This window comes from Perca flavescens, chromosome 6, assembly GCF_004354835.1.
Source record: "Perca flavescens isolate YP-PL-M2 chromosome 6, PFLA_1.0, whole genome shotgun sequence".
In the NCBI taxonomy this organism is placed as follows: Eukaryota; Metazoa; Chordata; class Actinopteri; order Perciformes; family Percidae; genus Perca; species Perca flavescens.
The window spans coordinates 15,815,370-15,959,548 of record NC_041336.1 but is presented as its reverse complement, the minus strand read 5'-3'; the positions used below and the strand labels follow the sequence as shown (position 1 = coordinate 15,959,548).

General features: G+C 41.0%; 4 protein-coding genes and 1 long non-coding RNA gene across 14 annotated transcripts; 4 read left to right on the top strand and 1 right to left on the bottom strand.

Moving 5' to 3' along the window:
* Positions 1-25,227: 25,227 nt before the first annotated feature.
* erfl1 (Ets2 repressor factor like 1) lies at positions 25,228-62,108 on the top strand. The gene is made up of 6 exons (XM_028581438.1): positions 25,228-25,329; positions 54,276-54,349; positions 55,029-55,263; positions 57,146-57,323; positions 59,052-59,181; positions 60,797-62,108. Exons 2-6 carry the CDS (start codon positions 54,289-54,291, stop codon positions 61,618-61,620), a joined length of 1,428 nt encoding a protein of 475 aa, XP_028437239.1. The 5' UTR covers positions 25,228-25,329; positions 54,276-54,288; the 3' UTR covers positions 61,621-62,108.
* Positions 62,109-65,997: 3,889 nt separating this feature from the next.
* Positions 65,998-110,227, top strand: arhgef1 (Rho guanine nucleotide exchange factor (GEF) 1). 5 transcript variants are annotated; one of them, XM_028580133.1, is made up of 32 exons: positions 65,998-66,136; positions 84,013-84,096; positions 84,209-84,322; positions 86,173-86,271; positions 90,573-90,615; positions 90,769-90,874; positions 92,457-92,597; positions 94,562-94,591; positions 95,492-95,603; positions 95,803-95,917; positions 96,168-96,197; positions 96,651-96,851; positions 97,526-97,667; positions 98,781-98,792; positions 99,695-99,859; positions 101,051-101,241; positions 101,382-101,528; positions 101,877-101,959; positions 102,312-102,437; positions 102,792-102,906; positions 103,551-103,651; positions 103,821-103,895; positions 104,003-104,078; positions 104,460-104,624; positions 104,734-104,821; positions 104,926-105,033; positions 105,194-105,246; positions 105,351-105,497; positions 105,596-105,721; positions 106,434-106,618; positions 107,245-107,349; positions 107,997-110,227. In XM_028580133.1, the coding sequence occupies exons 2-31, from the start codon at positions 84,046-84,048 to the stop codon at positions 107,317-107,319; spliced, it is 3,222 nt and encodes a 1,073-aa protein (XP_028435934.1). In that variant the 5' UTR covers positions 65,998-66,136; positions 84,013-84,045; the 3' UTR covers positions 107,320-107,349; positions 107,997-110,227. The 5 variants fall into 5 exon arrangements, with proteins under 5 accessions (XP_028435934.1, XP_028435937.1, XP_028435935.1 ...); XM_028580136.1 differs by lacking the exon at positions 96,168-96,197; XM_028580134.1 differs by lacking the exon at positions 98,781-98,792.
* Positions 110,228-111,360: 1,133 nt separating this feature from the next.
* Positions 111,361-114,552, top strand: cd79a (CD79a molecule, immunoglobulin-associated alpha). Its single transcript, XM_028580145.1, has 5 exons — positions 111,361-111,758; positions 112,227-112,538; positions 113,154-113,269; positions 113,557-113,619; positions 113,808-114,552. Exons 1-5 carry the CDS (start codon positions 111,719-111,721, stop codon positions 113,931-113,933), a joined length of 657 nt encoding a protein of 218 aa, XP_028435946.1. The 5' UTR covers positions 111,361-111,718; the 3' UTR covers positions 113,934-114,552.
* Positions 112,984-115,996, bottom strand: LOC114556969 (uncharacterized). The gene is made up of 3 exons (XR_003692755.1): positions 115,691-115,996; positions 113,796-113,929; positions 112,984-113,699 (listed from the first exon to the last, which is right to left on the bottom strand). It is a non-coding gene; the product is annotated as an uncharacterized LOC114556969 (long non-coding RNA).
* On the top strand, positions 114,740-143,018 carry lipeb (lipase, hormone-sensitive b). 6 transcript variants are annotated; one of them, XM_028580144.1, is made up of 14 exons: positions 114,740-114,879; positions 125,903-126,144; positions 127,016-127,300; positions 129,659-129,749; positions 130,865-131,010; positions 131,399-131,584; positions 132,448-132,600; positions 136,467-136,611; positions 137,336-137,563; positions 138,843-139,028; positions 140,485-140,666; positions 141,498-141,764; positions 142,030-142,113; positions 142,447-142,526. In XM_028580144.1, the coding sequence occupies exons 1-13, from the start codon at positions 114,789-114,791 to the stop codon at positions 142,069-142,071; spliced, it is 2,244 nt and encodes a 747-aa protein (XP_028435945.1). In that variant the 5' UTR covers positions 114,740-114,788; the 3' UTR covers positions 142,072-142,113; positions 142,447-142,526. The 6 variants fall into 6 exon arrangements, with proteins under 6 accessions (XP_028435945.1, XP_028435940.1, XP_028435942.1 ...); XM_028580141.1 differs by lacking the exon at positions 142,030-142,113 and adding an exon at positions 119,084-119,124 and having other exon boundaries at positions 114,793-114,879; positions 142,447-143,018; XM_028580142.1 differs by lacking the exons at positions 114,740-114,879; positions 142,030-142,113 and adding exons at positions 118,746-118,983; positions 119,084-119,124 and having other exon boundaries at positions 142,447-143,018.
* The last annotated feature ends 1,161 nt before the right edge of the window (positions 143,019-144,179 follow it).

Here is a 144,179-nt window from a genome sequence, read left to right as displayed (position 1 = left end):
TGTAGATTGGGGAGCACAGACAGAGATGGATCAGCAGGCTTATGTGTGGATAAACAGAGTGAGGTTGATTGCTAGCACAGAGAGGGGCCATTACAGCGAATCCGCACGCTAATCATAATGAATCACTTACTTATTAACCGTTAATTATGGCACGCAAATACATCCCATGCAGGCGAGCGAGCAGGGAGGCAGGGAGTGGTGCCTGCCACCGTTCTGGGGGGTACAGGAGGAGGCAAGGAGGCCACATTAATTTATTCTTATTTATTAATTTCCTTAATTAAAACAACAAGGCTCTGGAATAGAAGTGTTTTCTTTGCATGAAACAAATGAAGGCCCTGGAAAAGCGATATGAAACCAGGCGTGGCGTGGTGTAAACATTAAATCATGTGAAGTGATGGTGCTTGTTCAGCTGTTCGTTATTAGAATAGCTTTATCCAATTGGGCTGCCCCCTCTTACCTCTTTTCTTTGTTATTATATCACACAGCAGCCGCTCTTCTGTCATAAAGAGCACATTGACTCACACACAAACAATCATACTCTGTTGATGTGGATGGCAGATTTCAGCCCCATTATTCAGTAAATGGTTTACTTGTCACACACAGTATCACAATAATTCACAGTTCCTCCTTGAACATCCTCCTGAGATGGCATACAATTAGACAGAAACGTCCCATCTTTCCCCATTTGATTGTCAGATGTTTATGCCTCTTCTCCACTACTGTACAGGCCTTTTGCTGGAGCTAAACTGCTTCTCCCATTTTCTCAAATTCATTCATCTATCTCATCGTCCTCCTCCCTTCTTTTCCCACAATGCCTTCTCTCAATTTCCTGATCTCTCTCACTCTCTCTTAGTACCGGAGTGGCCCACCTGAGCGGGCGGGGCGCGGTAATAGAGTTAATGCCCGGTAATACGGGCCAGATATTATAATCTCAACACTGTCACATTGCGTTAGCCGCGGGAGACTGACGTGTCAATGCCACGGCGAGCAGGTGACGCGAGGGGCTCAGGAAGCGTGGCCCGGTAATCGGCCAATACAGACACATTTATTTTAGAGTTGAATATTTTCACCACGCTGTTTTTGCCGCATCGCAGCGGCTATTTAGGGCGAAACTTGTGTCAGTCCGCCGGTCAGGGAAGATGCACTGCATCTGATCTATACCTAGGTGGTGTCAACTTTAAAACAAAGCTCTAAACAGTTAAAATAGATCATTATAGATTACCATAATACATCTAAAATGACCTGAAATCAGTTGAGGATTTGTACAAAATCAGAAATCATGAGGAAATTAGAACACCCCAATTTTTCCAGGTTTTTATTGAAATTCATGCAGTTCAATGTCTTATTGTACTCTGAAATGAAAGAATAGAACAAATGAACAATTTAAGTAAAAAAAGAAATCATGGAATCAATTTATAAACCAAAATGTATTCTAAATATTTGACTCATCAAAGTAGCCCCCTTTGGCAGATATAACAGCTGAACACACTCGTGGCATTCTTTCTACAATGGAAATCAAATATTCTTCAGAAAGTTCTTCCCAACTCTGTTGCAGAAGTTCCCATAAATGTGTGCCACTTGCACACATTTGCACACTTGCTTTGCTTTCACTTTTCTGTCCAGTTCATCCCAAACCAGCTCAATGGGGTTTAAGTCTGGTGACTGTGCTGGCCACTCCAGGTTTTTAAGCTTACCATCTTGTTCTTTTTTCCTAAGGTAGTTCTGGCATAGCTTGGACTTATGTTTTGGGTCATTATCTTGCTGTAGGATGAACCCCTGACCAACTAGGCGCATACCAGAGGGTACTGCATGGCGCTGCAAAATGCTGTGGTAGCCGTTTTGGTTCAGGGTGCCTTTCACTCTGTACAAATCACCGACCCTGGATCCAGCAAAACAGCCCCAGACCATCATGCTTCCTCCTCCATGTTTGACAGTTGATGTCACACACTGAGGAAGCATCCTTTTGCCTACTCGACGGCGTACAAAAATGAAGATTTCAAATTTTGATTCATCAGTCCATAGCACCTTCTTCCAGTCTTCAGTAGTCCATTGACGATGTTTCTTGGCCCAGGCAAGCCTCTTTTTCTTATTCTGACGTCTTAGCAATGGCTTTCTTGCTGCAACTCGACCTATCAAACCTGCAGCTTGAAGTCTTCTCTTTACAGCTGAAACTGAGACTTGCTTATTACGACCACTATTAAGCTGTGCTTGAAGCTGTTGTCCTGTGAGCCGCCTCTCACGCAAGCTGTTGATTCTCAGAAACTTGTCTTCTGATTCTGTTGTGGCTTTGGGTCTGCCAGACCTCTTCCTGTCAGAGTTTCCCCCAGTGTCTAAGTGCCTTTTGATGGTGAAGAATACTGTACTCACTGACACTTTGACTTTCTTCGCAATTTCTCTGTAGGAAAGACCAACATTCTTATGTCTTATGATGGTCTGTCTCTCTTCCATTGTTAATTGCCTTTTTGCCGCCATTTTTATAGCAACACTCTACTTTCTGCAGTACAATACTGTTCAAATAATGCTCACGTGTTCCAACAATACCTTTATACAAACAGAGGGGTTTGTAAGTAATCCAGACAAGTTGGAACACCTGTGGGAATTGGTAGCACCAACATTCAAAGCTTGATCAACCTCCATTGCTGCAGAACAGCTTTACATTGTTTACCCATTTCTTGTTCCCTAAAAAAGGCCTTTTTGTAAAATACTGAAATGTACATTATTTTTCAGTTTTGGGTAACCTTTTTTTTTTTTTTTTTAACCTCAGGCAGTTCACCACTTACTTTTGTACCATTTCAAGCTATTCATTGGATTTGAACTGCTAAAATTTCAATAAAAAGCAAAAAGAATTGGGCTGTTCTAAAACTTTTGACCGGTAGTAAATATAGTCACTTTTATCAAACAATATAGTATTGCAACAATTAGGTTATCAAATTCTGCTTTGTCATCCATTGTTGGTATTACATGGTGATATTTGTAATATCCATTTAGGACTTCTATCTTTGTTTCAGTGCCTTAATGTGCTTTTCAGTTGCTCATGATTGAAATGTTGACATTATTTCCTGCAGTACACACTTCAACATTAGAAAACATTATAAACTCAGATTCAGTTGTTATCTTGAGTAAATCCATGTGTTTAATAACTCTTAATCAATTTGAAATTGAAAGTAGGATTCAAAATCAACTTTATTGGCCAAGCATGTTGGCACATACAACGATTTTGACTCAGTTCTCAATAGCTCCCAATATACTTAAACATTGTGCAGAGGAGTTATTACAGGATGATGCAGACATGCAGCTAAACAAGCCTATGAAGTTTCCAAATATAAGCACACTTAAACATTAAGGAGCTATTATAGTATATAACACAGTATAGTATATAATACACAGTATATAATGTGTTTTGCATTTTGGTAGTAATGCTACACTTTGTTGGTACATGTCTCAAAGTGCTTCACATTTAATATCATGTACTGCATTATACAACACATCTGTTGTGTATCACTGCATGCTGTGCTGGATATACACATGGGTTGTGAGTCAGTAATTTTCACCTGACCTTAATGCCTTTGAATTGTTGGAGCCCTGAGAGGAAACATGCAACATGGGGAGAACAAACAAACTCCAGAGATTGAAACCTAACACTTGTGAGGTAACAATGTTGATCACTGCATTTTGGGAATATTCCAGCACACTTAATTTTGGTGTTGAGACATCGTAGAAAACATATCTGACTTGTATTATTTGGGCACTTGTATTTGAGACACACACTTGCTGGTTACATGTCAGCAGTCCTGCATTTGCTTCTGAAAACCAAGACAAAACTATATAAAAAAGGACATATCAAGGGTTGTAGACTCATGCCATACAGTAGCCTCTGTAAATGATCTGTAACATACCCTGTTCAGTCTCTAGGCCTACCTCTAAATAATTTTTGGCCTTCTTAAAAGCAATGGCGAAAAGAAAACGATCCATCCCTGACACGGCCGTCCCCAGTTACGCTCTTGTGGGTGCACCGGCTCGTCAGTGATTTATGCGCGTGTGTAATTGAGTGTTAATAAAAAGTGTGTCCGGAGCGCATGTAATTGTGTGTTTTCAGGACCCACCATGTGTGAGCTTGTGTGTAATTGGGTGTTATCGATGTTGTGAGTGTATGTTGGGGTTGAAAGAGCGAATGGACAGGTTACAGTGTGATTGCAGTTTGGAGAAAGCCTTTAATAGTACACTTTTTCATGTTCTGTATTTTAAAAGCAGATGGTGTTTCATTCTTTTTGATTTTAATTTTCAATATGCTACAGGATTTGTGAGTGCCCTCATTAACACCAGAACCTTTATTTTGTGTTTGTTTATTTTGCTTGAGAATATAGAATTAGCAAAGTTTTCCAAGATAAATTGATTTGTTGATTAACCAAATCAGTTAGCATAGGTATTTATTGTATGTTTTTAGATTGGTTATTAAGGATATAACACTGAGAAACATGGTTACTGTTTGAAAGATATGTAGATCAGTCTTATATTCAGTCTCATATTTTTTGTGTGCTTGCTATATTTTTGTATGTGTTTAGCGTTGCTGTAACATAATAGGTGTGTGTGTGTAGTGTGTAGTGTGGTGCGGGTGCTGTTTAATTGATGCGGGCTGGCCATCGATCCCTCCCGCCCAGCCTAATGAAGGCCTGATTGGTTTGTGAGGGCTGGCTGGTTCTGCTTAGCTGCCTCTGCCTGCTGCCCTGGCTGCACACACTATAACACACACTCAATTCAACATCATTCTTCTTTTTTTTTTCTTTTGGTCTCATGCTTTGTCTCTGTCTCTCACTTTACATTTCTGCTCTGACTTTTTGTCATCTTACTGTGTATAACTCTCTTGCTCTCTCTTTTACTCTTTACTGTGTTGCGTCCATTCTCTGGCTTGAATTCCCCATAATTTAAAAAAATAGTGCTACACTTACTGATGATGAAAATTCATTTTTTTTGGGTGAAATTTCAACACTCAGTGTTCCATTAACTGTACACCTTGTGTGCCCAAGCTTGACCCTACCTGTGTAAAAATATTGGCCCTTTTTGATCATTTTGAAAAACTTTTGGGGCTGAATTGTTGATACAGTGAGTGAAATGATGCTGACATATTCCCGTGTGTAGCTATCAGTCAGTCTTGTAGAACATGTGAATCCTCCATCGCTCTCTCTGACATGATTTGTTTCCCGTCTCTTGTCTCCATCACTGTCTCAGTGGTGTTGGTGTCTCTGCCTGCCTTTATCTGTCAACCAGCTCGCAATCCAGTCAGTCAGATGTCACAGTGCTTCTACTGTCATGGCAGTGCCCATAAATGTCTTTTTGTGTCACTCAGCTCACTACAGACACAGGTATTAGACCGCCCTGTTAATGGCTTTGTCAGATGGCCTTTTCACAGAGCCAGTCACGAAGACAGACAGCAGACTGCTATCCGTCTCTCTTTTTTTCTCTCTCTCTCTCTCTCTCTCTCTCTCTCTCTCTGTGTGTGTGTGTGTGTGTGTGTGTGTGTGTGTGTGTGTGTGTGTGTGTGTGTGTGTGTGTGTGTGTGTGTGTGTGTGTGTGTGTGTGTGTGTGTACATGTGTAAGTTTTAGTCACAGGCATCAAGACTCAGTTCAGGAAATAAAAGGCCACCCAAGTATCCGCCACAGTCATGTATCAGCAAAATTCCTCTGAGTGGCTTTCCAGTCAGGCACCAGAGCAGTCGTTCCAATCTGTCACCGTCTGTCATACAGCCTGCTGTCGTACTCAATAATCTGTCTGAGAAATTATTTTATAGAAATACGATTATTGGCAAAATCCTGAAAAAATCATTTAACAAACTAATATCTCATAAATCCAAGTCTACATCACTGCAATATGGTGCCCTGATGTCATTCACAAAATTGTATACACACAACACATGGTGTGTGTGTTTGCTTGTCCTTGTCACTATAGTGCCAAATCCAGATACATATCAACATTTTCTTCAATAGGAGATTGCCAAAAGGTGAATACACTTTTAACTAGGCTGTACTATAAGCAATATATACAATAAATACCTCTTGATTATTTCTAATGAGACTAGTTTCAACATTATGGAGCCTCCATCTCCCAGAAGATAAAATTTTTTTGTAATGTTCCCACAAAGTAATATATTTGCGACTTAGAAGGCTCCATACAACATACATACGCTACCTCTCTTTTGAGGGAGGACAGCTTCAGCACCACCACCACAGGCAGCTTCATGCTCAAAGTATTCAGCGCTGTACTTTTTAGACAGCGATTATGTTCTTTTACTGACTCGAAAACATCTAAATGGTAGGCTTATTGTCTGTTGTTAGCCTTTTCCAGTGTATTGGACAAAATAGTTAGCCAATTAAAAAATATTTTTTCTTTTAAAATGACATTTGAAGTGGCTGGTTTGGCTCAGTGGGTATAGCAGGCGCACATATACTTAGAGGTTTATACCTCGACGCAGAGGTCCAGGGTTCAGATCCCACCTGTGGTGATTTCCTGCATGTCTTCCCTCTCTCTCCCCATTCTCACCTAGCTGTCCTGTCAAATAAAGGCAGAAAAGCCCAAAAAATAATTGAATTTTAGAATTGAATACATTCTAATGCTTTCTACTAGACACTACTAAACCAATATAATAAACATATAAGAATTAGTGTTAAAAGTATTGATGCAGATCATGCAAACATTTAGAGGATAAGGCTTAACAGCTTATTTTTCTTATTGTCAACAAACCCCAAGAAATTCACAATGCGTTATTCCATATTTAAATACTTTCCAACTTCCCCACCCTGTCCGTGCACTCAGCCTGATGCCCAACATGTAAATCTTCAGTAGGAACACAAATGTATTTTTTGTAAATGCTTAGTAATAGCTGGGAACTGTAGTTTCTAGCAAAGTTTTCTCAAATATTAGTAAATAGTGCTTTTGTTAGAGAATATTTTCAGCTACAGATAACACACAAAACAAAACACATTTGTTTATGGCATCAGGATGAGCTTGACTTAAAATAAACCACAATTCCTGTGTTTATCATACAGATCATGTCACCAGTGCGACAGTGTGTCTCAATAAATGGAGGTCTATGGCACAGAGGAATAAGCTATATCCAGCTTTGGTTACTCAGACAAATCTTGTTAGTCGGATCAATTCATTGATGGTTTTTGTCTTTTATTCAGGATTTGTTGACGATAAGAAAAATATAGGATATTGACATCCTGTAATATTGTACCCTTTAGGGACAGCAAGGCCCTACAACAGTATAAGAGATCAGACAGCGCAGGAGTTATTCTACACAGTCGGTATAAAAATTCGACATACTCTGTAACTGTGCACATTTTAGCTGTTGCAGTTTTAGAGCCGAAGAGTTTAGTGAGCAACCAACAGTGCATTGATCAAACTGCCTTTCAACCTGTGGTGCATCTTTATTTCATGTCTCTCTGTCTGGTACAGTAGCCCACACCTCTGGCCTCTTATACCACAGCCTTCACCTCACCAGCCTTTGCCAACAAATACACAACAGCATACACTGTGATAAGTGGTGTGTGTTTACAGCTTGTTCATTTCCACTCTCCAACTCTCAGCAGAGGAAAAGAAAAGGGTGAGAGTGGGGGAAAAAGAGAGAGAAGGGTAAAAACGATGGGGAGAGAGAAGGGGCTTTCGGAAAGGAGAGGGAGGGCTTGTTGGGAGTGTTTTTGTCCTGGAGAGAAATAGCCCTCTAGGTTGTAATTGGAGGTAGAGAGAGAGCGAGGGAGAGAAAGAGAGCGAGGGAGAGGAGGGAGGAAGAGACAGGAGAAATTGCTTGGCTGGGGCTGTGTGGGATGATAGTGTTTTTGACAGGTAAATAAGGCTGTGATTGTCGACAGTTACACTGCACCTTGCTGACCCTCACACACACCGGCCTCCATCTATATTTCACTCTGACACACATGCTGACTCTCTGCCTCTCTCTACAAACACACACGCATTCACGCGTGTGCACGTACATGCACATGAACACACGGACAGTGATGTTATCATAACTTGCGGTTTGTTAATATGTCATAAAATGCACACATTTACAGTGTTGGAATTTATCTAAAGTGATGAATAGTACACCAACTTCCTACCTTCATGAAATGCAACTTCTGTTTTAATGAGGAATGTTTAAGCATCTCACTTTTCATTTTTGACCGGCCGATGGTCCTTAAGTTCATTTAAAAACACCTCTCGAATGACACAAAACCTGGCTAGAGTTCACCACATAACAATGTTGTCAAATGTTCAGGAGCAGCTTTTATTCAGTGTGTGTCTTATTCAATGGAGTTTGACAAAATAACAGGAAACAGGAGATACAGCCTTTACAATTACAGCAGAGTTAATTCAACACCTCTATGACACAGTTGCAACAAAAACAGAGGTGTATAAGCTTCACAGAAGTGGTAGGTTTTAATGCAAGGCCGTATTAGTTTGTATTGTGTAGGTGTTTTTTCCACCCTCATCATAGTCTCCCTAGCTTTTTATTTTATTATGTTTATTGTAGATAGATAGATAGACTGCTTCTTTCTCTGCAACACCGCCAGCAGTATCTCTTCTTCCTATCCCCTTTCCCCTTCCTTCCATCTTCCCATTCTCTTTTATCAAGTCAACAGCCGTCTCCCCCTCCCCTCCTGCCTGCCCTTGCCTCCCTCCTCCCCCTCCCTCACTCCCTCTCTCTCCCTCTCTCTCTCTCCCTCTCCCCCTCTCTCACTTCAATCTCAAGTGTTTTCAATTTTATTCTAGAGTGGAATTAACTACCCCCGATGTCAAATTGCCGACGAAATCGATAATAATATCTTTACAAAAGAGGATATTCCAGTCTCTCGCGTCGGCTTTTGAAAAATGGAAAATTTAGCCGAGATTGATTCATTAGTTGACACGTTATAGGACGGTATAAGTATTGATCGCGGCCTGTCATGTCCCATCTCGGCTAATCGAAGCTGAGGCGCTCTGTCGATGGGCGCATTTTTCATAATTCCGTCGCCGGGGAGAGAGACCATGCAGCCGGCAGAGGCGACTGCAAGGCACAGAGAGAAAAAGAGGAGAGTATAGGGGGCAGGAGAAAGATAGACGGGGGGAGTGAGATGACTTGGGGGGAAATAGGTAGGGGGCAAAGAGTGGAAGAGCGAGAAATAGAGTGAAAAGGAGGCATGGGGTAAAAAGGGGAGGGAAAGGGAGTGAACAGTTTTGTGTGTCTGTGCGTGTGCGCCAACCCGTGTGTCCATGCAGCATCTCCAGCCCAGAGGCCTCGGGGTGAGGCAGAGAGGGAGCCACAGGGATGAGAGGGTATGTTAATGGTGCAGGTATTGGGGCGTAGATAATTAATGCATTAACTAATTAAAGTCAAACGGGGAAGATAACGAGGTGGAGGGAAGTATAAGGAAAGGGGAGAAGACGGCGGGATGGAGGGAGGAGAATTAGGGCGAAAACAGGGGAAGAATTGGTTTTAATAGCGAGCGAGGAGATGCGGGGAGGTGTGAAAAGGGAGAGATGAGAAGAAGGATGAGGGAGACCGAGAGGAGGTGTTGGGTGGCGGTGGAGGGAAAGCTCGAGGAGTGGGGGTGAGATAAATAGAAATTGAATGGCTTGGGTGCGAGCAGAGAGAAGTTCTGAGGCGGAAAAAAATATAAAGAGGAGTAAGAGAAGACACAACGACAATGATGGAGAAACTTTTGATAGTTGTGCAATTCGTTTGGAAAGTTGGCATTGGCGTGCTCAGGACTTATAAGTCCAACATAATGCCACTCCTCTGGTAGTCTTGTCACGAGTTGCACAAATCCATGGGCCCCGTCAATCAACAAAAGGAGTTGTTGCAAAGGAATGGAGTCTACATGTTTGTCTTTTGGTCTAAAGTCTGAAACCCCCAGACTTCGTTGTTCTCAGCTGGATATAGACCACTAGATTATAGGTCACCATATTGCACAAGGAGCCACACTGGTTCTGAAATAAATCCCAAAAAGGTGCATACCGCACAGAAAAATCCTGCCAGAGGTCAGACAATAATGTAGTCTGATGCATGGGCACTTTGATCTTTTAGACTGTCTGTAGTCCCACCAAATTATAGCTCACCATATTTTACAATGATCCTCAAAGGTTTCACAAATAAAATGCCAAGAATGAATTAATCCACCATAAACTAATGCCATGAAAGTATACAGTCTAGTAAGAGGCAAGAGGTTTGCAGAGAGTCAGTGGATCTCACAGGAGCTCCACTTTTTTGCCATCTTTTAACAACGCATAGCCAAAAAGATGCTATTTGTCATGTTGATTTGTTTAGTTTGGTTGGTTGTGACTGACCTCTGGAACATTTATTTGGGCACTTGTATCTTTTATCACCAAATTATAGCTCACCATATTCTACAACAAGCCTTGCAGGTTTCACAAATAAAATGCCAAACATGAATTCATCATGTTGATTTTTTTTTTTTCTGCTGGTTTTGACATTCCATGTGCAACGTTTTTGCTGATTTTTTAACACATCTGTGTCTGTATTTGTTCTTCTTTTAAACCAGCACTAAATGTTATAATACCGTGCTGGTGGGATAAGTGTCTTTGTAAGCATGTTGTGTTGAATGTGCTGAAAATGACACATCAATTATCAGAGTGAAGCTGGAGCAGAGTGTGCCAGTAGCTCCAATGAGCCTGAGCTCTAACATCCAAGGGAATCTCAATCTCATAATTGATTTTAATAACCTAACATGCATGGTGTGAGGATGTCCTCTTGCATCGAGAGAACATGGGTGTGTGTCCGAGAGGCCACCCCCAAATCAGCAATGATAAAAGTGGAGCTGAAATGGGTTGTGGGATAGAATCAAGAGAAATGAGATACACCAAATTAGAAGAGATTGGCTTGATGGACTTGGATTAGAAGGAAAAGAGGTATATAGAGAGGGAATGACGAGAAAAGGAGGAGAGTGAGTGAGTGAGTGAGTGCATATGTGGAAGATGGGGAGAAATGGAGGGGAGGGGGGTCTCGGTACTTGGCAGTCTCTGGGTATCTCAGGTTCTCCCCGGCCGGGAAAGCGGTCGATATTTAATTGTTATTGCTAGCATGGAACGCACGGAAGCGGGGCCTGTACGAAAATTTCTCATTTATTTGGTATTCTTGTTTTCTCTCCTTTTCCTCCTTCCACCCGCCGCCCCTCTTTGCGGGGTGAGGTGGAGGAAAGTGAGGGGTGTGTGTGTGTGTGTGTGTGTGTGTGTGTGTGTGTGGAAGGGGGGTATTGTGTGCGCACTGGGGGCAAATGGAGAAAGGGGATGAGATCCTTGGATGAAATCTGAAGGGGGGAGAAATACTGCGTCCTCCTTTCCCAAGTTTAGTTTTTGTCCCTAGACACATCATATCCACCCTCTTTTCACGTCCACCCCCCACCTCCTCTATTCCCTCCCCTCTCCCATCACTCCATCTACCCCCACCTGTCCAAAATGAAAAATCCGTCATTTTCATCAAACGTCCAACCAAATATTATCTACACTCCATTCCCAGAGATCGAATCTTATTTAGGGGCGACGGGATTCGCCATCTGTTTTCAAATTCCATTCCTCCATGAACTTTTATTTTCTCTCGACTTTGGACAAAATTATAAACCGATCGATCCGCTTTCTGGCCACCACCCGTCTACATATATTTTCCTTGTGCGGTCTCTTTACTGTGTAGGTCAATTTTCTGTCTCGCGTCCACAGGAACACGTGCACAACACAGTCTGCAGCTGATAGAAACTTAACTGCAGTCGGGTTGATGTGAGGTGGAGGTTCAGGCTCAGCACCTTCTGTTTTTCTCCCCCCCCTCACTCCCTCTCTCTCTCTCTCTGTGCGCTCAGCTCCCTGCGTGCGGATCTCTCCCCTTCGCGCTTTCTCCCCTCTCCCGGCTTTCTTTTTGTGGTTAGATTGTTTTATGTAAACTACATCATCACCAATTTCGGACAGTAACTGGTGGCAGTGGAGTCCCTTTTTTTCCTGTCAACTTTTTGTTGCTCCGAGGACAACTTTTCTCTCGCTATAGTTCTGCGCGCTACTTCCCCATCTTGATTTATTTATTTTTCACCCCCCCATGGGCAATACTCACATTGCCACTCAAACATCATTCCAGTGTAACTCTTCACCAATGTAGTTTAATGAAGGTGGAAGGATGCGCGGTCCGAGCTGTTAAATTGTCCAGATTACCATCAGTCCTCTGCGCAAGTCGACAGGATTCCCAACAACCCAAGTGGAAGCTGCCGGTCATGTCAATAAAGGTGCATCGGTGAAGGTAAGCATCCTCCTTCCATATTCTGTTACTGACAAGTGGCATTAATAATTGAGAAACGCGTCAGAAATAAGATTCTCATGAGACGTATAATGCACTTTGGTGAGAGGGAAACATGCGCACCTCCTGCAGAAATTGATTGATGTATGCTGTGTACGCTCGTGCGCTGGAGAGTTGTCGAACAGCGCGCAGTACGTAATACGTCTCCCTGAAAATACATCGGCAACAATTCCTAAAAGGTTTCTGCTTTAAAGTGAAAACGTGTTTGTGCGTTTCATTTGTGATTTGTATCCTACTGCGGCTTCAGGGACCGAGACGTTAAGGAGTGAGGCTGCTGCCAGACGAATGCGAGATGAAAAGTATAAGAGCGGTCGGGGAAGTGGAACACGCACTTGGGGAATGAAGGTACACTTCAAAAAGTTGTCAAAGTCACAACGGTGTGGGTGGACGCCCATGCGTGCGCTCTCGCAGGGTCGTATGTTAATATTTGAGGTCTTGCATGTATTTATCTTATGATATTGTGGATTAATACTGTATGCGTATAGGTGACCATAACCACGCAGCTGCAGTCTGCGTACTCAGTTATACATGTAAATGCATCCCCACAGACTTATAATAACAGTAAATCATGTATTTAAAGGTGGCATCTGTGTTTCCTTAAACCACGATCACATGCATGCATATGTTGCAGCTTTCTATCACTGTTTCAATACCTCTAAGCATAACACATATGGTCATATTTAACTTGCAGATGCTGTGATAAAAGGGAATTTCACTCAGTTTAAGATCTCAACATCATATTCTTGTGGCCAGGGTGGTCTGCTCAGTTTTTGTGATTATGAACAAGAGAGAGCAGTGAGACTCTAATCTTTGATGTCCAGGTGATATATATACTCTGGAGCTGTTGCTTTCTTACAGAATGGAAGACATGAATGAACCCATACAATGTTTGGTTTCACAATGTTTGTGAGCTTTTTGTTAGTTTCATGATTTCAGTTTCAAAACAAGCAAAGGCACCTTAAGAGGTCAAGGTCACATAGGCTTTGTCACCACACACACACATGGAGAAAATCCTTGAGCAGATTATTTTATTATTTTATTATGGCAATTTTTCAAGATCACTACCAGCCACCGTCTTTGAATTTAAGCTGATGTGTTTTACATTGTACCAAGGAAACCAACATTCTGTTTCCTTAAAAACACTAATAACATACTGCACTGATGCTTACTGTGTAAAACTGCTTCTCACTTGCTCTAGTTCCTCTCCTGACATAAAAGGTGTCCAAGAAAAACCTGGTACATGACCTTTTATTGATTTCAAGTTAATGTCACACAAGGTCAAAAACATCACTTGTAAAACTGGAAGGGCTCCAGCTGATTGTCTCATTTATAGATCAAAATCCAATGTGCAGCATGAAATTATAGTACACTATAGGCGAATGTGCTGGAAAATGAGAAATGTCATCTGTGTGTGTTAGCCATGCAGTAACAGATGAAACATGTTTTCACTTTGTGAATAGGCTGACAAATATGACTGAACACAAATATGAGCTTCCATTGATGAGCATATGAATAACATGAGAATTTGAACCCTGCCAGTTAAGCTTTAGTATAGTAGATTGATTGTCATTAGGTCAACTGACACATTTCCTTTTAAAAAGCCACATTGATCAATTGCCATTTATATTTAGGTGGAGATGCAGCGTTTCAAATTTCTACATCACTCGTTGAATTTATGCATTACTTAATTAGTACTCACTGATCTACAATGCACCTGATGAGTAGCCTGTTAAGATAGTTCCCTTCATTTAGATAACTAAATGTAGAGAAACATCTTTTTATCATAGTATGTCCTAAATGTTTGCTTTTGCTCAGCAGGTCAAAAATGACATTACATGCCAAAAGTAAAGGACTCCCAAGGCGTACACCCAAATTGACTGGAGTATCTCACGGTGGCACAGACTATGTTGGTTAACAGATCTATATTTTCAAATGACATAATTCAGCATTGAATTTCAGTGTTATTCTCCTTTAAGTAATTGATATGTAACAGAGTAGCCTCCCTTAAGACCTCGTAGATCTAAATATCTCCCTTCATCATGAAGAGAATCTTCCTTTTGTCGACTAGGGAATGTTTGGATTTCCTAGGGTTTGAAGAACCTGGTCTCACATCTAATCTACAACATGCTCCCCAAAATGGGGAGAGTGACCCTGCCTGAGAGATTTCTCAGACGAAAGACTCGCGGGAAGATGATTAGTTCCCACTGCAGTCTTGATGTTTTTTTTCTGCATGGCCATGCCAACAATACCCCAGCAGTTTCCACTTCTTCCTGAAATATCTTTCCCTATTGACACGATAATGTGTTAATCAATATGGCAGTTTTGTGCTTATTCTAAACCACAATATATCCGCACCCTCTGTATGAATCAAGGCTCCGTGAGGGCCCACCGCAAGGGAGCGTCCCTCCATTGATTAGGTATTAGCTTCACCTCCTCCAACGCCCAGCCACTTCTTTGCAAACGTGGCTCTATTTCGGAGGTATTCAAACGACCACTAAGCACGGGAGCCAATATTTATAGAGGCTTTAACAGGTTAATTATAGTCAGTGGGGATGGTTCCTCCGAGGGATGAAGCACTCATAAAGGGCCCAGCAGAGTATGTCCCCATCCACTGAGCATTTGACAGTACAGTCAATGACTCCAATCATTCCTCATCTGCTTTATGGCCACAGCGACGTTTATAGCTGTTATGGGGTTAAAATAAAAGCATTAATGGATGCAAAGGGCAGGGGCTCTATTCAGCAGGGTGCTGCATTTAGTCAAGGGTCACTCTGTGTAAAGTCCATAATCCACTTGGTGACAGTTAGTGCCACCCCAGGGTGTTGCTTGTATACACACACCGTTGCTTCAAGGGAGGCAGTGGTATGAAATTCACTCATTTTACACTAATTTAAATTCACTAATTTTCCTGCACACTCTCAATCAATTGTACTTAATTTATCAACATCTTGGTCCAAAGATCTTCTGCATGTAAAATCATATAGACAAAAAGCATCATTATGGAAAATGTGTTATGGCCCACTGGATGTTGACATTGCACTGCCACTACTGGCAAACATAATGACCACTGCCTAAAACCTTTACAAATGAATGTTGTATATGATACTACTTTCATGTATGGACCATGATGTAATTCATATACACCAACTGTTTTGCTTTGATGCACCTGTCAATTAGAGTATCTGATGCGCAAGACTGTTGTAGTAATATTTGCTGAAACATGCAATACTGTATCTGCAAGGTTTTTTCTTTTGTTTATATGGAGTGTTGTGCAGAGTGTCCAAATGATCTGTAGCGTACCACGTTTACAGTTAAACCTCCTGCATTAGTGAGCAACATCATGCCATTTATATGCGCTCTTTTTATTGCACATAATTCATGCACTAAATGCTCAGATTACAGTACGATGGCATGCAAGTAAATGTAGCCTCTCCTTTCTGTATTTGTCTTGCTACAGACATGTATTTCCCCTTTCAGTATGCTGGCACAAATTTAAGCTCTTGAGCTTGTGTCCACTCATTTCTCTCTCCTTCATCTTCCAAATCCTCGTTATTTTCTTGCACTCCCCACAGTGCCTTGTTCAGCCCTGTTGAGCTACTGTTTGAATTGTGTCTCTCGCTAAACTACCTGTTTGTGTTCCCCACTTTCTTTCTGCTACCTTCCCATCTTCCGCTACACCCAAAGCAGCTTTCCTTTTTTGACAGCGTGCCCCCTGTTTTGGAGTCACTGACCCCCCTCAGCACTCTCCTCTTCCTGCCCCGACTCCCACTTAACCCCATATTTCACAGATGAACTACGGCTAATTTCCCCCCAGTCCTCCGAACAGCGCTCTCTCCACTGCTGGAGCACGCTTAATTACCCACAATTAAAGCCAAACGCTAACGAGAAAATTGCTCTGTTATGAAATGACTTCAAAAGAACTAGAGTAAGTAGAATGGATTGGAGGAAAAGTTGGGTATAGCCTCCGGTAGCAGGGAAGAGCTTCTGTGCTGTGGTTTCCCCTCAAGCTGTCTCAGTGGAAGGCAGTAACCAAAGACTCCTTTGGCAACACCCAAAGCTGTGGACTACAATATTCAACAGCTAAAATAAAGTGTTGGTACTACGTAAGCACAAGTATTCACTTTAGTAATGGAATCAGTAATTGAAAGCTTTGTTGTGAGAGAGGAAAGTACTTTGGTTGCCTGTTTGGTCTCCTTAATCAGAGCAGTTCAAGATACAGTACATATGTATCTTAACTGACATGTCATTTATGTCACTTAAAGACATATATGTTCCATTATGTCCCATGACTACACAGAAATAATGGCAAGGACTGTAGCTGGTGTAACCAATGGATTTTGAATAGATTGCCAGCACTCTGTATGATATGAAATCATGGTTACTCTAAGCTGATGCTTATTACATTTCATGTATTGAAAGTGGCGGCCTGTAATCATTGTACATGCCATGGTCTTTTGAAGTCAAAGACATATTGCACCTGCTGTTGATGTATTTATGACGTACAATACTGCACCCAAGATGAGTTTTGGTTTCAAGTCACCGTAAAGAGTGTTTTTTTTTTTGCAAGACAACAAATTCAATACAGACTTGATGTTTTAGCTACACAATCCAATTTTAAAGGCTCAATTTACCCAAATGTAAAACATCAATAACAAAAAAAATGTCATATACCTTTTCGTATCTAGCGATGCAAATGGTTTTGTCATCATTTGCCTAGGTTTTGAGATATCTGTCTCTAAGGGATCCCCAAAGTTATTACAATTCATCCTCAGAAGGAAAGAATGTGTTTAACAAATTTCACGGAAATTCATTGAGTAGCTGTTGAGACATTTCACTGAAAAATATCAACCTCATGGTGGCACTAGAGGAAAAATAAGAGACTCACCAAAGTCATGAGGCTTCATCCTCTGGGAACTATACATTTCTGTTCAAAATTTCATGGCGATCCATTTAATAAGGTTACACTGCGATCTCAAACACATTCTCGTAACATAACAGCATTATCTCGTGAAACCTTGCTGAACCAGTCTTACAGCAGCCAAGCTTAATTGAGACCCAGATGTTAGAGTGTATCCGGCACAATATACCTGACCACAAACCCCATTCCCTGTCACAGAGGAATGAGCCAAGTCTACCCCCCCACTCCCCAATCCAATCTACAGCTGGCAAAATGAAACAAACTAACACTAATTTGGATTATTTATGTCCAGTTTACACCACATGACGCAAGGTATGAGAGGGAGAAAAAGAGCTATATGGTGGGTGGATAATTGTAACAGTGGTAGTAATAAGTGCAGCGGCTACAGTGATAACAATTAGATTTGATTTCATTTGAGAATGCCTCCACAGCTGCTCCCCACTCAGCCCCTTAACCCCCTTTTTCCCTTCCCCCTCCTCTCCCTCCCCTCGCTCCTCTCCCCCTAGATTAAAGTGGGTGTGTTAATTCCGTGGTGTAGCGATCGAACAGCTCTGGCAACAATGGGAAATGGGCTATTGATCAGAACAGCTCAGATTAAGACTAGGCAGTGGAGCTCTTTCTTGCTCTCTTTCCCCTCCTTTTCTCTCCATTTCCCATCTTCTTCTGCCTGTCTTCCTGTCTGTCCTGCTCATTTCCCCCAGTGCTCCTCTCTCCCTTTCTCTTGTCTTTCACACCCACAAAGAAGAAGAAAGAGTGTTTGCATGTATAAGAGAGTCTATGAGGATTTCCTTGTCCTTCCTTCCTGTCCCTCTTATTTTGCTCTCACTGCTTCCCACTCCTATGTGCCAACAAGAACCTCTGCTATTCTCTTAAAACATTGCATTTTAGCGTGATTAAATCTGAAAGATGCATAGAGACTGACAAGTATACAGTAGCCTCAAGCGGAAATATAATGCACGGTATATGTGAGCTTTTTACCAGTTCTTTCTGCTGCAATTTGACATCCATTCACATGAGATTTTATATCAATCAGTCACAGCGAGGCCCTGTGTTGTGCCACAATTAAAATCCACCCTATCAGAACAGCTCACATACCAAAATTAGCTGTCATGATCGGGCTGCGGGACAGAACACATTGGATTTGCATTGAATAGACATAAAACATACCAAATGTGAGGAGACAGCAAATCCATACAGTGAAAAGTGAGCTAAGAATCCCCTGCTCTACTTATATTAATTAACTCAGTCAATGGGGATGTGATAGGTCAGTTATTCATCCTCTTCCAGCGCCTCCCCACTCTGTCACATATACCTCCCAGGTGTCAGAGGCACAGACGCTCCAGCTGCCGAGCAGGGATCGGCGAGGAAGAAAAAGCACCCCGCTATGGACATTAGAATGCGCTGGTCTGAGATCAGTGGTTAGGGGTTACTGGCACGTTTCAGTGTCTGCTTCTGCTTTTTCCCTTTTGGATTTTAGAGGTGGCAAATGTACAAATGCAACAGACACTGCATACATGTGCAAATACTGTTGTGCACCAACAACACACGCACACACACACACACATCAGTGGTCACATCAATATTGCCATGCCTCCTTAGGGGAGTCGCAGTATTGGCAAAGCTTTCATCTGCTGAGTGTGTGAGCGTCTGATACTCCCTCCTCCCGACACACACACACACACACACACACACACACACACACACACACACACACACACACACACACACACACAAGCTTGACATACAGTAAGAAGAAAAAAAAATACATATATACAAACAAATACAAAAAGCTACACCCAGCGCTGCTGTTTGCAGGTGGGAACCTAAAAATCTAGGAAAGGAGTTGAGAAAGTGTCAGCTGGAGGGGTTAACAAGCAGTGAAGGCTGAGATCAGCAGTCGACACTAGAGGGCGATAAAGAGGTGCATGGGTTGTATCTGAGTGAGTGGTGATGTATATGTATGGCTGTGGCTTGGACCATGGCCATGTTGTACCAACATTGCTCCAAGCATTCAACGTTTTTTGGCCTCCAACAGTTTTGTATACCATTTTTTTTTCATTTTGAAAAAGGACTGATTAAACACAAATTAAGGAACTGAGGAGCAAATTATTAAAGGGTACAACTAATGATCATCTTTATCATTGTTCAATCTGCTGATTGTTTTCTTGATTAGTTGATCTAATATTTGGTCTATAAAATGCTTGAAAGGGGCAAAAAATGCCCAAGATGATGTCACAAACCCAAACATATTCAATATACAATGATATAAAATCAGAAAAAGAAACAGCAAGTCATTATTTCAGATACTGTAATCATTAATGGCATTAAAAAGTTAAACAAAAGAAACGATAATCAAAATAGTTGCTAATTGATTTTCTGACAAATCAATTAGGTGGCTCATCATTTCAACTCTAGTCCAGTCTATCCAGTATCACCAGTGAACATACTTCTCACTGGCATCTTACTTCTGCTCGGCACAAAAACAAGAGATACCAAAAAAGATCACCTCCTAAAGCTGCTTTTTACCTCCAACATCTGATATGACCCTTACCCTCTTTAGCAGTGGGTGCATGTTATGTTATCAGTACAAGAATGTGACCTCATTCCACTGCCAGAGTCATTATAAATCAGAGGAACTTCAACTAGACACCCAGCAGACAACACAGCATCCCGTTCTTCCTTCCAGCTTCAGTCCCATTTTCCTCATCCTTCGATCCCTTCACTTCTCCTTTAATTTTTTGATTCCCTTGTCATAGACTCCGGCTCTCTGCACTCAAGTGAGCTCCATGGGTTTACCTAATTGATTATTAAGTTGCTGATTGGGGATCAATTAAATAATTAAAGTTTGTTAAGGGCAGAGTCGATTTACTGGCACCAGAGCCAGGGCATGCGCTTCTCTAGTGTGTGTGTGTCTGTGTGTGTGTGTGTGTGTGTGTGTGTGTGTGTGTGTGTGTGTGTGTGTGTGTGTGTGTGTGTGTGTGTGTGTGTGTGTGTGTGTTTGTTTGTTTCTTTTTTAGGCAGACGGTTGATAGAGGTAATATTGAGTTGAAGACAGATGAGTTTTATCATAATGTGGATTTTGCTGCATGGACAGCGGGAAATTGTTGACAACAACAGTACGTTTCTTCTTCTTAGTCGTCTACAGCCAGAGTGACAGGTAGAGCTCGAGCTTTGGTGAGTGGCGTTTTTGGTTTCCTTTATATTCATGGAAGAATAATATTGTTGTGGCAAGGAAGCATTCTATTCTCTGAGGTAGGAAATGGCAGTGATTGGTCTAGCTTCAGTCTATCCAGTTTGGGGTCTAGGTGGAGGTTTTCTGTAATTTCAAACACTGTCAGGAACAATGAACCCCAGTTGTTGCTGGGACCAGCCACTCTTTCATGTGACCATTTCCGTTGCCTCTTTGGGTCATTGCTCCCTAATTCAAGTTGAGCAATTTTTGGGGTCAACATGTTGGTAACTCCTTGGTGGCAAGGAGGGGAGATGGAGAGGCTCCTCTTTGCGGTGGCAAAAATATCCCTAAAAGAAAAAACACACTCACCATTACACTACACACACACACTCTCTCTCTCTCACACACACACACACAAACCTCATATATGAGACACAGGAGCGGAAACGGGTCGAATCCTACTTCAAATTCTCTTTCCTCTCGGCTTGTCGACCGGGGAAAACAAACCGACCCGAGGCACAGCGAATGGGGATTTACTAATTAACTACTTATACACGCACACACACACACACACACACACACTGAGACACAGAGAGAAAGAAAGAGAGATATACACACCTCCTCTCATCCCTCCTCCTCCCTCTCTCCCTCCCTCCCTCCCTCCCTCCGCTCTCCTCCCCGGGTTCAGGTTGATAGTAGTGCTGCCTCTCCGGTCGCTGGCTCGCTGCGCCGTCAGAGTGAATGCGTGTGGATAGACTGGTCGCACTTCAGCGGTGAGCGCTTTAACACCACTCCCTGAAAATAAAAACCGGAGGTATGTTGTCCGCTTTGTTCATTTTATAATAGGCTCTTATATTTAACCTTTTTGTTTTTAGTTTTTTTGGGGATTCTTGTTTGTTTTCTCGAGGAGAAAAAGTTATGGTTGTTGTGCACTAGTGAGTGTGTTTAAAATATGATCATGACCGATTTGTGCTGGCGATATTATTGTTCATTATTTTAATGATTTTGCTATTGGAATAATTGTTTGCCTGTATCACTATCAGTTTGAGGATTGCATTGTAACCAAAAAGTTGAACCGTGCGTAATTTACGCAGCCTCTTTTTGCTGCCATTATCTGAAAGCTTGGATTTAGTTTTATTAGCTCTCGACTTCTTTTCGCAAACTTTGTGCAAGTTTAAGTCCTTTTGTAAGTACAAGAAGAGGGAAATAAATATCCTGGTTTTGGTTTGCATGTGCAGGTGTAAAAGTCTCGGCTACACGGGAGCACTTTGATGCCTTCAGCTGTCGGCGTTGGCCCGGATTAGCCTTTAAGTGTCTCTATTTGTTAAGGCGTCCAGCCCTCACCTCCACACCGCCGTATCAATCAGTCAATTAAACAGCCACTCACACAGAGCTGCACGAGACCTCAGCCGGTGCACATCTCTCTCTCTCTCTCTCTCTCTCTCTCTGTCTCTCTGTCTCTCTCTCTCTCTCTCTCTCTCTGGTCCATCTTTGTGTGTGTGTGTGTTGGTGTGTCTGTGTGTGTGAGAGAGAGAGGACGGGAGAGAGTGACCCCGTATAATTTACCTTTTATAAATATGTTAGAAAGTGTGTGTGTGTGTATATATGTGTATGTGAGATATTTGGGCTCGTTTGTATTTATTTTTGTGTCATGCTGCTTGTGCTTTATCCTCAGATGTGGGATGTAATTGCACGTGCTACTATTTTGGTTTATCTTTAATACTTAATTAGCCTAATCAATCAATCAATCAATCAATTGTTTTAGTTTCTCGACTTAAATTTGGAATCAATTTCAAGTTCACCCTCCTGCCTTGAAGAGCCAGATTTGTTTGAAAGAATTTCAATTATAGCCCTCTATACCAACATTTTTCAGTTTATATTCCCAGTTCAGTTCTACACAAATCCACATTTCCCTAACCCCCTAAAAAAACATCCAAGTATAGTTCCAACTCTTGGACCATGTGACCATCCGTCAATGTGTTTACCAAAGGAAAATATCGAAGTTTACTCTCACAAGAGTGGAGCCGATGATTTATATATGTGTTCTCAGACTCGCATGTTTGTTTCAGATGTGGGCGCATCGATACAGTGCAGAGCCGAACTTGAAAAAATATTTGGAATAGGCTATGCTCATCTTTATGTGGATCCGCTGGTCGCTCCTCAGATTTCTTTTTCTTTTTAGGTGTTTACCCCCCTTACAACTTTGATGCATATTTATGCGCGCCATTGGTGTAGGCTACTCCATCAATTATTTGTGCCAGTATATATCCAGATAAACAGTGTTTGTAAATCAATACACGCATGTAACTATTGCAGATTACGAGATCGATCAATGGATCCACCCTAACCCTGGCGTCAATTATTCACATCTAACTTTACACAACACCAGCCTGCCGCAACAAAGTTTGCTGCGTGGGAGTGTGTGCGTGTTTTTCTGACAGAAAAAAAACAAGATTTACAAGTGAAGAAAGCTTTAGGATTATTTGTTTAATTTACAGTAACAGCAAATACGTTTAACGAAACATAATATTAATAATAATTGTTATATTTTTTCAGTCGATTCTGAAGGTATTTGTTTTACAGGGAATAAATAAAAATAATACTTATTTATTTTTCTGATTTATAGCTGTTTTCCGGAATCATTAAACATAGTTTTGGCTTTTTGTAACTTCACAATCAGACATCACCTCTCTCTCTCTCTCTCTCTCTCTCTCTCTCTCTCTCTCTCTCTCTCTCTCTCTCTCTCTCTCTCTCTCTCTCTCTCTCTCTCTCTCTCTCTCTCTCTCTGTTGGCCTGAAACAGTCCGTCCGGTCTGTGTTTCCTGTGTGTGAAGTTTCAGGCCAACGTGTTGAGCCCTCTCTTCTCCAGTCTCCCGTTTTAATTGAATTATTTCAGTGGTTCTTGTGGCGCTTCTCGCCGGCCGTCTCATCCGTCTCTCTGCTGTCAATACTTGGTGGAAATATTTCCGACATTAAATGGCATTTGGGGGAAATTTCTCCCCACGTCACTCACCCTCCCCTCCTCCATCCTTCACCTCTGCCCGGCTGGCTTTGAACTCGTTAACCCGTCCAATTAATTGTGTTATTATAATATAAGCGCTTTAACGCTGCTGCTATTTACCCCACACTGTGCAGATATTATAAATATCTCTCCAGCCACCTGATAGACCTTCTCTGCTCGTTTTCTTTATAGGGAATATTAATAACAATATTAATAATGATAATAATAATCGATTGCATTATCTTGCTTTCATATAACAAACAGGATACGACTTATTTTTGTTTTAAAGTAATCCTATTATTATTATTATTATTATTATTAACCTATTATTATTATTATTATTATTATTGTTATTATTATTATAAGGCTATTATATCGAACGAATACTCTACACTCCAGAGTTTATTTCTTAAAGCATCCTGTTAGAACTTGAAACTCCTCCTTTTCCACTTAATTTATATTTATAAAAAATATCTTATTAGATTCTTCCAAAATTCGTTTTATAATTTAATTTGCTCTGATTAATGTATTTGATTTAATCTTTTAGAATAAAAATACGTAATTAATTTACTGCTTTTCGTCCGTAATTTACTTGTTATTCACTCGCCGTCAGAAAGAAAATATAAACATGACTGTTTCTGTTTTATCTTTGTTTCTATTCTTTTGCTTTATTTTTTAGAGAATTGTTAGAATCATAATCTTGTATTAAATTATTTTTTTTGTAGATTTTACCTGAGTTTTGTTTTATTATTATTATGTTCAATAGCCTATATGTCTATATGCTTTCAATTCTTTTCGGGTTATGCTCGTGATTCTTTGGTGAGGAATTAAGATTTTGGATGTAACCTCCCTTCCTAATATATTTCTCTTTCTCTTTTTTTGTTTTTGTTTTTCCTCTTCATGGAAATAGACTATTGGCTTTCTTTTATTCATCAAGGCAGTCGACTTACGGGGGCTCTCACCTCTTCTCATCTCTATCTCCATTCGGAAAAATAAACTTCTGACTGCTGCGAGAGGCAGGTTTTGATTTTTAAAAAGTGCTCTCATCCTTAATGTGTTGTCATCTGGAAAGCAATTTCGTATGATCAAAGTGCGGCTAGTTAGTGCGGTCAATATCCTTTCCAGCACCCTTCTCATATATCGATAACAAGACAGCAGAGCCTCTCGCTGAGCTGCGTTCAGGGCCTCTGTATATCCGCTCTGTGTATCGATAAACCCGGATATACCCCGTGCGCAAAAAAAGCTATAACCTCATATATACATTACAGAAGACTTCCATATAAATGCAGCAGAAATATAAGTCATTCTGGGGATTTTGTTGGAATATTTTAGAGACATCAATTCGACACATGAATACCATCAATTGCGATTAGGCCAAGTTATTTGCAAATAACTGCGCAAAAGACGCACTAAGAAGAAGGAAGATGGTACTTTATTACTATTTAAGTCATGTATATGGGGTATTAGTGATTTTTCTCATACTGGCATCTCTTCCTCTATGACAGTAAAGAGTAAATAAGGTGATTGATCTGTGGTCGATGTGTGGTCCTGCGGGAAAACAACAAAACACAAGCGCCAGGATCGGCTCCACTCTGCTGGACCGACGCGTCGCCGGTCCCGGAGTTTATTTGCTCTTATTTCATTTTTCTTTTTCCGATCTGAATGAAAAGTTTGTCCGCACAGACTCGTCTTTTTGTGTCCATAATGATTATTTAATTTACTATCTGTTTTTTCTTTTCTTTTTTTAGTGACGCATTTGTACAGCGCGACAGCGGCACCCCCCCCCCCTCTGACCTCCTCCCTTCTGGGTCGGAACAACAAGCGCAGCGGCGAACCAATTCCAGTTCAGTCCGAGAGACGGTGATCGGGCTTCGGCCTCAGGTGCATCTCTGAGGCGGGGCGACGCGGAGGTCCAGGTGGGTGAACTTCCTCCTCCAACCTGCCAATATCTCAGTCTCCCTTTGCTTTTCTACCTGCTTTTCTTTTACACTTGCCTTCATTTGTCTTTTAAAACCACGCTCATTATGTCCACAAACATTACGTATCACATTATAGGAAGTTAAGTCACTTCAGGTCAAAATGTTTTTCCACGGGAGGAGTCATGTGTTGTTAATTTAAAATTGAAGCTCACAACTGCCAAGTGTGTCCATGTGGAGAAATTGCGACACTTGCAGTAAAATTGTAATTTTATATAGGCTATATTATTTTTTTAAAGATATATTACTGCACAATAGGAAACCTTTGAGTCTCTCTCTCACTGACTGGTAACTCAGGAACTCAGATTATTATGAACGCATATACTGTATTTTGATAGTGATATCATGTGTAGCTTCAATTTTGAACGTTGCAAGATTTCCTTGGTCAGATACCTTGATCAGCTTTGGATTCAGGGTTTGTTTTTTAGTTTTTTCAAACACCTCTTTCTTGCTATTGAAAATTTGTCAGTGATGAAGCTGCACAGACCTGTCTGTGAATAATCAAAGGTGTCCAATGCGCCATGCAATAGCCTTTGGCCATAACCGGTCACATCAAGGATGCTCCTCCAGCCATGGCAGCCAATGTCTGAATGTATCCTCTGGCTCCTCTGCTCCATCCTAATTCTACTTATCTGATGTTAGCCCCTTGGTGCACCTTAAAATTTGTGTTTCATTATTCAACAGGCATTACCATTTGGCTGTAGACACACTTCTACCTGTTACACTCTAAGCCTATAGGGCAATTGAAGGACTCCTTTGTATCTTTCCCACCATCTCCCTCGTGGCCCCCCTCTCTCTCCCGTGGCCCTCATACCCCTGTCGTCTCTCGCTGCCACACCTGGTAACTACAAACTTGTACACAATAATAACAGCCAGATGTATCCATCTATCTCTCTATCTAGCCTGTCGGCAGTTAGTGGAGTGGCTGAGAGACTTGCAGGCGTGAAAGGTCAGTTAATCAATGGTGCACAATTTGACAAATCCCAGCGACTCTTATCGTCCTCACAGGCGTTTAGGGCCAAAAGGAGGACCACCGAGATAAATGCTTAATCCGAGAGAGAGAGAGAGAGAGAGAGAGAGAGAGAGAACAGATACAGGACCACTGTGAAGCAGATGGGCATGCAAAGAGGTTGGGAGGTGGAGGGTTTGAAGGAGTTGGCGAGTGGAGAGAAATGGGAGAAAGACGGAGACATGGAAATGGTTCAAAGCAAAACTGAAACGTGAACAAATGTGTCCGCATTTGGATATGACGGATTCTCCTTTTCTCTGTCACGCTAAAAGAAAAAAAGAAAAAAAAGGGGGACAACTTTGTGGCTCTTAGATCGTCAAATTCGCCTCAGGCTCAACAAGCCATGCGCATGCCTTCTGGGTTGACATAGAAATCCTGGTTCACTCTCAGTTATGGCTCTGCTGTTGTGTGTGTGTGTGTGGTTGTGTGTGTGTAAAGTTGAGAAAAACGTGAGGAAAACAAAGGTGTATGAGTGGTTGAATTCTCCTGTGGCATGTTAGCTTGCCTGCAGCAGTGTGCAACCAAGAGGAAAATGAGCTTTTGTCCACAAGGCTGGCCTCTTTTTTCTCTCCGCTTTTTGAACTGCAGGGGTTTGGAAGGTGGCACAATTTCTTTGCCCTTATACCCTTAACAAAGATCACCCCAGGATGACATGGTGGCAGTTGTTTTTTTATTGAGCTGTAATGCAGTTTTTATTTCTTGTATGTGGTTTTATTGGCATTAATCTCATTTAGGTTAATGATCAAAATGGTGCCATTGTCACCAAAACTGATTTCTTGAATGTGTGTCCGTGTGTTTCTTTTTCCCACCTGGATGCGAGAGAGCTGCTTGAGCAATCACACAGACAGACGCTCATGTCCTTTCTCTACATCTCAATACAAGTTCAGTGTAATTCGATTGGGATTAGTTGCACTGGCATGACAGCAGATCCCTAGTATTGCCAAAGCACTTAGGAGGCAATGACAGGACCACATCGACACGCGCTTACACATACACAACACCCTGCGACTGGTCAACCTTGTAGAGAGAGAAAAGCAGAGAGAGAGAGACAAAGTGACAGCCAAGTCAAAGAGATTTTGGCAAAATCTCAGGATGATGAAGTTAAAGGATGATAGAAAGTTGTCGAAAGAAGTGTGAAAAGAAGAGGGGGGAAAAATGATGAAGGGACCCGGATGACGAGCAGAGCTAAAGCAAGACAGAGTGCGTCCAAAGAGATGAAAGAATGATTGACTCGCATGGAGAGTGATGGAGAGAGGAGAAAGAAGGAGGGAGATGAAATGGAGAAAGAAGGAGGTAGAGGAGGTGAAAGAGAGCGAGCAGGAAGAAATGGCTAAGGACAGTAAAAGAGAGGACAAAAGATAGAGGGAGCAAGAGAGGATAAAATGTTTAAGAGTGATGTACGAGAAGAGGGGAGAGGAAGAAATTTACTAGAAGTCAAGTTGTCCCCGGTCAGTCATTAATCCGATTTAAGAGCAATTAAGGTGAGACTGATTCCTTCCTAGAGAGAAAGAAATAGATGGAGAGGCTGAAGAGAGGGGGGAGAAAGAGAGGAGACAGCGAGGGAGAGAAGAAAAGAGTGATTGAAAGAGAAAAGTGGGAAAATAAAACAGGTGTCTGAACTCTGAACGCCTGTTAGTGGACAAATTAGAGGCAATGGAATGTATACAGAAAACATGGCGACTCATTTCAAACTGTGAGATGTAATTATTTTACAAAGATGTGACATTTGACTACATGCACAAGATATGACTTAAAAATAGATCGACTTAGACGTAAAACTGTTGAAAGGCAAACTGAGGTGAGGTGAAATATATACAGTATATTGTATTTAAAAAAAAATGTGTAGTACTTAAGGTTTTGGTGGTGGTTTTTTTACACACTGGTATCCTTGAATAATTGAATAATAATAATTGAATTTCCCGTGAGATCAGGATCATACAGAAGTAACACTGTTGACCGAAGCTTAATGTGAAAGCAACCAACCAGGACCTCCAGTCTGCATGTTGGAGCTCTGCTACCTGTGAGATTATTCTTCCAAGAGCGGACAGAAGTTGTAAAGTTGAGTTTTAGGTGAAAGCACACAGGCCATTTCGCTCCTGTCAACAACAGACAGAGAAGGGCAGAGAGGAGAAACAGACGGAGAGTGAGGGACAAAGTAAAGACGAATCTCCTTTGAATGAAAATGAAAAGAAAAGCACAGAAGCAATGAAGGTAGCTCCCTTCCTCCTCCTCCTGCTCCTCCCACTCCGCCAAACCCCTCCAATCCCGGCTCGGTGTGCTCTGTTGTTTCAGATGTGTATCAGAGGTCTCAGGGTCGACACAGGGGTCCCTCCGCTGCTGTAGCATTTCTATGTCTATTGGGAGATGGTGGTCCTGATAGCGCGGCCATCTGACACGTACACAACAGTACATAAATCAAACGCACACATACACACACTCCATTTATCTCCCACTCAAGCAGTGCGGTGATAGCAGCCAACTCTGCATAGAGTCAGAGAGAGGGAGAGGTTGTGCTCTTTCTTGTTAAGTGGGAAAGTAATGGGTAGCTGTAAAAGGTTTACTTCTGTTGCTGCCATCTCTATTGTTCTGGCCTAGTCAGTGTTTGTGCCTCTTTTGTTGGATGTGCTTGAACAGTATATAGCACACTCGACTGCTTCCATAATTGCCGTTCCACATAACTACAGGACAAGAGTGTGTTATTACGAAGCCTGTTAAGGCAAAGAATGGAGCAAATTGAAAGCTGAGGTCATAGATTTTGTTGTGCAACATTTTAGGCATCTGATTGGAAATTATTTTACATTATTTCATTCACTTATAGTCCATCAATACTGAATACATCTATTTTTTTTTAAAAAGCAGCTCACCATTATAAGAACAATTACCTTGTACACATCTCCTTATTTTATTTAATTTTTGTATCCTGGCTTTTCTCCCATCAAGATTCTGTCTATTTTTCTGTGGCGCATCCATTGCAGTTTCTATGAACCAATCTGAAGCCCATCACAAGTCCCAGATTGAGAGGCCATTTGGCTGCTGTTGACAGGAGGGAGCAGCTATTGACAGGGCCCTGCCGGGGAGGCGTGTCTCGGGCCCCACGTCCAAAGCGTTTGTGGCGTTTAATACACTGTAGCAGTGGTCTTCACAGCCCTCACCCTGCATGCTACTGCCATAGGGATCAATATGCACTGGGTTAGAGAGAATTGGACCATCTGATGCACGCTCGGAGAGAGGGATGAGGGAAAATGAGTGAGTGAGAGAGACAGAAACAGCAGGGAGGGATGGGGTAGCAAGGGATTTAAAGGAAAAAAAGAGGAGCAGGCTTGAACAAGGGGAGATGGCGAGACCAAAAGGAGGAGAAGGGAAGAGAGGAAATGATTAGAGGAACGGTTTAAAAGACATGAAGGCAGAGTGCTACCCAGCATGGAGATAGATAGCAAGGGAGAGAAAGTGGTCAGCGGTTGAAAGAGACATTCAGCTGGGAGAGAAAACAGATTGGAGTGAACGGCGATAGACACTGAAAAAGAGGAAGACTCTAGACACCAGTGAGGATACACACAGGAAAGGAAAAAAGACATAAGGGAAGAGAAGAGTGGGAGATAGGAAGGGAGAGGGGGCGGTAGACGAAAGGAGGGGGGAGAAAAACAGAGAGAGAGAGAGGTGCGGGGGAAGGATGAGGAGAAAGGGAGGGGAGGGGGGTAAAATTTCCATCAGGTTTTCAATTGGGGCGGATCAATAGTGTATTAGAGCTCACCTTGACCCCGTCTCTCCCCCTTCTCCCCGGCCCAGCACACAGGCCAAGCTTCTCTCCCTCACAGCAGGGGACAGAGAGGGGGAGAGATTGCATTACGGCCTCCCTTTCTTGGACCAAAGTGGCAGAAAATGGCACAATAAAAGCAAGAGCGGACAGAAAGAAAGGAAAACTAAGTCGCGGCAGGCAGAAACAGAGAAAGTGGGAGACAAGGAGTAAGAGAGAGTGGAGCGAGCTGGAGGAGACACCAGCGGGTGATGTCGTGCTTGTTTGGACAGAGCTTTCTGAGAGAGGAAACCGCTCGGGTGCCGGGGTGTGTGTGCATCATGGAGACATGACTTGTTTGTATCACCACACACTCAAAAGGACAGGTTGGAGCCAAACTGTCGTCCACACAAAACATATTCATGCATACTTAACATACGTGCAGAGCACAAACGCACACAAAATGGTTTATATAATTGTGCACGCTCTTGATACACTCACAGGGACTGGATAACCTTGCTAGTTAGTGTAGAAGTGCTCACACACACTCATGCATAAGCCTGATCTCATTTGTAGGAGCTCATTTGTATTTTTGTTTTATGTGTATGATGCATTTAAAACAAATATAGCCTGCTTTAACTTGACAGTTACTATAATCAGCCTAACCTCAGAAAAAAACTTAAACTTAAAGCTGCATTCAGCGATTTCTGACCACAACGGGGAAGAAAACAACCCAAAACAAGCCCACAGAAACAGAGCACCTGATACAGTATACCAGCCAAATACCCAAGGTATTACATTAGTGGTGGATTGGTGTGTAGCATATTCGCATCACGTCACAGATCTGCAATTAATGTTTGCTTCTTATTAAACATACCCACAATCTTTCACTAAACTGAATCTTACTGTAGTTATATGTACAGATATTGTAGAAAGCAATAATGTTTGATGTTACAAAAAACGCTGAATGTACTCAGAGGTTTTGCATAATCATTTATGCTCTTGTCAGGTGACAGGGTTGGATATACTTACAGCTTATCAAGTAGTTATAACTAAAACTGTTAGCAAACATTTGCCTACTTATGCATCAAGCAGACACAGAAGCTTGAGCATCACAGTAGAATTATGTTTCTGGTGTTTATTTACAGGCCTTGTTGCAACATTTTGGTCTCCACCAGCACCTAAGAAAATAGAAAGCTGGACTTCCCTCTCTAGCTTCTGGTTTACTTTGATTTTCTGCAGTTCCATGCTAGCCAAGTAGCATACATTCACCTTCATGCAAGCCTATTAGATGGTTGCTTATGGTTTTGTTTAGGGGTTCATGAGAGCTGTGAGACTCAACCATGCATTCCATCTGTGGGTCAGAGAAACAAAATAATTAAACTAAAAGCTGTGCAGAGCTGCTGTTGATCCTCAGTGGGTATCACACTACCAAATCAATTAAAAAACATCACACAAGCTAATAACAGCAATTTTGTATTTTTCTGATAAAACTACAAATACAGCACTGCAAAAACTAGATCTATCTTTGTCCAGATGTGGTGTGAAAGCTTTTTGTGTTATTTCTATGACCTGCAGTGAGAATAAGTTGCATACAAAGACTCAGGCACCCAGACACACACACACACACACACACACACACACACACACACACACACCCAAACACAAACACACACACACACACACACACACACACACACACACAAAGACACACACACAAAGACATACATAAGGCTAGTAGGACACTCTCCATCACTGGAGGACAGCAAGATGTGAAGCTGTTTGAGGAGGACAGGGGCAGAGGGAGCGCGTTGATGGGGGGAGAGGTTGAATAAAAAAAATTGATCTGTGAATTTAGCATTTAGACACAGTTTACAAAGCGATATAGAGGGGAGGCCCAGGAGCAGAGGGGACTGTGCGGGGGAGGACACTTAACTTTACAATAGGTCATCTCTGCCTATTTGACTAAGTGTAACACTGACATCCTGGCTTGTATGCTGCACTGTGTATATACCCCAGAAAATAAACGCAAAATACTATTCACAGATTCTCCTCTCAACGATCCATCTTTGGGTGAGCGTGTGATTTAGCTGTTTAGACAGGAGCTTGTTTGTAAAAGTGCAGACCTACTAGCAGCACCATCCTCATCTCTTCCCCACATTTCCTAATGCTGTTCCTATTGTCACCCATCCACACTCCGGTGCACATGCACACACCAAGACACACACAAGACAACAACAGACAAATGCGCACACACGCGCGCACCCTATCTCTGACACACACAGTAACGCACAAACTCTGTCCCGCTCGCTGAGGGGGAGAAAAGGGAAGAAAAAAGGAGAGAAAAAAGAAATCGATCGCCGGGGATAGCGGTGCGCGTCGGAGAATCGTATCTTGTCAAAATAATATATTACCCTCATCCCCGCCTGATCGATGCGGTGGATTAGGGATGGAGGGCTCCCTCTCTCCCCTCCTCTCTCTCCTTCTCTTCCTCCTCGGTGCTTGGTGCAGTTTAATATTTACCTCCGTGAAAGAGCGGCCGCGACGGCTCTCAGCCCTAATTGATTCCGACACATGGGGCTCTGTGCTCAGGCTGCGGATGAGAGAGGGAGGGCTGGCTGGAATGCAGAGGGAGAAAAGAGAAAGAAAGAAGAAGAAAAGAGAGGAAAGAAAGAAACCAAATAAAGAAAGGAATGAACAAGAAAAGAAAGAAGAGAGGGAGGGAATGGGCTGGAGTGTAAGACAACAGTGTGAACAGCAAAATAGTGGAAAATGTGGTAAATGCATATGCTTATTTCAAGAAGGGGAGAGACAAAAGACATAAGGAAGCTGAAAGAAGCTGCAAAAAGAAAGGAAAGGGTAGAAGTGAAGCTAAAGTATTCAGTTTAAATAAGTGGATGGATAAAATTAACAGGGGTGATAGAGAGACAGAGTGAGAGATGAACTAAAGGAAAACCATGGAGGTCAGAAGACAATATAGTTGGGAAGGTGTAAGATGGACAAAGGACAGCTTGGGTTAGAGAGGGGTGGGGATAGCACAAATGGGGGGGGATGAATGGAAAGGATAGCGGAGAGGAAATGAATCAGGAAGAATGAGGGAAACTGAGAGGAGTAGGTGGAAATGGGACAGCACGCAGAAACGGCACCAGGAGAGCAGGAAGAGTAACGGGAGGGATGAGGGCCGGGGAGAGCAAATGAGAGGGGATTAAGAGAGCGACATGAAGATGGATAGAAACAGAGGAGTGAAACATGACGGGCGGAATGTAGAGCACCAATAAAAACGCGAGAACAGGGAGGAAAGAAATAGGGGGGATGATGGAAAAAAGAGGCTGGCGCAGAGGTGACAGAATGATATCAGGTGGGATAGACAGAAAACAGGAGTGATAGCGGAGCAAGAGGCGGAAGGGTAGAGAGGGACCATATTTTCCGTTGAAGGAACTGGCCTGTCATGCTGTTCCGCCAGCGCAGAGCAGCTCTATAAAATACAGGGAGCAGACGGGTCGTGTCGGGTGACTTATGTGTATATCTAGGCTTTGTCAATATTTCTTTCTGTCTGCCCTCCTCTGTGCTTCCCCTATTGCCTTCTCGCTCCTGTGCTCTCTTTCTCCACCTCCAATTGTGCCTCCGCTCGCTCTCTATGTGTGTGTTTGTCCCAGTTAAGTGCTCACTTCTTCTTCACAGCAGCCTTGTTCATCTTTGTTCCTCTTTCCTTTATCAAGTGGGTGCAAATATAGGCTACAGAAGGTGTCCATCCATCTTCGTCCGCTACAGAAGGTATATGTTTCGAAAGTCGTCTGCGCCTTTAAACGTTGGCTTGCAAGCCAGACATGACTATGGCATAATGGTCTGAGGACTTGGCAGGCTTATATCCCCCACTGATTCTCCATTATGATACAATACAGGCAGGATGATGAGCCTTGCAGTTAAATTGACATTATTGACAGAGCGCCAACACAAATATTCTCATTGATATTTGTATTTTATCATAAAGTCTGTCTCTAACCCCCCAAAACAAGCAGACAGCTACTGGTGTTTCACACCTATCACACCTACACTCCCTGTTTTTCAGTTTCTCTTCTGCATGAGTGCATGTATGAATGAATGCATGTGTTTGTGTACGTCTCTCTGTATGCACACTCCTCTAGTCAGTCTTTGCCCCAATACAGAAGCACCGGGTGGTAGGCCGATTTATTCATGTGGTCCCAGGGAGGATTGCACCTCCTCTTCCTCATTTGGCATGGTTTAGTATCCTGAGCACAGCCCTGCAGAGACCCAGGTCCACGGGGGGCCAGACATCCTGCAGATACACTGCCCCGGTCTACAACTGGTGGACACTTACAAATTATCCTGCTCTACATTTCATGTATATTCATTAAGAAAACATGTCAAAACTTCACAGAACAGCTGCAATGTTGCCTAGATTTTACTTTAGTTGATGTCTTGACCACATGTAACTTTCAAGCCCAGTTTGGGTCCAGATGGGACCTCGTTATTTTACTTCTTTTTTTTGGGGGGGGCATTTTAGGCTTTTATTAGATAGGACAGCTTATATATGAAAGGGGAAAGAGAGGGGGAATGACATGCAGCAAAAGGACGCAGGTCGGATGTGACCTGCGACCACTGCGTCAAGGACTAAGCCTCTATATATGGGTGTGTGCTCTACCAGGTGAGCTAACCAGGCGCTCTGTTGTTTGTATTAAGAGAGAGAAAACAATGATCTTGGTTTACACTGGTATAAGGTAAAAGAGAAATCTATATAGGTTTTGGTTTACACTGGTATAAGGTACACAAAAGAATGTCACTGATGATTGTGATATGGATCTTGCTGCCATTATGAGTCCATGACCTGAGTGTCACCGTGGAAACAGAGAGAGTAAAAAAAGATACAGGACATAGAAGTTGCACTCGAATGAAACAGAACTTATTTGTTTTTACAGAACAACCTGAAAATCCCCATTCCATCTCCATGACTTCCTTTGTTTTTGATCTATTGTTTTTTTTTTTTCTTCCTTTTCTCTCCCTCTGTCACTGTGTCTGTTCTTTATTTACACCTCTCCCGGTCTCTCTGCAGTGGCTCAGGGAGCGGTAACAGAAGTGTCACTTGTCATTATTGGTCTAATTCAGTAATCCGTCATCGTGCACTCACTGTATGCAGCGCATTATATGCCGGCACAGCAGGTGTACTACGCACTGAGGTGGAGATTCGATTTGACACGCACACAGGCGAGAGGGCCGACGGGGCCCGGGGCAGACGTGCACTGAGTGTGTGTGTGTGTGTGTGTGTGTGTGTGTGTGTGTGTGTGTGTGTGTGTGTCCAAGTGTGTGTGTATTGTACATTTGTTTGTGTGTGTCCAAGTGTGTGTATTGTACATTTGTTTGTGTGTGTGTCCAAGTGTGTGTGTGTGTGTATGTGTGTGTGTAAGAGAGAGTGGGAGATGGAAACACAGATAGAAAGATGGAGAGATTGAATTTGTGTGTGTGTGTGTGTGTGTGTGTGTGTGTGTGTGTGTGTGTGTGTGTGTGTGTGTGTGTGTGTGTGCACATGGATATATGACTTCTAAGAGGTCTGTGTAATGGGAAGAGACAGAAATGGTATTAAAAGACAAGAAATTGTAGTAAATATGGAAACAGTCATAACAGAAGAGTCATTTTAAAAAAGCACATTCGTAAGAAAAGTCACAACAGTATATTATGGAGGCTTTATTAACCATTCGTTTAGAATCTGTGCTTGTTGAACTCAGAGTTTGCTCTGTCTTGTTTGTGTCTGAAATATTTATTTTGACTCCAAAATTTGTGTTCATCAGTGTGCTGTATGTGTTTTGTGACCCTAAGGTCCAAGTAACCCAGTCAACAACCAGTAAGGAAGATAAAACTGTCTGAAAACAAGGCTATAATACGATCTACAGTACAAAAACAAGGCTGATTTAAATGTGGTGTTAAGTCGTATTGATTCTCATTTGTGGTTGGTTCTTACTGAGTTATCTGGACTGCAGGTTTTTCTGTAACATTAAGAAGTTCTTCATTATAAATGTGTATATTTTAGAAAGGTGTAAAAGAACAGAACAATTTATGCAATTTACTTAGTTGCTTAATACAGTCAATTCAATCTGATTTATAAAATTAGCTTTGAAAAGCAGTTTAGATTTAACATTTTGGCATGCGCCAGTAGTTTCTTTTCTTTTCACCTCTTACTAAACTGCTTGTCTATTTGGGACATATTTACATATTTCTATCTTTACCCAGGCATTTCTGCCTTTATTTGACAATTAGAATAGAGAGATGTCAGAACACGAGGGGAGAGAGAAGATCAATGGCATGCAACAAAAGGGACAATTATGCAGTCAGCATCTTAAACCCTTAAGCCACCCAGACGCCCCCGAATTTTGTTATTAGATCATATGGACTCATTGCGTCACACTAATAGACACCCTTAAGGGATGTAACAGGAGGTTTCAGTGGCCAGGTATTAGCTAAGGTTTCTCTCCATACTGTCATCAGTCTACAACAACCAGAACAACAACAATGTAAAGCTGTGCCAGTTTTTAGACAGTAGTTTATACACAGTTGTGGGATAAATCCACAAACAGAGATCCAAGCATTACATCTCCCAGATCTTTGGTGGACCTCGTGCATCAGTATTAACTGCACTCCTTAAATAAAAAATGATGGATTCAACAGGGTTATTGTAGAAGCGCCATGATAAGGCCATCAAACCCAAAGTTTGGGACTACGTGTGAGATTAATATAGATATAATAAACCACAAGTAGCTATGAGAAATTGTGATGTGTAGGTTCAAGTTGGAGGTGGTGAGGTTAGGTAAGCTGTTGCTGTGGTTAGGGCTTCTTTTTAAATGCAGAAGAATGATCCCTGAAGACAGGTTTTATTTAATCTGCTTCTGTCTATCTTATGTTTGTTTATATATAAACAAATATCTGCATACAATAAGCTAATATCTCCCGATTCGTCAGTCTTACTCTACCATAAATATCTTGTTATGCTAGCTGTTATAGGACATGACACTACTGCAGACAAAATATCCAGCTCACTTGGTGGTGCGACTTTAGACCCAATCTACCCACATTCATACTTATTGTGTGCTTTATATTAACAGTGCAGATCCATCTGGCCGTGCGACGCTTCTGTCGCGCCGCGCTCCACTTTATTCCTATGGGTGACGTCAAGCAACTTTAACGATGCCCATCTTTATGCAAATTAATCCGTTGAACGCGACTATCCAGTAGAAGTAGACGAAAATCTTTCAAACTAACCTTTGTCGATCTGAAATGAAGACAGATTCAGTAACTGCGTGGCCTATTTCTCGCTTAAAATGTTTTCAGAAACACGTTTCGGTGAACTATTTTCGTAAAATACGAGATCGTATTCTCAACGAGCCGCCATGATGCATCGTTTTGAAATTCGAGAGCAGCCAGACCCAGGTAACGCGTTCGTCCAATCAGCTGCCGGTCAAGGGCGTGGAGCATCAACCATGGATGTATGACGTCGCGACACCACACTTCAGTTGTTTTTTTTGGGGGGTTTACGTATAAATGCTTTCTGTATGACACTAATTAATCATAGTACATAGTACTAGAAATTTAGACAAACAGGCTTGTAGTTTGTCCCCCATTATTGATGGCACCATTGAGCAGCAGCAGCAGCAGTCACTGGCTGCACTGCACTCTCAAAGGTCAACACTTAACTGTACGTAAGTTTGTAGTTCAACAAAGCTGAGTGTTCTCCCACTTGTCACACAATATTGATTGCATACATTGTGGTATAGGATGATCCCCTGTAATCCCCCCGCCCCCCACCCCCCTGCAATGCACTCTGGGTAGGAGAGTTTTTGTGTGTGTCTGAACCAGTGTGAGAGGGATAGGGTTTAAGGTTTGTGATGTTGGGGCTTCCCCTTCTCTCTTTATCAATGGCAATTTGTATGTGAGTGCTCACCTCTGTAGTCCCAGTGGGCACGGTGGATTTCATCAAGGTCTTAACCCCACAAGGCTACAAATCCTGTTACCACTGTAAGTGTTTTAAACTGTTTAAACTATCAAAATGCTCCATGCTGAGTCCCAGGCCCTGTACGAGTCACGCCCAGACCCCACTGAACCATATGAGTCTAACTGCATTTACTTGTTTCTCTCTTTTTTTGTTGTTGCTTCATATAACACCTGCCATTTCCACCGGTTTATCAAACTCCAGCTCCACGTAAGACGACTCCGAGGGGATTCAGCGCTATTGGTTTGTCTCAAGTTTTTACTGCTGGTTTTATCGATTCATTTTCATCATTCCTTTTTTCATTAACAAGTTAGCAAAATATAAGACACTTTTATGGGATTTGACTATCCTCCAACTTTTATCTTTTCATTGTTACAATAGAATCACTTCATGTAGCCCCCTGAATGACTGCTGTTGTATTATAACCTAAAATCATTATTATAGGATTATTGTAATATCCGTAATAATCAATACAAACACTCCTAGACGAAAGGTTTACCGGTTCAGTTATAATCCTATTCATAATTGTTACATAATTGCAATTATCATAAATAAACCTTTTAAAGGCATAAATTTAAGATGAGTCATCATGAGCCCAATTGTCTAAAACTTAAAAATGGCTTACTGGGGAATAAAAATGACATTGAAATGTAGTGAAACTTAAAACTTCTATTACTCTCAAGAAAATGTTTTAAAGTTCAAATGAGTGTTAGGGGTAGCCTAATTATTGCAAGTAGCTTATAGACACAAGAGAAATGATTCAACGAGCGGAGGCTTCAGCCAAATACGAGACAACTTTACTCTAAATATACATCCTTGCTCATTTCCAAGGTATAGTTACAGGTAATAGGTAAATTACTTGATACTTTGAAAATAGAATGACATGCAATTAGTAGCTTATACACTATTAGTAGCTATTAGTTATTATTAATAACGCTGAAACTCAGAAAACGCTGAAAAGTCTGTCACGCGTTAAGGAAGTATTTCCGCATCAACTGGAAGCAACACATGCGCAAAAGTTAGCCGAACTTTAAAGAAAACTGTTAGTAGAATTTCCTCATTTTAATGTTTATTGTGCAGACATTTCAGTCTCTTACCTTCATCTGTGCAGTCTCATTAATTGTAGGTTTCCTTTGCTGGATCTCACTTACACACAAGGACAGTGACCAGTTGGCTTACAAACATTACTGTATTATTAATTAAAAAACATACATAATAATATCAATATCCTCTTCTTATAGAAACATTAGCTCACTAATTGATTCTCAAGTCAAAGAGACCTAACATTGATTGTATCTATTGCGGTTGGTCGCCTGATGATGATCACCGACTGGAGGTTTGTTTTCCATTATATGATCAGTCAATAGCACTCAATAACCCTCCTCTCCTCCCCCCTTGTGTGTCCAACCTGAACAATAGCACACTCTATCCCAGTAATGATTATAATATTCCATATTAATAGTCTGAACATACATTGGTCCTATATCGAGTTTATTTGTACTTTAGCATCCTAAACATGATGATTAAACCAGCCTGTAATTACAGAATGTGGTTAATAACAGATGTTATTGCATATAAAGGTGGGTGTGCAAAGGAGAGAAAATAAGGAGTTGAGGGTTGGGAAAGAAGCAATGAAGTTGGGGGGGGGGAGGAACGAAGGAAGGAACGAAGGAACGAAGGAAGGAAAGTGTTTGAATTATTATCCTGTATAGCCTGTATGCCTGAGTGGACATGAGACAGAGAGCAGGGGGCGATATGGCGAGTTGTTGAAGAAAAGATGAGAGTTGAGCCCGAAGGTGGGGAGGAGAGAGAAAGAGAGACGGAGAGGGAAGGGCTGATGATGAATGGATGGAGAACAGGGATGAGAGGCGGAGCAGCATGAAAGAGTATATACGGTGCGCGGTCCCGCTCCGAGGATGATGAAACGTTAATTAAAGTAAACGAGCTACCTGAGCTCCCAGCTAACCCCCTGTCACACTCTGTCAGGAGACAGAAAGAGGGAGGGAGAGACGGAGGGAGGGAGGGAGGGAGGAGGGTGGAAATTTGACTGAACAGGAGAGAAGTTGGATAATCCAGCTGTGGCTTTAGTTCAAGGTTGATTGATGTCACCGTTTCAGGCACAGGTCGTCATGCGTCTGCATGAGAGACCACATGCAGCAATTATCAGTGGGTCACATTCTTATATGCTTAGCCTGTGCACATTTTTTTTTTTTTTTTTTTTTGGTCAGACTTTTGTGATCATATTCCACAACTAATGATTGAAACTAGTTTTAATTGCTTTCAGAGAGATTTTCTCGTCCTTGTTTTCTTGCAGGGACACAGTGTATTGAGCTCTCTGCTGCAGTCAGTGACATCATAGTCTATACGACTTATGGAAACACAGAATTTAAAAATGGTTTGATCAGATCAATATGCACCTATCAGTTAGTGAAAAACAAACGTTTGAAAAAAAAATGCGGGCCCTTATTTCAATGATAAGCATCTTTTTCTGCATGTATGTTCCAGCCCGTGTCCCCCCTCTGTGTATATAGTCTAAGCCTTATTTCCCGTTCAGTCCACGCAAGGTTTATCCGCCAAGATCACCTTTGTTTCTTTTTTAATGCTCATATTCATTCAATTAATCTGGTCTCTAATTTGTTTATATATTTATTTACTCGGTTTCGCTATCACTCTCTCCTTTTTTTCATCTCTCTCCAACGATTATCCTGGCGTCTAATTAGAAATCGATGCAGCTGGGCCGGCGGGTATTTGCAATGTGTTTGTGGACGTTGAGAACAATTCCCCGGACAGAAAAGACTGAGAGAAGAAAGAGAGAGAGGAAGAGGAAACGCTACAGTGCACTGCACTAGGCACACACACGCACACGCACACGCACGCACGCGCGCACGCACACACTCCACACACATTCTGACAACCGACTTTATTGCTTGCAGCTATTCTTTCTAAACAGCAGTAGGCTAAGTAAAAAGAAAAAAAGGAAAGAATGGAAGGAAAAGAAAAATGAAAAGAAAATCATTTTTTAACGACTGACACGAGGGATTTCTGCAGAATTGTTGAGGAGTGTTTCCCCGTCTTTTAGGAAAACAAACAAATCTCGAAGTGGAAAAGCACTTTAAATGTGATGGCCTGCATCTAACCCCAGCCCGTGCTTTGCCAAAAGTCGAAGGAGCCAATTTATCAGAAAGTTATAACATGCGCTTGGCTTATATTGGCTCGATATTAATGTTAATTTATATTATTATTATTATTATAATTATTATTATTATAATAATTATTATTATTATTTATGTTATAATTGTTGTTATTAGTATTATTGTGGGATAATAATTAATGCATGTTATTAGCCTTAGGCCTCCGCAAAATCGCACGAGTTGTAATCCATGCATTATTCCAAATTTTATGTTTCGTGTGCAGGGGATGTACAGTGAGTAAGATCAAGCAAAAACGGTCGAAAATGTATTTTTTGAAGTTGTTTTTGCCCAAGAAAGGAAGTCCAAATTTCCTCCTGGGTTTTGTGTGTGATTTCGAGGACATTCATTTGCACTCCTTTCGCTTAAAAGAACTGCAAATACGAAGGGAAGTTAGAAAGTTTTGGTAGGAGAAATATTCTACACTTAGAGTGGACTGTGCCACACCTTTTTCTTCTTCATCTTCTTCTTCGGTCATTACCGTCGCCGGTGTCTATCTGATGCTCAGACCGAGCCGGAGTCGCCTCCACTCCGTCGTGTTCCGTGTAGACGAGTCGGTATAGAAGCGACGGGTTAGCGCCATTACCGGAGCCAATCGAACCTAACCGGATTAGCAGCTGCCAGATGAAAAAAGAAAGTGTTCCAACCAAGTGAAAAAAAAGAAGAAATGTAAGGAATGAGAGCCTCGCACTTTTATTAGTTCAGCTTTACACCACGGTGTGTTTACCGTCTGTGCTCTGCGCTTTATTGGCTCGCCCCATAATCTGTTTTTCAGACGCTGTTTCTCTCTGTTTTCTGTGTTCATCATCCCAAACGAGATGCACCACTTTGTGTGTGTGTGTGTGTGTGTGTGTGTGTGTGTGTGATGTCGGGAAATATCGTGTTGGAGTGTCACCCCTTTCTCCTTGTTGCTTCACATTTCGTCAACTCCTGTGATGCTTCACTTGTGCCAAAACCATCAGTCTGTATGTGTGTGTGTGTGTGTGTGTGTGTGTGTGTGTGTGTGTATGTGTGTCTTGTGTGTCTTTGTTGCTCTGTGCAGCAGAAAGTCATATTTGAGACTCCATCCTTGCATTTTCTGTCAGTCTGTCTTTCCATCTTGTACGCTCATTAAACGTCCCACACACACACACACACACACACACACACACACACACACACACACACACACACACACACACACACACACACACACACACTTTCACTCTCTCTCTCAATCTCTCCGTCTTCTTCTTCCTCCGCGCCTCACGCTCCCCTTGCCCGTGGCTATATGATCGTGAAAAATGTGTTTACAAAACTCGCTCTCTCGCAGATCAAACCATACGGACGAATCAAAGACTTTGGAGAGAGGAGAGAGAGGCAGAGAGATAGTGAGAGAGAAGGGGAATGAGCAGAGGGTGTGTAGAGGCCTGATAATTTAAAAATTCTCTGTGTGTTATTCCCTTTTTTATTCTCCTCTTGTGTTTGTTTGTTTGTTTGTGTGTGTGTTGTCTGCCTGTATCTCCTTTGGTAATACAATATCTTTAAGGCACCCAAAACAGCTATCTGTGTCTCACAGTTAAACATGAGATAATGCAATATTGATGTCTCCTTGTCTTTGCTATAACGCAATACTGGGCCCATTCTGGCTGGACACTAACATGGGCCGATAGTGCCCTTGCACTTAAAAGAATTACTGTGATCCTGTAATACATTTTAGAGGGATGCTACTCAAATATGAAGTCCCTAAAGGAATATAGCAGGGTTAGTGAAACCAGAGGAGTTAAAAATACTCCCAAAGTAGCACCAGGTCACATTTCAGAAAAAAAGTATTCAGCACAAGACACACTACAGGTCCAGATGGGATGGAATTATTTTTCAGTTTTGCCTCTTTATGCATTTGTTTTTCAAAAGAAAGATTAAAGATGCTGCAGGTGGCCCCAATTTAAAGTGACTTAATGGACTGTGTAAACAACAGAAATAACAACAGAAACAAGTATAGGACTTTATCGTTCTAAGGTCTTAAATGTTGGATTTTATAAATATGTTATAATCTTGTCTGTAAACAAAACAAAACTAATAATGGGTAGTTTGAGAATTCCTAAAAACATTTTCCATTGTATTGTACAAAATGTTTATATTTGTGAGATAAGTGCAAAATAATGTGACCTTTTCTGGAGAAACACAGAGCTAATTTAGCTATTTTGGTTAAGTTAGGGATAGGTCTTGGTCATGTGCTCACATGGTCTGCAACTTTTGTCATTAAAGAAAAAACATTTCTTTTCATATAATTAGGTAAACATTGCATCAGGTCAGCCTCTTTGAGAAGTTGCACAGGCTGCATGAGCAGATGTGAGGACTTTTAAGGATTTTTAAAGAGATGGATCTTGATTACCCCCCTTTGTGTTTATGACTGAGTTTTTATATGAAGAGAGCGTGTCTAAAATAATTAGCCAAGGACAGGATGAAGACATAAACAAAGACAATGGTGGCACACAGGAGGTTAGGAAGAGGAGTGTCAGTTAGAAGCTGAAGAAGGGAGTAAAGGATGAGGAGAAGAGAGGGAGGGGGCAGACAGACAGGCTGGGGGAGCGATTATAGCAGGGTTTATGTATGAGCTATTGATTGAGTCGGTGGTGACTTCTTGAGTGGTTAATTCGGGAAGTGAGAGCGATAGAGAGAGTAACTCACTGACCAGAGAGGGGAGGGTGGGTGAATGGGGGGATAAAGAGAGAGCTAGAGAGAGCATGATGAGGATGAGTAGAGAGAGAGAGAGAGAGAGAGAGAGAGAGAGAGAGAGAGAGAGAGAGAGAGAAGTGCATTTCCTCAGGTAAAAGTGTGGAAAACAAGACACTATTTGCAAGGAATTATGTTGTGGTTCTTAGTGACTGATAAGGGCACTATTATTATTCAAGTAGTGAAGTATTGAACCCCTTCCCATTGCTACAATGGGCTTGCACATAAATATATGGAAGTAACCATAAAGCATTTATATTACATGTATTTCTTATATGTTCTGTGCATGAACAAACATATATTCCTTTTGTTTGCCAAAAAGTAATTCAAAGACAAAAAGTTGCACACACAAGTTGCTTTTGTTTGGGGTCAATTAGACCGCAGAGAGGTTGAACCATAGACTGTATATGGGTCAAATTCATTGTTAGAACTCAACAAACTGTATTAGAACTCAAATGACACAAATCCTATCTTACACCAACAAACACAGCATATGGAAATCCATTTTCCAGCTGTGGTCTCTAAGATGAATGTCACATTTGTCTGTAGCAAAGTTCTAAAATATCAGTTTCAGTAATATATGTTAATAAGCAATTCTCATGAAATGAATTCAGTAAAGTATCAAGGTAATATGACAATGTTTTTTTGAGCTGTTAAATGGGGCCCTGGTCACAGGAAACAACAAACGGCTGTAATATTCATTCAGTGTGTGGAAGTAAATTATAGTGACCTTAAAACCTCTGTATCACTTTTATTATCACTGCAATGTTCCTAAGGGACCTGCTTACATTTACACTTTCCTTTTTAAGTTCATTCCAGCACTATAGTTGTTAGCAACCTGCTTTCACATCCTAAACAAATATAGTCTCTATTTTTGGACAATTTTATTGCCTTGTTCAAACTGCTCTTTTTCCAGATATTGCAACCACCTCCTATCTCTCTCTCCACCACACACATAAACAAGCATGCATTTACACACTCAGACACACGCCTCTTCAGTCTCTATAGGCGTGAAGTTGAGCCCATAGGACACTCATCTGCTCACTGGAAACAACAGATGGTTTCCTTGTTCTCACTGTATCGCCCTGTCTGAGGAAGTCAAAATCAAAAGCAACAACTTGGACTAGGAAGCAAAGTGGTGTGTGTGTGTGTGTGTGTGTGTGTGTGTGTGTGTGTGTGTGTGTGTGTGTGTGCGCGCGCGCACGTGCGTGTATAGGTGTTTGCGTGTGTGTTGTGTGAAGGATGTCTGGTAGGCTACTGTCTATAGATAGATTGGTTATTATTCTAAATGTGTCCAGTGCATATTCGCCTGCAGTTTCGTTAGTAATACATCTCTCATAGTTAGATTGCTGGTAGGATATCCTGCAGTCAAATTCCTAAAAGCTGCGCGCGTGCGTAGGCTACGTGGGTTTTGCGTAAATGTGTGTGTGTGTGTGTGTGTGTGTGTGTGTGTGTGTGTGTGTGTGTGTGTGTGTGTGTGTGTGTGTGTGCGTGTGTGAAGGTCAGCTCGCCGGCGCAGTTTCTTTTCCTATTTCTCTTCCCTCTTGCGCAGGTTTTGATCTCTCAGCCGCGAGATCAAAGGCGCTCTCTGGCTATTAGTCAGCGCGAGCCATTGATCCCTCATCGATCCACGCGAGACACAGCCGCCCCGTGAACACTGCGCGAGGCTCCCCAAAGCTCCTCCGCGCGTCCGAGAGAGAGAGAGAGAGAGAGAGAGAGAGAGAGAGAGAGAGAGAGAGAGAGAGAGAGAGAGAGCGAGCAGGAGAGAAGGAAAACGTAAAAGAGCGAGGTGGAGCAATGTGTGTTTGCGTGCGTGCGTGTGGGTGTTTTTCTACTGGCGCGGGCAGAGCCAAACTCGAGCTTTTTCTTTGCCGCGGGACATGAAACAATGAGGCTCGAGCCGGTTTTAATAAAGCGCGCTTTCCCTCCTTTCAACTCTGGCGCGAGGCGGACGAGCCGGCAGCGGAGAACGATCGATAATTAATGACGATGAATAATTTAACCCTATCGATTGATACTTTTTTCTTCATCCTTTTCCCCCTTCTTTTCCTTATTTTCTTAAGGCCGGCGTTCCATACCACACTAATACCGTTTCACGCGCTCACATCCTCATCTCCACTCTCCTCCTCTTAAACTTGTTGGAGTTCTCCACCTTTCAAGCCTAAAAAACAGGTTTCCTTATTTATCAGATGATACAGTAGCCTATTTATGACCTGAGCAGTCTCAACTTCATCTGACTTTATAATTAGAGCTCTAAAACGTCTCTACATGAATGAAATTAGCCAATAAAGGATAAGACTGCTGATATTCTATATATTTCTTATTGTCAACAAATCCTAAAAGGAATTGATACTATAAATTTGTGTACCTATATTCTTCTGACCTCCATTGTTACCCTGGTGCCATGAGTGACATGTTCCTTTATTATCATGAACACAGCTACTGTAGTTTAGTTTGAATCAATCCCTCTGGTGCCATGAACGCTATACTCTACATAAACACACAGCGTCTATTAACCTGCAGATGAAAATAGTTCCCAACAAGTGCACCGGTTTGGGTAACATCTGCAAAAAAAAAGCCTGCTTAGTCTGTTAAATAAATTAAACTTTGTATTTGTGACTAATTTTTAAAGGATGACATCTTCAGCAGGGACAAATGGGCTTGGGGCTGAAGGCCAAAGGGAAGTCGGAAAGTATTGAAAGAATTGACAGACTAATGGTCGGCCTATTCATAATATTTGTCGTCAAGATAGTCTATATCCTTCACATTCCACTTCAGGGATTGCTCCGTTGCCGCCAGAAATTCTGCCGGATTTCCCTCTTTTCAGTCAGATGTCCATCACCTTCCGTTTTGTTTGTGTTGGAATTTTAAACTGGTGGATTTATGAGGACCATGGTTAACTGCTCCTCAGATCTCAGCAGGGGGGGGGGCTTGTATTATGTGGATGTGGACATGCCGACAGTTTTGTTGTCATTACTTAGAATTCCTCATGGGGGGCAGCAGATACTACGCACTATAGCTTTAAAGTCTGATATTGGACCACGTTTATTGTGGAACAAATTCTGTTGTCATATGGCGGGGTTTTTTAAAACATATTTTCTGACCCGTTATCCCCTTAGCCCTGATCTCGCTGATCACATTGGCCTCACAGTCACTATACCCACTATACCCACTGATACATGGAGTATACGTTTCAAACTGAATTTCACCGAATGATATTCTGGTTTGGCGGTTCTGTCATGTGATAGCCTTTCTCTCGGTGGGAAGGACTGAGTAGCTTTGCCCCTGCAGTGTGGAGTAATGGGTGCTCTGTGGGAGAACAAGCAGAGTGCCAGAGCCTCAGTACCGCTGTAACTATACATCTTGGTTAAATACACTGACAGTACTGCACTGCTGTCTGTTCCTATTACAGTGTTGCACTGAATCCTCACTCTATTATATGACAGTATGATATACTGTGTATAGGGTACACTGTGCTCAAGGTACAAAGTAGCAAACGTGGAAATTCCGCTGTAACAAAATGGCCACCAGGGTTAGTGTATGCAGCTCTTTGACTCTTAAACAGTACAAATAGTTTTATTGTGTTTTCATCAATGACTGTTTTTCTGTAATTCTGAGCGTTTTGATTTATTTACGGACCTACAAAACAGGCTAATTCAAGGGATAACCAAAGTGAGAACACTTATTTCTAGCATAGTCCCAAGATGTTAAAAGACTTTTTTTTTTATGTAACATAAAATTAAACAATGTAATCTTTAAACCAAAACTACATCAGCTTTTTTTAGTGTATTCCAATTCCATTGCAGTTTGTAGTATAGCATAGTTTGTATAGTTTTATATCATATTTCATAAAAAGCGAAAGACCCTTGTTTTTGCAACATTTTCACAAATCAGTGAACTTCAAGGACAATTAATTGGTTTTGGGTGAGCTAAAAGTTAAGAACATTTATTTTGGTTACCCTTAGAGTCTAAAAGTTTAAGTTAATTAAAGTTAAGTCATATCTTATCTCATACTCACAGTATATATTATGGGAGAACCATACTTATTTATTAGTGCAGGATAGATAGATATTCACCAGCATATTACATTATGCTGTGTGTTTTGAAAAAGGTCAAATATTGTTTAAAAAAATCTGATCTAAAACAACTCAATGACAAAACAGAGATACATCATCCATTATTCTTTATGTATGACCTATTGAAAATGTTATTGATATGATTTAGCCACATCAGAAGAATTATAGGCCAATGTAGTGATACAATTTAATTTAGCGTTGACTTTTCTCTTTGTCATTTGGATGGACAGGTTCTTTTTCCCTCTTCCTGACCAACCTTCCCCCTTCTCTATTCCTCCCCCTCCTCCTCCTCCTCCTCCACCACCACCACCTCCTCCTCCTCTCCTCTCTCTCTCTCTCCCCTCCTCGTTTCTCCTCTCTCCTTCTTTCCATCTCCTCTAACAAACCCATAGCAGAGTCCTTCTGTTCTTCCACCCTGAGGCTGACCAGTGTGTCAGAGCTAACCAGGGAGAGGAACAGAGGCAAGTATAGAGAAAGGGAGAGAGAGAGGGTTCAGTTGGGCCTTTTTCAGGGGCAACCAAAAAAAGGAAGATGAGACAGATGTGCAGAGCCTGTTTCATCTAGTGGAAAAAGAAAGCGGGAGAGGCCAGACTCTTCATGCCTCTCATATTTTTCTATCTTTTTATATCGTGACCCATCACTCTTTCCTTCTTTAGACAGCACTGGAGATATAATGTTGCCTGAATGTCAGGCTGCCCCCCTTCCTCCCTCTACCCCAGTCACTCTGCAGAATTTCAAAACACAGTTGGTAGTACAGTATATTCCGCACACTGTTTCCTTTTCATTCCCGTCAGTGGCCTACTAACCTCGGCTCCAAACAGTTCTGCTGACGGGCCTGGTCCTGTAGATTACCAGCCTTGTTGCGAACTTGCATCAGTGTGTGTATGTTATGTTCCAAATATACAGATCTCTCCCAAACACCTGAAACTTATCAAATTCTCACTCTTGGACTCTTTTGAAATACACTTCTAATTTAGTTTTGATCCATCTTTTCTCAGACAGTATTAAGTAGCAAACATACTAAGCCTAATGTTGTATCAAGTTTGTAGCTAAAAGTAATGACTTTCATTTCATATGACTTGCCAGTTGTTTTTAGAAGACTCTTAATCCTGAACCTTTTCTAATTATGAGCATACTTAATAAGGCTTTTTTCTTTTTCTATTATCTCAGCAGTTTTTTCCAATCAGCAAAAATCAGGAGACATTATATGACTCTAAAGAATTATTGGAAATATGATTCCAATAAAAGTTACAAAGTGCTTTACAGGCAAAGGAGCAGAGAAATAAGGCATAGAACAAACACAATGCAAACCACAAAAGTTATACATTCATAAAAAAGACCGTTTGAAACTGCTACAATCAATTTTTTTATATTCAGAAAGGATTAAATTAATATGCGTAATGGGAAACAGGTGATGTAGTGATGAAGATTTATCAACCGACTCTGCCGTTCCCCTCAGCCTTACGAAGTGTGTGAAAAAGCTTTAAAAACCCACTGTAGACAACCTGCCTAGCAATTATTGACAAACAAAGTTAGAAGCTAGCTTGTGAAGAAAGTGGAACATTCTAAAATACATTCTAAATAACCATATACTTTGCTCAGGAGTTGTTGAGAGAAAACAGAGCTAAGAGGGAGTGAGTATGGGACTTACATTGACCAAGTGGCCAGAAACACAGCTCCAAATGAATGCTAAAGTTCCTCTTTGTCTGCTGGATGTGTAAATAAGTAACAGATTGTTTTCATTGTTCCCATAAGGCCAAAAAAGATGTGCACTGATTTGGCCTTTCTGAGACTGTGTGTTTTTGAAAGTCGAACAACAGCGCAATAACCTTTCAGCCTCGACCAGCCTTGACCTAACGTACTGTAAGTGTGTGAGTCCTTGCATATTTGTAGTGTCCTAAAGACACAGGAAAAACGGTCCCTAAAACCAGCCAACTCTTTCAACTGACAGAATTATCAAAAGCCTCTGACTCATCAACACACCAGAGGGTTTGCAGCAGGAATGTGTGTTTGCTAAAACAAGTGTAGACCTACACTCCACAACATGGGGAGGAGCACAACAGAGGTTTCCTTTGAGCGGGGAAGGTGCTATTGTCAACATGTGACTGTACAGTAACCCGGTGCCCCTATTGTATGTATTTACCATTGATGCCGGTAACTGTGTGATCCATCATCCAGACTGGGTTTTTATAGGTGGCCTTTTGTGGGAAAGCGGCCCTTTGTCTGGACTGTTGTGTCCACAGTCGCTCTTTGTTGCATTTGTATTTTTGTCTGCATACATTTCTGTGCTCAATCAGTACCATCTTTAGTAAACAAAGTGCATTCTCTCTTTCAGTTTGGTGAGATGTGTGTTGGTGTGTCTATATTGATTCGTCGATATCTATGGGCTCCATGTCTTATTTTTTGTTCAGCTTCTCACTGTGTGTGTGTGTGTGTGTGTGTGTGTGTGTGTGTGTGTGTGTGTGTGTGTGTGTGTGTGTGTGTGTGTGTGTGTGTGCCATCTACCTGAATACCTGTGTATTTGTGGCATATCTGCTCAAGACAGTGTGTTTACTGTGCATGTACAATCCATTACAATCTGTGAGCGTCTGTATCTGACAGTCTGTGCATGCATGTGTGTGTGTTAGAGTGTGTGTGTATGAGGAACAGTATTCCCTGGGCTGCTAGTTATAATGTTTCTGGGGGTGATGGGGGGAACTTGAAAGCCCTGTGCTGCCCAAATCAAAACTAACAAGGAAATGATGGGGGCTCCTTTATCTCCTCTCTGGCCTGGGGGGCCGAGGGGGGCGAGAACGGGAGACTGGGGAGGGAGGGGAGGTAGGAGGCAGGGAGGGGAGGCAGGAGGAGGAGGGGTGGTGGGGGGGGGGGGGCTGCCTGGCTTCCTCTTTGATTTGTAAAAAATGCATTACCTCCGAAATCAAACGGAAAATTACTGCGCCGAAGCAAAACACACAGAGCAGGAGAGAAAAGGAGATGGGTTGGGCGGAGGAGCAGACAGTGGATAGGTGTGTGTGAATAGAAAGGAGGTGGGAAAGAGGAAAGAAGGATACACCTGTATAGTTACGCTGTTGGATAGGGAAAGGGAGGATGGATATCGATGTAGGCGGTGTGTAGGTGGTATGAGAGGTAGCTGGAGAGACCCTGACAGTTAGAAGCAGACATATATATTATCCTCGGAGGAGACAAGCTTATACACGCTGTGGACCACGAGAATATGGCAAAATGAAACCGATGATGCAGTATTGATGACCTGTAGCGCACAGGGAAGAGGAAACTTAAAGATGACTACCTTGAACACAAAGAATATCTTATTTTTTAAAGACTCATGCCAATCTCCGCTGAGGCCTTCAGTCCGATGTACGGGTTATATCAAGTTTAATGGAAAGACACACGTTTTGAAAGAGAGCTGTTTCTCATTGTGTAAAGGCCAATGTGTGTTAGTTATCCTATTGGTACACTGACTACAAAGTGATCTAACAGGCTGCGCAGTGTTTCCTTTAGGATTTTTTTTAGCAGTGGGGGCTCTATTCACACACAATGAGGCATATTTTTTGTTGTGATTGAACTGTATTTTTTGAAGAACTATAGGGCACTTAACATCTACAACAGGTCTACAAAATGAATTAGAACGGACACACCGCTGTGACATTTTTGGTGGAGCTGTTCGTTTAATAGTCAACTTGGAAGAAAGCAAACATTTTGACAATAAACTACATCAACACAACAGTATGTGGAGTTAAACTGGAAGGGCCCAATAACCTCTGAATAGTTGTACTTGTTGTTAAATTGCAATTATGTCGGCAGGATAATTTAAAAGGCAACCGCGACATTGTGCGTCTGCCCTATTTCTGATACCGTGGCGGCAGAAATTTTGCCATGGTGGGCCGCCACTACAAAATCAACATAGAGGAAACACTGGGCTGCATGTAGTATAGTTTTGTGGAAAAAATCCTGTGTGAAAATGAGGAGCTTTTTATGAAGACGTAACTCATAGCTGTTATTTGAACCCTGGTGATAACTTTGACTCATTATGGGAAAGTGAGCGCGGGCAAAGCCGTGAGGCCAATAGAAAGAGATGAAAAATAAGGAATGATAACATGAATGATGTGGAAAAAAAGAATACGTGAGTGAGATAGGATGAATGCCAACTCTATATTTGAAGACAGAAGGAGCGGCTTGAAAACAAGAAAGATGAAGAGAGGGACGAGAGAGTGAGAGGGGCCACAATCCAAAGGCTAGAAGCAGGGTGAGAGCGAGCGAGCGAGAGATAGATGGATAGAGAGAGTTGGTCAGAGAGAGACGGAGAGAGAGAAATGCCTGGAGTTAGCAATAATAATTTATACAAACACACCTTAATAATTCACGTTCCATTTCAATGCTGGAGGGAAAATCCAAAATTCACAGAGCATAATTAAATAGAGGCAGAGAGTGAAGGGAGAGATAGAGAGGCCAGCATTAAAGATACCAGTGTAGCAGCAGGGCATCTCTTCCATCTGAGCTTTGTAAAACAACCCTGTTGAAACGGTGATATCTAAACTAGATCCTGTCTCAGATTGTCATGGAAGCACTGAAATCTCTTACCTCCTCCTGTCAGCAGAAGTCTATATGCATTTCTTTAGGACACATTATCATCATAAACTGTCATTTAATGCACTCGTTGTTTGGGATGTGTTCAGATCACCTGCTCGCACATAAAAAGTTGTGTGACACAATGCGATGGAATATCAACAGTTTGTCTAAGACTTTCATGCACACCTGTGGTGCTTTCACAGGTGTGGTGCTCAGTTGTGTTTGTAAAAACTAGTCTCACGTTACCAGACCTATCTCCACAGGGCTGTGTCAGCGATGGAGTATGGTCTGGCTACACCAGATAGTGATAGGGGAAACACACTCTGGCTTCTTTGTATTTATTTAAACTAAACACAACCGTCCTGGTTGGCATGCATTGAGCCAGACTAGTGAAAAATTAGAGATATTAAAAAGAATAATTAAAATATCTCTATTATGGGGAGCCCTGGTAGCTTACCTGGTTGAGTGTGTGCCCCGTGTACTAAGACTCTTTAGTTTTTACCGCAGTGGTAGTCCTATCCATTAAAGGCCAAAATAGCCCAAAAGAATAATATTAAAAAAATATATACCTCCATTTTTATATAGTTGAGTCAGTTATTGTTTTAGAGAGAAATTTGATTTCTCCTTTTTCAGATATTGTTTAAAACTACTATATAATTAATTACCAGTAGAGGAATGTAACCAAGTACATTTACTCAAGTACCGTACTTAAGTACAATTTTGAGGTACTTGTCCTTGAGAATTTCCATTTTATGCTACTTTATACACTCCGTTGCCATTTGATTAGGTGCAGCTAGGTTAAGCTAAAATAAATCCAACCTTCATGAAAGGTTATAATGTTCAGTTTTGGTGTAGACCTTTTTTGGGAGAGGTGGTGATTCAACTTTCTGCTCCTGTTGGAGGCTGTAGTTTGTGGTGCTGTTGGATTGTATTGTCTTATACTGAGAGGTGTTCCTCATTGTTACAAATGCCTAAATCACATAACAAACAAAGCCTTTCCTCTTGTACTATAATAAACCTACCAGTTACTGTAGCTAATGGTAGTGTACATGAACATAACGTTGCTCATAGAGATCTTTGACTTAACATTGTAGTTTTTAATTTTAAACTCTACCAAGGAATAGCCAAGCCATATTATATATTAAAAGCTCCTATTTTAATGTATAATATGGCCCAACTTTAACTTGGTTTTCAAAAGTCTATTTAATTCCCTGTGTTCATAAATGCACTATAGGGATGTCCACCATGTTGCATCAGACACAGCCTCAGGTGGCCACACAAGATCACATCCATCAAACACTTGATCTCTACCTAAGACATAAGAAACATAACCTTGCCATATTTCACATCGATTTGAGGTATGTTGTTGAACTCCTATTATGCCCTTAGACCCTTATGCAATACCTCCATTTTCAACAAAGTTTACACTCTTCAACTTCAACTTACGCTCACTGAAATAAACCTGCTGGGTAGTTGTATCTAGCTTTAGCAAATATTATTTTCCTCTGGTTTTTCAGAATGTACAAATTCATATGCAAAAGTCAAGTAATCATTGTTTCCTGACTTTGTCTTTAACCTCTATGCCATCTCTTTGTTCCAGGTGTTGTGGAGGTATGGACTGTAACTGCGTCAGTGATCTGCTGCTCCCCCCGGTGCCCGCACTCTGGACGCCAGGTCAGTCCCACCATCAAGCTCATGCAAGGGGTATAATTTCTTTGTTGACCAGGTTTGCCTAAAGTCATGCATTTTGTAAAATAAACCACTCACGCATGTGCAGACATCTTCAAACCTAAACCGGGTCTTAAATCTAGACCCGGGTCATGTGTGTGAATTGAGAATAACCAGACAGCCAAAACAAGCAAATGATAAAACATAACCATCATCATGAAAATTAAAGTGAAACATGTTAAAATGAATCTCAAACTTTTGGCCCTTTAAAAAGAATTAACCATACACACGCACATTGGTAAACAAATTCCGTCTCTGGTAGTAATTGGTTGTATATCTAATGTTTTTACAAGGCTAGTTAGTGCCTGATTCCCTTTGGGATGAGTCAAAAAGCTACTTAAATCCATCTATGATGTGCATACAGTTGGCTTTTAGAATTCAGGTCCGAGCAGCATCAATCAGATCTCTCCCAGCGAGCTGTCATCATACCACTGACCAATCTGTTGAGGCTAGAGGGCATTAGCACAGACTAACATTGCTCAAGGCACGTGCTGTGATATTAAACACATCATCCCTCACCTCCATCACTCATCAGTCATTCAGACAGCGATCCCTCCCGGCAAGCAGCGGGACAAATGACAGGCCCTAACCTCATCCTCCTCTCTTTCCTGTTCCCTCTGCCCAGGGATCGCCTTCCCAGACTGGGCCTACAAGCCCGAGTCAAGTCCCGGGTCCAGACAGATCCAGCTGTGGCACTTCATCCTGGAGCTGTTGCAGAAGGAGGAGTATCAGGGGGTGATCGCATGGCAGGGGGACTACGGAGAGTTTGTCATCAAGGATCCAGACGAGGTGGCTCGGCTGTGGGGGTTAAGGAAATGCAAACCTCACATGAACTATGACAAGTTGAGCAGGGCACTGAGGTATGTGTTTGTGCGCGATGTGATAAAATGTCAAGCAACAACACTGTTGGTATCAGAAAAATCAAGATGTTTATCACACTGCGGTTTACATAAGTTGTTTACTCTTGTTTGGCTAAATCCTCACTTGCGTCTCTCTTTTTCATGTTGGTTTAATGGAAAGATAAAGGTGGGGCTTTTCCTGGGGAACGTCAATACCCTCAATTTCTCCTTATCTGTGGACATCCTAATGGAAAGTTCACCATTGAGCTGCCAAATAAAAAATTCAATAGGGATTTCAAAATTAAGCCCGAGTCTGAAATTGCTTGGACTTCTTCAGAGTGGAGAATGGGGAAACTGCTCGGCACCGAACTTGCCAAAGGTGATTAAAATTATACCGTTCACACTCCACACCTTCAGCAGTTTACACCCCCAACCGCGCACACAGTTTTCTCATGCAAATACACACTACCCCGACTTGTTTCACTACCCCACCCCCCTCCCTTTGCTTTCCTTTGGCCTCTTGTTAATGGGGGCTGTCGTCAGAGTCTAATTGTTATGAATTGGCTGGGGCCACAATTAGCCTTCTTAATTAGCCTCACTTAATTGCTCAATTAAGGGGCACGGCACAATTGCCACGCAAAGCAAAACACGTACACATCATTGCACTGGGCGCAGCCACTGTGAATACATGCTGATGCCTACATGCTGCTGTTTGTTTGATATGGTGTGTCTGCATAATGAAGCATTGCTCACCAGTATTTAATGCTGAGGTTGTCTAATGCATTCTGTATTTGGTACACTCCCTGTGGTCAATTTATAACGAAGAAATCTAAGTGCTCAAAGAAATGGCGTCTGAGATTTGAACTTCTGTCTCGCGATAAGACATCCACAGGTTTTTCAATTTGCGGCTTCCCACTCCCTCCCCCCCTCGCCCTCCCCCCAGCGCTCCCCCACCTGAGCGCTCGGCTCTTTTACCTGAGCCAGATGGCTCCACGTTTTGCCTTTACTGTTGATCAACTTTGCATCCTGGCAGATTGTACATTGTGTCACCTCAGTGGGTGGCACAGGAAACGGGCATGACGACGGCTCTACATGCCCAGCGGGAGACACCTGGGGTTGTTACCATGGAGACTGCTCTTGTTGTCTTTGCAAAGGTGCTTTGCTGTTGAAAACAGTGGCAGCTTCTCAGTGTCATTTACATTTACAAATCACATTCGTTGGATATTATCAAGTCCAAATTGCTAATGATGATTTATATAAATACCATCCTTCCTAAAATTTTGTAAATTATTTTTACTTTGACAGTGACAAATTTGTGTTTTCTGAATGAAATCAGTGTGTTTACTGCACAGAAATACGCTTGGTTTCTCATTTTAATATTTTTCAGGATCATGATAGTATCTTTTTAATTATTTTAATGCGATAATCCATATCATATTATGTCATAATATAAAACCCATTTAATAGATAAAATCTTGTGCATGGTGAAAGTTAGTAGGAAAATACTTTCTTTTGTTGTTTTTGTTCTAATGTTGACCTGATGTTTAGGGCCTCTGAAGCTCAAAGGGACTCTTGCGCTTGCTTTTTGTCTAACAGCTGAATAAAATTTCCCTTTAAAGAACCATATTGTATTGAATCAAGGCAGTCAGACAGACATGAATTGATTTGAGTAAGGAGGAGATGAATACAAGCAGTGGGAAATCAGCCTCGCTCTTGTCCTGCAGCGCTGAATTTGTTTACTTATTCCTTTCTGTTAGCGATAAGACACAAAACCTTGATGCGAGCATTATATTAATCCTTCCCTCCTCTTTTCCTTTTCCTCTTCCTTTTTCCTTTATCCCCCCCCCAATACACACACACACACTCTATGCCTTCTTCATTATCCTCACCTCCTCCTTTGCAGGTATTACTACAACAAGCGCATTTTGCACAAAACCAAAGGGAAACGTTTCACCTACAAGTTTAACTTCAGTAAGGTTGTGTTGGTGAACTACCCGATCCTGGACATGGCCAACTCTCCCTTCTTTCTGGCCCAGAACCACTTTAACGGGGGCTCCACCGCACCAGACTGCAGCCCAGAGGTACGAAGGGTAGGATGAAGGGACTGGGAGAGGGTGGGATTGGTAGAGGGATTTATTTTGTAAGATAAATATATGCTGTAAAAGAAGTGTAAAAAAAAAACAACTGAAATTTAAAGTCAGGCACATTTAAGAATACAGACTGAAATCTAAATTATGACCATATTCAATTTAACTCCTGGGTTAGGTGTGTCTCTATAGCAGGTAATAAAAATGGCTCTCAAATACACAGGGAATAAAAAAAGAGAGATAATTGATACAAAGAAAAAAGAAGAAGAAATAGCAAGACGCAGTGCTCTACACCTTAATTTTTTTATGAATAATGATTTAATTCAGGTAACTGAAATCCATTTCACCTTAGTGATTTTGCTGTTGTATTTCTCAGGCCCCTGCTGTGCGTTTGCTTCTTACAAGAGAATGTGTGGTAATCGTCTTGTCTATCTTTTATTCACTAACTCTAATGGTAATTATAATCGAATACGTATTATTTGCCCAGAGAGATTGTAAATTTTTTACAGAGATAAATGGTATCAGAATGCAAAAAGAAAGAACATGTTTCTAATTCAGTTGAAAAATAATGTTATGACTTTACTTGAAGTGATACTATATTTGGAGAAAATAAAACAATGAACAAATCAATTTAAATGTGTTAAAGTGCACACATTGTACACAAGTATTTTTTTTACTTGGATGTGAGTGCCAGTGTGAGGATAATTTTATTTTAAACAACTAATGTCCTAGAAACTGCACGTAACTTGAAAGTACAGTAAGAGAGAATCATCCATCATTTGTCTGCACTATCCTTAAGATGGGATAAGGAGACACTGACTCTGAAGGAGACAGTGGAGGGGGACGGTTTTAACTTGTCCTTAAAACAAAAGGAGGCGTTATCCCCTCCTTCTCTCATCCCTGTCTCCGATGGCGTATCCATCTGTCATCGATTGAAAATGAAAGAAATAGAAAGCAAAGGGGTCGCGTCAGATCAGATCAATGGCGGGTCATTAATGCGGTTTGTTAAGCAACGCAGATCTCGCAGCTTGGGAGTACAGTCTCGCCTTTCAAACTTGGGGCTGCGTCGTGACAGATAATATTGATCCAAAGTCCTGCTATGGGGGTAAAAATCCCCCCTTTGTCCCCTTGACTCCTGAGATTCAACTGTTCCATTTATTTTACCTTGCCTCCTTCTCCTTCACGTATTTAACACAAAATAAATGCAGCCACCGACACACACACACACACACACACACACGTACTCACACACACACACACACACACACACACACACACACACACACACACACACACACACACGCACACACACACACAGCTGCCCTACATCCTGAATGGATGTCATTCTCTCAGATCTCAGTCCTATTCGTCCTGTGTCCCTTCACGCTGGACGGAGCCCCACAATCCCTCTCTCTCCTTGTCATTTATCCTTTGTGCCCGCAATCTTAATCGCTGGTCTCCATTTGACTCTGTACTCTTCCTGCCTTTGAGTCTCTGAGCCTCTGCGTCCTCCTACCTCCCTTTTTACCCCGAGTCCCATGACACCCTTTTTTATCCTGTCCTTGCTGCGACTCTGCCACTGTTTGCATCACACTCTGCAGGGTGCCGCTGTCAACATATGACTTTACTCCGCACAATGCAGCAGCGCCATCAGGGCAGATTTGGGAAGTTCACAAATTAATTTAATTATTTTTCCTTTTTCTCCCCCTCTTTGTCGCTCAGGCCATACAGTCCCTGTTTCCTCGTTTGCCAGAGTCTGGCAGGGGAACGTCCCTGTTTGATCGTGGGACCACAGCACCAGGGCCCGAAGGAGACAAGCTGAGACTGGATGCATTCCCCTTCCTCAGTTCAGGTGAGCTAATAAAAGTTAGTCAAAAGTGCCGGTGCAAAAAATAGGAATCTTTCAGCATTGCAGAGACAAAGCCTTCCTCATTCCTCATTCGGTATAGGCAGCAAACAGACCCTTTTTAAACAAAGGGAAAAGGAGAAGGTAGAGATAAAGAGGAGAGCAGGGAGAGAAATGAGGATATGGGGAGGCATGAACATTTATTGTTAAAGGAAATAAGAGAGATGGCTGTCCCATTGCAGCCCGTAGTGAGGCTGGGCTTCATGTGAGAGAGGCCAGGTTAGATGGTGAATTATGCATTTCAGCGGTGGTAAGAAACAAGTTGAAATAAGGAGAAATCGTCGACTTTTTCAGCATTATTTTCCGCAATTGTCCTCTTCTTTCTCATTAGTGTCAACAAACACAGTGCAGATTTGTGGATATTTGCCTAATTGTCTGTATACACGCGTTAATGTATCTGTCTTTGTTTGTACTTCTGCACGCTCTATACGTGCATCAGAATGTGTACAAATGTGCAGAGCTAGAGAGGCAATGTGTAAACAGATGTACTCGCACACACACATGCCCTCCTCATCACACAACCTGCCCCCCCCTCCTTCCCCACTCTGTTTGTCCTCAGGTCCTATTCCCCCCTTCTTCCCTTCTCACCCTCCTCTCCCTCCCATGTGTCCCTGCTGTCCTAATCCCTTCCCAGGCAGGAAGGCCCTATTTGAGGGTGCAGGCTTCAGTTTGTGGCCTGTGGGCGCCCATTACTGTGTTTTCATAAGCAAGTGAGGCCTGCCTGACTGATTCAATATTCATGTGTCTTCCAGCTACTCCTGGCCCAGCACGCAGAGACTTCACCACTGTCAAATTAGCCCTGCATAGTAAATAACAGAGTGAAAGAGAGAGTGAGGTAGACTGAGAAAGGGTGAGGGTGCAGCAGAGAGAGAGAGAATCTTTGAGTTGGTTGTCAGTTGGAAGGAAGTACAGTAGGTGGAGAGGCAATGCTTTTGTTTGTTCATTAAAATTGAATTCCACCATCACCTCAAATGTACCCCCTTTTGCTGTTATCAAGTAAGGACCTGAATTCAAATATGGTGCTATATTTATTTGGCTACATCTTAAAGTTAATCTAAAATGATACGTTGACATGTGAAAACATTGGGGGGACAGGAGGTCCCCAGTTTGCAAGTTTACCTTCTGTCAGAGAATTAACCTCTGGAAGTACACAGAGCAGGGTGCTGATGCATTCTTTATTATTTCTCAGCTACATTTTTAAACAGGGTGACTGTCACCGCTGTGATGATGTGGCAACCCATCTCATTAACATACAACAAAACACAATACAATGTTTGGAAGATTTAAACTCTGCTTGATTAGATGTAGTGCAGAATCTTTGTGTTCACATCTGGTTTTCAGCAGTGTGAAGTGGGTGTACTAGTCAGTACTGGCATGCATAAATTAACCATCAGGTTTTTTGTTGTTGAAAGCAGCCGTGCCAGAATTGGCCCCTGTGGCTTCTGATTATAATTGCTAATACCGATGAGCATAATTAGTGAACATTCTTGGATGTTGTATGTCAAGAAACCTTTGGCCCTTCTGAGAGCTAACCTCCATTTCTGGATTTTCTCTATCCTAGGTGCCCCGTGCTACACCAAACCCCCGACCCTGCTGGGCCCGTACCCTCGCAACCCACCCTTTGACTACCCCTGGGGCTTTAACCCTTACCTCTCAGGGGCCTTCTCTCTCAATAACTGCCCCAAACTGCCCCCTGGCTCCCTCTACCCCTCCCAGTTTTACCCCAACCCTTTGCAGAGCAGCCTTTCCCAGCTGCCTCACCCCTTCTCCTCCCTGCTCCCCCCAGGGGAGGCAGGTGGGGGTGAGAGGGGAGCAGCGGGGCAAACCGGAGGGACAAACGGCACGGCGGGTGGTCAGCCAGTCAGACTCTGCCTGCCACCCTACCCAGGGAGCCTGTCATTGGGTCGGACGGACATTGGCAACGGGGCGTCATTGGGGGAAAGGGAAAGGGAAAGGGCGGAGGCCAATCCTCTAGGATCGGGGTTGAGTCTGGGTCTGGGAGCGGTCGGCCTGGGAGCCGGGACTGGGACAGGCCGGCAGAGCCCCACGGAGAGGAGAGGAGGGGTGAAGCAGGACCCGGAGTCAGACTCAGACTTGGAGATCACAGATCTGAGCGACTGCAGCTCAGACAACGAAAACGAGCACGAATTCAGCATCAGGAAGGAATCCAGCCTGGGCAACCGATCACAGATAGTGTTGAATGGAAAGAAAGGGAGCGTGCTGCCACCCATCTCCTCTCTTCCCCCGACAGTGTCCCCACATCCTCTGAAGAGCCTGATGCCCATCAGTCCCCCACCCCCGTCCCTGCCTCCATCACTTTCCCCCTCTGTGGCTCTGCATGAAAGACACAGGGAGACAGAGACTCTCAAAATGATACAGATCTAATACAGTTTCTCCCACGTCCACCATCTTGCCAGTCTGTGCTCTGATAACTCTCTTTTTCTCTCCTTTCTTTTCTCTGAGACACTTTTCTGCTTGAAATTGTCAAACCCCCGATCACTTTTGATAGGTACTTTTTTCAGGAAAAGCAGCTGTGTTCTTTACTTCTAAAATTACTGTTTTCCTGTTCGCTGTGTAAGTGTTTAACTTGCCTACAGTCCATTACACTACCGACTCGTCCATCTTAGGACATATGGCGCGTACAGTTTTTAGGGCGTCAGCTGTCTGTATCACCATCTTGTCCTTTCTGTTGTGATCTCTCACACCAAATGATCCCTCCATGGTTTGTAGACTTGTTTTACGCGTTGCCAGCAACTACTCTACAACGTGCTGTCTCCAGCCGAGCTATGATAGAAGGCAGTGAGGTGGTAAATTACAACACACCAGTGACTGCCTTGACAAACATTAACAAACAACATCCCTATACTAACAGAACAGAACAACAAATAATGCTCAGATCGATCCAATTTTACAGATTTGTCCTGTAATTCTTGAGATTTAGACTATATATATATATATATATATATATATATATATATATATATATATATATATATATATATATATATATATATATATATAAAATCACTATGACTTTTGAGACATAGTCAAATACTGCTACCTAGTGGTCCTTTCAGTCAATGTCTTCAATGAAATCACCTAACCGCCGTAATCCTGTGAGTTAAATTGTTGCCCCTACATTTGTTTTGCACTTACTTTTAAATAATATTGTTTCTTGCGGGTTAATTTAAATGTTAAATTCCATATTTCTAAAAGTGTTAACTGTGATAGTCTGTGAGTATTTATTTTGTCCTGTGGTTCAAGTATTTCCTGCACAAGGAAGGAAAAGGAAAGAAAAAGAGAGCAGAGGGAGCTTGACCAACCTAGAAATTTGTATGAATATTTCAGTGTATATATTTTATTATGGTGTACATTACATTTAATTATTATTCACTATGATAAGATTTAGCTGTATTGTTGTGATTTAATTCAGTATTTAAACATGTTGGAAAAAAATTATAAGCTTAGGTGTATCAAAGTTTAAATTATTAATGGCAGAAGATCTGCACTCTGAAGATGTTTTTCTATGATGAGGACAGAGTTCACTCTGGGAATTGTCTCTGATTTTCTCGACCCCAATTAATTGTGCCCTTTGGTCATTTTTGCCAGATGCCCAAAAATATACCGGTGGACTTATTTTTATAGTTAGGATTCACCCAGTGTAACTGTACTGTAATTAGTCAAATGTGAATAATATTGGTCTTTGCGTTTTCTGTTTTTAAATCCTCCCCCGAAAATCTGTTTAAATTATTTTTCAATCAGTGTTTTTTGTCCATGCCAGCAGCAGTGCAATTGGTTTTGCTTGAGGACATAAAAAAATAAATAGTTTATGTTTGCAAATCTAATGACCAACATCCTTTCTCTGGCCCCGTTTCTCAGCACAGAGTGAACATGAAACCATATTGTACAGCTTCATAACCTTTATAGCCTATGGTTTGTCAAACAGTGGCGGTATACTATTAGTTGTGAAAGCTCTATTGTAAACTTAATGTAAAGCTCTATGTTTGTTGAGTTGCTACAGGAAAGGCCTCCAGTCACCTCCACATGGAGTACACTAACTAACAGCTGTAAATACTGTTTCCTTTGTGTGTGTATGTGTGTGTACACATCCAAAAATGACAATGCAGTGGTTTTACCTGTCATCTCTCTTTGTTTTACTGTAAAGAGGAAAAATGGAAAGTGCAAAAAAGAAGAAAAAGATGAATATCTTTAAAAGCAATAAACATTATTCTGGATAGTGAACTGTTGTTGACTGAGTTTGTTGAATGGATTCATTGTGTGATGTCGAGCAGCGCAAAGTCAGGTGGCCCTAACATCATTATGTTTGAAATTTATCCAATGCATTTTATTCATGCAGGTAAACAAAACCTTGATAAAAGAGATACATATTCTTTTGGAGACTACAGTATATTAAAATATTTAGAATGAAACTACATTTTTCTATCTGTTCACTTTATATCTCCTGTAGCCTAGTTAGTAAGTGATATTATAAATAATTCTGATGTGACCGCTGATATTTGCCAAATTTAAATTTTGGTTACGTGCTTAGTTTTGACGACAGAAACAAAGTTATTAAAAAAAAAGAATTGCACTGCACTGATATAAATAAAATAAAAATTAAATTTGGGAAATTTGATTTCATCAGAGCAATTTTTTATGGATTTCTGTTAAAGCAGCCCATATTTTGACCTCATTTAGTTAGATTATTAAAAGCATTAATTGGAATAATAAGTTAATGATAATAGAGTAATATATAGATTATAATTTTAATTATGTGTGTTCTTACAACTTACTGTTAATTTTGTGCATTAAAGTTGTTTTCTGTTTTACTTTCACTGGTACTCTTATTTAATAAAAAAAAACGAATGTAGAAGGATACCTGTAGAAGGTGACATGACCATTCAGACACATTTTTTGGGCTTGTATTTTATTACTATTACATTTGTCTTATAGTCCTATGCCATACTTCCAATTAAGTAGAAATACTGTACCTCAACTATCACATCTACAATCTCACATTACCATACGGCAGCTCTTACAAATGTGAGATTTATTAAGGTTATAACCATGATACAAACAACGGAGAGTAAACCTGAAGGGAAAGCAGATAGAAGGTTGGGTCTAGAAGGAAGTGCCAGGTCCTCATTATATTGCAGTTAATTCTCAGCCCAACAGCCAATCCTGTCATCTGTAAACACTTCGTCACCAAATTAAGGATAGACTTTATTTCAAGGACAAGGAATCAAGACAAGTGCTCAAAATGTAAATATCTACAATTCTATGAAAACTTGTTATGATGAAAATTCACCCTACCAACTGGGGTTTTTCATGACTTTGTCAATCATGACTTCAAATAATTTTTTTTTCTGTTTTAAATGTGTGCTTTTTTTTTAAAAGTATTGGGGTCCTAGGAGACCCCAGTCAAGAGCATCCAATTGCTGCCTATGCGGTTTTATTGGATACAATAGAATAGATATATAAAATGTTTGCCATGGGTCCTAATTTAAAGTATCACACTCTATCAGGGGGGTTGGGTCATTTGGAAGGAGACGGATATTTCCTCATGTGCTCTGTATGTTGTTATTTTATACAATATGCAAATTAACTAAAACTTTCCTGAAATAATAATCTTTAGATGATATTTATAACATAACTAATACTGTTTTGAGAAGAAATAAGATTAAGATAAGATCAGCATTTTGCTGTGATGGTTGTTTCATTACAGTAGTTTGTAGTCATTGTAGGCTATGTTAAATATGTTGGGTAGAATGAGGGTTAAACGGAGCTAGAGGTGAGATTGTTTTTACAACAAGGTCAAGAAATGAACGTTGAACCTCAGTCTTAATTCATGTTGTTTTATGCCATATTAGTTTCAAAAGTACAGGTCAAATTGTTAGGTCAGTCGAGTAAGTTAGTAAAACTTCAGTTGTGAAGGGGACCAGGTCATGCCTACGTTTCTCCACAAGGTGGCGGAAAAAGGCTAGAATAGAAACGAGGCAATTAGTAAGCAGTACTAGTACAGTTTGATTTGAGCAGTCAACTCTGTAAACAGTTGCTTTGATATCACGACAGGCATGCCCTTTATGATCTAATCTATTCATGGGTTCACAGTAGTGTGTGCATTTTAATCATGGGCAGATATAAAATAGGCTACACATATAGCACACCAGCTTTGGAAAAGAACATAAAAGTGAAATGATTTATGCTAAATACAGGTTGTTTAGGAGATAACAGTAGGGAAGTAATATAGGAAGAATACACATTTTCTGTTCGCTGCAGGCATCTCAGCCATACTAGCGATAAGAGACAAGTCAGCTTCGTGCAGGGTTCCTCTGCGTTAACGTAGGACATTGGCTAACGTTAACACTTATTAAAGAATCAGTAAAATGTTGGACAGCAGCTTAAAAAAACATTCCCAACACGTCGACATACCTTAGCAACATATTGCGTAAAGACTAACATGTAGCTTTTACAAAACACAAAACCTTGTAAAAACGTTAACATCACGCTTATAAAATATGTATGTTCAGTATGACACAGGGTGGCAATGGGGACAGGTTACTGTGTAACACAGTGCGGAAACAACCCCTTTTAGACGGTTTACTTTATCTTTTTTTTTAACTTTCACAGTCGAGCTGTAAAATACAAATAAGCAAAGAGTTAGTCTACATAACATCCGGTTTGTATGTGTTTTTATTGTGCTGGGTTATTTAGAAACGCTAAATCTTTACTTTTTATCCACCTTCTGTTAATCACCCTGTGCTTTCTTTCTTTTTTTTTTTTTTTTTTTTTTTTTTGATGTGTACTTCCGCGTACAATGTTTTTTTCCCACTGACACACGGCAACTTTCGAACAGGAAACCTATTAGACGCTTCGACTGTCGCTTTCTCTGTATTCACGGGTGAGTATTTTATTTCAAAACTAACGCTAACGAACAGTATAAAGAGTTTGAACTTGTAAGGCTTTGTGTGGTAAATTTCAAGTCTTCATGGATGTTTGTTTTACCGAGAGAAATGGCTTATTCCAGCCCGAGCTGCAGACGGTTAGCGCCACATACAGGAATGCTGTGCTCGGCTGGCCGTGCACGACATATCTCGTACTCTGTGGAAAATAAACGAGCTTATAACGGTTTTATTTAACATTGTGGTTAATGAATATAGCAATGGAACAATAATGACTCCCATTAGGAAACTTGAAGTATGTGTCAGAAGCAGTTATGCGGGTATAACAACTTCAGGTAAATTTAGCAGAGTTGGCCCGTGTGTATTTTCTGGTAAAGCCATGTAGGATTTTACGACTTGACTTTTAGATCTTATACCAAACTACAAATCACTTTAATATTCCCGTGTGTGTGTGTGTGTGTGTGTGTGTGTGTGTGTGTGTGTGTGTGTGTGGGGGTGGTGGTAATGCTGTGTCACTTAAGTTTATAGCTGGTGACCTTGTGGAATTTGATGTATTCTTATCTCCTTTTGCAAGAGTATCCTGCTGACATGTATCATAGAAGTAATGTGGTTGTTTCTCATAAAACACTGTATATATAGAATATGGACCTGCTTGTATTTTTTGGTCTTGAATATTCTATTCTGTTGTTTTCTGCTCTGTCCATTTGAATCGAAGGCTCTCAGCACTGTGATTATAGGGATGTATCAGTGCCAGATCAAGCTTTTCGTTTACCTCTTATTTATTTGCCAATATTGTTTTTGCACACCATGAAAGGAGGCTATATGACATGAGTCCCCCCTCCCCCCCCTTCTTTTCCTATAGCATCACAAATCTAATCAGCCTATATAGAGTGGGAGTTTTCAGTCCAGACAGTGTTCAGTAATTAGTGTCTGCATATAATTGATTACCCATGATGATTTTGCCTTGTGAAACAGAGGACATTGCCTATGCAGAATAGGCGAGAGTTTTCTTATGCTTATAGGAAACTGCAATTACTGTACTAGTGTGGCTTCATTATCTCACTGCAGTCATTAACTAAAGATAGGAGGCTGGAACAGTGTGGATTGTGCTTGCCAGTAAACCATAATGTTTTCATTAATCACTCCTTTTTTTTGGCCAGTCTAGTTTGACTTATTTGTTGGGCCTCTGTGGCTTTCACTGCAGCAGGGTATTAGGCTCTGTCTAAACAAACACATAATTCCATTGAATTTTAATGACTAGTAGGTTTGCTAATTATTAGAAGGTGCCATGTGTGTGTTAAAGACGTTGCAGCTGGCGGTTTCGGAGACTGTGACGCGTTCCCAGCCAGACGCTGCACCCCAGAGGCCCCATGTGAAGCAGGGCCCTGCTACTTCCTGTTACGCTCTGCTAAACTAGAGGAGCACTGCACTTGTCATCTCTCTCTCTCTCTCTCTCTCTCTCTCTCTCTTGCTCTCTCTCCCCACGTTTTACAAGTGCAGGCTTGTCTGGAGCCCAAAGGCTACCTTCTCTTCCTTTTAAAGGAATGTTGCCGATTTAATCTGAGTTGCTGTGCTGCTCTCTCCCTCCCCGTCTCTTGCTCTATTGTGATAGGTCTTTGTAAACTCACCCACATCCACTGTCTCTCAGAGAGTAGAAAGTTAAAACTTGGATAGGGCTACAGTGAGGCGTCGCCGTTAGCCTCTCTGAGAGATTCCTAACAACTGGAATGACAGGTAGGCCCCTGCAGTTGGAACAGCCAGGGGGTGTCCTGAGGGCCTGGAGCTGTGTTGAAGACAAGCTAATAATTTACTGTAGTCAGGCTCGGACTTTAAAGGGAACACAGGTATTCTTCTCTGGCTGCAGTTAGATTGATGCACAGACAGCAGATAATGAGAGGCAGAGCGGACTGGACTGCTCTTCTCTCTGCGGGTCAGCAGTGAAATCTACTGATTCCTCCTGAATGAACTCTGTGTGTGTGTGTGTGTGTGTGTGTGTGTGTGTGTGTGTGTGTGTGTGTGTGTGTGTGTGTGTGTGTGTGTGTGTGTGTGTGTGTACTTGTGCGTCTGTGCATGTACTTGTGCATGTCGTGTGTGCACAGGAAGATGGTTATGCTGTACTCCGCCTGTGACGGAACTAAGCTATACCTGAAACCACAGCTAATCTCAGCACTGAGCAAGGTGACACACTGTAAGGTGTCACAGAGTAACACTAAGGATACACTGTAGTGAGCTCTAAATTGCTACTATACAATTTTTTATATTTTGCATCATTAGTGACAGGTTTGGCACCTATAAAATGCAGTGATTAACATGGAATGTCATGACCGCTACTTTATTCATTCTATTGTGGGACTATATAATGCATACATTTCACATTCAGAATTAAGACACTAATAAAAGACAGTTCATATAGACACTATATAGTAACTAGGGAGTGGTTAGGACAGTTACCAATGGAGTCATTTACCATAGAATTTTACACCACAGTTTATATTGCTATTGCAAAGGAAGATTAAATATACTGTAATAGAAGATTTTAGCCATACTGCCAATTGTAATGTATGTGTGAATTTAATGGTATTAGGATTTATATATAGCTTTAAAGGTTAACTCCAGTGATTTTGTATTTCACAAACAAAGATAAAACTGAATGGTCTTAATTAAAGCAGCTGAGGCCAAGATATTCTTACTTACTTACTTGTAGTCCTTAATATGGATCAAACTCAGAAAACATTTGATCTAATAATGCAACTCATTAGTGACGTTCATTAGACCCTCCCTACATGGCATAAAGCGATCGTTTGTCGCACCTGATGCCCATCGTCATTCCTGATCCTACGTCTGCCGGGTCGAGCTCATATCGTGTAGTCTCCAAACCTAAGCTGAGAGAACCTTATGACATCAGCGTGAAGTCATCAGGATTATATTCTCAGACTTTAGAGAAAATAAAATAAATTTTATAACTATTTTTCACAGCCAGATACTGACCTACTGTATGTGTGTGTACAGTAGGTCAGTACAGTATTATTAGAATACAGAGCCTCACTACACTCATCTGTCGTCTGTGTGTGTGCATGTGTGAGACATGTGAGTCATGTGTGTGCAGCAGTGACATCCCCCCAGCAACTGAATGACCCCCTCAGAGACCAAAACGAATGCAACCAATCTCAGCTCTCACACTTAACGATAAGAGGATTTCCGTGCAAGTATAACCTGGGCTTCAGCAGCCTGTTCCTCACACTCTGGAAAAAAAAGGTAGAAAATGGAAAGAGTTACATCCATCTGTCCAAGTGTGAGTCAGAGAGATGGCTGGCTGGAACGCTGATGTGAGGGAGAGTGAGTGAGAGAGGGAGGAAACGGAGAATGAGCTCTTTCATTTGAGGGTCACAGTGGAAAAAGCGAGATTCGACTCCATAGATGATGTTTACTCTTGAGGAGTGAAAGATGGGGGGTATGGTGCGGCGAAAGGTCTTCCAGTCGGAGTGTTTTTGCAGACAGTGTGCTGACATTGTGTTAACACTCAGGCTTTTACAAACAAAAAGGATTCTTGTATTTGTCATATTGTAATAAATGTTGTAACACTAAGGATACATGATAATGACGCTTTTGCAATAATACAATAATTCATAATTTCTATTTTTATTTTGAATGAGGCCAAGATTTTCCATTTTCCTTTTGATTAAATGCAATAGCGCAACTTGTGTATTTTCCACCAGTTAAGTTACTTTAATGTAACTGTGATGTTATGATCAATAGGCTAAACACAGATTACTTTAACTTACATGTCAAGTCAGTTATATTTATATAACCCAAAATCACTAATTTGGGTTTCTATCTACTATTCTTAGACCTTTGATTCAATAAGACCAGCAAATAATCGCATTTGTAAAGCTAGAACAAAGAAATACTTTGATATATTTATTTTTAATTGTCGCCTTTTAATTTTCTGTTGATCAACTGATTGATTGATTGATTGATTGATTCATTAATTGACTATTCATTTCAGCTCTAAAGTGCCCCAGTGCATTGGCAACCACACTTAATACTATGCACTTGTTAGGCTTTAGGCTGTTTACAGGCCTTGGAGAGTAGTACTATGTGAAAGAAGTTGTCTAAAGCCTTTTGTGGCTTCACGGGCAGCTGCGTAAAATTGGACAAATTGCCTCAAGTGACATCACTTGAGTCAAGTGGGGATTAAAGGCTCTTTTACACTGGACGCAGCCCAGCTGGCGCACGCAAATGTGACGTCATTGGATCGCCGTGACTATTTATACCCGCGCTGGTGCTCGTGACACTAGTTGCAGTCTTCTGCTGAACAGCGGTGGCGCTAATGAGCAAAGCCTACCGACGTTGCTCTTTCTACGGACCAGAAGAAGAAGAAAAAGGTAAAACAACGGCAGAACTGGCAGTAGCATTGCCGTCAATGCTTCGATTTGATTCGATGACCTACTTCGTTGGATTAAGCCTTTCATTCACCATAAAAGAACTCCTCTTAACCCAGTAAGTTTACAAGACAGACTTGCAGTCACTCTGAAAGTCCTGGCATCCGGTTGTCGGCGAACTCGTTCAGGCCTTCTGTTTCCGCTTTGTCGCGCTCCGCTGAAAAAAAAACAAGAGCTGTGCGCGACCTCGGCCGCCAGGATATTACGTAATTTTGACGTCACGATGGCGCGCGCGACCTTGGATGCGTTTAGTATAATTCACGTTTAAGACTACACGTTTAAAAATGAAAAAAATCTAGAGGTGTGGAGTAAGTAAGAAGTGAGCTTACCAGACCTATGTAGCCCGCTCCTCATCTCTGCTTGAGGCTACATTAGCCGCTCATGACGCACCCAAATCTCCAAAACTTCAACGATTTGCATTGTGGGTAATGTAGGCAGCAGATTTTGACAGAGGAGAAGAATTTGTGAAAATAAAAAAAGGGGATAGCGTTAGTTCTGCTGTATTGGTTAAATGCTTCTTTTCTTTTAGAACTGTCCATCGTGAGTGTGATAGTGTTAAGTGTGAAGTGCAGTGTTGAATCATGAGTACTCTTTCTCAAATATGAAAATTTTATTGTTTGCCCTATCTTGAGTGTTAGCTAATCAAATTTGGAGTCATTAAGTCATTGCGGATTTAAATTTGATGTAAAACATTGATTATGATCAGGACTAGAGATGTTCCAATACCGATACCAGTATCGGTATCGGCTCCGATACCGCCTAAAACGCTGGTATCGGTATCGGGAAGTACTGGAGTTTATGCACCGATCCGATACCACATAATAAAGCCCTAAAGAAAATCTACATTAAAGTAGTTTATTTATGTTCTTTTCCGTTATAACTGACTCTCAAACTGGAGAATAAAAGAGAGTTCTACGACATTCATTGTTTGTGTTTGTTCATGTTTCACAAAGAGTTTAACCTGAGCCAGACCGACAACAAAGATAGAAATCATATCACATCCATACAGGGATAGTAGTATACAGCTGTTAAAACATAATGAAATATATGACACTCTGGTATCGGATTGGTACTCGGTATCGGCCGATACGCAAGTTCAGGTATCGGAATCAGTATCGGGAAGCAAAAAAGTGGTATCGGGCCATCTCTAATCAGGACAGAGAACTGTCTTGGATAAAGATTGAATTATTGCTTGATGCCTTATTAATAGGTCTATCCTGAGGGAGAGAAGAATGTTAAATATTTGGATTGCAAACTACTGGCATGAGGTCAGCATCATGAACCAAGGTGTGCAAGTACAGAGGCATTTTTGGCCTCAAGAGACTTTGATTCCCGGCAGGCTGAATTCCTTCCAAAAATGTTCAGTATCAGCTTGTTGCTGCTTAGTTTGGTATCTTGTTAAAATCCACAGCAATCAAACACACACAGACATACATACACAAATACACACAACAGACTTGTGAATGGATGCGGAGCATTTTTTTTCACAAAATGTCAATCGGATGTTTCTGTGTTTGGCCTCAGCAATTACTGCTTCACACACACACACACACACACACACACACACACACACACACACACACACACACACACACACACACACACACACACATGGAAGCAGTTAGGCCAAGCTGGAGGTTTACTGTGAGCTGCCAATCCATGCCAGTCGATTGGCCCCGGCCTATCAACTGTTTCCATGAAGCCGATGACCTCTATATGGGGACAGGGGGAGAGGGAGAATGGGGGGTGGGGGTGGGGCTGGCAGTTTGTTGGAGCAGGAGAGTGAAATGTACTTTGGCCCCAAGGAGAGACTACAGAAAATGAAGAGAAGGTGTGTTAGGCCTCTGTGAACATGCGTGGTCGTGTGCATGAAGAAGGGAGGAGGCTCCGCAGTAGCTTGTCATTTGGGATACCTTATCATCCTCAAATGCTGGGAAGTCTTGCACTGAGATTGGGTGGGTGGGGGTGGGGATTGTTCAGCATCATTAAAAACCTCTGAGCGCAATGTCTGCTCAGCTGAAATCATATGAAGAGAAGGTCAAGGATTCTCTGCAACAATTTTATCCAGATAAAATCCTATCAAGAAAAGGTCATTGCAGTAAAACTCTCAGAAGAGACATGTTAGTGGTGCAAAAAGTCTTTTTGAAATCAGAAAAGCCAGAGGGATTCAACAATATGATTTGTATGGACCTATAGCTGACCAACATGTAAGGCAATAAAAAGACCTGCCTGTGTTTTCCCTGCTCTATTGGCTATAATCTTATTTTAGCCACTACGTAATGGTCGTTGAATTACATAATAGGCCCTTGTCTGCCGGCCATGAATGCACTGGCTGTCTTGGAGCAATCGCACAAGGGCCCGCTTTCTTTTAGGCTAAAGGTGGAGGAGACTGAGGAAGGATGTTAAGAAAGAGAGAGAGAGACAGGGAAATGAAACAAGATGTAGCGGGATGATAGAAGGAAAAAAGGACGTGGTCTTTAAAAAATAAGAGGAAAACATTTTTGAGAAGGTATTTACACCTTCACCACAGATGAGCCACTCCCTCTCTCAGGCATACACTGATGTCACTGACCATGTACGCACACTATCTAATGTATCTGGCAGTGCACCCTCTCCTCTCTCTAGTGAAGAGATTTCTGGGAAAACTTTGCCCTCTGTAATGTTCAGACAACTATTCTGTTGCCCTTTTACCTACTTGAACGAACATGCAGACATTCAGTCACATTAGGCCTTGTTATCTTGAAATGTATTATCTCTGCGAGTTGATAAGAGCCTTATCTTTAATCAAGTTGGTGTTTGTGGAATGATTTAAGATGCTTGTGCTGTCTGTTAGGCTAATTTGTTTAGAAGTAATACCTTTTTGGCACTTTTACTAAGTCGGGGGCTTGCAAAAGCCAGATTAAAAAAGATAAGCAACCAAAGCAGCAGAGGTTGAAATGTCCTGACTTTCAGTCACTAGTATGGGTCAAGCACTTCCCATAATGCAACTTCATAGTGTCTTTTGGCGCTTACGACTGATCTCATGAATTGGCGTATGTATGTCATGGCAATTTGTATTCCGTTTTTGCATGATATCAAGACGCATCATCGCATTTTTGCGTGTATATCAACGCAAATCGGCCGCCATTGACCTACGTTGCGATTCAATTTCCGCCGTAGCGAGTAGTATAAAGGAACGGGGGATTGAGTAAGGAAGTAGGTACGGGAGAGCCGGGTTCGCGTCCCGCGTGTGGCGATTTTTCTGCCGTTTTTATTTTTTGTTTTAATAAGCCTTACCCAATGTTTCTTTCCTAAACCCAACCATTTATTGTGTTCCTAAGCGTGTTTTTGTCGTTATTTTCCGTGTTTTTGTCGTTATTTTCCGTGTTTTTGTTACTGTTTTGTTACTAAAGCCTTTCCCTGTGTTCTTTTCCTAAACCCAACCATTTTTTTTTTTTTTTTACAGGCGTGTGACGTTGTTCTCGCGATAGTACGTTGCGTTCTTGCGATAACACGCAACGTGGCGAGGCCACGTGGTGGGTATGTTTACATCAGCTGTATACAGCGTAGGCATACATGTGGATAGCTGAAAATGCGTACAATAACACGCCATTTTGCTTTATGAAAGTGGCGTGTATATTTACGCAAAGTCATGATGCCATGTTGCACTTCTAGTACCAGCTCGGCTTTGCCGCGGTGCCCCGTCCTCCTTTTTCCATTGCAGGTTTAGTACCGCCTCATACGTAAGGCAAGCGTGGCTGGTCGTCATAGCGACGCCACAGGAAACTGCCGTGACCTAAGGCGACACACACACACACACACACAGACACAGACACAGAATGTCGAAGGTGTGTTGTTTTTGATTCTCAAAGACAAATTTTGTTTCAAGAGAAGCTGGAGGCAGCAAAAACTATTTAAAAATGGTGGGTTTGTTCAAGATACCCCCGTCTGTCGCTAGCAACGATGACGCAGTGATTAGTGACGATTCTCTCCGACCAATGAGTACTCTGCAGGTCACCTTTTGATATCGCCTCAGCTCGCTTGGAACCTCACGCAGTCAAGCGTGTATACAGTCATATTGTATAATTTGCCTCACAATTGTGACATTTGTACATTTTACAGTTTACCATGCTTAAAAAATGCACAGCCCACTTACACACTGGGCCAATATACTAGGGCTGTCACCTCTTAGTCGATTAGTCGACTAATCGGTCGTTTTGGTCTTAGTCGACTAAGATTTCTTTAGTAAATTATTCATTTTTTTATGCTAATTCATGCTTAATTACTTATTTCCAAGAAACTTCTGTGCACAATTATGGTAAACACAAGATTTAAAGTGGTGCTTTTGCAGGATTAATTGTGGAGAAACTCAGTTTTACAGATGGTTAATTAACTACATTTATATTGTGCTTTTCTAGTCTTAACCACCTCTCAAAGCGCACAGCTCTGTCAATTAAATCAACTAATCGATTAGTCGACAAAATTGTATAAGTGACTAAGAATTTCTTTAGTCGAGGACAGCCCTACAATATACTCACCTTTTAATACTTATATTTGTTATAATTGTTACACTTTTTATATTTCTTTTTTCTTATTCTTATTTCTTCTCTTATTCTAATTATCATTACACAGTTATCATTATACACGCTTTTAGCACACCCTTAAGGGTAAGTCATTCAGCATTTCTGTACATTGTTTATGTGTGACAAATAAAACCATTGTCCTTTAATCTTGTTTGTATTCATTACTAGTCATGTGGAAGCACATGGCTCGGAGTTACTTTGTTAATGTTGCATGTTAAATATAAAGACACGCACGCACGCACGCACTATAGTCAGAGATGCCTCTGGGTCTGTTTTCACTGAGGTGCTAGCTCACTGTCAACTCTGCCAGCTGGCAGCCAAAACCATTTGGTCAAGGTTGATAGCAGTTAGTGTATGTGGTTGTTTATGTGTGTTGTCTTTTGGGAGCAGATGCAACGATTGTAAGCTTTCAGGTGCAGGTCTGTGCTCAAACACAGTTTCTGGATGCTTTCTTGTTTGACTTTCCAGAATTCCTCACACTTATGTTTCCATTGGCTGTTTTTTTTTTTCTTTCTTTCCACTGTTACTGCCTTGTTCGTCATTTCCTGCTACAGCGTGTCCCCTCTTTTAATTTCTTCTTCAAGCTCCCTCTCCTCCCCCTCCCTCCTCACTAGGCCCCTTGCTCCTTTTCTCTCTCTGTTTAGTCTATAGGGTGCATAAAGGCTAGTGCTTGCAGCCACGGTCATGTTTACTAGTCCAAGTAAGTCCTAGAAGTTTATGAATGCAATACAGGCGTTGAAATCGGATCAAAAAATGCTGAGTGTTTAAACATTTATAGGTTCTGTGAAAGCCTGAAAAAAATAATTGTAGCAATATAAGTATGACCAGACTTTTCATGTTGAGGATCCCACTTTTATTTAATTTCTGTTTGTCATGGTGTATCAGTCTCAAAACCATCACACTGCCAAAAAGACATGTCTATGCTGTCTAAAGACCCATTCAGAATGGAAATGTTTCAAACCCTGCAGTTATAGGCCATCCTCTCCTTTTCACACTTTTATCATGAGAACTCTGTTCCTCATTTGTTCATCACTAAGTTTCGTTCATGCTGAGCGCGGTAACTTCCTTTTCTAGTTCCCATGTAAACTTAGAGACGAGTGGCATGGGAGGTTTGTTTGATGCAGTTTTGTCTGTAATATTTCTTAGAGAAACACTTGTGAGCTCTTATTTTTTTGGGCTCTTGTTTTTTTTCAACCTTTATCACTCTCTGCATTTCTCTCCTTCTGTCTGTCTCGCTTCTCACTCTCTTTTCATCTGATAGGTAAGGTCATACAAGAAATGGCTCTGATAGCTTCCTGAGGAAATTACACCCACTTCCTGTCTGTGTGCCTCCCCATTTGCCACCTTCCCCCAGTTTTTTTTTTTTTTATTCTCTTTCGCTCAGGCGCCTCAGGGAGCAGCTAGTGGAGGAGCAGTGGTGCTGGTAGGAATCCCCAAGTCTCTGCTAATGAGTCCGTGGCCTGATGAGAGAGCCAGATAAACAGCAGTACAAACACAGCAAGCTATAGCCATTAGCCGCTGGACTATTTTTCGACACTGCCCTCATAGCATATAGAGGACAGGACACAGCCTATTGTGACCGAGTGTAAGAAGAGAACAGTGACCTGTACTTATACAATGGCTTCTGTGACCAGGTGCATGTAGTAAGTGTGAATGAGTCAAGCTCTAATTTTAGTGTTTTTTAGTACAGGAAGATATAAGCTATGCTAAGTATTCCCCAGTGAATCTTTTACATTTTACACCTTGTCACTACACTCAAAGTTCAAATAGTTGTAACTTTTATGCTCTATGATGTTGACTTCTTTTAAAAAACGCATCAGGTTACCACTGACTAAGAAGCATCTCTGCTGCTGACATATTAGTCACTATCTGAGCAATTGTTACGTATAGCATCTTTAGATTATACTGATGCATAGGTTTATTTCTGTTTTTTGTTGAAAAATGAGCCCATCTCTTATCTATGGTGTGTTGTTTTCAGCAAATTCATCTCAGTGTCCCCGGATCTGATCCCTGGGGAGTAGGCTACACAGAGGACAGTGGTGATGGTAATTGCTGTCTATCACAGTGTCTTTTTTTATACTACCACTCGGGAGCCGTAAATTACGCTTTTAAAGAGTAACTCTAAACACCAGGGTGAAAAGCACTGCCCTCTCTGGTTGAAAGTTTAAAGCCTGTTTGACATCTAACCACTACACCACTCATGGTGTGTGGTCAGAAGTGGGCTCTAGGTAGGAGACAAAACTTTTTTTTGTGCATATTCACCGATTCCCTCTAAAGCTAGAAGGAATAGATGTAATTTAATTTTAGGAATCTTTAACTATGCAATTGTCTGTAAAGAGCTTTATTGTGAGAAAAACATTGTTTATAATGTAACTGTTTACTAAACTTAAGATAAGATCAAACTTTAGTGTCTGTTCACACCGAAAATGTTCTTGCATTGATTCTGTCTTGGTGTGGATACTTCTGTTTAATGATTTCACTGTTAACGATATTTCAACTGTGGGGTTAAACGTCTGGAGATTATTTTTACTGAATGAAGAAGACAATAAAAACACAGACTGTAACTGGTGTGCAATATCAAGTTAGATCAGTTTTTGGCAAATCCACTTAATGATGAACCTTGTCCTCTGGTTGGTTCTGAAAAAAAGCACATGATATAAGCACACTTCTACTCAAAACACTTTGTGGTTCTACTGCATGTATAAGCACTTCATCACTTGACCTAGTCAGGATCTTGCTCCACTAAACGTATCACACTCCCCTCTGACAGCCCCCGTCGTGTTATTGCAGGAGTTTGATTGACAGGTGCAAGCAGTATATGCCGAAGATGCCCACTTCAGTGTGAGGTCTTGACTCCTCCTCTCTTCTCGGTCAGAGGGCTTTTATTAAAACGGCTAATTCTTTTTAGTGGTTTCACAATGGATGTGGGGTTTGCATAAGAGCTGATGTAACAGTGACTCAATTATTATTAGGCTGCAGCGTAACCTCTCAGCGTAAACTGGTGGAAAAATGAAATGCTAAACTGTGCTGCTGCTTTGTCTAAATATTCAAGAGGTCTGATGAAACAGGTGCTGATTTTTCTTCTGCTTATGTACAGTATTAGAGCGTGGCCTGGTCAGAGATGAAGAAGGAATGCTGTTGTAAAGACCAGTTGTCATATAACACACACATACACGCGCACGTTCACCGGCAGCTCCCCACAATCACATAGGAATGACCCCCTCCCACATACGTGCTCAGTCTTAACCCACACACACACAAAGGCACGTACGCTTGATGGCTATCATTGGATTGATGCCACCTGACACTTAGTTAGTACTGGAATGTGATGTGAGGGAGGGGAGGGCCATGTGGGGGGCAGCTGCCGACTCTCAGGAGCACCCGAGCTGATCTCGGTACCTCTGGGACGTTGTGTTCAAATACCGTATACTACTTGTGGTCTTTTCTTTCAAACTCAGCCACATCTGTAGCAGCCAGGAAGGACCCTCGCATTTTGGAGTTTATGCCAGGTATTGTGTACTAATGGAGGTGAAGGGAAGAGGGTCTGGTTACTGTTGAAGCTCACAGACTGTCTCCATCTGTTGTCTGAACTGTGCCATATGCTGGAATGTACCACTTGGCCCCGTCTGGGCAGAGGAAGCTCCCACTCCTGCCCCTCTATACTCTTGTGCTCTTTAAATGCCGAGCAGAGTTGACCTTCCCTACTTCCCTCTGAGACATACCGCAATTGGCTTCCCCTTGACTACTTCAATTCATCTCTTAGAGTACGAATGTATTACACTAACTCCAATATCAACCAAGACATAACAATAACAAGGGATTGGCTTTAGCATCTCCCGTAATGAGGAGGATGAAATGCTGCGATCACTAGTGCACCATTATAGCCGCAATGTCTTTATAAGAGTCAACTTCCCTCAAGGTTTAACAAGCATCTTCTGCTTTTGCATCTTAATTGAGTCATATGTTTATCTGAGATGGAAACAGAAATCATTCACTGTCAGTTTAGTCAATCTTAGAGCTGCAACTATTAGTCAATTAATCTATTAGTCAATGGAAAATATTTTAACTATTTTGACAATCAACTAGTAATTTTTCTAGAAAAAGTGCCAAACATTTGATGGGTCCAAGTTCTAAAATTAAAAAATCTCCTGGTCTTACATTTTTGTAAATTTAATATTTTGGGAGGACATTTAATGAAATCCGCTTTAGCTCTATATTATTGTGAAGAACATTTTTCACAGTTTTTTTTAACTTTTATACATTGTTGTGTTTCTTTAGAACTAAACAATGGACAAATAGAGTCTTTAAACGCTTCAGATGTAAAGTTATTCACTGTCAAGTGACGTCAAAATGAATGCTAGTCAGTGGAATGCTAACGGGAGGTGATGGCTTTGTAGCATCAAAATGGCGCCATAGGATGTTCAAGTTCTGAAGCGAAGCTTACCCCCTTGGTTGGGACGGGTTTGTAATACATTGTATCTTTGTCGTTTCTTGTTTTGTAAATTGAAAATCTATAAATAAAGTAATCAAAAAAAAGAGAGAAAACATTTTCTTACAACACAAGGTTTATTTCAACTGACAGTCATATTGGACTCGTCCAACATGAATAAATATATAACGACCATGTCTACAGAACAGGACATGTTTTACTGGTTGTACAGTATAAAATAAATAAATAAAGAGAACAGGACGCAACTTTTCTTTTCCTTTTCTGATTCTTTCAGTTTTGTTGTTTTCTTCACTTACACTGTCACTCTGTCGACATATGCGCACACATGGTACGCTCCATAGGGTTTTTCACGTAGAGGACCCGTGCGCTGACGTGCACTAACATGTGCAAGTGGCACGGTAAGTGGCCAATGAAATGATGATCATTATAGCGTTACAAGCGGGCTCTAAATCAAACACAGCTAAGCCACGCAGCCAACGGACGGGATGCAGTGCTCCACAATATAAACAAAATATTGCAACCCCTTTCGATATAATGTTGCGCAACGTGATATTGCGATAACGATATTGAGTCATTATATAATGCACCCCTAGTAGGTGTGCCAACTGACAAATGTATGTCTTTATGAGGTTATATTGACCAAAATGCGTAAACTGAAGTGAATACAGGTTACTGATACTGACATTCTACAAGATTTCTTGTGCCTTCTCAGTTAACGGAGATGCTGTTCCTACGCACCTGTCACTGTATGATGTGCAAGAAAATTGTTTTCAGTTGTGCTGTAATAGTGAAAGAATCTCATCTTTTCACCAGGAAATGTTATAAGTGTGTTATAGCTGTTGTTGTCGTGGTGACATAACTTTGTGGGTGGGTGGGTGGGTGGGTGTGTGTGTGTGCGCAGATGTGCGTTCATGGCCATAACAGGCCTGTGACTCTCTGTTTGGCTAACCCCTCCTACGCATGTTGCTCTAATACTGGCCTTTCTCAACCCCGCAGCCCACTGGATATGAACATGAATGAACACATTATCTCTCTGTCTGTGTATCTCTCTCTCTCTCTCTTTCTCCCCGACTAACAGCTCTGCCTCTCTCACTGACTCTTTACAAGAACTCACCTTGACCTCAAAGCATTTGTCAGCTCTCCTGCCTTCCGTTTAAACAAACACTGTATTCAGGCCCTGAATCGAATTGCAGTTGTGTACACACTCGCATTTCCTTTATCAACTCTAACCACTAAGTGATTTTCAGTTCCTACTTAATGCTACTTAAACAACCTGCACAACCAATCCACATTCACACATATAATTAGCCATGCTCTGTGAACATGCACACTTCTGTAAAACATCCTTCAGTTAACTCAGCCACAGTTTTAATTAAAATCTGAAACCATTATCAATTCTGCATATCCAATCGAAATAATTTTGTCATATTGAGTCTTTTTACATTATAGTACATCAGTGTTTTAGATATACTTAGAAAGACGAAGTGATATGAATACAATTGTCTATTCGAGTAAATGTAATTGTATGTTGTAATATTGATATATCAAAATATAGTACTTTAAAAAACTCAGTTTAGACAACACTTTTAGATAAAGTAACCACACAGGAATGTCTGTTTTTTCCCAACCAAATGGATGAAATATCCGACAAATTTAGTTATTCTTTTCACATTGATGCAAAAATCCCATGAATTGATCTTACCATAAAGTTGTTCTGCTGAAAGAGATTTTCATACAACCAGAAATATTAAAAGAAGAAATGGCATGGCCAAATCTCTGATGGCTGATAGATTTTTATTCTTCTGGTGTATATAAATAATAATAATAAACTTTATCAAGCACTTTTCGGGCTTTTTCAGAACATAAAGCCAAAACAGATAACCACAATAGTGTACTAAAATACAAAATAAAACAAGACAGGCTTAAATATGGTGGTTGAAAATGGAAGTATAAAATAATAAAGAACTGAATAAACTAAAGTAAGGGTAAGCTACTTATATGATTTATATCAGGAGGACACACTTCTCAGGCAGATTATTCCAGATTTTTGGAGCCTTTACAGAAAAGTCTTACTTTACATTCATTCACTACCATCAATACAAAATGGCTATGAAACTTGGATGTGTAAAGTTTGGGAATTCATAACTCTGAATCTATAAAATAACAAAAAAAAACAATCATGCTCCTTACTAACAGTTTCTCAAGGCGTTATTCCCTACAGGGACTATTGGACTCACTTTTTCCTCTTGCTACTTTGACTCCTACTTCTCTACACTCTGCCCTTTGTACTCACCTAGCAGTGGACAATGGTAAATGTTGTACAGTGTAGCTGTTGGCTTTTTGATGTGTTTGTGTTTGGGTGTTCCCCAGTAGCGGCGCTGGCCTGGGTCTGCGGCCTTCAGAAGACTGAATACAAGAGCTATGTGTTGTTTGTGTGTTTTGGGTGTGTATGCGTGTGGGGGAAGTGGTGTGGGGTTTGAAAGGTGGGGGAAAATTGATCACCCATTCCGGTGCGTTTTTTTCCCCCCCATTAATGGATTTCAAAGGCAAGGCTGAGCATAAATCTTTAATTTTAGCTTAGTTACATTTTTAGACCTGAAGGGTTTATGTCATGGCAGCTAGAGGAGCGTTTTCCTCTGAGTGTATTACTGAACCCTAGTGAACACTAGTCTGAAAAGCAATTTCCAGAGGCAAAATTTGGCCAAACTTCAGAGAAAGCTCAAATTGAAGATGCTATGCATGTTAAACACTGAATTATTCCCTCTTGATTTCAACACCTAAACTAAATATCATTTCACAGAACACCCCCCATCTAAATAAAATATTCAAAGTTATTTAGCTAAAACACTTTTTAATTGCTTCATTATCCATTAATTATCATTTATTATCAGCCATTCCCAGTAGCCTCATGATTTACTTCAGGAGAGAATAAGCTTTACTAAACAAGTAAATATCGCAGGCTTTGTCAGTGGTTCCTCAGATCATAGTTTAGTTCTTGTAAGTCACAAACTCCTATATCACAAAAAACTATTATCTGAATATATTAACATGGTTAAGGAGGCAAGGACATCTTACCTTATTGCTTCCAGCAAGCGTAACCCCCCAATCCTTTTTGACACTGTCAACAACATTGTAAATCCTGCTCCTCCTGAAGTGCCAGTGTTTTCAAATAAAGACTGGAGTGACTTTCTATTTTTCTTTGAAAATAAGATCAGAGATGTCAGGAATAGCATCATCTCTTCTCCTACTGCATGTTCTTTTCATTCCACTCGGCCATCAATTTTGAATCGTTTTGCTCCTATTTCTCTGCAAGAACTCACTGACTTGGTGAGCAGTATAAAATCTTCCTCGAGACCGGTAGATGTTATACCAACTTCCTTTATTTAAAAATGTCCTTGGGTCTGTGAGTACTTGTGTGCTCTCTATAATCAACTGCTCTCTGCAAACTGGTCTCATTGTATTTTAAACATGCAGTTGTTCAGCCACTATTAAAGAAAACCAATCTGGATCCATCAACTCCCGCAAACTATAGGCCAATCTCCAAGATGCCTTTTTATTGGAGAATGTCGAACATCACTCCTGTTTTATCCAAGTTACACTGGCTTCCGATCAAGTTCAGGATCCAATATAAAGTTCTAATTCTTACATATAAAGCATTGCATGGTCAGGCACCTGTTTATATCTCTGACCTGCTCCATCCGTACACTACTAACAGGTCACTCAGGTCTTCTAACCAGGGACTACTGGTGGTCCCACGCACTCGTTTGAAAACGAAACCGTTTGTTTGAAGTGGTAGCTCCGACTCTGTAGAACACCCTTCCTATTACCTTACGTTCTGCAGTCTCGGTTGACCCTTTTAGAAAGCAACTGAAGACACACTTGTTTCAACTCGCTTTTGTTTCATGTTTGTAATTTGGGGTTTTTAGACTTTTAATCTTCATTGGTATTGTATTTGTTTTTGCTTGTTTATTTTCTGTTTTGGATCCTACTGTATTTTAACAAATGTCTTTTCTGTGAAGCACTTTGTGACTCTGTCTGTATGTCAAATAAATATAAAATGTAGCTGATGCTTTATATTTATTTGCCTTGGCTCATAAGAATGGCATCCTACTTACAGTAATTAAAGGACCTTATGCATTAATACACATCAACCCTGTCTGTCTCGTAAGGAGGCGCGGTTGGATACTGGGAAGTTTCCGCTTCATGTGATTTTTCACCGGGAAAGTTCACCGTGTCCAAACCGTAATCTGTCTTTATGTCTGGCTCTGCTCAGCGGGGAGTCAGGACGTCAAAGAGGAAGCCTACAGGTTTAAATTATAGCACATAATGTTTGCTAATTGTCTTCTCTCTCTCTCTCTCTCTCTCTCTCTCTCTCTCTCTCTCTCTCTCTCTCTCTCTCTCTCTCTCTCTCTCTCTCTCAGGTCGTATTTGGGGCTCAGTGCTCAAACCCAGCTATGAGCATCATCGGGGCTGAGGATGAAGATTTCGAGAATGATCTCAATGATGTGAGTGAAAAAAAGAGTGGCACAAGACATCTTAGTGTAATTTCAAATAATCTCTCTCTCTCTCTCTCTCTCTCTCTCTCTCTCTCTCTCTCTCTCTCTCTCTCTCTCTCAGGTTACGGATGACCAGTGTGAAAAATTCAACGATATAAATGTGTTGAAGGAACGGCCAACCCACCTGCTGGTTTTCATGCATCATGTCATTCTACAGTTTGACCCTGCTCCTCTGGTGAGAACTACAACTCTCATAATGCAACACCCTGTCTACACAGGATGTGTTTCAGCCACGTCTCTCTGTCATCCATCTCAAGTCTAATGGAACATAGATGCGTTTATTTTAATTATTACAGATGTCTACATAGGCCGTGTTACACATGTCAGTGTTTCCCACAGGTTGAGAGTTTACTTGTTGGTGGGTGGCGCAGGATGTGACGAGGTGGCGCGTGATGGCTGGGTTTAGAAATAAACTATTCCGGGTGCCCGGATAGCTCATTTGGTAGAGCGGGCGCCCATATATAGAGGTTTACGCCTCGACGCAGCGGGCACGGGTTCGACTCCGACCTGCGGTCCTTTGCTGCATGTCATTCCCCCTATCTCTCCCCTTTCATTTCTTCAGCTGTCCTGTCAATAAAGGCCTAAAAACGCCTCCCAAAAAATAAAAAATAAATAAACTAATCCAACGGAGGTTTATTAACTATTCATTCAAAACAATGACTACATAACATTAACAGATCATTTTGAATGAATTAACTATTTGCATATTAAACAAATCAGACTAAAAGATGATACAGATGAAGTGTAGCCATGATGTGCTTTGTCAATTCAATCTGGTGGGTTTGTCAAATGTTATGGTTCAGCAGATAAAATACCTGATTACCCGGAGCCCATATGTTATATGTATTAACAACTTAACTTTAATATACTATGATCCATACAGAAAGTTACATGTAATTCTACATGTCAACACTGTCACCTCCTAACTCCTAAAAAGGAGTTAGGAGGTGACTCCTTATAAAACTCCGTTTTGTACTCTACGTGTCCATGTTGTACTCATTAATATCTAATCTGAACAGATTTCTGTCATTCAAACAACTCTAAGATGTAGTTCAAAAAGTTTACAGCCAACTTAATAAAATCTTGGGTTTTATTCTGGCTCAAGTTTGTTTTAAGGCATTGAATATGTTGAAAGAAATTTAAAGAACTCCATTGTGGCTAAAATTATTATTAAAATGAATTTGCTCAGGAATGAGATTCTACTTATGTGATTGCTGATGATTGATAATCCAACTTTAGCAGTATAATATAATTTAACTGCACTTGAACTAGAGGAAATTTACTTGTTTATTATTACAACATGGGTCTTGCTTTTGTTGTGGATTCAAATTGATTTATAGACAAGATTGCACATTTTGCCCCCTTGTGTGTCAGTGCTGATATAAAGCATGCCTGTCCTTTCCCCTTTGTTCTGCATGCAGACACCGTGACACACCCAGGTACTGTTACACTTCCCACAGCCATGACAACCTCCTCTTTTATTACCCCCTTTGTCTCATGGAGATCCATGTAGAGAATAGAAGTATGTCAGAACATCAGAAGTGTAAAATGTTTATCGAAGAATAGTGTTTAATGACTAATTGAGATTGAAGTACATGATTATGGCTGACAATGACTGATATTTTATGATATATTGTCCTTATGATTAAAATACCCAATTAGTCTCGGTGTTTTGATGAACAGCACTTCAATTCTTGTCAGCAGCTTGACTTTAAGGGTCAGGTAAAATTAAGTGCAATGATAATTTGTAATTTTCTATTTATTTTTTTTAACAAGGACAATGCACATGTTAACATTAACCTTGTATAAGAACAAGGAGAGATGCATTGTACCAGGTTGTAGCACAAGTGCTATTTTCTGCTCGCAGTCCCTTTTTATATATTTTGATATGCCAGTATATCATGAGTTGTGATATAAAATACTCTGTTAATTGTGCACATAAGAACAGAAACCTTGTGAGTGCATTAATACAGCATACAGGACATTAAAGGCTATTGAATCTTCTGTCTGTCTATCCTCTCTCAGCTGTGTTACCTCCATGCTGACCTCTTGAAGAACCTCAGTGCCAAAGAGACCAAGAAGCAGTTTGTGGAGTTCTACAACACTTTCTTGGACAAGGGTGCAGTAAGTAGCACACTACACTGCATTTCCTGTAAGATATTTGTCTGCATGCCAGTTTAAAGTGGATGCGAACGGACTTGAAATAACGAGCGACCTGATTGTCAAGAACACATGAATAAAGTTTTGAACAAATGAAATGTATTTTAAACTTAAGGTAAAATAAAAACAATGATTATGAGAATGATGTTATTCAGTAAAGTTGATAACAAACGCATATCGCTTTTTAGCGTGTTTATCAACGCGGTTCGGCCGCCATTGACCTACATTACGTGTGAAGTTTCGCCATAGCGAGTAGTATGAAGGGACGTAAGTTGGTTGGGGTGGCGGATGGGTAAAACACAGGACTTTCACCCAGGAGAGCCGGGATCACGTCCCACATGTGGCATTTTTCAGCCATTTTCTTTTTTTTTTGTTTATTATTGTTTTTAAGCCTTCCCCAATGTTTCTTTCCTAAACCCAACCGTTTATTGATTTCCTAAGCGTGTTTTTGTCGTTTTTTTTCATGTTTTTGACGTTTTTTTTGTTTCTAAAGCCTTTCCCAGTGTTCTTTTCCTAAACCCAACTTTTTTTTTTCTTTTTTTTACACGCGTGTGACGTTCTCGCGATAGTACGTCACATTCTCGCGATAACGCGCAACGTGGTGACGCCACGTGGTGTGTATGTTTACATGTCTCTTTGTAGCTTTGCTTATTTAAAGCTAATGTATTTGCACTTACTACTTGTTGTCTTGAGTTTGTACCTTCAAAGTTGAAAGCACTTAATTGTAAGTCGCTTAAAAAAGCGGCAGCTAAAGCGTCAGCTAAATGACATGTAATGTAATACATCCGCTGTATACAGCGTAGACATACACGTGGATAGCTCAAAAGGCATACAGATAACACGCCATTTGGCTTTAGGAAAGTGGCGTGTATGTTTACGCAAAGTCATGATGCCATGTTGAAAAAAACACAAAACAAACACACACCCTGCCAGCTCCTTTAAAACTTATTCTACTGTACTTTATTGTAACAACAATTAACCTTACAGGAGGGGTCAACTATCAGCCTAACTGCATAACTTCAAACATTTTGCATTCGGTCTGTTATGGTACGAAGACTATCGCACATTAACATAGGCCTATTAAGTTTTTTTGTCGGGTGTCACAAACGCTTACATTACACGATCATATAAGCAAGCCTACCTGGGTAACGCAGTAACGCAGCGTTACTTGGATTAGTAACTGTAATATAATTTCTGTTTTGGAAATTGTAATCCCTTACACTCATTACTGTGGAAAGTAATAATATTACAGTAATACATTACTAAGTAATGCGTTACTGCCCAACACTTACATTAATTGTATTGTACAGTATTGACATTAATACTGTGTTTGGCTTTAAGCACTCTTAACAGATTTGTGTTGATCACTTTTTCTTTAAAGTGGACATATAGACTTAGACTTAGAGACTTAGACTTCTCTTTATTGATCCTTTTGGGATGACTCCCGCAAGGAAATTAGATTTCCAGCAGCAGATTTTAGCAGCTTACAAAACACTCTTTAAATAAAGAGGTATAAAAAACACAGTATAGAAAAAATACAGTATAGGAATAACAATAAACTTTTAGCTAAATATTTTTTACAAAAAGTAAACTACAATAAACTACAGATAAATAAATATAGATATATAGGACTGTGTATAGTATTGTGTTATTATACAGTTAATAAATAAATGATATTTAACATAAATTAGCAGTTAAGAGCAGTTAGTCTCCAGGTATGTATGTGAGTAGATTATTAATTTATTGCACAGTGAATGAGTGAGTGGCTACCACTCCTTCCCTTCCTTCCTGTTCTGTTCTGTCCTCTTTACCCTATTTCCTCCTCCCCCTGAGTGAGGAGTTGTAGAGTATGATGGCATGAGGGACAAAGGAGTTCTTGAGTCTGTTGGTCCTACACTTGGGAAGGAGCAGCCTTCCACTGAACAGGCTCCTCTGGTTGCTGATGACGGTGTGCAGGGGGTGGCTGGCATTGTCAGTAATGTCCAGCAGTTGGTCCAGTGTCCTCCTCTCTGCCACCGTCACCAGTGAGTCCAGCTTCATGCCGACCACAGAGCCGGCCCACCTGTCTCACATATCGTGCTTTTCTGTATTTTCTGCCACATCTACAATGTTATAATGTCGGATTTTCACGTTAAACATGGCCAAAACTTCAAATAATGAAGTAAACTTATTTTAGATAAATCCCTGTGAGCTAAAATGTTCAGATTTCCAACTGTTCTGAACGTTCCGGTTTCAACAGTTTTTTCCTCTGGCAAGGTGTTACGCAACTCCAAGCCGGCCTTCTCCGGCTTTTTTATGATTGGTCATCTGCTCCAGCCAGGCAGGACTGGAGTGTTTTTTGTTTTTTTTACTGCAGTGTTAACATTGTTGCAGGTAATTTCATGCTAACGACAGTAAAAGATGTTATCTTGGCGGCCAATGCTGGTCATTTCTTCCCAAGTTTGGGTCAATTTTGGTTGTGTAGTATTTCGTTTAGAAGCCTTTATTGGTGATTTGTCATGATATAAAGTCCTGCTATATACTCTGTTGCAGTAGCTCCAGCTTCAACTAGTGAAACAAAACTGGAGGGCAGCGGAGATTCCAGGAAACACGCTGGCCAATTGGAGCAGACTGGGCTTTTTTGGGAGGGGGACTTAAAAAGACAGTGTCTCATACAGAGGGTGAAGGTGCACCAGCCATGGGCAGTATGAGAAAGATAGTGTTTTTTGAACATTAAAGCATCCTAATATAAACACAAAATACAAGTATGAACATGAAAATGCTATATAATAGTTCCCCTTTTAGGAATCACAGTTAGTCTGATCAAACTGGACAGGCCTGTTTTTCAGGTCGGGTGCCACTTTTTGCATCTGTAAAGACCTCCATTGCACTGTTTGGACTTGGTACCTTATTGTGATTACCTTAGCAGATGCTGCAGATGCCAAATTAATGAATTGTCACATTTATGTTTGCATGGTTTTGTGGTTTAAAACACTTCCATTATAGTTCTATAATGATAGACTTTAGGATTAAATCTCCTGTTAGACCCTCAAAAGGCGCTCTCTTTACATTTTATATGCTGGGATTCTTTGCTTTAAAGAGTTGTGTCAGTTAGTCGCTAATTCTTGCTCTTTCAGTCTTTGATGGTTTGTATTCAGTAAATCAATTCAGATAAACCTAGCAGCCATTGCAATATAGGCACTGGATTATTTTCTCATTGTGTTCTATCAATAGGACTTCGATATACTGCACAGCTGTAGTCTATAAGTTGAACTCAGGATAGACCTTGTGTGATTTGTTTGCGAGTGCACGGCTGTTTGTCGGCTCTGTTTGTTCTGCCTATACTCTGTATCTGTGGAGCACATTTCCGTTTCTGTGTGTCACTTTCCATTACTCCTCCCTGCACACCTGGCCTCTGTCTCCTTCTCCTCCTCAAAACTCACACACTGCACATGCCTGTCAGCTGAGCTGGCTTGTGCTGCACTCGCTCCCTGTCTGTCTGTTAGTCTGTCTGTCTTTTGTACGAACCCACAGCTTCCTGTCAGGATCGTGGGAAAGCACTTAAGAAGAAATCATCCTCTCTTGGCCTCGTTATTTTTTTTTTTTTAAAAAACCTTAATCTTTTGTACACCCATTGACATAAAGTTGGCCCTTGTGGTTATTTTCATGTCAATGAAAGAGCTATGTATCTTCCATTTGGAACATGTGTTTTTTCTCTTGATTGTCGTTTTATTTCTAATGTTTAAATGACCCCTTGTGGCGATATGTAGCTACTGCACACTTTATTTGGATTCTCGTCCGTTGATATACCACACTGTTTTGGATTGTGTCAATATATAACAAAGGAGCATTTATCTATATACACTCAGTTGCCAGTTTGTTAAGTACACCTAGCTCAAACTGATGTTTGTTTTAAGTGTTGATTCAACTTTATGATTCTTTTTGAGGCTGTATTTTGTGGTGCTGTTGAATTGTATTGCATTATACAGGTGTTCTGTTATTTAGCCTGCCCTTATGGATTTGAAAGTGGTGGACATAATAATAGAAACACATGTCACCCGTGTAAACTACAGCCTCCAAAATGACCATACAGTTGAATCAATGCCTCTCAAAAACTCAACACTATACCCTCCATGAAGATAGGATTTATTAAAGGACTGTGGTACACAGATCTGCAGTGACATATATAAAGAAACAGACTCATGCATATCAGTAATTTTGTGCGATCTGTCTTAACATATGGGATTTGATTTAAAATCTATTTTGTCTTTCACTCCACAATATAGATTCTCCGAGTGGGAGTACCACAGAATGTAGCCTACGAATTGGGTAAGTTGTCTTCCTGTGGTGTATTTAGGAAATTATATAATTATTATCATTATATATTTGTTGCCACATACACACACCTCAGACCCACACTGTGTCTTCCTCTGTGTATCACTGATTCTCACTCATTTACTTCTCCTGTCCCCCTTCCCTAAGACCGAACCCGTCCAGATCTGATCCAAGAGGACACCCAAAAGCGTTATGTTCAGGAAGTTCAGAGCCTGCAGTATAAGGAAGTGGTCAAACAGCTGGACGATTTCAGGTTAGAATCCCCATCCTGAACTTTAATCAACCGTCATTTAAATTCACAATCACAGCACTCTGCTTTGAGACTAATGATTGTCATGTGTTGAGAGACCTTATGCTCTTAGTTCTGATATTGATAGGAGTATACAGTTTGCATACTTACTAAAGAAAGTGTAAATACTATTTATATTTCGAAAAAATAAACAATATATTGTATATATATATGTGTATATATATGTGTGTGTGTGTGTGTGTGTATATATATATATATATATATATATATATATATATATATATATATATATATATATATTTTTTTTTTATTTTTTATTTTTTCTGTTTTTTTATCTACTGTGGATATGATGTGGATAATGTGAAAAACAACAGCATCAAACGATAACCAGCCCTAGAAACAAACATTGTTTGTTACTGAAATCTTAAATTATGCAGTGACTTGAAATCTCATTTCCGTAATTAAAATAAAGAAGATGACAGCATTATTTAATAAAAGGCTTAGGACAGAGGAGGCCAGAGAGAGATGACAGACTATAATAAGCTATTTTAACATCTTCAGACTAGTAACTAAGTACGGGGATGTTTAAACCACTGTCAATGTCTCATACGATCTTAATAAACCAGCTAGCCAGATGAGACAGTTCAAGTGGAAAGTAAGGGTCAGTCTGAGACTCAAACCAGAGAAGGTTGAGCAATTATACAGTTACTGAAATATCAAGGAATAGCCTAATAACTAAAAATGAAATTAATTCACGCACCACCAAAGAAAATCCAGGGAAATTCCTGGTGTAGTGAAATGTCACTCAGGAACATTTCTGCTGTATATACTGTACTCAGACCTAAAAAGAATAGGTGTTGAATTTATGGTTATTTCTGGTTTCTCAAAACTACTGGAATTTAAGCTCTTCCCTGTGAGTGTTTCTGAGGTTTAAAATGTTCAGTGAAATCAGTTAACCAGCAAGCAAGATAAAAGCTCACTTTTAATTAGTGACATAAACCACATTTTTTTTGTTTTGAATAGGGGGAAATCAGAAAACCATGGTAATAGAGCAATAATTTAAGGGTTCTTGACACACAGCCACTTTAAATGACTAATTCATGCAAGTCAATATGAAAATAAACGTGCAGAACAGAACAGAAACTTGTTTTAGATGAGTAATTTATCCTAGAGGAATCTATTTTTGCATTCCTATTTGATACATAACCATGATGCTTATGCTTATGTTAGTTTTGTTTTTTTAACCTAAACCAAATAATGTTTAATTGGGCTGCCTTGGATTTAGATGTACAGTAAAATGACCTGATGTGAGATTTTCTGTTAAAAAGCAGTGCACTCGGAACACAAAACAAACAAATGTGGACGTCATAGAGAGATAATGACAATTTGTGTATTTCATAGATTAAAAAGGTACTGTTCTTTTGGAACTGTTGATGAATAGCCATATTTTAGGCATGGCAATGCACTCTTCATATTATGATTAGGCTCACAGAATCTGGAAAACACAAATCAGTATACTGTATTAATCCTTTTTTCAATATTAATCTTGCCAAACTACTGCCTCCTTTTGCTGTCTCTTGCACAGGCAGAAGAGGATGATGGGTATGACACCTAACGAGGCTGAGCTCATTGACGTGGAGACCCACTATCCCACCGACCGTGTCCCGATCGAGATGAAGGAGAAGTCTGTAGCCGAGAACCTGCTGGAAAAGATGTCAGAGACACAGTGAGCGTTTCTCTCTTCCACTGCAACACCGAAAAGAAGCATTAAAATGAGCCTATTAGGAAGAGTTGTTGGCAGTATTATTGCCTACCTACTATAAAATAGCAATGAGGAAGGAGTTTAGATCGGATAGACAACTTACCTAGTCGAATCATCAGTACAACAAATTAGCAACTGCTTTAGAAACTATCTGGCTCTCTGATTTAAAAAGTTGTACAGGCCTGTGTACATAAACACGAGGAGAGAGGTCAACTGCGACTTCCAAGGAGCCCTTTTGTGGTAACAGAGATTTACAACTAAAGATTGCGCTTTATAGAAACCTGATAATACATTCAGCAGTTTAAATCAATTTACATTTGGCTTCAACGTTGGTCATGACCATAGCAAATAAGGTACCTTTATCTGTTCTTACTTGCGTTTTTAAAGTGTTTTAAATTTGATTTGCATTTCCAACTGGCCTCTCGCACAGCAGTCAAGGCTCATGGGTATCATATTATTTACTGCAATTTGCCACACAAAAAAAATTTTACTTATTTAGAAAATACTTGTGTCCTCTCTATTCCCTGCTGCTCTATTTTCTTTAAGCTGAGAGAATGATTGGTCTTTCAGATAAAAAAGATGGAAAAGCAGCTTTTTTCTGTTCTGTTCCCTATAAAGTTGGCACTACACTTTTATAAAGCCCTATAGAAGGTGTAGTTAGCTGTGCACATATCCAATCTAGTGCAAAGCACACAGAGACCAATCCAGCAGGAGATGGAGAAAATCAAGCTCACTAGACTAGAGAGCTGGAGAGGGAACGTGATTGGAAGAGAGCACAATAGAGTAAGAAGGAAATGAAGAGGCAGAGGAAAAGATGGAGTCAGCAGTGCCACGCTGGCAGGAAGGCTCCCATGGCATTTTGCCAACTGGAGGGAGGGGTGGTGGTGTTGGGTTTGGGGGGGGTTTACACAGCGGAAGAAGGAAGGCGAGAGAACAGGCCAGAGGGTTATCAATGCTGGATAACTCTGGACACTGTTAAAGAAGGAAAGCAAGAGATCTGGGGGAAAGTTAATCTATCCTTGACCCCGTGGCCAACTACAACGTGTTATCCTCTACAAGAAGCAAGTCAGACAGAGAGGGAGAGGAGGCCAGCGAGAGGGCAGGAGACTGACATTATAATTCAGCTTTTGACTCACTCAGTTACTATCACACAGTTGGATCTCTATCGCCAATTCACAAAAGATTCATTCATTTTCACTCTATTCATTCCTCCTGACAATCATCTCTCTATTACCCTCTATTACCCCCCCGTCCCTCCTCATTCGACCACAACACAGTGACCTCGCCCCAGCTGTTTCTCATTGGTCTTTCTGGTGATGAGAATGAGGCAACCAGACCATTTGATTGGATTATGCAGGGAAATCCCAGGGAAACCCCTCCCACGCTTTATGTTCATAGCAAAACATGAGTATCCAATTTCCACAGTCTTGCCTGTGTGTTGCATCAGACAAAAACATGGTTAAATAGACATTTCCGCTGTGCTGGATCATTTCAGACGTTGGATTCCCTTTGCAGACAGCTTACCGGAGAGACAAACCACAGTAGATAAAGTTTTAGACAGTCCGGAGAAAATAGTTTGAATTATTTACACATCTTCAAGAGCGCAAGTTGATTTTTAAACTGTTTGAGTAGACAGAGGTGCAACTTTTGATGCATCTGTTACTTTTTTGAACTTTTATTTTTTTGTGTGCAAATTTTTAGAATATGTTCAATAGCTTTTACTCTGAACACAATAACACAACAATCAGCTTTGAGTTGGATCAGGAAAAGCTTTGTCACTTCAGATTCCACCGGCCCAAAACACACTTAATAATCAGTCGAGCAAGAGAAAGGAAAAATGCTACTTAAAAGGAAGAGGTGAGCTTGATGCTGCAAGATGAGTGGGTCTGTTTTTGTAACATCACTGACACCTGTCTCTTTTCTTTCAGACCTACAGTTGTCTCGGATGAGGAAAAATGGTGAGTTTTTTTTTTTTTTAAATTTTTTTTTTTTTGTATGAAGTTTAAAAAATTAGCTTGAGCGTTCTGTTTAAGTGGGTATTTATGCACGTAAAACTGATTTGCTATTTGCCTGCTTTCTCCAAGCCTGGGTGTGGTCAACCCACAATACTTTTGCATACTGGCTCAAGTGCACCAAATACTCATTAAAATGTATTTCAGTTGAGTTTTGTATAGAAACTGTCCTTTTTACACATAGAAACCTTACGTATATATGTACAGTATCTTTTAAAGACCATGATGCATTCTTATCATTCTCATGTGTTGCGCAACACGTACAGTAAATTATTCTGTCATGCACTTCTTAGGTTTTTTATGTTTTTCTCTCAGATCCTTTGTGATTAAAGTTATGTTGCACTCCGTGTATTCAGACAGCATGCTCTGTAAAACGAAGACACTTGTGCTTTGTTGCATGCACATCCCCAGAGGCTCCTCCCTTAGTCTTTTTTTTCTGTCCCATCTCCTCTAATTTCTCTCAACTCCTCCTTTGTCTTTTTGTGTCACCTTTTTCTCTCCTCCCCACTCTTGTCAACTCCTCCTCCTCCCTTTCTGGACATCTTCAACTCTGCACCTCCCTCTTCCCACCTTCCTGCATCTGCCCATCCTCCTTTTCATCCTCACAATCTTTCCTCATTTGCACTGTCAATTCTGTGTAAGTCTCTCAGCATTACCATCAGTGACACCAGAGACTATGCAAATATACTTTATACTAAGGACAGATGCGTCTATAAGAATTGCATTACCATTCATTTAATTATATTCAAATATGATTCCTGCAAGATAAAACATAAACAACTAAGTTTTTACAAAACACAGTAGTAGATATTATTAATTAATATCTTTCTCTAACTTCTTCCATAGCCAATCCATCTTTTCAGCAGTGGCCTTCTTCATGAAGCACCTTGGAGTTAAAACCAGGGCAGTTGACAGTAAGAAGTCCAGAGGAGGCTTCTTCAGGAGACAGCTGGTAAAGGTAGGCTATCATCAACTATGTAGAAGGATAACATGCCTATCCTATTAGCAAATAAATCAGTAATCAGACAATCAATAAATAAATTCACTGCGATGTCCTCATAAAACCATTGTGGGGAAGCATTTGGGTTTCTGCAGCCCTCAGATTTGACTTGCTTTGACTTGGCTTATCTTGCTTCCTATCTGTTTTATCTTTTCAGAATAAGAAGGATGAATCCACAAAGGCCTCATCTTTTCAGATTAAAAAGGAAGAATCAACAAAAGCCAAGCCCAGAGGGGTGTTTCCTGGCATCCCCAGCTGGATTGCAGGCAACCGTATGTATCTGCTTTGTGTCTTAGCAAACATCACACATGAGCCCTATTATACTGTTATTTTTCTTGTATCTAGTATTTAATTTCTGACAATGATATTTGAAAGTATTTACAATCTCTAAATGTACACATGATATACATTTGACATGTATGTAAATATAATGACATTTAAAAGAACTATATGTAGTATATGGATGTCCATTAATGGTCTGGATATGAGAACATGTTGTCCTGCCCTTCTTTCCTGTTACAGCTGACACCAAATCTAAAACGGAGGCTGAAGGTACTAGACGTCCAGAGTTCCCGACCCCTCCTTTTTTCTGTAGAATGGTCACATCCCTACTAATCAACCCATAAGCCTCCATAAGCATGTCTGCATGTCCCAAATCAAACTGTGAGGGGATGTGGGTGGAGCATTGTGTAGTTGTTCCTGGATTTCAGGGTGGTCGTTTGAAAAATTAGTTGTACTGTATATTTTGTAATCCCCAGTTTACCTCACACGTCTCGTCCTCGGGTTGTGGGTGTTCTCTTGCCCCGAACTAACCCTCTCATTAACTACAGAGACCCTGATTGCACCATACTCATCCTGTCTGTCTGTCTGTCTGTCTGTCTGTCTGTCTCACAAAGTCTTTGTCCCTTTTTCACTGACTGAAGTGCTCTTGGGTCATGTTTTTCTGCATCAGCTTTATCTATAGCTCAGCTCTGTTAAACTTGTTGTATTCCTCCCCATCTTTAGCGGAAAAGGAGAAAGTGAATCCGGTGCGTAAGGTTCCAGCTCCCGGCAGAGGCTCCGTGACCGATCCTGCAGCCCCTTCCCTCATCAGCAACAAGTCTTGTTCCACCGGAAGCGCCTCCTCCGTGCCTGGGTTAGAGGTCAGTGATGGGTCAGACAACAACAGCAGCACTGCCAACAGCCCCGAGTCTTCACACATGGACGGTAAGCCTGCCCATCAACTACACTGTGTCATATGGAGTCTGGAGGTAATGACTTTATCAGTGTTTAATTATAATGACTTGATAATTTGATGAATAAAACACGACTACAGCCACCCAAACGACTCTGTGAGGCTGGATATAAAGTAGTCAATGGTGCTTTGAGACAAATGCTAATGTCAGCATGCTAACATGCTCACAATGACAATGCTAATGTTGATGTTTAGCAAATATAATGTTTATCATCAACACCATCTTGTTAGCATGCTTTAAATGCATCATTTAATGTGATTTTGAATAATCCGTTAATAGCAGATTTTTAAAAAATGTATTAGTTTATTAATTACTTACAGTTAAACACTGAAAAGTCTTGATTAGTCCAGTGGCACACTTACGACTCAACAATATAGCTGTTCAAACCCTTAATAAACATGATATATATTTGGGCATATAAACAGTAACAGATTGTGTGATACCAGCTTTCAAAGTGAAAATGTGCCCATTTTTTTCTTGTGCAAAAGATATAAATCTAAAAAGACTATTTCTACATTATTGTTGAAGAGATATACATTTGTTCATTTACTGGATGAAAGCACCAACTAATTATCTTTCAGCAGAAAAAAATTGCAAAACATAACCCCTCATTATTTCTTGTGCTCCCCTTTTCTAATCTTCCAGGCCTCTCTAGCAAGTGGTTAGAGCCTCCGACTCTGTCAGACGGGGGCGATGTGTCCCCTGTCGGGCTGGGAGTAGGGCTGACTATTGGGGAGCCTCTCTTACCCATGGACAATCCTACAGAGGAAAACGAGGAGAAACAAAGGTGAGGAGGGTGGAGAGATAGTAAGAAAATCAGTAGCATCCAGGGAGTGAGATTATAACTGCAGTATAGTGACTCAACAAGCGAGTATAAGAAATAACAGAGATTGTAAGCAGAATATAATTAGACTGTGTGGGAGGTGTAGAGACTGTATATATCTAATGACCAGGGGGGAAAAGGGGGAATGGATACATGTGCTCAGGCTGAGGGAGCGTGGTAAAACTCCCCCAGCAGTCTGTCCCTGCTGTGTGCAAGCTTTTGTCATGCTGCCTGTTGCTCGCTAGCTAACAGAGCCTGCAGATTTGGAAAAAAAAACCCTCATCAGGTGAACTCGGACCCAATCTCCCCTTCCAGCCCTTTGCCTTCCTCTCCCTCATGCCCTCTCTTCTTTTTTTCCTTCTCACAATGGCACGCGTGCTCTCTTCCTAATATCATTCTGTCCTATTTGTGTTCTTCTGTGTGCGTCGTGTTGTGCATCTCATAATGTTTACGTTCTGACTTGTTTTGTTTTATTGGATTCAGGTACTTGTTCGTCAGTACACTGGTAATTTCTTCTAGACTGAGACATTTGTAATTGTTATGGTTGTATTGCACTGAATGAAGATGAGGCTTTCTATGCTGCAACTTTCTACCCAGTAAACAGGTTTGGCATTTAGGTCAGACATTTTAGCTAACCTATAGAAATGGTGATATTTTGTCTAACGCTTGTCTTAAGCTTTAAAAAAAATAAATAAATAAATAAACAGTCTAGTCTCCATCAAGGTTTTATACAAAGTAATTAATCTTCACACTGTGCTGTTATATAGTTAATACTCAAAAGTGGGCACTACATTTCATTTTATATTTTAGTTTTTGTTGCTCGCCCGTGTGCTTTTCAAGGTGTCTGCGTCTATTGTGGCCAGGGCCCATCCTTTGTCCTGCTTGTCTCCACAGTGTGTGCGGTTACATGTTGTGCCAGGGGCTTTGGCATCTTATTTGGCATGCTACTCTGACAGTGGTTAGAACTAGTTTAGTATATCATGTTGGAGGGGTGTATTTGCATGTTATAGTTGCTACTGTGGCTAATAGTTGTTTAAAGGCGGGTGTGTAATGATGTGGTGTCCCGTGTTTTTACAGACGGAAGACAAGGTGGGTGTCAGCGCCTTGACAGACAGACAGACAGACATGGACATGCTTCAGGCCTCATACTCATCACACAACATACATACTAAACAAACAACACTTACATGCATACACACCTCACATTGAGCCCTGCACTTCTGATACACAACAGAAACACACTACATGGCTAAGTATGATAATCCTGCTGCGTGTGAAGCAATTGGAATAACTTTAATTATTAAGATCAGTTTTGTTTTTTGTTTTTGTGGATGTGAATGCACGCTGTGTAGATTTGGAGAACTATTGACATACATGACCAGTAAAGTTGCCTAACTGAAAACTGGTACAGACATTATGTAGAAGCAATGCATGGCTACTTTCTTAACATACTGTTGTACATTGGCTCCCAGTAACTCATAAGGAAATGTAGAAAGTGTTGGTAATCAAGTCCTACCATGTCTATAGTTTACAAAGCATACTCTATATTTTATAGTCTAACTAGTATGCATGTCATATGTCATACATATTCACTCATTTTCTCTCTTTCTCTTATCTTTTGTTGATGTGATCTTTTTCACTTTTTATTCTCCTCTCTACCCTCACAATTAACACACGTCTGTGCACACTGACTGCATTTGACTTTAATACTTTCTCTTCTACTGTCCTTCCCTTCAAAAAATGTTTTTGTTATATCCACTGCCTTTTGGTATCTCCTCTTTTCATCATGTGGCATCTCTTTGTTTCCTCCATCCATACTTTTGTTCTTGTTTTTGCCTTGTCCTTCCTGTGGCCTCTTTTCCTTTTTTTCTTATCCATCTGTCCTCTCTTGCGTTTTTTTCCCACCTTTTATCCCAATTCCTCCTTCCCTCTATTCTGTCCCTATCTTTCCACATCCCGTCCTCATCCTCTCCCACCTTCCCTCCCTACAGTAAGAAAGTGACTCGTAGCGAGAGTGCCCGCGTGGACCGGCACTCCTCACGGCGCCGTGGCTCTACCCGGGCCAAACAGTCCCGCTCTCGTAGTGATGTGGACCTCCAGCCGCCTTGTACCATGACAACAACACCTACCCCGCTCATCCCCCAGCACCTCCATCCGTAAGATGGAAAAAAAAAACTTTAAATGCCTCTCTGATTGGAGAGGTGCACAGCAGGGACAGACAGGCTGTCAAATACTGTCAGCAGTGCAGCAGTCCTGAAATAATCAGAAAGCAGTTGAACAAAATAGTTGGTAATAATGAGAATATTGATGGATCAAATCCACCTGGCTCATTCAGAACTATTAGGTAGATCACTTTGAAAGGCTATTTAAAGTAAATGATTTTTAAAGGGCAAATGTCCATTGCTTCATGTAGACACAAACCAAATGAATCAACCTGACTGACAGGTTTTATGAGTCATTATTCACTGTCCGATGGAACCGTTGACCGGTGCTGTGACCGACTGGGAGTGAGTAACAGTTACACAGCACTCTTATTTTCACTGAAACGTCAATGTTTGGTCAGTGTTGACCATTGGGTAATCGTTAGGTGCCAGCCCTTTATTAACAGTTAGTTTACTTGCTGTTAGTTGACTGTAAATCCACAACACAGTCAGTTGTACTGTATATTTTCTTGAGCAATCCTTACAATGACAGCTGCTGTCATCATGGAGGTCAAGTGGAGAGCGGCTTTGGGCTTATGGTACTGGTATAACAACAAGACCAGAAGAAGAGAACAAAATAAACACTTAAAAGTGTAGTGGTGACAATTAAAGTTAATTAATTAATATATTAATAAGCCCGTCAAATGATTGTTACAGTGCAAGAGAAAACCACCATTACTTTTATACTTTCCCATTTTAATCATAGTTTTTTCTCTGAAGCACTATAAGTTTTAGTCATCGTAAGATATTAATAGCTAGTCAGCTGGCTGATTTTGCAATACTAGCTGCTATTTATTTAAATATATTCATGTGAGGCTTTACTTGATACTGTAGCTAAGCTACAAGCCCAACAGGACATTGATACATACATAACTTATCTGCTATATACTATGGCTAGCCATTAAAACACCCTTGCATTATCTAATATTAAGACTTCCCTGGTGTGCATTTAGAAATGCAACGAGCTGTTCGCAGCTGCTGTTGTTCCACAGCCAACAACCTCCACTAGTGTGTGTGAGTGAATGTGTTAGTCACATCACTTGATAGCCACCTGGGTCATACTTGAATTACGTTGTGCAGTAGTAACCACTCTAAATCAATCACACAAAAATTCTCCATTTTCACCTTCCTTCCTTTCTTTCTCAGTTTCGAGGGACCAGTTTTACTTCCCGAAGGGCCCGGCCACTCCCCCACCAGCCCCTCCCCACAGGTGGAGGAGATGGAGCCCCGCTTCCTGGAGTTCGAGAATGACCCACTCAACTGGAGGGAGCAGGCTCCCCCTGAAGCCCTGTCCAGTCTCAGCAAGAAGGAGACCAAGAGGCAGGAGGTCATCAATGGTGAGGAGAAGAGAGATGAAGCAGCACATGATGAGAAGGAAACAGATGTGCAGATAAAATACAGTTGCAGTACAGGCAGTCCTTCTTTTGAAGATGTTTTAGCATTTCTTATACCGTGTCTACTCCCTCTCCCCTCTCAGAGTTGTTTGCAACTGAGCATGCCCATGTGCGGATGCTAAGTGTCCTTCAGATGATCTTCTCCAAGCCTTTGGAGAGAGAGGGGCTCCTGGCCTCCCCTGAGCTGGCCGCCATCTTCCCCAACCTTGATGAGATAATTGAAATGCACTGTAAGTGATGTTGCAAAGGGGCCTTTTCTGACTTGTGTTTCTATCCTCCCAGAGTCACACATGAACTGGGAAGCTAGTGCTCTCCTTCCACACAACAAGCAAACCATGATACAGTGAATCTAAATTTGTACTCTGAATGTGAAGCTGCATGTGTGTATTTGTTGCCAGTGATAAAGGTAACTGCAAATACAACCAGTCTACTTCAACAGTATATACTGTAAGTTGGTGCACAGTTCACGGATCAAGAACAATTGCATCACTCACAAAAAACGCTTGTTTACTGTCATATAAAGAAGTGCTCACTGTATTTTATATGTACATTTTGTATTTGTTTGCCTGTGAATCCAGATAACTTCTACGAGAACCTGAAGAAACTGCGTTTAGATGACAACTTCATAGTCAAATCTATCAGCACCACAGTGCTCAACAGAGTGAGTCATCATAATCGTTCTCTTTATATTGTCCAATCTCTCTTTTCTCTCCGTATGTGTGTTGTTTCTGGGAAAACTCCAACAGATACTGTACATGACAATTTTATTCAACATAACTTGCCAATAGTTGTGCAAAATCTGATTTAGTTGGTTTATCAAGTCTGAAAGCTATCTATGAAAGTAAAATATTGGCTATAACAGCTCCAGTTATATTAGTTGCTAGTCTTTACTCTGTACATTTTCCAGCTCTTTCCCCATCTGCCCATTGCTTTATTCATTTACTTTTGGCTATCACAACACAGTGTGATTTTGTGTGTGTCTGTGTGTGTCTTTGTCCATGTGTGTGTTCCAGTTTGGAGGTACAGAAGGAGAGTGGTTCCAGAAATTGACAGCCCGGTTCTGCAGTCACCAGTCATGGGCCTTGGACCAGATCAAAAGCAGGCAGAAGAAAGAGCCACGCTTCCTCTCCTTCATACTGGTATACACAGATTATTAAAGTTTTAACAGAATGACACACATGGATGCACTCACAGATGCATGAACATTTATTTATTTATTTATTTATTTATTTATTTAACAAGGAATACCTCTTGAGATGTATCATCTCATTTTCGAGAGGGTCCTCGATAGGACTGGACAGTACAAAGGACAAGACATTACACTACAACATACACATTCACTCACATACTAACCTCCCCCACCCCACACCCCTGCCCAGACATCACCAGAATGATCATTACAAAATGTATGAATAGTAATTAAGAACAAAAGATAGATGCAAGTGGTCACATAGGTGGTCATGTGTGTGTGCATGTGTGTGCTTTAATCCCAGGAGGCAGAGAGTAAGCCCCAGTGCCGCAGGCTGCAGCTCAAGGACATTATTCCCATAGAGATGCAGAGACTGACCAAATACCCGTTGCTGCTGGAGAATATTGCCAAAAGCACAGGTGTGTGTGTGTGTGTGTGTGTGTGTGTGTGTGTGTGTGTGTGTGTGTGTGTGTGTGTGTGTGTGTGTGTGTGTGTGTGTGTGTGTGTGTGTGTGTGTGTGCCATAATTGTAAACATATTTATGAGACCATACGTTTTTACTAATTACAGGTGCCTTTAGGCTAATTATTAAGATGTCAAAAGTCCTCTATCACATTATATTTTATATCACAATATCCACTTTCTGTATATTGTGATATTTTATTTGGAAATTCTATAAGTTAATATATATGTTATTTCTGCAAATTAAATACTTGATGAATACATGTCTGATGTTTATGTAGATTTTGAAGCTGATACATGGGCTTGTATTTTTCATGACAGCCATTTGATGATCTGTTTGTGTACATGTTGAAATTATTAGTAAATTACATATTTTCGGTCAGAATGCAGAGGATTATTATGCCAATGTTGTGTACCTCGTGCCAATCTGCATCAAAGCACAGGGTAAACGTGGACTAATTTAAGCACACCAGCAAAACATTTAAACAATGCATTATTGTCCGTCCCATATTTTTTGGAACGCTCATGATTCCTTGCTTTTGTTTGGCCTCTGCTGTGAAAGCTGTATTTTTCTCAACTCTGAGTTTTCTGTCTCTCCACAGAGAACCCGATAGAGAAGGACAGGATCCAGCAGAGCGCAGAGTGCTGCAGAAAAATCCTCAACCATGTCAATGAGGAGGTCAAAGGGATGGAGAACCTATTGGTAAGAAACACACAATCCATCACTCAACACACTGCTATGTAGTGATTGAGCACCAATTGGACTCTTGTAATTTCATTTTAAGACCTCTGAGGGTCTCTGCTTGTTAGACTACTCCTTCCTCTGTGCTGTCTGTCCTCTGTCTAACACTAACCTTTCTCTCTGTTCCCAGACTCTGAAGGACTACCAGCGAAGACTGGACACATCAGGGCTCAAAACCAGTAATGAGCTTTATACTGAATATAAAGTAAGGTTCTTTTACCAACGTTTTGATCTGTTGTACTTTACAGATTTAAGTTTCTTTGATGTTTTAAGTTTTCTTTTTGCTCATTATTTTCCCACTGTCTTTTGTAGAACATTGACCTGACTCAGAAAAAGATGCTTTATGAAGGCTCTGTGACCTGGAGAGTCACAAAAGAGAAGGCAATTGGTAAATACGTTTGTGTGCACATATAATGCTGCAGAAACAAGAACAAACATTATACACACATTTAAAAATTTGCTTATTTGTTATTAATTTAAATTTACAAAACCTACAATGGTTTATTTTGAGATATTGAAAAAATTAGGATCAGATATTTCTGTTTTCATTTCCCTTTTTCAAGTTCAAAGTTTGCTATAAAAGGAAACCCAGCTGCAGTGTCAGTCATTTTTTTTTAGATCACATTGGCTTTCCCCTTGACTTCCTTTTTTAAATATCCAGTTCAATAACCTAACCTCAATTAACAATCAGCTTTACCCCATATAAACCATATGTGGATTTGAAAATTGATGGTCCTTATCTTTTCTCCTTCTCCTTCCTGTCTCTCAGAGGTGCAGTGTGTGTTGCTTGTGGACCTGCTGGTGCTCCTACAGAGGCAGGACGACAAGATGGTCCTCAAATGCCAGAGCAAGAGTAACATCGCTGTGCAGGATAGGCAGATGCTGAGCCCCATCATCAAGCTGGACTCCGTCTTCCTACGTGAGGTGGCCACAGGTTAGCCGCACACAACAGTACAGTAGTTTCACAGACAAATACGGTCACTTCCATTGTCAGATCAATAGCATTCAACCTTCCAATTGCTGTTTTTTTCTTATTCTGTCAGATCGCAAGGCCTTTTATGTGATATTTACCTGGGACAGCGGTGCTCAGATTTATGAACTGGTGGCTCAGTCTGTTGGGGAGAGGAAAATGTAAGTCTTAGAGAGAAATAAACAGATTAACCATGTTTGTTTCAGAAGGTAAATCATAGCATGAATTGTAATCTGACTTGCACTGTGTGTGTGTGTGTTTACAGCTGGACTGATGTCATAAAGTCAGCAGTGGATGATCTGAAGAAGAGTGGAGCACCCATGAGGTTGACACTGCCTCCTGGAAGTGGAGGACCTCCTTTCAGTCCCTCCACGTATGTGTGTGTGTGTGTGTGTGTGTGTGTGTGTGTGTGTGTGTGTGTGTGTGTCTGTGTGTGTTTACACGTTTGTTGAAAGAGCAAGACATACTCATCGCCTGCCAAAGTTCACCCATCTTAAAATATCTAATTTCTTCTGTCATTTTTTCTCTGTCAGACTGACTGCCCCTTTGAGCCCAACTGAGAATGGGGGTTTGAAAAGCAGCAGTGGTGAGACTTTATGTGCTGAACACTCAATAAAAAGTACAAATTTGTTATTGTTACACATTTCTGAAAGCTGGAGCCAAAGTTAAGCATTGTGTGTCTGTCCGTAGATCGAGAGAAGGACAGCAAGTGGACGGATGACAAGTCTTCAGACCCCATACACAGGCTGATTGATTTCCTGTCAGACAAAGGCTTCGACTTGATAGGCCACTCCAACAGCGATCAGGAGAAGGTGGCCAACAGTGCTTTGGATGAAGGTGAATGAGGGTGCTTCTATAGATGTTTGTTTATGTAACTGTCTTTCCTTTCTTTCATAGTAGCTTGCCTGTCCTAATAAATGTGTCTCCTGTGTTAGTCATGTTGCTGAAAAGGCTGTTGGTCGGCAGCATCAGTCTATCAGTAGACTCGCAGCCTGATGAAGAAAATGGAGAGGAGCAATCAGAGAGGCCCAGTCAAGAAATGGATAGCTGTCAGTCAACAGGTAGGCGTTTGTGTTTTTTAAAGGCATAGGTTGACATTTTGTATTCACTTTCTTGCAAGTAAGTAAAAATTGCAAGTTGCTGTGTTACGGGGGTAGTATGCCAGACTTTTTGTTGGCCTTGAGCAGGGACTTCCTGAAATCATTGGTGTGAAGTTAAAATACCAGGCACTGCTTACAAACAAGAAGTGTCATTTTTCCTCTTTGTTTTTTGGACTGATAAAACAAGCAAGATATAATGTGTTAATTAGATATAATGTATTAATTAGTGACCTTCCGAGGTGCTGGTAGGCACTTTGGATGGAACCAGGCTAGCTGTTACCGCCTGTTTCTGTCTGGTTTTAGTCTTTATGTTAAGCTAAACTAACTGCCTGCTGGCTTTAGCTTCATATTCAACTTATAGATATGAGACTGGTATCAATCTTCTCATCAATCCTAATGAGCACATGTATTTCCCAAAACATCAAACTATTACTTTAAACATCATGTTCAAATGTCCAAATATTGTTTGGCTTTATAATTTCTTCGATGTTTCATGAGTAGAAAAGTATGCTGTTTTTTTCCCCCTCTCTTCATTATAAACAAAAAACAAAGGACGTTACACTGTGACCAGGAAACTTCACAATCCAAGGTTTTACTAGTGTTTAGTGAATTAACTACAATTAAAAACAAAACTGAGGGATGACCCATCTAAATTGAGTCTTTCCCTCCACAGAAGAAAGCCAGGACACAGACAGGGGAGTGGAGGAGGAGAGCAATAACTCTTGTGAAAAAGAAGGTGTGGGGACGAAGGGAGAGGAGGAGAGGAGCATCAGTGCGCCCCTGGTGATGTCCCAGGAGAGGATGGAGGAAGTGTGCAGGAGGCTCCGCAGTCTGGAGGAACAACTAAAGAGACTACAGGTGAGGAGAGAGAGAGAGAGAGAGAGAGAGAGAGAGAGAGAGAGAGAGAGAGAGAGAGAGAGAGAGAGAGAGAGAGAGAGAGAGAGAGAGAGAGAGAGAGAGAGAGAGAGAGAGAGAGAGAGAGAGAGAGAGAGAGAGAGGTATGACAGGGGCAGATAAAGATGAGAGCCATAACAAAAGGTGGGAGCCGACTAGAAAGAGACATCTAGGATTTCACTGAGGATAACTTAAGTAAGGAGTGAGCTGTGGTATACTTTGGACAAATGGGGCCAAAATGGCACAAAAGAGAAACTAGAGAATAGAAAACCATTTAACCACTGCTGTTATTGCTTGGCTGAAAATTGCCTTGTGAAATTGGACTCTGAAAATGGCTATTATGTCCAGTGCTTGCAATGGGATGTGTCAGAGAAGCAGCGAGGGAGACGAAGAGGATGTTAGGAGGAGGAGGTGTGTGTGTGTGTGTGTGTGTGTGTGTGTGTGTGTGTGTGTGTGTGTGTGTGTGTGTGTGTGTGTGTGTGTGTGTGTGTGTGTGTGTGTGTGTGTGTGTGTGTGTGTGTGTGTGTGTGTGTGTGGATGCAAGTGTCTGTCCTCAGTTCCTATGGTGATATTGATTTTGTGTGCGGCAGACTGTAGAAGAGGAGCACCACAAGCTGCAGGAGGCCCTTTCCAAATTCTCACTGGAGGGGGGTAACTTCCATTGAGACACCATCATGCCACCTGCTGGCCACTAGGTGAGAACGCTGAACTATTTAAAGTATATTATATATATTTAAAGTGATGCTCAAGTATAATTTTAATAGAAGTATTGGATTAAGTATCATCAATTATTATCAAGGGCATAGGTTTTATGAAGTGGAGAGACACCAGATACTTTTCAACAACAAACCGTGATTGTGTACCATTTCCTGCATCAATCCTGCAAAAGCATCATATTATAAAATTGGTTATCATGCCTTCCATAATAATGATATTATAACAATAAACTTTATTTCTAATGCCCTTTTCAAATCAGAGTTACAGAGTGTTTTACATGGTAAAATCAAGTTACTTTAAATTAGATCAAATCTAGACCACTAAAAGTACATAGAATGAAATGGAATACAAACGGAATAAATAAAAGGTATTAGAATTAAAATGCAAAACAAACAATAATAAATAATAATTGTAATGCTATGTACATTTCTGTATTATTAATGCGCAGTAAGTCAGGTTTACTAGACTTGGTCTCTTTTAGCGTCTTTTTAAAAGAATATCCCCAGAAATAGGATTTTGAAAAGTGCCTATCCCATTCCCAGTGGAAGCAATGCTCATCATCAAGCTCATTAACTTAACATGTTATCTCACATTCAAACTTTCTCTCGTCTTTTCTTCTGTTTAGATTTTTACTGGTGCTGGTTTTTGGAGTGCAAGAGTGACTTTCAGAGGCTTCCCTGGAAATTCTTAAACCCTCATAAGTCATGCCTGGACCCTTTGCTGCGCTAGGGGGCTTTATGCACAGTGCAGTGGTTCAGTGACGGAACATGAGAGGGTGTGTACATGTGTATGTGTGTCTGTTTGTGTGCATGCTTGGTAGAGAGGTATATAAAGAAAAAAAAAAGAAAACAGGACATCCTACTTTTGAGTGGGAGGTTGTTTTTTCAGATGCGCCAAAAAAAATGAAGCAATAATTTGCTGTGAGAGAGATGCTGCCTAACAAAATGTCGTGATTGCGATCTGCTGTAACACACATATGCACACCAGAAACATGCACGCTAGAAAATAACGTACATTATTCCAATACTAGATGTGCAGTAAAGGAGAAATCCAATGTTTTCCAACCAGGTTGGCTATAAGCATGTGGAAGCCTAAAGGGGGCAATGTAGCATTTGAAGATGTATTGAAATACTACTGCTGATATATAGTGTTATTTCTAGTCTATGCCAAAGTACCACAGAGATGCACTTTTTATCAAACCAAGTTTAACCATCATTGTTTTTGTAAAATGTATTTACTCTATTCAGTACAGTTTTTAAACAGTTGGGCTTCATGTAGGTAGCCCTGATTATTGAAAAGATTGAATGCAAGAAAGTGTGTGTGTATGTGTGTTACAAAGTTTTTAATTAAGGATGTGCTTGTTTGGCGGGTTTTTACTGTTAGTACTTCACATAGAAACATTTTATAAATAGTGGCACTATAGATAATCATGCTGTTAATAATGGAGACTTGTTTGTATTTACCGCTTTTATTTATTCCTCTGAGTTCTGTTTGTTGTTGGGTCAGTGAGTTGCATTGCCTGAGTGAAACTGTTACAGCACTGGGCCAAAAAAAAAGAGAGCAATGTGTTTGAGAAAAGAAAGAAACATTTGAAGGCAAACCTAGAATGTGTAATGAAGATCAAGGTAGAGAGTGAAGAAGGGAGTAGGGATGGGGAGTGAGTTTAGAAGTCACTTTGGTTAATTTGAAGCTAGCTTGAACCAGATGGTCATGAGATGATGTGTAGAAAACACAAGATTTGGATTTGCTCTCACTGTACTAGAGAAAAACACACACATATACAGCTACACACACTGAAGGCCCAGCGCTACAGCAGTGTTCACAAAGGTCGTTTAGTGCCAGCCTCATTTCTACAGTGTCCCCTTTCCCCCAGATTCATAGCTCCTGATCCAAAACATGGACTTAAGATGGGGTTACAAATTGTATTGTATGACGTTAGATTCACATGTTATTAGCAAAAGGTTCTATTCTTCTCTGATAGCAATATTTGTATCAAAACTGAGCTTGTGTCTTTGTATTTCATTCAGCAGTTGATTGTAATTATAATTATGATGATATAATTTCTAGTAGTGGCATAACTGTGGCCGTGCACACAGGACCAAAGACATAACAAAGCACCGTTAGATCCTCACAGAAGCTGTAATTCTCTTAATGACTTGCTTCACCTGTGTAGCAGCATGTGTCACTTGAGGTAATGTAATGTTGATGCCGGAGTGATCACTCAGCCTGCAGCTGCTTTCCCTCTACCCAAACACCAACATGTTGCAACTTAAGTGAAGGGATTTTAAAAGCACATAGAAGAAGGAAGTATTGGTTGTCATTAAAAAATACGTAGATACCAAGATGAAGAATGTTAGACTGCCCTAGCTTTATGACCAAACCCAAACAGAATCTGTGATTTCTTGCATAGACTTCAGTGACTTTTGTCACATCTAGGTGTCAAAAAGGTCTGTTTGGGTCAGTAAGTGTGCGTAAAAGCCAGTGTAACTGCCAAAAGCTGTACTGTTCTGACCTGGATAGTGCACGGTTATTGAACACATGGGACCAGCTCCAGCAACAAAGAAAAAGGACAAGGCAACAAGACAGTGAGGATACAAAGGAAACATTGAAGGTTTTGAGAAAGGAAAACTGCATTCTCAGTCCAGCGTCGCTCCTACCGGCACTGTGATCATGATCACTTCCTGATATGCATTCTCACCGTTGTTGCCACAACAACATACGCCCTCTGAACCTCAGTGGGATCTTGTGCAAATGTTGCCATTAGTCACAACATGCTGTAAGTTTGTGTTTGAACATTACTGCCATCTCTCCCCATGTTTTCCTCATGTAAAATGTACATATTAGCTTTTTTTTTTTAAGAGAAAGCATAAATTAGCCCCCCTCATTTTGATTATTAAGCTTATTAGCTACAATACATACACCTCTTGAAAATACCCTCACTTGTGATAGCATGATCACCTTTTCCTACCGCACAGTTTTACCGTATATTTCATTTGATTTACTTAAACGGGTCAGGGGAGGTTTTGTTACTGTTTTTGTTTAGTTTTTCAAACAAGCTTTTGTAATTATGTACTATGCATTTGGCCATAACGGTGAGAGAGACGGGACTTGTCTGTAACTTGTCTACGCATGAATGAATTGAACAAATATGCAAATATTGTAACCACAACATGTGTTTTTGGCGTGCACATTAAAGCGCAACCCCCCTCTGCACTGTGGCTATCCAGCTTAATGATGGGATACATTTCAACAGATCATCTTAACCAGGGATTTTATTTTAACTGTCAAACTGCCGTGGTCAGCAGGTGAAACCCAATTAACACCAGCTTACAGCAACGTCTTCACTCACTGGCTGAACGACTGCTACAGGCACTTCTCGCTCTCCCTCCTCCAGATGCTTTTCCTCATGCATTCTATATACAAACACCTAGATGTATAGAAAATGGATTTATAGAGTGGTGCCTTGTTCCAACGATCAAGTTGTTTTCTTCTTAAAGGGCTCTTAAGTCTACAAACAATCACTGTTTTGTTTGCGCTGTCTATCACGGAGGAGTGTAAAATTGACCTCAGAGTGAGAGACGATGACAAATGACTAATGATTAAGAGATCATCCCAGGAACAGTTTTTGTGTTCACCTCCATTAGAGCAATAGGTTTTGAGCCCTCCACCAACTCAGCCAGTGCCCTGTATATAAAAGACACTGCTTCTTGTGATACAGGCATCTGCCTTCATGTCTATATATAAACAATGAATATGCAAGAACTATACTGTGTATTTGGGTTTTGATTTTTTTTATCGTGTAAGAGGCTCTTTAATGATGTATACTTAGGAAGACATTTGTGGTACGTTCTGTTTTTTTTAATTCTTTTTTTAATAAATTGGGGAAATAAATTCCTGTTTTGTCATTTTATATTGTTATGAGCTAATACTTATGTTAGAATAAAGTAAATTTGGGGTTCAAGGCTAGTTTTGTTTCACTTTATAACCACAGGGTTTTGAGATGGATTGTACGAGGATCATGTTGATTTCATAAACCATATCCTGTCTCTGTATATTCCTTTTAAAATATACAGTGTATGTACATAAAAGGGAATTGTTGGCCTGCATCATAGTATTCTTTTTGAAGAAATTAAACATATAATCTATTTTCTAAATGCATGCAGATATAGCTTTTATGCAAATGTGGGACAGTCCAAATTCATTCAAGCGTAAATCCTGACTGAGAAAAAGAAAAACACCAGTGCGTTAGTACAATAGCAGTGAAGACTGGGATCAGTGTTGTATAAAGACTGATCTGCATTATTTCAGAACGATTTTTAATCTCTTGACCAAACATTTGTTAACGCAATGGGGACAGTCACAAACATTCTCCTCTGCAGCTTTGTCGGTGAGTCGGATCAATTTATTTTAAGACACAATATTGATTGAAATACTCAAAGAGAATATATTCAATAGTTTATATATGTCTAGATGCAATTATCTTTTGGGTTTTGTGGAACCTTTGTGCTAGTATACTCTAAGTAGCCTATATGTATGTACTCTATATAACTTTTCACATTTAGCTTTTTTGCGTTCTGCTTCAATGAACCACATCTCCTGTCAAAACAGATGGCTGTGCTATCCTGTTGTTCTTTTAGTTTTGGTTATTTTTTGCTGTACATTTACAATTTATTTTTGTTATTCAGCTTTTAAGACCTTAACATGTCCATTGTTAATACATGTTATGCTAATATGTTAAATGCAATCATAATACATGATTTGACAAATGTTGGATTAAAAAAAATGTTGATCATTAAAAAAATGAAAAAATATATAACAAATGCACAAAACAACATAACTACTACTTCCTCCACAGTGGGTATTGCTCAGAATGAGATGACTTTAGAGCCGGACAGGCCCTTTTTGAGGATACAGGTCTCCCAGAGAGCTGTCTTGGAGTGCTGCTACCGTGCCAGTGTATCAGTGAATATAACTTGGCTCAAACACCCTTCCAACAAAACCCTGCATCCACATGCTGTGGCTTCAGACCATGAGGCTAAATACCTCAATACAAACCTATTCTGTGGCAACCTAAACTTCAATGCAGTCCAGCTGAATGACTCTGGACTGTACCAGTGTTTGCTGAACAACCGCCTCTTCTCACATGGCACCTACCTGCAGGTCTACAGTGAGTATTCATGTGTGTGATGGACTGAGATGGAGTCAGGCGAGCTCTAAGCACAGCTAACACCTCATAAGCCATAAATCCTGTTAACGTTAGTCTATCCAAGAGCTGTGTGAGTGGCAGCATCCTGGCATATTGCAGTTTGGTTAATCTATACATCATCAGCATGGTCTCATTACCAGTCTGCTGCCCAGTCATTTACTTTAAATAGCACCAAGATTAAATCAAGTTGCAGTCAAGCTAATGGCATTTGTCACACTGAAATGCCATTTTGCATCATAATCTCATTAGAAACAGGTGGCAGATGCGGAAATGTAAAACAACCATCTCCTCTGGGGATTATGCACATTAGTTCATGAGAAGCGTTAACAAAAGCATCAATTGTTTATTCATTTATTACATACGCCTATATCAGACTGCTATTTATACTAAATAGTACAGTTATATAACAAAGCAATCAATCTCATAATAGATTGATAAAAAGTAATTATGTTAAGTAAATATTAGGTTACCCTGATTAACCTGACCTCGGCTTCTTTTAAGTGTGCACTCTCACTGCAAAAACATGCAAACACTTGTTGAGTTTGTTTCACCTCTGAACCCTGTCTGTATGCCTAGAACCAATGGAGAAGACAATAAACCTCAGCGAAAGCACCAAAAACAAGATCCTGACAGCTGAGGGAGTCTTACTGCTACTGTGTGTGCTTGTGCCTTCTGTCACCCTTCTCTTCCAGGTCAGAAATCACTTTATTATGACTGACTGCACATTACCATACATTGATCTGTCAACGCCCCCTTGACTCATAGCATTGATGTTGCAGCAATTTACAAAAATGTCTTAAAATGGCATATCATTCATGTCAACACACTAGAAGTTATTGCAATCTGTAAGACAATTGTGCTTTGACTCCACAGCTATACGTTTCTCAAATGGATATTTTTTTTATAATGTTTATTGCCTTTCCTCCATGAGAAGTTGCACCATTTCACAGCTTTACCAACGTCTGCTTCCCCCTCACAGTCAAAGAGACTAAATGAACTGGAGAAAAAGAAAGCAATGAAGGAAGAGGAAAACATATATCAGGTAAATGAGTCACATCCTCTCTGAGTCAAACATGTCATGGCAGGCTTGTGAGAAATAGCCTACTCGTCCAAGTCACGTTGCTGAAAACAGGAACAAAAAAAGATATGAATGGACGTTATCTTGTACTAATCAATTTAACATGAACATGTTTCAATGATTTTTTCCATCTCCCTTACCTCCTACCCCAGGGGCTAAATCTGGACGATTGTTGTTCCACATATGATCAGATTGAACGCTCCCAGGCACATGGCCCATACCAGGATGTGGGTAACATTAAAGAGGAGGAGGAGCAGATTCAGCTGGAGAAACCCTGAAGCAAAGGGGAAGATAGAGAAAGGGAGAGTGTTGAGTCTATTTTGAAAGATTAACTGTGCGATATCTGAATTCAAGGACATTCTTCAACACGCATATTTGGAATTTTGTACATAGCCTGCAGTTACAGTTTTAGCGTCTGATAACATATTGTTTAATCAGCTTGTTTAATTTCAGATGCAACATTCATTTTTGAACTTGGAAACAGCAGTTGATAAAACAGCCTCACAAGGGTCCACTCAGTTAGGGCCATAGCAATTCAACTGATCTCGACAGACCTCCACTGCTCTGCTCCTCCGCGTAAGGAAGTCAAACACCATTCATCTAAACTCACTGTCCACACAAAGATGACACTGGTTTACATTTGGCAAAGTATCCCTTTAACAGAGGACACACCCTCTGTAGCTGTAGCCCTGCACACTTGTGTGATGCAATCAAAAGCTCCAGAACAGCTTTTGAGTGGACCTATTGGTGGGATTGTTTTGTTATCAGCTTTTTTAACGTTCATTTAAAAATATATGAATTTCCTGCATTTTACTGAATGGCTTTATGATGTGTGACTATGTATCTGCTTTTTGCCATTTCTGTGAGTACTCAACGAATAAAAAAAAAATCCAACAAGTTCTTCTATATATTGTCTACAATAATAATGCCCCTGCTGAATGTACAATGGGCTCACTTTTCTTTTGACAAGTTGTACAACCAAGCCAACGGGGTGAATAATTGTTGATTTCCGAGCCTCGTGATTGGCTACTGGACTGCGGCACAGTCATTCATTGGCTTTCACAGGCCTCGGCGCTTGCATGCAGGTATGTAGGCGAGATGTGAGAGGCGGTGCGTAAACAGAGTGGGTGAAGATGGCGTCGAACAAGAAGAGTGGTGGGAGTAGCAGATTGGAGAAAGGTGTCAATGGAAGACGCTTGTCCAAACACAAAGAGGGTCCAGTAGGTGAGTTTTTCTGTGACCGTCCCGACTTCGTCACAGCCCCCCTGTCGCTTTCCCCCTTCATTAGGTCCCCCTTTTTGACGCTCCCCGCCGTCACCTCCCGCTAGCGTTCCGTTAGCACCATATACATTAGCTGGCCTTGGGTAGCCGAAATGAAGAACTAGGATTATAGCTGCTGTCTCTGTCTCAGCTGCTAAAGTCCTGTAATTGTTGTATGAAATCAAAACGCGTCGGCAGGCAGTGGCATTGATGGAATCTGTGTGTAGACTGTTTAAAAGCGTTACTGAAAAAAGTGCCCGGCTGTCAACCTCCTTCGCTGGCATGTCCACAGTTAACCATACAGTTAACGAGCATCCCCCATATAGCTACAGAAGCGCTGTACAGTTAGCTTAGGTGTAGCAGTGGTAGTAATGTCATCGCTTTAGAATCCTTTAACTACAATTATATGGCTCCATGCTGCACTTATGTTCACCTTTCACGTTCTGTGCCCCTAGTTTCAGCTGCTGACACTGACAGGACCCACCCGAACAGGTACTCCAAACATAAACAAGAGAGAAGGGGATGGAGTGTTAGTGTAACTGAATTAACCTCCCGAGTGTGGTAACGTCACACCGAAGTACATAAATCGATTACACGAATTGATCTGGTCACTGGGGAAGCTGTCTTTGCCTGTGTGATATGAGAGCAGCTTATGATGTGTAGGCGGCTTAAAAAGTGCTCATATTATGCTATTTGGCTTTTTCCTTTATAGTGTTATATATCTTTTTTGTGCATGTTCTAGCTGTACAAAGTGAAAAAGCCCAAAGGGACTTACCATCTCCAACAGAAAACACTATTCACAAACTGCTCCAAACAGCTCTATTGTAGCCCACCCTTTTCTTCTGTGACGAACATGCGTCACTTTGTAACATACGTTATATTAGGTTCGTTCGAGATGAACTGTGCCTCCCCTGTAAAGTGGACGAGAGCAGGCGGCTGCTGCCGGGGGCGGTGACAAAAATCCGCTGTTAAGTCGGGCAGTTTCCAGGAAGTGCCAGAAACACTGGTCCGATTTAATAAAATGTTATCAGAGCCATATATCAGCTTGTCAAAATGCTCTACATGCGATCTGTTGCTGATGTTAATTAACAACACATTAGCTGTTAGCGTGCCACACCCTCAAACTCTGCTTCTGATTAGCTAGCAGTGCTTACGTAGGTACTGCGCATGTGCGACTCCCAATGAAGATGGAACAGAAGTGGGATGCCTCACTCAGTAGCTAAAACAGAGAGCTCACACAGGGTGAAAAGAGGAGCTGCAGCAATGTGCAATACAACAAAAATATGATTCTTTTTGAAAATTTAAACCATGTAAACCTATTCTGGTACAACCTCTTATTACAATTATGAACCTGAAAATGAGCATAATATGAGCACTTTAAGGCTTTAGAAAATCTAGCTGTCACGGGAGACTTTGGACAATCGCAGGTCATTTCAGAGAGTGTTCCTATTGGCTGTTCTGCTCATGCCCATGCACAGGAAGAGGTCTCACTCTACTTCAAATCCTAGTGTTTTTTGCATTCTACCTACTGCAGCTTTAAAATGCATTGCATTATACAACTGAAGGGAAGCCCGATGCATCCCCTTTGGAGGGGGTGTGGAGGCTTATTGTTTCTAGTTTCCTGTTGTTCAGTTTGGCCTTATGTGTTTGAAGGTGCTCTGTCTGGGAGAAGGGTCAAAGCCTCCTAAACACGACACTACAGAGCCCCTGCTGTTGACCCTTCCTCTTGCATGTGGACTGCTCAAAGTTTGCTATTTTTAAAGCTTGCTTCCTGTAGACAGAGCATTTTGTATAAGTATCAGATATCTGGCAGAGTCCAAAAGACTGACCAGATACCATATCTTGTAGAAGGAAAAAAACAAACGGCCTAAAGGTGGAATTTTACCTTTACCACTGTCTGGTCTCATCAAATGATTGTTGAGACTTTTTTTACTTGCATAGATAGACGAGGACACTGTATTGTGACGGTGAGTTCCACTTCATGGATCAGTCACTGTGTTTTCATATCCTTGGGCTTATCCATACTTTACATTTACCACATCTTGAATGTGTCTGTTTAGATTTGATAAAGAGAAACTCAAGAGAGCCATGAGTTAGAAACGGCCTAGACTAGACCAGCACAGTTAATCATACTGACATTAAGAAATAGCTCAACATTAAACTAGCCCTTTAGAGTAGCTTGGAAGTTGTGCCAGCATGCACAATACCAGGACCCTAAAACTGAAGGAATTCAACCATCATTATTTTTTAAATGTATGCATTTCCTATTGTGACATGTCTAAATGTCTTCCATGCAATAAGCCTATATAGCCTAAGCAAAAGCAGTATGATAAGAGAAACAAGTGTGTATTTTGTTTATTTGTCTCAGTGTTCTGGGTGTGTTTGTGGATCTCTGTATTTCTGTGACCGGGTAAGGGGTCATGTCTCAGTACTTTGAGTTATGGGACTGTCATCTGTGATATCAGCCAAGAAGTCTAAACTAAGTGCATATTTCCCCCTGGAATAGATTCTTTGAATTACATCTTATTCCTCTATTTTTGGTGTGCACATGTTGTCCATGTTCTGCATTCATTGCCAAACATTCATATTTCTTCATCAGTGGGCACATAAAGCACATTTCTGCTGCATACACAAATGACAAATATGTTTAAAGATGCTACATAAACATTGTTCAAGACACAGAAGTCTACCACAGGTGCCACCAAAAGCTAGTAGTAGCCTACCTATTTAAATATTATTATAGGTTGCAGGCAGGCTTCAAAATTAGCACCATACACCAGCCAAATGCGTCTGGTAGATTTGCTTCACTCACCAGCCAAAAAAAAGCTAGCCATTTGGCTGGTGGACGAAGAAGTTCATTTTGGTTTCAATTTTGGTTGCAGGTGTGGGGCTCGTACCTATGTGGGTTCGATGGAATAATGTTAACATAGGGATTAGCGAGGAAATGATTAGTTGATTAATCAGTTGATTGTCACAATTTTCCGTTTCTAATGATTGTCTAATAACGCTGTGCTCTTTTTTCATTTAATGTATTTATTTATAAGGACAAGGCACATTAATTAACACTACTGTAATGTGCCAGTGTTGGCCAGCTGGCTAATTTTCAACTATAGTTCTTTAGCGAGATGTTTTGAGACTAGAGCAACAGGAAACAGCAAGACAGCTGTATGTGAGGACATTCTTCCTTTTCTTTGTTTGTCATTTATACACCTTTTTTAGTTTTTTGACTGTTCATGCAAAATAAGTAATTATAAGACATATGGTGTGCTCTGGTAAATAGTGCACTCATTTTTTTTTTTTTCTTTTTTTAAGATTATTGTTTTTGGGGCTTTTTTCCCTTTATTTCAGAGTGACTGTGGATAGACAGGAAAGGTGGGAGAGAGATGGGGCATGACACGCAGGAAAGGGCCGCAGGTCGGATTCAAACCCGGGCCACTGCAAAGGCCTGAGCCTATATGGGGCGCACGCTCTTACTGGGTGAGCTAGAGGTTGCCCCCAAAATGATAATTTTTAATGAATAAATTCATTGGTAATTATTGATTTTGCTGCAGTTTGTTTGCATTTGATTTGTGACATTATTTAATATCAAACGAAGCACTGAAGATGCAATACACACACACACATATGTATGTCTTTATGGTTTTATGTGTACACATATAGGCCTATGTCCGTCTTTATGAAGCACTTAGGTGCAACACCTGTTTGCTTCTAAAGTGCTATATAAATGAAATGAACTTGAAACTTAAAATGAAAAAGCCACATTTGAACAATTGTATGATCTCATGGTTGTGTCTTTGCCAATGTCTCTCTGTACGTGATCTGCCAATTAGGTTGAAGGTCACAGGGAGTTGCAAGCTGAACAACCAATGGCAAAATAGTCCACTGTCACAAGGAGAAAATTAACTGGGACGGGGTTGTCTGTAGCTTCCCTACCCCTTTTTAAAAGAGGCATGGGAGGGACAAGAAAGAGACAACACATTGCTTCTGAGTAGAATTGGTTGTGACAGTCTGACATACAGAGGTTGACAGAAGAAGAGCTACATCGTAAATACAAGGGAGTGACAGACGGTGAGAGTGAGAACAAAAGCAGTTGGAAAACTCTATCTCCTTCCTCTCTTTTCTTTCATTCTCTTTGTTTTTTTCCATGCTCTCAACGCTATCGTGGAAGAGAGGAGACAGACAAGGACAGAGCCTTGAACTCAGACATTGGTAAACACTTTTTACTTTTTTCTCTTCCAGCTTTTCAATAGTTAGCCCATAGCATATATATGCAAAAGCAGCCTGTGGGAAATTTTATACAAACACTCAATTCACACTGTATGTGGGCCCCGCAGGAGTCATTATATGTCTGTAATGTCAGGGGTGTAGGTTGTTGTACATTACTTATTAATGGCCACTGTCATCCATCTTTAATGTTAAGAAACCAGGTGCAATTCAATGGTTGTAGTGGGATTACAGTGACCACTTTTGTCAGTAACACAGTAAGGGATGATGCTGAAACATATTGCTTTGTGCTGACCTAGAAAGACGTAGATATGTGGAGCATTTGCTGATGCAGAAAAGGGCGATGTGATATTGCAAGCAGGTGAGTCATGTATTTGTGTAGTGAGTGACAGCTACATTGTTTTTCTGTTTGGGGCATTAATCTTGTCAAACAGAGGTGAAGTCTTCACTGGGTCATGGCATGTTTGAACTTGATTGCACTGCTTCACATAACTGTGTTCATTTGCATTGTATTTGCTTATCATATACTCCCTGTAGTTAGACAGGGGTGTAATGTCCGCTCGCTTTATTGTCATTAAGCGCGTTTTAGAACAGTTTATGCTAATCCAGGGGTTCATAAAGTTTCCGCCTAGCTAACTCTATCAACATAAGGACTGTTGGCTTGCCCAGCTAAGAGAGTTGTACCACCAGCTCTACTTAAGCAATGAAATTTAATTTTGGCTGCTTGCCCAAACTGGTTTGACTACTATAGCTGGTCCTGCAGCATGGCATTTGGGTGACTGCTTGACCAAATTGTGTCATTGTGTTCCCTAAGGCCGCACTGCTGCTTGTGTTTATGCAGACAGATGAATGTTTATTTATAGATGTTCTTTGTGTGTGTCTCTTAGTGTTTCCAGTTTTATGCTGACAAAATGAGTAACTGTTTCCTGTGTTGTCAGCTTCAGAACATTTACAAGTAGTACGTAATCTACTAGTTCTTGATCAATACCGGAGATTGAGCAATAATCCCAGGATTGTGTGTTTGTCCTTGCTGAATTGTTTTGACATGATGTATGCAAGTACTGTACGCTTCCTTCATTGATCTTCATGATGGATTTGTAGGATTGATGTTTGCATAATATATTGGCAAAAAAAAAAAATCCAATTTACTAATGTTTTGTGCCTCCTCAATCTTTCTCTCCTGCTACAACTCTGCAGTATTTCAGACTCGAGTAAAGATAACATCCACCCCAAAATGTAATTCACATTTTCTTAATCCTGTACAGCTCCGTTTTGCTTGGACGCCTCTCTAAGATGAACAAACTATAGTGATGTTGTTATGTAGAGTCAATACATGGCCTAAAGCTCTTCCAGAGACAGTGAATAAGGGAACCACTACTGTAGATGTAGTGACAGAACCAATTAGGATATAACTGGGATAGAGGGGAATTTGCTCATTTACAGCTGTAAGATCTAAATCGCAGTAGAAGTCATTTGGATAAAAAAAACATTCTCTGAACCCAGTCCATGGTGTTAATGTTAATTGTCTGTCAAATGATCAAACTCAAAAAGTGTCACCAGAGATCTCAAATTCTGATGTTCAGAGGCATGTTAGGGAGAGAGTTGGCTATATTTCTAGATTGTAATTTAAGATAACTAGCACAATGTAAATTCTGTATTAGTGTAGAGTTCTCCTTAAAGTCACGAGACAAGTTTATTTTAGAGTGTTTCTTTCACATGGTTTAATCGGTGTGAAATAAGGCCCCAAGCTGCTTAACTAAGCTTTTGCAAGAATTTCCTGACGTTTGCGGACAACACCACCCTCATTGGACTCCTCTCTGGTGGGGAGGAGTCCGCCTACAGGTGGTAGATTGACCATCTGGTGACATGCTGCAGTCAGAACAACCTGGAGCTAAACGCTCTGAAGACAGTGAAGATGGTTGTGGATTTCCGGAAAGAATGCAGCCCCACCCGCCCCGATCACCATGGGTGACGCGTTAGTCAACAATGGAGTCCTTGCACTTCCTGGGTTCCATTATCTTTCAGGACATTAGCTCCCTCATCAAAAATCACAACCGATAATGTACCTTCTGCGGCAGTTGAAGAAGTTCAACCTGGGCCACACCAACAACGTTGACTGACACTCTGACAGTCATTACAAATTACATTAACACACGTCCTGGACTATTATCCCTGAATTACTAGATTGGACCAGATTATTTTTGCATACCCTGCACAAAACCGTACGGCCTTTAAACTGTTATATTGTACATATTTATTATAGACTTTTACGTATTTGTATTGTAATATTTCCATTTTATATTTATGTTCTTAACTGTTGCAGTAGTTTGCCCTATTGTTTATTACATTTTCATATGCAATCCGCTGCAGTGCTGCTCTCTCTCATTTGGCTCTGAAGATTTCTTTCAGTCCGTCTCTATACCCTAGGGCCAAGGAATGCCTCTTAAAACCAAAAGGACATTGCAGTTTGCAGATGATTACAACAATTTGGCTTGTGACAGAAATAGAAACGGGGAACATAAATAAGTGGATATGGCACATAACTACATATTTCTGCATTGTCATTGGTTTCTGTTAATGTTAAAGGTGGGTATATTCAGATGAGACTTGTTTTCCATTTTTAGCATAATCTAAACCAGTAGCAGAGTGCTAAATGCTGAAGTGGACATTTTTCAGTTTTGCTAACTTCAAATCATTTGAAAGAAATCTTTGTGATATGGTTTAATTGATTTATCCATGGCTAAACCTTTAACTGTGACACATTGGCATCCAATATGGAATAATGTCCATATAGAAGATCATCTTACCTTGTAGCTTATGGTTAAAAAAAAGCCCTCCCTGAGGAGTTAAAAGTAATGACGAGACAGAAAAATGAGAAGATGGGCAACTGCTGAAGACATTTTTCATGCAATATGCGTGTCCTAGAAGTCATATGGCTGATAAATGTCTCTTCTTGGATGCTGAGGGATAATTCCTCCCAGCAAACTGAAATTGCCTCCCCTATTACTCTTCCTGAATGGCATGGAATAGCAGAATAATTGTGCGATAAGGTCTCCATTATTTCTGTGACCCTCAAAACAATATTTCACTTTTGTAGAATCTGTTCACTTTTTAGCACGCATAGGCAATCTTTGCTCCACATCCCAAGATGTTGCTGTGGGGATCTATGAAGAAACCACTGTGCTGTTTTTACTTTCTTTCTTTATTTATTTATTATTTATTTATTTTTCTGTATTGCTTTATTGTACTGGCCTCAGTTGAAGTTATAAAAGCAAACGTTTGTGGGTGGGTGTGTGCTAATTCCAAGGGTGGCTGATGTCATTTGGGATGTTCAAGAGGTATGAATAGTTTAACTAAGCAGACTGATCTCATGAAGTGGCGTATGTATGACACGCCAATTTGTATGCCATTATTGGTGTGTTATCAAGACGCATTCTCTCTTTTTAGCATATTTATCAACGCCGTTTGGCCTCCATTGACTCAGACTGTTCTCATGAAGTGGCGTATGTATGACACCAATTTGTATGCCATTGGCTTTAGGAAAGTGGCGAGTATGTTTATGCGAAGTCATGATGTCATGTTGCACTAAGGATGATTTAACACAGCAGTATTTATTCAAGAGTTTTGAACCGATCATTATCTCTCGTTCATTCTTCAGTCCTGCAAGGTAATTGGTTAAAACTAGGGCTGTCAGCATTAATGCGTTAATCGCGATGCGATTAAGGGCCGAGCATAACGCATTCATTTTATTTTTAATCGCATGCCACCATTTATTAATTTATTTTTACACTTCGCTCGGCTTCACGTCGTGCCTAACGGGCTACTATTTTGACCCTTTGCCGCACCTTTACTTATCATCAAACTGCCATACTTCCTCGTAACTAGGGATTTTTTTTTTTTAGTGCCGATGCCGTTTTATTTTTTCATCCGCCTTAGCCGATGACCGATACGGACTGTCGATTTTCTTGAGCCGATATTTGGAACAGATGCAGATTGCTTTTGCTCCCTCAACATCATAAAAATGTAAACTGTGCCACACTGGATTTGTTTTCGGAATCTGCTCTGCCATTTCTTTAAAAATAATAAACAAAAACACAGATCAGTGTCACTTCTGCAATCCTCTTACATTCATATCACCCAAATTATGTGTGCAATGTGCATCATTTGGATGGGTGCACTGCATATGGTTAACTGCAAGGGTAAAAGGCTTTCATCAACATCTACAACACAGACTTGATGATGCATTGCTTGCTGTCCTTTGTCAGCACATTTAAATAATTTAAGAAAACCATAAACCTGAAAAGTAGCCATTGAAATAAAGTGCTTGATTTGTAATTTAAGACTGCGGGGAGGGGCAGTGCATGGTCTGCACGTGAACTGCAGCGTCTCTAACAACACAGAGCTGCCTGTGTACGCCTGTCTGTAAATAATGGTGGGAATAAACTATCGGTCTGTCACTACTCGTAACAACTCCTGCTGCTGCATGCATGATGGAGAAAGCAGCAACACAATTCTGAATGGCGCTTTTTATTTTCCAAAACTCCCGGACGGCTTGTAGACAAGTCGAAAGCTATATGCACATTGTGTAAAGCCGAATTAAAATATCACCAAAGCACGGCAGCTGCCTTTGTCGGAATTAAACAACACAGACGGTGCGTTCACTTACAACAGGCAGCCTCGTGGTGCATTCACAGTAATTGTAAAATACCCTTCTCCCATCTGGTGGTTGTTTTTTTTCTTTCAAGAGAAATTTACTGGTGAAATAAGTTATTGTTCTAAGTTATAGTTATTACATTATTATTAAATCTTTAATTTTGACCATGGTCTTAGCAATAAACAAGTCGCCGACTGTTGTTTACTACTGTTCTTTTTTACTTTATTGAAAAGTACCGGTTCAGGCACCGTTTAGGCACCAGCACCGTTTTAAAAGTATTGCTTTAGCACCAGTATCGGAAAACACCCAAACGATACCAAAGACCTACTGGTAAGGATAGGGGTTTTTAGGTTAGGTACTTGGAGGAATTGTGCAACAATGACAGATTCATACATTTTTCATTTTTCGTTTTACAGTTTAGATAGATAGTCTTTATTGTTTCATAGGGATAATCATTTCCACACATCTTCCTCTTCTTTCCATAGCACAGCACCACATATAGAACACATAAAACGTATAACACATATACAAAAACATCACATTAAGACACCCATAGACATATAAAATGTGCGAACTTTGCAAGGCAACTGAGATTGTGGTTGTAGTATTATAGTTTGTTCAGCATTGTGATAGCGGTGGGGACAAAACCTTTTTTGAAATAGGCTTTAGTCCAGTTCAGTGCTCGGTATCTGCAGCCGGATGGAAGTAGTATAAAGAATGGATTCAGCGGATGGTCTGTGTCAGCTGCTATGGTACATGCAAGGTGTTTGACGGCTGTGTCATTCATGTGTGATTTGTTTACAGTAAATAAAAAAATAAACAAATACAAATCTTAAAGTCAAGTTCATAAAGTAACTTTCCTTGCATTCATTTGATTCCCAATCAAGATACACTGGTAAGAATTGCTTTCCATTGTTAATATGTACTTAAAAACAGTTCTGAAATGAAAAATTATAGAATTTTAATCATGTGATAAAACATGCAATTAATCACAATTAACTATAGAAATTCAGCGATTAATCGCGATTAAAAAAAAAAAAAATTTATTGTTTGACAGCCCTAGTTAAAACCCATCCATGACAAAGACCTTATTTTCCGCTTCTCCCCTAAAGTTCTCACTTTCACATCTATTCGAGAAGCACTGCTGTCTCCGATCCTTTTGTTTTTTTCTGTGTCCACCAGTCCTTCTCCTCTTTCCTCTGTCTCTGAGCGTGCCAGTCACACTATACAGTAAGTACCAGCTAGTTCCCAGGCTTAGGTGTTGTGGAAACCGATGTCTCGGGTGACTTGTCAGAAGAGCTCAGTCCAACAGTAGGAATCCAACCGGGACATAGCACTAGATCTTTGTTATGCTGCATTAGGACAAGGGTATGGGCACACTTGATAAACAGACTCAGCTGTGTGTTGTCAGCTGTATACCTCCCTTTGGGACTCTTATGTGAGTGTGTTTATGTGTTTTTGCCAGTGTATGACTAATCTTTGTTTTTCCCCAGCAGCATGACGTTAGCAAAGGGCCTCTGCCTTCTCCTCCTTTTCCGTGCATGTCTGCCTAGATCTCGGTGGATTTTGGCTGCTTAGCCCGGCTTTACATCATTTAATTTCAAGGCTTGCTTAACCCGTTTCAATCAATGAGCTTCTATACGACAAGCTATGCAAGATTAGTTAATAGGAGTAAGAGAACATTATGTAGGATATCTCCAATTATATCCCACCTTGTGCAGTGTCTACATGCTAATATCAAGTGTGGGTGTGGTTCAGAATAGGGATCGGGCTGCTTTTTTTATTTTTTTATTTTTTTTATGCTTGCAGGACCAGATACCAGCTGACAATCAAGTTTAACAAATACAGAAAAAAAAGATCTTTTAATTCTACAAATTAAGTATGCATGGGAGTCAGCAAGGTGGCATAATTGATAGCGAGATCAGTGGGTGTTATTGGCATACAAGTCAGTAATCTGCCGAAAAGAGAAATTTCCACACTACAATACATAAAGAATGACATGAATTATTATTAGAAAATATGATTATGCACATGCAACCTTCCCTACATACAATGGATTTCTGTTTCGGTTTCAACCTTTGTCTTGCTTCTCTATCTCACTGCTCTTAGTGATGGACACCAAGGCAGTGTTTGCGGCCCTGTACAACGTGTGCGAAGAGAATGCCACCTTCTTCTCAGGAGGAGCTAAGGGTTCACAGGGTGATGCGGCACGGCGGCTGGTGGATACCATGAAGCTGATCAAGGAGCATGCTCGCAGCCTGGAGCCCGTTATCTCCGGCTTCGCTGCAGTTTACCATCATTATGACTTTGACCCACACATACCTGCCAATGGCTATCGCTCACTGGTCAAGGTAAGCTGTGGGATGTTTTGTGTGCACGAGTCAAGCATTGGATTGCATTGAAAATAATAAGCCTCATAACGCAATACATTCGTATCAATATTCTCTCCACACTGTGAGAAAGTGCTCACCAGCCCCTGTTTACCTTGATATCACTTTGTTTCAAGGTCAGTCCATTTGTTTTACAGATTGATTTTATGTTGCGAGTCAGGTTAGATAAATTCCTCCAGCTGCAGAATATCTTCCCCTACTGTACCCACTGTACTCTTCTGCAGTTATTGATGAAACATCGTGACCTTCAGTGGCTGCAACCTACCACAACTGAACGAGTCTAGCATAGCAGCAAATGAATGCTGCTTTGTTTTCTTGCCTTTCCATTTCCACATTTATAATCCTTCTCATTCCCACAGTGCTACTCAGACTAATCTGTAAGACCCTTGTGAAGCAGTAAGCTTTTCACATGCTCACATTCACGCATGCTATCATACATTGTTTTGTTTTTTTCTTCCTTCAAACTCAACAACCTAATCTTAATTACAGTTTAAGCAGACCCAGAAGACATGGCTCTTTAATGATTGCACAATTAAAAACTATGATTTGCTTTGTTATAAGTCAAAATGCTATGGATCAATTTTTAAGAAAATTATTATCTCATTATCTCAAGAAAACGTATCATTACATATAATTTTGTAACAAGTCGGTCCTTTTTATTAACAAATAAAATACTTTACATAATGTGCTTGTAATTCAACTTAAATGAACTTGCTATGCTGATTTTATTTTGGTGTATGGAGCAGGTGACATGGCACAGTAGATGACACATTTTGGAATAAAAAACATTTTCCCCCAAAATTTTATTTACACATTCTTCATCATTTTCTAGGTAGTGCGCTGTTGCCTTCTCCACATCATCCAGAAGGGGCGCTACATCACCGCCAACCGCCGCAGCATCTTTTTTCGAGTAGCACACAACGCGGGGGAGATGGAGGCCTACTGCAACGCTCTGTGCCAGCTGCGCGCTCTGCTCTACCTGGCTCAACGCATGCTACATGACAACAGCTATGGCAACCTTTTTTTCCAGGATGAAAGTGGTCTCAGTGAGAGCTTTGTCCGCGAATACTCATCCATGCACAAGGGGTGCTTCTATGGCCGTTGCCTTGGCTTTCAGGTGAGATGAGCTGCATGGCACAGGGATAGGTAGTGGGAATTGTGAAGAATGGGGAGGCTTAGCAGTGCCTCATGCTTGATGGTTCAGAACTGGGGTTTTAGGTGAAGCAAAAGTAGAAGAAAGGCAGGGAATTTAAAAACCTTAACGTGCATAAAGAACAACAATAAAATATCTTACAACAATGCAGAGAAAATGTAATGAAAAGCAACCTCAAACCCACCATTTCTCACTTGACACATACTGTACAGACAAGCAACTGGATGTACTTACATCCACAGTTCTGGCAGAGATACTTTACTCTTATGTTACTGTCCATATTAGATTATGTAGCTCAAAAAAAAAAAAAAAAAAAAAAAAAAATATATATATATATATATATATATATATATATATATAAAATATTAGGGCGTTTCATGTACAGAATAAAGCTCGCTACACAAGTCTCCCATAGCCTGTCAATCAAAATGGTATTCTGTTTTAAAAAAGAAGTGACCTGTTGATGTTAGAGAACAAAAACTGTGTCAGGGGCTAGTTTGTCACCAGACTAAAGGAACTGACCCTGAAAAGAGAGCAAGAGCTGTCAGAAGTGCGATATGTAAAAGCCAGGAAACAAATACAGAGATACAAAGGACTCCTGCTGCCCAAACCTGCAGGTAAAATGAAGTGAGTAATAGATTTGGATGAACAGAGGGAAGGCTTATCTTTACAGACATTGGCCCTCATTTATGAAAAGTGCGTACGACCTAAAACAGGCGTACGACGGGCGTACGCCGATTCCTACGCAAAGCTCGGCATTTATCAATTTGGACGTGATCGTAGGCTGCGATCAAATCTCACGTCTGGTCTGAACTCTTGTACGCAAGTTTCTGAGTCAGCGTGGCCTTGCAGTGCAGCATATAATCAGTTTAACAGGAGAAGGAGAAGTCATCAGTTGATCACTTATCAGCAATGGCAGATCTGGCTCTTTTAGAAGACCTCTATGAGCCGGTACAATAGTGCACATGTACGCACACGTGCCACGGTGGAGCGCTCCATCGGATTGTTTAAGAGCAGATGGCTCGCATCAGTGGGGGACCCTATACACGGCAGAAAAAGTCTGCAACATTGTTTTAGCCTGTGGGGTTCTGCACAACATCTCGCAGGGAAACTGGGTGCCATAAATGTAGCGATGGAGCCAGAGGACCCGATGCCCAGAGAGCAGTGTCCAGAACAGCCACCAACTGAAGGAGACAGGATATTATTATTCCTCGCTTTTAAAAGGTAGCCTATAGTGTTATGTTTGGCAATGATATCCATAGGCTACAGGAAACATGACGATGCACAACATTTTTATTTATTATTCAGGTTTTCATTTATATGTCGTGAACGATTTATTTCTGCCATTGACCGAGTTATTTCGGCTTATTTTCCCAGCCCCTCTGCTGTCAGGAGACAGGGTCGAGGTGGTGGTCCAGCACTGGGGGCGGAGGACACGCGCTCTCCCTCAGCTGTTGCCTCGTTCTGACTTATGAAAGAAAACACGAGTAAAATAAAAGACACTGCATAAACTCCGCTACCGTGTGTTTATTTAAATATAGGTACACCATGTAGGCCTAAGAGATTGCAATAAGCCTGTATATTACTATTAGGACTATAGAAAATGCGTCAAGGATGTATAAATTAAATAGGCTAAACTTCAGCTGGAGTCCGATTTACTACGGCAACACTGTTGACCGCATCAGTGATCTCTTTCCATTCCGCATTCTTTCTACAGCCTTTAATAACCGGTTCCAGGCTGCCAAAAAGTACACACGTTAGTGCAAATGAACCCGAGATATCAGGGTTTCAATCTCCACCTCTGAAAAGTGCCGCTTCTCAGCCGGATTACGTCTTGCAATGTCGTAAATTGTAGGGGCGAGGCCTCAAAACCGAGAATATATTGGGGCATGATATTTAAATTACGATCGTTTCCAGCCGCTGCATTTATCAATGTACGACCATTCTTACGCTCTGATTGGTGTGATACGAACGTTTCATAAATCACACGTGAAGCCTCTCGTAAGATGATTTCTGCGCTCATATCTGCGCTGGTTTCTACGTTAGGTTGATAAATGAGGGCCAATGTCTCTGTTCTTAGTTGATTTTAATGAGAGAGGCTGAACCCTCAGCGGAAAGAGGTCAAAATTTGAAACCTTGGTAGTACTGTCTGCATTAATTTATAATGTTTCAGACTTCTGATATTCAGATATCCCATCATCTATGTTTCACTTTCTCTGGTCGAATGACAGCAGTTTCTTTTAATTGTAGTCCATTTCTTGTTTTTAAATGCACCATGGATAATAATTTAAATCCTGTCTCTGTTTTTGTCTATCCCTCCAGTTCAGTCCAGGCATTCGGCCCTGTCTCCAGACCATCGCTATTGGCCTTGTGGCCTTTGGAGAAAACTACAAACGCCATCAGTCAGGAATAGGTCAGCATCATCTCGTCTACCAGCTGTACCCTCTCATCATCCAGTCACTTAATTCTCATTCATAGATCGTACTCAACCACACGCCGCCTCTTCTACTACATTGCTCCTTGACCCCTGACAGTGTACCTTTTGATGTTGTGTGCTTGGATTGTAGATGCTCTTTCATCCTTTGGAATCTCAAGGGCTAACTGGTGTGCTTCTTCTATATTTCAAAATGTTTTGAACATGCACCCAGTTATGTACAGAGGCAGGAATAGAAGAACATGCACCATCATATACACATTTTTCAGCGTGCCCACGCGTTAATATTTAACATTTTAAAAAAGAATCATTTTGACTCTCATGGTTTCTTGCGCTCTGTGCTGCACCACAGTGGAGGCCGGAGGTGTTGCACCATACGGTGAGTGTACTGAAACCTTATCACCCCTTCGTCAAAGTCCTCTGTAGTGAACACATGCTATAGGCCTATATGAAGAAATTGCTTCTGTCCTCCGGCTCCTTAGCTGCATTAGCTGTGTGTCCCAAGCTGTCTAAGAGTGGAATTCCCTCCCTTTCTTTACTGCCCATCCTTGATTTCTTGCAGAACATTAAAGGCAGGGTAGAATTTGATTGCAATACCATAAAATGATTGTTTCAACATTAGCACTAGCACAGTGGACCTGGAACATCCGTGTGGCAATAAGATTATAGTGCTGTGAGTACGTCAAAGCCAATTCACTCTGAGTTTGACGACTGTTCTCGATTAGGGCCTTATCTCTGAGGTTTGCCGTGTTTTAGCACTTGATTTCCTTCTTGACCATCTGCCTTTCCTTCCATCCTTTCACTTTCCTTCTTTTGCATTATCAGCGAGTTTATTCTAAATGTTATTGTTTTATGCCCTCCTTTCTACTGTTTATCTTTCGCTGTTTTCATCCCCATTATTCTGAGCTTTTGTTATTTGTCCGCCATCACTTTTTGTTTCCATTTTCACTCCCTCCTCAACCATACACGTTCCTCTATTCTTTCCCTTTTCTTTTAACTCAAATCCCATTTCTTTTATGGTATTACTCTTTCTTTGGTGTCTCTTACCCAATATTATACCCTCCTCATTATGTCATTCTTACTCCTTGCCCCAGGTGTAGCAGCCAGCTCTTTCTTTACCTCAGGGAAGTACGCCATTGACCCAGAGTTGAGAGGGTCAGAATTTGAACGCATCACCCAGAACCTGGACGTCCATTTCTGGAAGGCATTCTGGAACATCACTGAGACCGAAGTCCTGTCGGTGAGTTGACTGGTAATGCTTCTTCTCACACACAAACACATTCCTAAGGTATCTGTAATCTACTACTACTGTTATCACCACTAACCCATGCACACAGACAAGTGTGCTGCCCTGTTTTCAATTTTAAAACTGTAACAGGAATATTTTACTCTTCTACGGTAAAATACCTTTTTATGATTATGCATTTTGGCCTATAGGCCGATAGTAATAATAGAGTGGAATTAAATTTATTCGATGGGGTTCATGATTTATTCATCCTGTTTTTCTCTCTCTCCGGTGACCTGGCTCGCTCTGTAACTTGCACTCTTCTCTTTCTCTCTGACTTTCTGTCTCAATTCTTTCTGTCCACCTCTTTCTCTTTTTTTCACCATCATCTCTCTTCCTCCAGAGTCTCGCCAGTATAACATCCACTCAAGTTAAGGTGAACCGGACTCTTTCTGTTCCCGCCGTGCCCTTTGACCTTCCCCTGGTGGCCAACCACAGAGCATCTGTAACTATAGCTCCACCATCAGCTCACATCGGCACTGCTCCAGTTCAGATGAGGCTCATCTCCTATGACTTACGTGAAGGACAGGTATTTAAATCATTATTATGTTCACACTGTAGTGGTGCATTGGAAAATGCAATAAAAACAGCTTCATAATGTCAAATTTTATGCAAAACTAGACAAGCAAAGTATTAAGTATTAGTTGTGTGACCTAGTTTATGACAGTTTTCTTCCACTTGCACTTTTTAAACCGGCTTGCATACCAGTCATACAAATTCTTAAAATATTCGAACAGTATGCATTAACATATCTGGTATTCCTCTGAGCTAGAGTAAACGACAGCTCCGACTCATCCTCATGGACTTAATCCCCTTCATTATGTCCCCCTCGCTCTATTTTTCTGTCATAGGTATCACTCTCACTTTTTCTACTCTGCCTCCCTAATTCTCTTGGGAGACTCCCTCTCTCCATCCAAGCTTGCACTTCTTTCTTTGTAGCCTAGCACTTAACCAGACATGCTATCAACAAACAATTTTAGCCATTGATCACGCTCCAACAGAACAACAGTGTCTTTTTTTTAATGTCACAAAATACAAGCCTGCATCTGCGGAAACCCTCCCTCTCAGCCAAAGCTACCCTCCCTTCTTGTTTTTGTTAATGAATGGGTATTAGTGTGTGTTCATGCAAGCCCAAAGAGGCTGGCAGCAAGCTGCTGCAGAACAGCTAGTATATCGTTCTCTCACGGGAGCCCTGTTGCTAACACTAGCAATAAAATATATTACCAATGAAAACAAGGCTTTGTTTGCAGTATACACAGTCTGTGGACAGTTATGAGAGTGATGCAAACATCAGCAGCTGTTATGTGATGTTCTATATTAGTTGTGTGTGATTTTTCTCTTCTTTTGTTCATTCGTTCCTCTTCCTCCACCTCTCTGTCTCACTCTCTCCAGGACAGTGAAGCTCTGCTGTCTCTTGCCCGCGCTGAGGGGGGCTCCATCTCTTTGTCGCTGGGGCTGAAGACCAAGCGCCTCCCCTCATCTCCCTGTCTCCTGATCCACTTCCATGGGGGAGGATTTGTGGCCCAGACCTCCAAGTCCCATGAGGTGAGATTGTAATCTTCAAATAGAGTTTTCCTTATTCCTGACCAGAAAAGCAATGTGATTTAGTTTTATTTTGCAAGAAAAACTGAATCCAAAAGACTTTTCACATGCTATATTTAATATATCATGTATTTGACCTATTTGTGATATTTATAATGGAACAGTTGGTTAAAAATGCAGGAAACAGTATATTATGTGATGTGGCGTCTACATATCCAAATGCAGAAAACCCTGCACCTCCACCTTTAGACACCTGGCTTAGATGTTGTTTTTCCAGGATTTAAGCCAGTGTTGCCACAGCAATCATCCAATTCAGCTTTGCATCCGTTCTATGGCTGTGTTTTCTTAAACTAATTGAATCTCAGCTAATTTAAGTGTAGAGTAGACGGACACTAGTTGACAGCAGAGGAGCAGAGGACTTAGCAGTCTAAATCTGATCTGCTCTGTTAGAGCCACAAAGTATTGGAACTCCGTACCAAGAGAGATAAGAGAATATAACCGCTTTGCTGGTTTTAAATTAAAGATGAAATCATGGCTGAAATCAACCCAATTATGTTCCCATCAAGCATAAACCCAAACAGCTAACCTTAATGTTGTGAAGTCCTGTTGTTGTGATGTCTTAATGTTGTGATTTTATTGTTGGTACTATTGTTGTGGTGTTTTAATGTTGTGAAATCGTATTGTTGTTGTAGTGTTGTCTTCATGTTTTGGTTTTTTGTTGTTGTTGTAGTGGGCGAGCTTTAATACTGTGAAATTTGATTGTTGTGTTAGCATTTTTATACTCCTGTGTGGCAGAGATGTTATTCTCTGTTTCCTGCCCAGGGACTACAGATGAAAATTAGCTTATAGCTAACTCTGGTACTGCTAAGGAACTGTGCATTGTCCCTGTCAAATAAATAAATAAAATAAATGTATTCCTTGGTCAATAGTGTGACATGTAATGAGCTCTTTAGATAATTATTTTGTAATTAATCCCTGAAAACTTGTGTAATATAAATAGTGACACTATGCCCTCCCTCCATGCCTTCTTTACTGGTAAGGTGCACACAAGGCTTGCTTGTCTCTTTCATGTAATCATTGCTTCTTGTCATTCACTTCATCCTCATTCCTCTTTCTTTCTCATAGTGGAGGGGCTCCTGTCTTAGAATTAATTTCTAGATCACTGTGATAGAAAAGGGGACACTAACATACTCATAAGCTTTGTGCTCATGTCTTAAACATTGAGTTGGATCTTTCTTGTCATTGCTCCATAAAGCACTTAAAGAAAGTCTTGTTTTTGTCAACCAGTTTTATTATAAGTTTACATAAGAGACAATATATGAAATGGTAGCAGGAGGAAGCATTCCACCTACTTATTTTAAAGGAACACGCCGACTTATTGGGAATTTAGCTTATTCACTGTAACCCCCAGAGTTAGATAAGTCCATACATACCCTTCTCATCTCCGTGCGTGCTGTAACACTGTCTGACGGTTCCAGCATTAGCTTAGCCCAGCACAGATCCTGCAGGTAACTGGTTCCAACTAGCCTACTGCTCCCAATTGTGACAAAAGTGACAAAATAACGCCAACATGTTCCTATTTACATGTTGTGATTTGTAGAGTCTGGCGTGTACAAAAACAACGTAACATGAGACACAGCCATCTTCTAACAGTAAACAAACCGGGAACTATATTCTCAGACAGGCTTGCTGCGAGCATATCACTCCGCCCAAGTACTATATTCTTCCGCCTGAGAATATAGTTCCCGGTTTGTTTACAGTTAGAAGACGGCTGTGTCTCATGTTACGTTGTTTTTTGTACACGCTGTGACTCTATAAATCACAACATGTAAATAGGAACATGTTGGCGTTATTTTGTCACTTAGCAGTAGGATTACTGGAACCAGTCACCTGCATGTTCTGTGCTGGCCTGATGCCGCTGGAGCCGTCAGACAGCATTACAGCACGCACGGAGATGAGAAGGGTATGTATCGACTTGTCTAACTCTGGGGGTTACTTTGAATAAGCTAAATTCCCAATAAGTCGGCGTGTTCCTTTTAACGGTTTGTGCACCTACCTGTGCTTGTCTGCCTACGTTAATCTGGTCATCTGTGACTGTGTGCGGTCGTGGCATCAAGCTGCTTATAGCAGAACAGGACTCTGTGAAATCGCCAAGGACATGGGCATCCTTGATCTACAGCTGCGTAGCAACAAGAGGATGAGGGGGAGCAATCAGAGACGCGGGTGAACAGGGCTGTCATGTTGAATTAACGGAGAACTATACAACCCCACAGAGAAAGATTACCCCAGGCACTAATGGAAGACTTGTCAGACTATCCTTTTCTCTTCTTCTTCTTCAGGGCTTGCCTTTTTATCACATCCTTCCTCTCAATTTTTGTAATATCTCACACAATCCTTTTTGTTCACTCTTTTAACATCTCTGTCCTGTCTTATTTTGTACTCACCTTCTTCCTGATATTACTAGGTGCCTCTGCTCTCTTAATCCCCAAGGCAAGGCCAAGGAAGCAAGAATAGAAAAATAAAAAGTTTATCTGAGGGCAGAGGCCTGGGTTGTCCTTTATACTTCTCATATGTCTGTCCTCTACTCCTGTATTCTCCCCTCGATCCTGTCTCGCGTGTTGTCTGGGCGAGATGGAGAGTTGGACTTCAGTGGCAGGAGCCTTTGGTCCTCTCAGTTCCCAATTATACTGAGATCACAGGAATGGATGTGTTGGCATCTGTGCATTTAGCAACTTGGACAGGGAACACACACACACAATCCCAGTAGAGGTATAAATTTGCAGATTAACTGCTCAGAGAGAGAGAGAGAGAGAGAGACTCCGCCCACTCATCTCTCGGGCCATTTGTTGTGACCCCTTAGCTTCTTTTATGCAGGCAGATGATGTCTGAGACACCTGTCCATGGACTCTGGCATATATTGACACTCACTGGCAACAATGGCTGTTGTTCACTCACACACACACACACACACACACACACACACACACACACAGTTGCTGATTTGTACAAACCCACACAGACCGAAACACACACACACTCACTTGTCAGCGGTCTCACTTTAAGATTTATTGTGACAAGTAGGGCTTTAAGACAGCACTGTTGGAGCTGCTACTTTTTTTCATACTGAATCACTGGTAGGTGAGGCAACATACAAACATACACACACTGTGCTTTTTCTGGCATTGTGAATGGAGAACTGTCACTTTCACTGCCAGCCCTGTCATAGCTTGTCAAAAAGGTGTTTGGAGAAGATAAAGACAGAGGAGACAAAGGACAAATGCTAGCTGGAAGGAATATTTTGTTTGTCAAGTTTTGATGCCTTTCTTGCATTTTAAGGTCACTGCATTGCAGCTGGGAAGTAAAGCACTTGCCTTAGGTTGGCATAAGAATAGTAAACACTTTACTTGACTGTAGCAACAAGAAAAAGAGAAACGCTAAGTATTCTGAAAGGAAGTATGCTTTGGTAGACAATCCGTGTAAATCCACACCATCCCCTTGCCTTTCTTTTTCCTTCATACACAGCAAACTAGGACATGTGGGCACCTTTTGTTATTACCGTATGAGAAGAAAGGAAATGAAGGTTACTGTAAGGACAGCTCATTCTCCCTTTGTCTAGACAGTAAGCCAGAAAGCAGACAGATGACATCAGAGGGACACATCATTTTCATAACTTTTTATCCTGCTTAATGTCCACCCCCACGCATCTCTCTCCCACTACATTTCTTTCTCTCTCTGTCACTCCACCTCTTTGTTTTATTGTGGTCGCTGTTGTTTCTCATAAATTTAACAACGTGTAATATATTCACTGTGAAAGTAAGTGTTTTTATATTCATAAATCCCTCCATTCCCATGTCTTCTGTCTTGCGCAGCCCTATCTGAAGAGCTGGTCCCAGGATCTTGGTGTCCCCATCCTGTCAGTGGACTACTCTCTGGCGCCTGAGGCCCCCTTCCCAAGGGCCCTGGAGGAGTGTTTCTACGCCTACTGCTGGGCTCTGAGAAACCACCACCTACTAGGTACACATAAATCACACAGCATTGTTTATTTTGGAGTGCTGGCTTTTTTTTAGCTCCCCTATACATTTTCTGTTTAATTACTAAAGTAGTTGGAAAAGTATATGCAGTTGAAATGCTAAATACATTAGGCAGGTAAAAGAAAGTAGGTTTATTAGACTTAATGAGCAGGCATAACAAAAGGGGTCAAACTCACTCATTTCAGAGTGAAGGTGTCCTGTGGACTGCTTCTGTAAATCCTCGCCTACATTTACTAGTTCCCTGTACCTCTCGAGAGAATTCATCACTTTGAAAGTAATCTTGCTGCAGCACGACGTCTTGCACTTTACCCTGTGTTCTGCAATATCACACAAATTGTGATGCTCGATAGTCAGGCAGACAACAAAAGACATCTGATCAATTTGGGGTACATCCGCCCGCTGAAGCACGCTGTGTCAAATTAACAGTGATCGCAGTGCAATAGGTTTGTGCTGTAGTGTACAAGAAAACAATATCACGGCCATGAGGCCGACAGCGAGACAACACCCCCTTAAAGCAGCCACATATTCAGCAGTGTTATGGTGGAGAAGAGAGATCCTGTTACTTGATTTGTGTCACACTGCTGTTTCTTGCACCACAGTGGATTTCTCTTAGATTTGTTGTGTTCCACTTTGCTATGTTTTCCTGTTGTTTTCTTTCCCTCTTTTTCTTCACCGCTATCGTCACTGTCCTATTTTTATCTCTCCAGGCTGGACCGGAGAGAAAGTGTGTCTGGCTGGTGACAGTGCGGGAGGCAACTTGTCTGTGACGACATCAATGCGAGCTGCTGCCTTTGGTGTGCGAATGCCAGATGGCATCGTGGCAATCTACCCGGCTACCCTGCTGACCGCCTACGCATCTCCCTCCCGTCTGCTAACACTTATGGATCCCCTGCTGCCGCTCAGTGTGCTCTCCAGGTGTCTCAGCGCCTACGCTGGTGTGTGTGTGTGTGTGTGTGTGTGTGTGTGTGTGTGTGTGTGTGTGTGTGTGTGTGTGTGTGTGTGTGTGTGTGTGTGTGTGTGTGTGTGTGTGTGTGTGTGTGTGTGTGTGTGTGTGTGTGTGTGTGTGTGTGTGTGTGTGTGTGTGTGTGTGTGAAAAAGAAAATCTGGTCTGGATTTTTCATTTATCTGGTTGAGTTGAGAATTAAGTTTACATCTATTGTCCTCCATTTTATTGCATGTCTCTGCTGCTCCACATTATACATATATTCTTAACATAATGGGCTTCACTATTGTTGATGCCAGACTCGTTTGACAAAAACAGTATTTTTCCCTCGCAGAACACAGGAGTTTCTGGTCCATCGATACCTCGATTGGTTTGTTTGTGTTATTGTGTGACTTTGGTGAATTCAAACTAACCCTTCAAAACACCAAAGTATGGATAAGTACCTCATTCAACCCCACTTCAATGGTGTGTTTTCTTTTGCAGTGCTGGAATAGTTATTTTCATAATCAATTAAGATATTCTATTCCATTTGATTAAATACTTTTATTTATTTTTTTAAAGCCCAAAGTGCTGTCTTCAAATTACTGAGTCTGACCACCAGCTAAAATACTAAAAAGCTAAATTTAAATAGATTTTGTGTCAATGCAACTAATGTCTGTTTTAGGACAGTAATAACAATCTTAATCATAAAACTGAAAATGTTGCTCTCATCTTGGATTTCACTGTTGTCTGAATTCCTTATGTAGTATACAATGTGTATAATATAAGAAATTGTAATCATAAACCTTTATGGATTTTATTCTAGCCGTATTGTATCGTGTCTGAAATAATTCAACTTATTAGGGTATAGATTGTTTTTCATGTGTTGTCAATAATGCATATAAAAAGCAGGAGAACTCTTACAAGTCTTTTGATAAATTGTTGTCTTTACAAGAAAAGGACTGTAATTGGCAACATATTCCAAAATTCTGACCGAGATATTGTTTATCCTGTGTCACCTTTCAGTAACTGAACTAAAACATTAATCATTTTCTACTTACTCCTACACTCACCACGTGTTGCTATCTGTAATACAAATTGCTATGTTGCAGTATTGAACCAACAACTGTCAACAACTTTCTACTTAACTCACTATTATGCCTTTCCTGTTATTTCTTTCCCATCCTTTCTGTTGTTACTCATTCATGCTTATTCAAGAATAACAAAACCACTTTTTATCTCTCTTGTACATCTATCTTTCCCTACTAAGCCTTCCTCCCTGTCTCCTCCAGGAGCTGACCCGCAAACAGAGACACAGATAGAGAAGGCGAGCACGATGAGCCTGGTGAGGAGAGACACAGCTCTGCTGCTCAGAGATTTCCGACAGGGAGCCTCCAACTGGATCCACTCTCTGCTGGATTCCAACAGAGCCTCAGCCTCCCCCAGTACAGCTGCAGAGGTGCCACCAGGAGACACTGGTATACCACCGATTTATGACTGTGTGTATGGGTGTGTTTGTGCATTCAGGTGGGAACATTAGATGAGATGTGGGTGGCTTAAATGTGTTTTTGCATGGCAGCTACTGTTTTTAAAGTTATCTTGTGTCTTTGATCACATCTATCTGCTGAAAGTAGGGTGTGTGTCTGTGTGTGTCTGTCATTTTCAGCATCTTCATTAGGCCAATTGTGAGTGCAACAAAATCAACTGCCCCAAAGTTCATTTTCACCCTATATGGAGGAGCTTATTGACATGAATCTCCTTTATTCAGCATTCAGCTAACCAATTATTGCTTTATCCTACCTTGTTAGGTAACACTCCTGTAGCCCATTCATATCAATTCACCTCTTTGGAGCAGCAGGGCTTTGACAGTAATTGTTAATTGTAGCCACCGTAAATCTGGTGGCGAATCGTAATTTCCCTGGTGTCTCCTTAGTTAGGTGACACCCCCACAGCTGCAAGCCCAAACAAATGAGAATGTCATTGGTGGGTGTACATTATTAAAAGGCCATCATGGTGCTGAGATGGTTAATTATTAAAGAGATGGGAGATCGGTGGCGCTTTGTGAAGAGACCAGCCATGACGACTCTTACAGCTGTGTTTTGACGGCTTGGGGCAGGTGGATGATATCACCGTGACCGCACTATTTGAATTTCCTCCACCCACTTATCTATTCTTCCTGATACATCCCAATTTGCATTTTATGCTTTTAGCTGTTGGCTGTCAACCAGAGGACATATGATAAGTGGAAACGGTAGAATAAATAAAAGTGATTGTGTACTACTATGTGTGTATTTTTTCCTGTCCTCTGGCTGCTATTGACCCCAAGTCTTTATACTTTACACATCATATAATTAAGCTTAGCGTTAGTTCATGCAGGACACGGAAGTCATACGCCCGCTGATTGAATTATCATTCCTATCAGACACACACCAATCACAGCTATTCTCACATCAAGGCGGCCCTTTTAAATGTGACTCCCTCCTCCCTGCTACGCTGATGCTGCTTCACTCATTGCTGCGGCTAGTTCAGAGTCCTAACATGACTCAAAGTTTAAAAATGGTTTTCAATGTCTTTCTTTTGGCTCACTCTTTTTTTTTTTTTTTACCCAGGGGGGTTTCTGCATGGTGCTCCCTGTTTCAGCTTAGCATGCTGCTTGACTGGTCCAGGGAGCATTATCAAGAGCAGAGCCATCAGCGCCAAGCATAACTGTATTTCCATTTGTTGCAATGAGTGGTTAAATCTGTGACGAGAGTGTTCCTGACTGAACTGCACTTGGTGTGGTTAATACGTTTTTTTAATTTTTTATTTATTTTTTTTTTTTTTTACTTATTTTTGTATTGTTAGTTTCTCTTGTTTGTCTCAAACATTTAGTTTTGTTTTGCCAAATGTCTCAATTATCACTATATTTCCCCTTCTCTCCATCTTGTTTCTTAGACACAGTGAGGAAGAGCATTTCAGAGGCGACCATCTCTTCTCGTCACGCAGACCCCCCTGTAGCCTCCGAGACCTCAGAGTTCCCCTCCAGGAATCTATCTGTTAAGAGCCAGACTTGCCAGGACTTGGGATCCCACAACAATTCCACTTCTTACAGTGCACCGTTGTTCAATGAGTGCACTGTACGTCACACTTGAACATGTTTACATTGAGATTGGCATGCTCTCAGTTGATGCTCTTATCCAGAAGAAGTTAACAGCATTAAATGGCTAAGGGCTATACTTAAAAGAACACTCGGCTGTTAGTGGGGATTGTTGTGGGAATTTAACCTGTTATGATGGGAAGGTCTGTATTTGATGATAATTATTGCACCATTGCAGTGAAGAGAAATCACACCAGCCTCCAACCTATGATCAGGTTATCTTTGCTTTCAGACAGCTTGCAATAAAACTATTTAGCCTATAGCTATAGCCTTTTTAAGAGGCTCAACAGTTTATCAACGTTGAGATATTTTGGCCCGCTATCGTACAATGTTGTATACCCTGCAGTGATGTGCATGTTTCATCTCGATGAACTCAGCTGAGATTATGTCACCCATGCCTAATGAACAGATTTGGCTTTAAAATGCTGACTGAATATCAAAACGTTTTGGTTGTGCGGGTACCAGTTAGGTATTGCAGATTATCCTCGCATGTATTTTCACACAGGCAGAATAGATTAGTGGCTGGCTTGGGAAAAATAGCAAGCAGTGTTGACGCAAGATTTTAAATATGCTTTTTCTCCTTGAAATGGGGATTGTTCAGCCAAGACTCTCAGGCATCGAGCCAAGGTTTAGAAGATCTTCACAAGGACAAAGTGCCGTGTGTGTATTTGTAATCAAGTTTGCTGTCTAATAGTTTATGCCTTTCTTCTTATTTCCTCGACATTACCTTCCCCCATCAACTCTGTGCTGTCTAACCTCTCCTGAATTATTTCTCATCTCTTTTTTTATTTATTTATTTTTTTTTATGTAGCCAGAAGATGTGAATTTCTTCCTCTCCAAGGATGCAGATCCTGCTGCGTCCAGCGACCTGTCCTCAGTGGCCTTACCACCCCCTGCTGTAGAGGAGGGATTAGAGCTGGAGCACCCTGTGGAGTTCCCCTTGGGATTTGAGCCACTGCGCTCAGAGAAGCCATCTAAGATGAGGTTGCACAGCTCTCCAGTGTTCAAGGATCCGTTCTGCTCTCCTCTGCTGGCTCCTGATAGCATGCTGAAAGGGCTGCCACCTGTACACATAGTGGTAAGAAGAAGCAACAGTGTGAATGATTGACAGGATAATGGTAGGTAAATGGGAAAGGAGGGCAATTATACAGTTAAATACACATAGGTCAAAGGTTGCTCACTCAAATCAAGTGTCAAGCTGTCAATTAGTACATTAAAGGGCTTTTGAGTCCCTTGCAACTGTCTACATTTGGTTGCATGTATGATCCTCTATGAGAAAGCTGATCATTCATACGCTATGTTTCTTCAACAAGTTTTCAACTTAGCGGATATGATGTTGTTAGAGCTTGCAGGAGCAGACCAGGATGAGGATTGTATGTTTATGATGGTGAAGAAGACAAGGGAGGAGCAAAGAGAAGGTTGAGGAGGTAAAACTATGCAAAAATGTTAAGAGCTAAATTACAGAGGACTGTACAATGCTTACATCAGAGTGAGACGGAGTGTGATGGGAGAGATGGGGAGGTTGACGCCTGTTCTCTCATGTGAGAAGGGTGTTAAAATGAAGAAATTGCTGCTGATTTTTAAGCGGCTAGAGTGAGTCAGCGAGAATGTAAAGAAAGCGGGGACAAAAGAGACTGGGATGCTTGGCTTCCTTTTCTTCATCCCTTAATTAAGATTCTTGACATGTCTGAAGGGAATCCTAATTTGCTTTTCACCACCCCTTTCCCTCCCTCTTGCTGCTTTTCTCTCCCCCCTCTCAGGCTTGTGCATTAGACCCCATGCTGGATGACTCTGTGATGTTTGCCAAGCGTTTGAGGAACATAAACCAGCCTGTCACTCTGTGCGTGGTGGACGACCTCCCCCATGGCTTCCTCAGCCTATCGCAGCTCTGCAGTGACACGAAGGAGGCAGCCAACGTCTGCGTGGAGAGAATTCGCGCCGTCTTCACCCAGAAGGACACACCACCAGAGCCACGCAAGCACCGCAAGCTGGAAAGGACCGATAGGGGTGTATCGGCGTCTACTGGGGAAGATGGTTCTCTCTTCGTAGGCCCCATAGAGAGAGGGGAGCTAGCTGTCAGGAGAGGGACTACAATTGCTGATGGGGAGGGCTTAGTTGCTGTGGCAGCCCAGAACTACACTGATGCTGTTGGTATTGGGCCTTAAATAAGGTTAGATAAAAAAGCAGTTTGCCCGAGGAGTGAAGGGACAAAGAGTAAATGAAAGTCAGACAAATTTAGGCAGTGCAATGCCTAAAAGGGAGAGAGAAAGCAACCTAAAAAACAGGAAGGGGGAATAGGTGTGTGTGTGTGTGTGTGTGTGTGTGTGTGTGTGTGTGTGTGTGTGTGTGTGTGGGGGGGGGGTAGTCTAGGTGATTGCCCAGTTTTTGAGAGACAAAAAAATAGGAGGAGCACTGAAATACAACTTCCTCTGCTTTACAATCACTTGCATCACTTGCCCGTGCGCCATCATGTACCGAGGCAAAGCTGGCAGTCAAAATGAACAAACCCACAAAAGACTGTTTTAGAATAAAATGGTAATTTACCAGATACTTAGATCAAAGACTAGCACTCACCCACACATGCAGCACACGTACTTAACAGAGTTGCCATTCGGTAGCGGAGGCTCGGACATAAAGCAGCGCAGTAGATACTTAAGACGAGGCCTGAATGGGTTATTCATCTAGGCTAAGGCAGTCATTTTAGGCACTAATCAGATAGTGGTAGGCACACTATATGCTCAGTATAGAGTCATCCCCATCAAAATGTCCACTTGTACTTTAGGAAGCCACTCTAAATCACACTTAAGAACTCCACATTGTGTTATCTATTACGCCAGTTTGGCAGTCAATACAGCTCACTTTGTGGATAGTAACTGTGTTGACTCTCTCTCAAATAGAATTACAACACTTAAAGAGAACAGACTGAAAGACTCTAAACTGGATGAATTGATGTACTTGAGATAATGTTGCAGTTTTTAATCATATCATTAACCCTATGCAGTACTTTTGTTATTTATATCCTTTTTTATTTTTAGATTTTAATCCTTGAATCATTACAGGTTTGTTGTTGATTCACCATATTGTTTGTTTAATGTAATCCTGTGCTGTTTATTCAACATTTTTGAATGTGCTCAATTATTACCTCTGCTTCTTTGGCACAACTGCTCCAACATCCCTGGCCTTTCCCATTAAACTCCTCTCTGTAATGCATACTGATAGGATAGAATACATGTACAGCATTACACAGGGACACAGTGCCCTATCTAGATGCTGCCTGGGGCTTTTTGTTGTGTCGATATTACTAATGCAAAGATTGCATTTTATTAATTGCTACATTAAAATTTGTGGAGATGCACTGAGATGCATTATTTTCTGAAGACCAAGTACTTGCTTAAATACGTGGGTACCAGCTTTATTAGTCTTTTAAGAACAGTCTGAAAGGGGCTAAATGTTCTAATTGTTATTATTTCAATACTTCAATTGGTCAACAGTC

Coding starts and splice junctions, on each gene's coding strand:
- lipeb (XM_028580139.1), top strand. CDS start 114,789: ATGGCGTCGAACAAGAAGAGTGGTGGGAGTAGCAGATTGGAGAAAGGT. Junction 131,011..131,398: donor CTGAGACCGAAGTCCTGTCG/GTGAGTTGACTG, acceptor CTCTTCCTCCAG/AGTCTCGCCAGTATAACATC. Junction 139,029..140,484: donor GGTGCCACCAGGAGACACTG/GTATACCACCGA, acceptor CTTGTTTCTTAG/ACACAGTGAGGAAGAGCATT.
- arhgef1 (XM_028580133.1), top strand. CDS start 84,046: ATGAGCATCATCGGGGCTGAGGATGAAGATTTCGAGAATGATCTCAAT. Junction 90,875..92,456: donor AAACAGCTGGACGATTTCAG/GTTAGAATCCCC, acceptor TCTCTTGCACAG/GCAGAAGAGGATGATGGGTA. Junction 102,907..103,550: donor GAATATTGCCAAAAGCACAG/GTGTGTGTGTGT, acceptor GTCTCTCCACAG/AGAACCCGATAGAGAAGGAC.
- cd79a (XM_028580145.1), top strand. CDS start 111,719: ATGGGGACAGTCACAAACATTCTCCTCTGCAGCTTTGTCG. Junction 112,539..113,153: donor CACCTACCTGCAGGTCTACA/GTGAGTATTCAT, acceptor CTGTATGCCTAG/AACCAATGGAGAAGACAATA. Junction 113,620..113,807: donor AAGAGGAAAACATATATCAG/GTAAATGAGTCA, acceptor CTCCTACCCCAG/GGGCTAAATCTGGACGATTG.
- erfl1 (XM_028581438.1), top strand. CDS start 54,289: ATGGACTGTAACTGCGTCAGTGATCTGCTGCTCCCCCCGGTGCCCGCA. Junction 54,350..55,028: donor GCCCGCACTCTGGACGCCAG/GTCAGTCCCACC, acceptor CCCTCTGCCCAG/GGATCGCCTTCCCAGACTGG. Junction 59,182..60,796: donor ATTCCCCTTCCTCAGTTCAG/GTGAGCTAATAA, acceptor TCTCTATCCTAG/GTGCCCCGTGCTACACCAAA.